The 136927-nt window shown below is 48.9% G+C and overlaps 13 protein-coding genes across 14 annotated transcripts in view; 11 read left to right on the forward strand and 2 right to left on the reverse strand.

Moving 5' to 3' along the window:
- Nucleotides 1-9627: 9627 nt before the first annotated feature.
- Nucleotides 9628-28998, forward strand: LOC137906407 (sorbin and SH3 domain-containing protein 1-like). The gene is made up of 26 exons (XM_068750668.1): nucleotides 9628-9637; nucleotides 10154-10243; nucleotides 10571-10597; nucleotides 10715-10839; nucleotides 11090-11701; nucleotides 13752-13881; nucleotides 14101-14261; nucleotides 15435-15501; nucleotides 16148-16198; nucleotides 16298-16502; nucleotides 16618-16732; nucleotides 18345-18416; nucleotides 19830-19886; nucleotides 20522-20571; nucleotides 21139-21314; nucleotides 24120-24199; nucleotides 24306-24403; nucleotides 24784-24898; nucleotides 24994-25122; nucleotides 25231-25425; nucleotides 25578-26399; nucleotides 26655-27101; nucleotides 27592-27672; nucleotides 28497-28534; nucleotides 28627-28733; nucleotides 28822-28998. Exons 1-26 carry the CDS (start codon nucleotides 9628-9630, stop codon nucleotides 28881-28883), a joined length of 4122 nt encoding a protein of 1373 aa, XP_068606769.1. The 3' UTR covers nucleotides 28884-28998.
- A 2391-nt stretch (nucleotides 28999-31389) lies between these two features.
- Nucleotides 31390-36235, forward strand: pdlim3b (PDZ and LIM domain 3b). The gene is made up of 7 exons (XM_068750833.1): nucleotides 31390-31537; nucleotides 34546-34697; nucleotides 34822-34906; nucleotides 34983-35170; nucleotides 35272-35399; nucleotides 35624-35735; nucleotides 35809-36235. Exons 1-7 carry the CDS (start codon nucleotides 31445-31447, stop codon nucleotides 35996-35998), a joined length of 948 nt encoding a protein of 315 aa, XP_068606934.1. The 5' UTR covers nucleotides 31390-31444; the 3' UTR covers nucleotides 35999-36235.
- Nucleotides 36236-37294: 1059 nt separating this feature from the next.
- Nucleotides 37295-38291, reverse strand: LOC137906301 (lecithin retinol acyltransferase-like). Its single transcript, XM_068750545.1, has 2 exons — nucleotides 37797-38291; nucleotides 37295-37450 (listed from the first exon to the last, which is right to left on the reverse strand). Exons 1-2 carry the CDS (start codon nucleotides 38289-38291, stop codon nucleotides 37295-37297), a joined length of 651 nt encoding a protein of 216 aa, XP_068606646.1.
- Nucleotides 38292-40203: 1912 nt separating this feature from the next.
- Nucleotides 40204-43270, forward strand: fgg (fibrinogen gamma chain). Its single transcript, XM_068750544.1, has 9 exons — nucleotides 40204-40317; nucleotides 40406-40456; nucleotides 40549-40732; nucleotides 40879-40963; nucleotides 41634-41764; nucleotides 42099-42232; nucleotides 42320-42504; nucleotides 42585-42862; nucleotides 42954-43270. Exons 1-9 carry the CDS (start codon nucleotides 40252-40254, stop codon nucleotides 43133-43135), a joined length of 1296 nt encoding a protein of 431 aa, XP_068606645.1. The 5' UTR covers nucleotides 40204-40251; the 3' UTR covers nucleotides 43136-43270.
- Nucleotides 43271-43859: 589 nt separating this feature from the next.
- On the forward strand, nucleotides 43860-47466 carry plrg1 (pleiotropic regulator 1). The gene is made up of 14 exons (XM_068750543.1): nucleotides 43860-43994; nucleotides 44227-44333; nucleotides 44497-44705; nucleotides 44780-44873; nucleotides 44965-45055; nucleotides 45131-45229; nucleotides 45316-45408; nucleotides 45491-45640; nucleotides 45728-45829; nucleotides 46055-46157; nucleotides 46238-46346; nucleotides 46482-46621; nucleotides 46706-46899; nucleotides 46989-47466. Exons 1-14 carry the CDS (start codon nucleotides 43986-43988, stop codon nucleotides 47046-47048), a joined length of 1560 nt encoding a protein of 519 aa, XP_068606644.1. The 5' UTR covers nucleotides 43860-43985; the 3' UTR covers nucleotides 47049-47466.
- Nucleotides 47467-49670: 2204 nt separating this feature from the next.
- Nucleotides 49671-64876, forward strand: dchs2 (dachsous cadherin-related 2). The gene is made up of 21 exons (XM_068751057.1): nucleotides 49671-51398; nucleotides 52182-52373; nucleotides 52468-52660; nucleotides 52780-53016; nucleotides 53958-54983; nucleotides 55060-55247; nucleotides 55293-55467; nucleotides 55572-55732; nucleotides 55817-56660; nucleotides 56747-56968; nucleotides 58378-58512; nucleotides 59073-59282; nucleotides 59371-60231; nucleotides 60316-60429; nucleotides 60658-60869; nucleotides 60954-61105; nucleotides 61271-61401; nucleotides 61474-61760; nucleotides 61861-62002; nucleotides 62389-64715; nucleotides 64868-64876. Exons 1-21 carry the CDS (start codon nucleotides 49671-49673, stop codon nucleotides 64874-64876), a joined length of 9546 nt encoding a protein of 3181 aa, XP_068607158.1.
- Nucleotides 64877-75645: 10769 nt separating this feature from the next.
- On the forward strand, nucleotides 75646-76920 carry sfrp2 (secreted frizzled-related protein 2). The gene is made up of 3 exons (XM_068751272.1): nucleotides 75646-76147; nucleotides 76348-76428; nucleotides 76613-76920. The coding sequence occupies exons 1-3, from the start codon at nucleotides 75646-75648 to the stop codon at nucleotides 76918-76920; spliced, it is 891 nt and encodes a 296-aa protein (XP_068607373.1).
- Nucleotides 76921-78801: 1881 nt separating this feature from the next.
- tnip2 (TNFAIP3 interacting protein 2) lies at nucleotides 78802-82132 on the forward strand. 2 transcript variants are annotated; one of them, XM_068751098.1, is made up of 6 exons: nucleotides 78802-79904; nucleotides 80056-80361; nucleotides 80444-80536; nucleotides 80622-80885; nucleotides 80987-81103; nucleotides 81179-82132. In XM_068751098.1, the coding sequence occupies exons 1-6, from the start codon at nucleotides 79575-79577 to the stop codon at nucleotides 81464-81466; spliced, it is 1398 nt and encodes a 465-aa protein (XP_068607199.1). In that variant the 5' UTR covers nucleotides 78802-79574; the 3' UTR covers nucleotides 81467-82132. The 2 variants fall into 2 exon arrangements, with proteins under 2 accessions (XP_068607199.1, XP_068607200.1); XM_068751099.1 differs by having other exon boundaries at nucleotides 80447-80536.
- A 2430-nt stretch (nucleotides 82133-84562) lies between these two features.
- On the reverse strand, nucleotides 84563-94617 carry fam193a (family with sequence similarity 193 member A). The gene is made up of 23 exons (XM_068750767.1): nucleotides 94396-94617; nucleotides 92348-92419; nucleotides 92002-92244; nucleotides 91685-91860; nucleotides 91418-91585; nucleotides 90829-91075; nucleotides 90622-90746; nucleotides 90293-90440; nucleotides 90097-90171; nucleotides 89950-90024; nucleotides 89756-89868; nucleotides 89390-89632; nucleotides 89143-89296; nucleotides 88893-89033; nucleotides 88535-88786; nucleotides 88245-88467; nucleotides 87814-88161; nucleotides 87366-87648; nucleotides 87115-87298; nucleotides 86728-87003; nucleotides 85782-86643; nucleotides 85618-85699; nucleotides 84563-85521 (listed from the first exon to the last, which is right to left on the reverse strand). Exons 1-23 carry the CDS (start codon nucleotides 94615-94617, stop codon nucleotides 85428-85430), a joined length of 4806 nt encoding a protein of 1601 aa, XP_068606868.1. The 3' UTR covers nucleotides 84563-85427.
- A 1749-nt stretch (nucleotides 94618-96366) lies between these two features.
- arfip1 (ADP-ribosylation factor interacting protein 1 (arfaptin 1)) lies at nucleotides 96367-103387 on the forward strand. The gene is made up of 9 exons (XM_068750712.1): nucleotides 96367-96761; nucleotides 99056-99157; nucleotides 99430-99541; nucleotides 99969-100070; nucleotides 100657-100769; nucleotides 100877-101098; nucleotides 101178-101335; nucleotides 101425-101599; nucleotides 101693-103387. The coding sequence occupies exons 1-9, from the start codon at nucleotides 96384-96386 to the stop codon at nucleotides 101846-101848; spliced, it is 1518 nt and encodes a 505-aa protein (XP_068606813.1). The 5' UTR covers nucleotides 96367-96383; the 3' UTR covers nucleotides 101849-103387.
- Nucleotides 103388-109538: 6151 nt separating this feature from the next.
- fhdc1 (FH2 domain containing 1) lies at nucleotides 109539-115432 on the forward strand. Its single transcript, XM_068751241.1, has 11 exons — nucleotides 109539-110009; nucleotides 110459-110520; nucleotides 111052-111154; nucleotides 111237-111322; nucleotides 111447-111547; nucleotides 111655-111725; nucleotides 111817-111924; nucleotides 112545-112615; nucleotides 112827-112944; nucleotides 113071-113235; nucleotides 113357-115432. The coding sequence occupies exons 1-11, from the start codon at nucleotides 109539-109541 to the stop codon at nucleotides 115430-115432; spliced, it is 3432 nt and encodes a 1143-aa protein (XP_068607342.1).
- Nucleotides 115433-124852: 9420 nt separating this feature from the next.
- trim2a (tripartite motif containing 2a) lies at nucleotides 124853-128624 on the forward strand. The gene is made up of 11 exons (XM_068750590.1): nucleotides 124853-124986; nucleotides 125447-125684; nucleotides 125895-126046; nucleotides 126115-126295; nucleotides 126395-127118; nucleotides 127205-127308; nucleotides 127422-127589; nucleotides 127714-127882; nucleotides 128008-128078; nucleotides 128176-128316; nucleotides 128472-128624. Exons 1-11 carry the CDS (start codon nucleotides 124853-124855, stop codon nucleotides 128622-128624), a joined length of 2235 nt encoding a protein of 744 aa, XP_068606691.1.
- A 1625-nt stretch (nucleotides 128625-130249) lies between these two features.
- The window catches only part of mnd1 (meiotic nuclear divisions 1 homolog (S. cerevisiae)), a 7337-nt gene continuing 659 nt past the window's right edge, over nucleotides 130250-136927 (forward strand). The window contains exons 1-7 of the mRNA XM_068751058.1: nucleotides 130250-130261; nucleotides 130794-130859; nucleotides 131064-131121; nucleotides 132439-132587; nucleotides 133496-133570; nucleotides 133673-133787; nucleotides 135946-135990. Of these exons, the coding sequence (XP_068607159.1) occupies nucleotides 130250-130261; nucleotides 130794-130859; nucleotides 131064-131121; nucleotides 132439-132587; nucleotides 133496-133570; nucleotides 133673-133787; nucleotides 135946-135990 (520 nt within the window). The remainder of the gene's footprint in view (nucleotides 130262-130793; nucleotides 130860-131063; nucleotides 131122-132438; nucleotides 132588-133495; nucleotides 133571-133672; nucleotides 133788-135945; nucleotides 135991-136927) is intronic.

A 136927-nucleotide genomic window follows, 5' to 3' on the forward strand; every position in this document is an offset into this window, starting at 1 on the left:
TTCTCCGCAGCGCCCCCCCGCCAGAGCCCCGGTGACACCGGTGCGAGGAGGAGCCGTCTCCGGTTAGCCGAGCGACATCCACGCGCGTCGAAAAACAGGTGCACGGTTTCATCACACGGGACTCCGCGCTAGCTTCCTCGCCGGTAAGCGCTCCGTGTTCGTGTTCCTAATTCTCTCCGTGGAAGAGACGTTCCTTGACGGCGTTAAGGTAACACACGCACACCGTGTCAGCCACGACGCGGCTCGCAGAGATTTTAGTGGAAGTAGCGGATCTGATTTGGACTTAATTCCGCGCTATTTGCGAGCTACAATGACCCCCGTAGTTGAAAGCATCGCGACCGGCTCCGGGATGCGGCAGGTGCATTCCAATGGATCGCTGGTTCCAGGTCTGAAAAGGAAGAGGCAAGATTGCAAGCTTTTAAATTCATTCCTGAGATCCAGTGGCATTAAATCCCTCCGGGATGAGAGACAAGAAGGGGAGTTATTGCTATAGAAATGACAATTAATTTAGATTTCTAAGGATTATTTGGTCCCAAGGGATTAGGATGATGTCTGTTGTGCAGTGCAGGATTATATGTGCAATAAAAAAAAAAGTAGGTTTAATTTGCTTAATGCACATGCTTTACAATATTGCAGTGGACGTTTCCATCAATATTTCAGTCAATGTTTTGTTTTTTTATGCTGTTTATGAGTAAAGAAGCTTTGCATAAATAGAGAGTGGCCCTTGTTGCATTTACTGTGTCTGATCTGTTGTTGCCTCGCCGCTGTCTTATCCTACATCAGACAGAACGTAATAAGGAACAGTCTACATTCCTTTGTAAGGAACCGGTACAAAAGGAATGAGATGATGAGATAAAGCAAATAAAAAAAAAAGGCAAGCGGGAATGGATAGTATCTGCAAGATCAGCGTTTAATGCTTGATGAACAGGTAGAGGGGGAGGCGTCCAGGATGAACAGCGTGTAATGTTATCACTCTGGGAACCTCGTACTGCTCCCAGTGTGGGTGGACTGGCTTGTGTGCATGGAGGCTTTAAGTGCACTCTATATGATGTCGTATTTAATGTGTCTTTAATCGTGTTTAAGTGCAGCGAGGAGGATGTTTGCAGTGTGACATATAAACAGGTTTCTGTGTGAAGCCTCTCGTAGATGCTTGAATGTGGGAATTCAAAGGTATACGGGGGGGGGGCGTTTTGACTTGACTGATGAGCCAGAAAGAATGTCTCTGTTGATGTTTGGCTCAGTCACACCTGCTGCTTTGGAGTTGCCCAGAGAGACTGGGTGTTCGTCTACCAGGAAGCAGAAGCGAGGAGGAAAAGGGGATCGACAGACACTTAGGGAATAAGAATGTAATGCGTTTTCTCCTCACAGCCATTTCTATTGCATGCTGGTGATCACTCCATCTCACACACACACACACACACACACACTGCTCTTATTTCTTGTCGGGCCTCTATATGATCAATGAACCCCCCCCTCCGTGTTTTTTCTTCCTCTTTAATCTTCCCCTATCGCTCTGCCCTCCTTCAAAGGCTGATGTCACGGCTCAAGTTATGTGCGACACGCCTGCTTAAGTCTGGGCCTCGTTGATAATGGGGGTTACCTGCAGGCCATACTTGCCCCCTGTGCTTTCTCCACGACTCTGTGGAACAAGATATCTGCAACTGTGTGTTTCTGTTTGTGATCCGTTCCCAGATTTAAGTGTTTCCCAGTACGTGACAGCTCTTCGGCTTTTTATAACCAGTCACTTACTTGACTGTGAATGACGGGGACCTTGCAGAAGCTGATAATGAATTGGGTGTTGAAACTAGGGGTGAGACCGTGTCGGCTCAGCCAGTGTTTTCCAGAGTGCCTCATGGGTCAAAGGGTCTCTGTGCGTCTATAAAAATAGTTTGCTCTTTAATGAGCTGCTACTCTTTCATGTTGATTTTAATTATTTTATCAGCCATTCCGATAAATGTCTCTGATCGGTGCGGCTGAGCGGCGCCAACATTCAGTTGAGGAAACCCTAGCGTTTGATGTCCATGTGTTTCAAGAGGCGCCGCCACATCTGTACCCGTCAAGACGTGAATGAGAGGGTGCAGATCGGTCCAGTCGTGAGTTAAAGTTTGATCATGCTTACTTGTGAGTTTCATGCTAAGCACTTGTCATTGGCTTCTTTAAACTATTTCAGCCATCTTAGAAAGTGATGGTTTGATCCCTATGGTATGGAACCTTACGTGTTTAATTTAGACTCACATTATTAGTTTGATAAATATTCCAGGAGAACATTATTTCACTGATCAGGATCTAGCTCCGGCCTGTCGAAAGACATCTTTACTTCATCTTTAACACTCCGGATCCAGATCATGCTCTAATGTGTGGTTTGTCTTATTGTGCGAGCCTCACAGGCATTATCCTGGAAATTAGAAGCACAAATCTAGTAATTCTGTATCCTTGCAATGATGTATGTTTTAGACTGGCCACTAATGCAGCATAATTCATTGTCTAAAGAACAAATGGGAAGCAAAATAATGTTTTTGTGTTCCAGAAGAACCTTTGACTCTAACCTTCTTCGATCCATCATACCTTTATCACGTTAACTTTCCACTGTCAGATCTGCACTACTCTCGGATGCCCCCCACCCATCCTATTTTTCTACCTGTTTTGTTTGTTGTCAACTCTGTGACCAAAAAAAGTGGAATTGGTCTAAAAGAAATAATTTTGCGCAGTAGCTGCCTGGTTGGTTTTAGGTATCTGAGCTCTAAAAATGAGATGCTAATAGCGGTGGTTGCGTCATCATTCTGGGAATAGCGGGGAGTCTGGGGTCTAGAGGTGCTCCTGGCTGACCCCTCTGCTGTGTATATTCAGCCCGTGTGTGTATGTGTGTGGTCATTTCCAAAAATACACATTCCCATATGGATTGCACCGCAGTTAAGATTATTGACCGAGATGATTGGACACATATTTTTACACCGCGATACGACACTGACCGCTCCGGGTTTATTTGTGAGGAAACATTTCGAGTCGGTCCGTCTGCTCGTACATTCGCTCGTCCCTGTGAGACTTTTCTTCTCGGGCAATAAAAGTGTCAACAGAGAGTCAAAGGAAATATCATGTGAGAACAATTTGACACTTGTCAGGTTCTGTGTGGACAACTCCACTTTACATACCCCCGCGCTGACGGCATGGGCTACCGTGTGACATTATAAGCAGGGAGGAGGCTCGTTCCAACGGCCCGTTCTGCTCCCAGACGTTGGTATTCTAACCATCCGTAACTAGCCAGAAGTGTGCCAACCGTTGGTTCTGGATTTTCTAGATTTACAGTTTGTTTTACGGCCGGATCGACGTTGCACAGGATGTGCAGGGATGTAGTTTGTTTTTACTTCCATATGTGTACATGCTGTGTGGTATGCATACAAACATGTGTCCATGTAGTAAAAAAGAGATAGTCAACCCTGTCACTTAGCCCCCACCCGTATACTCTGTGGGGGGGGGTAACTTTCCAGTCTCATAAACGAGCATGCCTGATCCGAAAATAGCCGTATCTGATCACTGCTTCATCCAAACAGGGAACTCTTTCTCTGTCACTCCCACTCTTTGGCTAACTTTCTCCTCGTTCTGTTGTCCGTGTGTGTCCCAGGCATTAAACGGGGTGACATCTGGGAATAAAGCCTGACTGGAGGAGAAGATAATCCCGAACGAAGGGAAAAGGAAAGAAACCAGAAGGTGTAGGCTCGCCTACACCTGACCCTTTCGGCCCGGCCTCCGGTCCTTTGGTTTTATGAAGGTAAGAGGTGCATTCCTCTGCTTGATGCTCTGTTCATTTGCTTCCTCTCTAACCAAATATCAGGAGAACGTTGTTATTCCATCGGTAGAATGGATCAATAAGTAATTTATGTTCATCATTCAATGTTCTATTTAAAGTAGAATTGATGTTGCATTTACATTTTTAATTCTAGTATAATTTACTGCATATTTGTTTTTTAAATTTTGTTGCACACTTACAAATAACAGGAAGCTGGTTTGCTCAGTGTTTGGTCTGAGCGCGCTGATGCTTTAAATGTCATGCAAACGAAAAGAGATGTAAATAGAATTTACAGCCCAAAACACCAAAAAAGGGAATTGTCCTGCCAAAACCCACAATTATAGCCTGATAGTAGAATTTTAGTTTTTGTGTGACCGTGGAAATTATGCCAAACCGTTGGCTGCTACCACGGACGCCAATAAATAATTTCGTTTATAGTTTTGAACTTCTAAATTTCAGCCTTGGAGAAAGGTTTGTGTATTTTTATAGAAAAGGGGTTGATATTAATACACAATCTGTCAAAAAAAAAAGATTGATTCAGTCCCTAAAACCTTTCCCTTTCCCTCCATTCATATAATTTTGCCCCAGAATCTGTTTTTCCTCTCTGGTGTCCCTTTTGCGTACTTCCATCTCTTGTTGCACACTTTTCATGCTCTCCTGTTTCCCACTAGACAAAAGCCAGCAGCGATCGCTCCATTAGGCCGGTCTCGGAGGTGTTGTGGAATGTCACCTTGACCCCTTGGGTACACAGTAAGGGGTGGTTCCCAGCCTCGGATTGTAGCGTGGCTTTGCTTGGTTCCCCTGCTGACATGTGGGTCAGCACTTTATTCCCCGGAAATGTCCCTGGAAAACTTGGCAAATGTGATGTTGTTGAAATTGAAAAAGGATTTATTCCAGGATGGATTCGTATGACCTGTTGAGACCAAAATAATTTAGAGGTTAGATAACTATATTTTGATGTTTAAATGCAGATTTACCTGAGGTATAGGAGTTCAGCCAATCAGAGAGCTTGTCAGCGATCTTCTGTTTTACCTGGTCCTCTTCCTTGTTCCTTTCCTTTTGGAGGTTTTGGTGGCTGAATTCAGTGCTTTTCTGTGTCCATCATGGAAAATAGAAGCATGACAGACAAAGTCAGTGGTTTGAGTCTGTCCGGAGTGTTGGTGGTCGACGTTAATAAAAGTACAGTAAATATAAAATCCTCAACCTTAGAGTGCAAAGGGTCCCATCTAATGGCAGTAAATCTAGCACCCCAGCAAATCAAGAGCCTCTTATCTTCATGCTCAACGCTTAACGCCGGTACCTGAGGAATCCAGGCTATGCATGGAGAATGTAATCTTAGCCCCAGCTGATAGCTGTTCTGTTTTAGTCTTCCCCTTACGTCAACCAGAGACTATTTTCAAGATGGTGTGTTTGTTTTCATCATTAGATATTGAGAATTTTAGAAAAGAATGATGCAAATATATATATATATATTTTTGTGATTTTTTTTTTTACACATTTTATAATGTAATTTGCATTTTTTTTTTTTCTCAAGTATAAAATCTTTCTAAGAGACAACTAAATTGTTCTTCGGACATTAATTTGTCACCAGTTCAGGCACAGTTATGCTCTCTCTCTCTCTCTCTCTCTCTCTCTCGCTCTCTCTCTCTTAACAAAATGAGCGCAAATAAGTGCCGACTACAAAGAATTGAGATGGAAATGCGGAGGCAGGAATGAATCCTTTTAAGGATTAATTTCACCACTGCTTCTCATCCCTCATTTTCCAAATCTATACTACCGTAGTTATCTTTAATTCCTGCTTTCAGCTCTTCTCCATCGACCGTGTTGAAACCTGTTCTTATTGATCAAATAGTCTTTAATTAGTTCATTCCACATTTTCAATTAAGAATATTCCTTCCTGTTCAGAAGCAGATGGCTGTTCATTAGTGACGTGCATGTTTAGTGCACAACCGCTAGCCTTTCTCATTAAAGTCCACATTATTACAAATGCCCTTTTTCTATTCAGTTCAGTGTCCATTTAAGGAATTGCTTCATTTGTTGCTTTTCTGGAGCCTCATTTGGGAGCCTGTTGTTTTATAGTCTAATCTTTAGCGTCCAGTGCAGGGCTTTGAACGTTATAGGAGGGGTAGAGGGGTTGTTAAATCATAGCGCTGCCTCCCCAGACAACATGATATCATTTCTCTGCATCTTTGAACTCATTTATGTCACCGCTCGCTCGTCTTCTCTGGGAGCTATATCTTTCCCGTCAGCGCTCGTCCACAGACTTGTATTTAATTTTATCTTTCCCTCTTCATCTTCTCGTTGTGGTTCACACAGCGATGCGTCAAGATTCTTGCAAAGTACTGGTAAGATAACAAACCCACAAACTGCCGCATCCAATTCATTGTCCTTCACTAATAGCCCTGGCTCACAGCGCTGGGGCTTGTGTTGCATAATTGCATTAGTGCTCTGAGGCCAGTCATGCTCATTAGCAGGGTTGTGACGCAATCTGCAGAGCACATGGGCTTCTGTTGTTTGCAGTCTGGGCAGTGAGTGGGCATGCAGGGCCGGCATATTGGCCTTTCCTCTCCATTCATGCAGCCAGAGGGGGGGTCTGCTAATGAGTGGCAAGGTTGGACAAACAGTCGATAACGGAGACTCTGTAGGAAGTGTTTTTGTTCAGCCAGTAGCAATGTGCTGGTAGAACGTGGTGATTCTAAAAAAAGGAAGCAGCTTCGTATTGGTGTGAATCAGACTTTTGAAACGGCGCTCTCCCTGAAGACTCGTTGTCAGTCGTGCGCTCGGCTTCATTAAAGACCTGCTACTGTATATTTCATATTTACAACTTTTGCCATTTGTTTCACATTAATATAATATTTCCTGTTCAGAGCTGACATCCAGCTCATTGTCATTTTGACCTGTGTGAACTTACATATGAGGATACAACTTTTTTTTTTGTCCCTAACCACAACCCTGGGCTTCCCACAGTTTTACCACAAAAATGCAACACTCAAATAACTCTGGAAAAGTCTTGGCTGGGATTGATCTCTCGGGAAAATCCGTGTGCCTTGTTTAAAAGTCAGTTGTTGTTGTTTTTTATTCCGATGCTAAGTTTAGCGCTTTGGATATTATCAAAGACAAACCTAATTAGTAATGTTCATTGCATCGCTGCAGGTAATAGATAGATATAGACTTATTTTCTTATTGTGTTATATACCTTTTTTTTCAAATCTTAATGAATTTTGGGCCGCTGAAGGGCTGTTGTGCAAAAATGATACATAAACATTAGCATTGATTTGCAGTCCTTGCTGCTGTCCTCTGTGCGTACCGCTGATATTCTGCTGATCGTTTGATTAGCTTGAAAACAACTCGTAACACCAGCTGGAAAAAAAAAACGGCTGTAGTATTTGAGCCCATTCCACACAACATTAATTAGAATAAACACTTGCAGTGATTGGCTGCAGAACACAGTACAGTCAGGACGCAAGAAATCATTTTAATAGCGTCCGTCTTGGAGATGGACATGTGCTCGGTCTGTAAAGAGCTGGAGTTTCATCTCTCTTTGAGAGGTTTGCAGGTTGTCAGGAGAGAAAAATGGACACAACATCATGGAAACGGTGTGAGTGATGAGTTTAAATCATCAATAATGTTCTAATAAAGAAACCGAAGGGGATTATCCACCTACTATAGTTACCACGGTGCCCTGGGTTCAACGCTCAAACCCTATTAGTCCTCTGATATGAACGGAATGGTCCCAGTGGATCACTAAACAGCTTAATGAGACTTGATGGGCTTGTGCTGGTGGGCATCATGGCTTTCTTTGGCTTATAGCTCTGATTTGGTATTTGTAGTCCCACAGCTATTACACTCAGTAATTATATACTCACCAGAATCCAGAGCGGCCCACCAAGCTCTAAATTACAGTCACTAAATAAACCACGGCAGAATGAGAACGTAAAATGACACGAGACAAACTTAAGTTACCAAATGTTCTGCTGAACAAATCTAGGGCACGGATTGGAAAATAACTCTTTGGAAACGGTCTTTGTTGTTCATCCAGTCCCAGAAAATAGTCCCCCCCCCCCCCCCCCCCAATAACAGTCAGTCAATCAATGACGTGATTTTGGTGCTTCAAAAGCTTTAAGAAGTCTCTCTGGATGGATCCTCGGGGTCGTTTGGAGGTGTGGAGCCGGACGGGTGTCCTTGTGTCCAGCCATAACATTACACCACGGCCACAGCTGCTGTGTCGCCGCTGATCTGTCCCCAAGAAACATGATCTTGTTTATAATCTGACCATCATTTGGATGTCGACTGCCTGCGACGCCAGGCCCATGATTTACTCCTGTGTGTGTGTGTGTGTGTGTGTGTGTGTGTGTTTCCCAGAGATAGATTTACAAGGGTATACTGTATGAGGGTGAGGATTAGGTCTTGAGGGGCTGACGCATTGCTTGATGCCGTGCCATAAGTCATGGCACTTCCTTTCCCCCAGCAATAAAGCAGATGTGTAGGCTACTTGGAATATGTTGATTATTATTGATAGTGATTTAAGGTGCCGGTACTTGCATGCTAAACTACAGCTACTTGAACATCACAGCAATATCTACTGTTGTAAGGGAGGGTTAGCTCTGTGTGTGTGTGTGTTGTATGATCCCTGTCGTCACGGTGTAGTTGTCGTCATGCACACCACGGTCTGCATTGTGTTCATGTGTGCACCACTCGTATCAATCACGCAGCCTGCCGCCACCGTTCCAGGAAGAGCTCTCTATATAGCAGGAGACGGGTATCGCGTCGGGGTGCAGCTAGCCAAAGCTGCCATTCTGGCATTTGTCAGCGTCATTTCAGTTTTTCAAGTGTCATCTACGGTCACCAGTCTGTCAGAGGAAGGAGTTGTCTTCGCTGGTTTAAAGCATCAGTTTGACTGGAAGAAGGTGTCAAATGAACGTCAGCTTACATTTTACACTTTCACGACCTTTAATTGAAGAGTTTAGAAACTGTTTTTGCAGCTCTGACTGATTAGATCAAAATCGTTACTTAATGTTAAAGCAGCCAATCAGAAATAGAGACTTAATAGTCGTGGTGGTTTCATAATAATCTTTTATCAGGATCTGTTAGTCATTCATGTTCATGCATATAGTCCATTACTACGAATAACCATTTAAGTTATTCGTAGTAATGGGGTCCTATCCAGATACAGTTAAAGCAAAAGGATGGGCATCTCTGACTTTGCTACTTTAAAATTTATTTTCATGCATCACTAGCCAGCTAATTAGCCTGAACTGCTATTGCGTTTGGGAATTTGGGAACGCTTTAGAGATTTCACACTCCCGGAACCGTATTTTGTCAGGAAATTAAAAAGTGCAGTCTTCCGTTCCGTTTGTCCCTCGGTTTCTCACATTTCACGTCCAGGAGATCTGTGCTTCAGCCCACGGGATTCCTCAACACTGGGAAAAATGAAATGTGTGAAAGGAGTTTGACTTTAGCTGACTTGCAGTCTGCTGCAGAATGGCAGCACTCTGCATTTCTGCTGCTCCTCCTCATCAATCACTGCAGAATTCCTGCACCAAGAAATTTGCTCCTTAAATAGTGTGAATTAAAGTACACCGAATGGCTTGTCAGGAAGCAAGATGTAATATACAAGAATGTACACAACATAACATTTTAGAATATTTCTTTGAACCAGATGCATAATAATTTTCTAAATTTAAATCACTATAAAAAAAACTTCCTACTACCGGTACTTCCTGTGCTTTTACAGGCCCAATCAGCTGCTCAACATGACAGTGCTGAAAAACGTTACTTACTTTGCTTTGGCTTCCAGGAAAGCGTGTTCCTTTGCAGTGGATCAGTAAGAAGTGCTCTTCAACATGAATACAGGTACGCATACGCCCACCACATACACAAAACATGTACTGGATGAGGACCTCGGAGGAACGCTGCCCCCCCCCCCCCCCCCCCCGGGGGGGGGGGGGGGGATACTGACACATTTGTGCTGAATTATCATATAATTTTACTACAATCAAGTTAAATTCTGTATTTTAAATGTGTGGCCAGGGAAAGAGATTTTATGATTTAAACATAAGCATTTACTTACTGCACGGTGGCCCAGTGGTTAGCGCTGTTGCTTCACAGTAAGGACGCCGCAGGTTCGATTCCGACTTGCGGACCTTTCTGTCAGGAAGATGAATGAAAGGATGAGCTCGAAACCTTTGCTATATACTGAAATCTAGTGACTCACCACGTATAGCTTGTGCAGTAATAATCAGACGGTTGAAATGCATGTGCTTTGCATCCACGTCTTTGCATTATGTGTCCGTGGTGGTATGGTTTCTTTATTTGCATGTGCATGCTGCTTCTGCCTCTGTAAAATCATGCTTGGCTGTGATTTCTCAGAAAGCGGCGGATTAATTCGCAAAAGCGTCGCCTTGTCACTCGTGCTCTCTCCTGTGAAGAGGGTCCAGAGTTCACCAAATCTAAACACAGGTACTAACACACACAACGACACAGTTAACTCGTCTGGGATCCTGTGTGGGCCTCATCAACCTGCTGTGGCTTTAGCACGTACCCGACACTGTTAGCGAGGCTGCGGCTGTCTGTGTGCTTCAGCAGTGTTCAGACTGGAGGGTGCTCTTGTGTTTCTCCATCGCTCTTTACTTCCTCTCATGTCGGCATGGATTGATGCATGCCTACCATCAATGATGGAGCTGCTTTATTCTGATAATTACGCCTTGCTGTTTTAAATTAGTGCTCATTTTCACCTTTCCTTCCTCAAATGTTCTCACAACTCTTTCTTCTCCTCTTCCTCCCCAGAGAGTGACTCTTACTCACCAGATCTGGGTAAGTCTCTGTTCAGGTTGGAGAACCTACGGGTTGATGCGTGCGACCCGTAGGGCCGGACCTAATCGAGTTAAGGCTGCGTTGTGTGATGTTAGTATGGCGACCTTTATCTTTTAGATTCTTGGCGGTCTCACAGTGTAACAGATGTCCTTAAGAACGGAGACACCAGCAGCTCATCTCTCGCTGCCAAAGGATTCCGCAGCGTCAGGCCCAACCTGCAGGACAAAAAGTCACCGACGCAGGTAAATGTCGGGCATCCCACGCCGACAGATTCACGTTCACTTTCTGTTACTGGCAATTATAGAAGGAAAGAACATAACATATATTTATAATAAAATATATAACTAAGCTCTCTGGAAAATGTTCTAAATGACTGATTAGTTACTTGATATTTATGTGTTTGAACAACTTGTTGATATCTATGTCTGTTCTGATGATGTGCTGTCGTTGCTTGAACTCCTCTCGGCTTTTGCATTCTAACCGGTCAATAAGGACATGAGTGATGTGCCGCTGCCACCCCCCAGGAGAGAGAGTTTCCTCCTCTCGCCCACTGGCACTAATCCTCCAGGCTACAGCCCCCTCATCGCCCTGGCTAACGAGTTCAGCCAAGGATTATTGACATTCACTCAGAATGAGAAAGCAGTTTTGAAAGATTCCTGCATGTCGTCTTGTTCCGACTCCAAGACCGATGCAAAGTGGGTCCAGCAGGGACACCAGTCCACTGTCCCAAGTTATCACTGTAGTGCATCTGCCACCACCGCTGCTACACAGCCGCAGGAGCGCAAGGTGTCTTCACTCAAACTAACCCCGGTCACCATCCCTGACCCTCCAGATCACTGCAACTCTTACCTTAACCCCCAAACTAAGACCACAGGTTCCAGACTACCCAACTCCCCTTCTCCACAAAGGGGCCCCACCCTCTCTCCGCCCGGGACCAAGACAGCCTCCCTTTCTGTCCACTTGGGCCACGGGAATCGAAAAGCAGAGCCTGTAAATGACACGGGGAAAGCCAAGGTCCCGGATCGAGCCCCAGCTCCATCCAAGCCGGAAATGACGGAGAATCGTCCCGCACTTCCACCAAGACCATCGGCTGCAGGATTGTTGGTACATAAGTGGCTCCGTATAGTGTGGTATTCAAAAAATGAAAAATGAAGCCCTTTTGGTTTGGTTTGTTGACACACAAACGGGGACTTTACTTCATTCCTCTGGTATCTGCCTTTCTGTAGGAATCAAGATGCGCACGTTTTTACACGCACGCTTGTACGTGTGGCCTTTTACACTGTTGGTGTCGGTGCTGCAGTTCAACCAGCCAACCGAACTCATTTGGTTTTCAGTTTGTACACGCGAGTGAACTCGTGCCGTATGTCTTACAAGCAACTGTTATTTCATGCCGCCGTTTCTGTCTCTGTATTTGCTGCCTTCCACAGAGTGTGAACTAACAGAGCCTCTTCGGTTCGCAGCATCAGTCACGTTTTTGGAGGATGATGCTGCAGCACCGCGACACCTCAGTGTGGTTTCACAGCAACGTTTTACCTTCTGTTAGCTTCATGTGTTACTTCCGCACATCCTTTGTGACAGTATGACTAATGAGTGAATCACTAAGCGCTCTCCTCCTCTCCTTTTCCAATCAACTCCCTCTCCCTCCAACACCAGGAGCCTCCCTCCCCTGACCCCGCAGCACGGCACTCCCCCTATCGCTGCCACAGCTCAGAGTCACTCGACTCCCTGTCAGGCCTAATGCCCAAGACTCTGTCGCCCGCCCCGTATGTTCCTAGCGGCGCAGCCTGCGGGCCGATCCTTACCACGGTCGGCTGCGTGTCGCCCTCAGCTTCCCCGGTGACGATATCAGCCCTCAGCCAATACTCGTCGTCCACGGCGGGTCTGCTGGACGAGCTGCAGATCTGTAGCCTGGACTCGCCCGGGGGCTCGCCCACGCCGTCGCCCACCCTCAGCCACGTCTCTACGTACACACCCGCTGCTGGCGTTGATGATGCGCTAACAACCGCTGCGGCTTCCACTGCTGCAGCCGGCACTTTCACTAACGTAATTATCCCAACAAGTCAATGCTGCAACACGTATCATTCCCAAATAACCCCCGCCCCCCCCCCACCCTCGCCACACACACTCATTTGGACGGCTGAAGCAACCATCACACAACTCTACAAATCTTTTTCCCTTTCACTAATCACCAACTGACTCTGATACTAAAATTGAAATCAGCCCACTATGTTCCCTCATGATGTTAGTCTATTAATCAAAGCTGTGTGTGTGTGTGTGTGTGTGTGTGTGTGTGTGTGGTTCTCTTTGTTATGCCTCTTTTTCACTCTCTTAAAGGCCACGTTAAAAAAAATAATTGTGACAAATCAGGGAGAAATGGAGGCTTTTATAATCTCGAGATTATGATGTGTGATGTCGTTAGGAATAGAGTTGAAGAACAACAATGCCCTTGTTCTTGCAGCATGTGAACGAGTCTGGATCACAGAAATAAAAGTACAGATAGAAAATGTCATCATTGGGTACAGTCCAAGTGTTTTCAACAGGGTGTTGGTGTGCTGGTTGGCAATAAATCCACGTTGAACTTGCCGCTTTGGCGTCCTGCTAGGGCCTGCAGTTACTGGTTGTCATGCTGCCCCGAGTCTCTAATCTGAACGCAGGCCTTTAAATTAGAATATTTCTATTGCATGTCACACGAAATCACATCTGTTGAATGGGAGGGCCTCCCAATGTCAAAGGATCACTTCCGTTGTCTTGTTGGTGTTGTCTTATTTATGGTGAATGAAATCTGTCTGTGTTAATTCACATCTCTGTTGTAATCTCTTCTGTCTGTTTTGAAGTGAAGCGATTCAATCGGTGTCCCTTTCCCTCACTAACCTTTCTTCTAATGAGCAATCACTTCAGATTCAGTGAAGCCGCGTTCTGTCTCACGTCGTATATGAGGTTTCTCTCCCTTGTCAGTATGGTATGTTTTTATCACAATACAATGACTAAGAGTGGAGTTTTAAAACTAATTAATCTGGTTTCATTCATTTGGATTTGTACACTCCTTATCTCATATTTGACGGGTAGCGCACAGACATTCTCCACTATTCAGTAGTAACTTTAGTGATTAGCAGTGAGTGATTATCTCTCTTTATGGCTTTCGGGCCACTTGTAGGGCCAGGTCCTCGGTCACGCTATGAACGGAGGTAGTAGCCATCCTCAGAGGCCCCCCTCCCCTCCGTCCTACTCGCCTCCCTCTTCCTCCTCGCTCCGCACCGGCTTCCAGAGACAGAGCAGGAGTTCAGGTGAGTGAGCTGAGGAAGCTGAGGAAGCCACTGAAAGTATCAGTGCTGCGGAAATGATCCGCATGCAGGAGTGTGATTAAGAACAAGCATTTGCAATTTGGGGTTTTCACAGAACCTCCTGGACGGCTCGAGAATAACTGTACGCTCGGAAACATTCAAATGTAGAAGATACTACTTGAACCCTGAAGCTCTTCTGTCATTATCTCCTCTTCCTCGTAGAGGGCAGCGAGTCGGTGGTGTCGGGCTACTCCACCATTAGCAGCACTGTGCCTATCGCCCGCTTCTCAGAGGAAGAAAAGAGGGTGTCCGTCATTAAAGCCCCGCATTACGAAGGCATCGGCCCCGTGGACAACTCTGGCATCCCCATCGCCATCCGCACAGTGAGTCCAGCCACCAGCAGAGCAGGAAGGGATTACACCGAGCTCGTTCTCTCCCAATCCCACCATCTCAACATCTCAATTTCACTTCCCCCCCCCCCCCCCCCCCCCTTTTTTTGTGCCGGTCCTAGTTAATACAAGCTCGGGAGAGGTTTTTCCTTCAGTGCAGCCGGGTCCCTGCTGCGTCCTCGTCAAAGTGTTTATCTGTGTGTTATCTCCTTAAAGGGTTTCATGTTGGTGTCACACAGTTATCCATTTAATGAAGAATGGCATTTAGGAGCTGACATGTTAAACTATGAGCAAGAGAAAGTTGGAGGACGAATAAAAGAGACGGGCACTGAAAGCCAAGAATAAAGGTGAAAGGTAAAAAAAAGAAAAGAAAACAGATGCTTCCTGTTGTGAGCAGACAAACATTTTTGTGGACACTTTATTTGGTAACCATGGAAAGTGAAGCGGTAATTGGCCCGTCTCTTGGCCGTGCCAATTCCACATGCTCAGTCACACACACTCCTTCACTGTGGAGCCAGGCTGCCTCTGACCAGAGTCCAGAATGGGTGTTTAGTGCTCCTGAATAAAGGGAGGATTAAGCCTCTCTGCCATTTGATAGCTCTCTCTCTGGAAGCAGCTGTTAGATCTGTCCTGCAGACACACATGCCAGATTTTCCTCCTGTATTTTCAAGGCCGAGCACCGGGGGGATCCCGCTGTGACTTTTTAGCAACACAACTTTAATCCCGTTGATGCACACACACACACACTGTTACTTAAAGAACCCCGGTTGTTGAGGAAGTTCTTGATGGCACCCGTAGCCGAAAGATCCACGTAACCCACGTTCTGACTGTTGTGAATGATGACGAAGAGGTTTTCAGTTTCTAGACTGACCAAACTGCTTTTTGAATATACTTGTGCTAAAATAATAATAATTTAAAAAGGATTATCCCAGTTGAGTGAACGAATAAAATGAGCAATTTCCAAGTGAAACACAGAAATATATAACAATGAAAGCAGTTTTAAACTAATGTATCATAAATGTTTTGTATACCAGCATAAAGTGAAATTCTGGGCAAAATTTGGATCCCCAGGCTGGCTGAAAGCAGCTTTTAAAGTTCTCTCTTCTCAAGTCGGCTTTCTTTTGCACCCTGCAGCCTGTTGTATGTTCAGATTCTTTCTCTCTGCAGACGGTGGATAGGCCAAAGGATTGGTACAAAACCATGTTCAAGCAGATCCACAAGGTTCACAAAGCAGGTAGGTCTGGGCTGGATGACACGAGATGGCTGAATGCAATTCAGACGCTGCACATTGTGATCCAGAATCTGTCGTGCGTGCGCCGTTGTTTCCCTGAGCGTGTTGTTTCTTGTTGAAACAAAAGTGCCACAGAGGCTCAGAGCCAGAACTCATTAAATGAGAGCAAAAGAGTCCGGAGAGGAGAAGTGAACTGAGAGGAGCCTCTAATGGACCCTTGGCTGTCCTGGGAAATCAAATTTGGTGGGCTTGATTGAATCAGAGAGTCGGTACAAGGCTTGTTTGTTCTGTTTGTACTGCTCGGGCTTCTTCTGCTGCGGCAGACGCACACATACGTTCAATTTATCAGTGTGTGTGCCTGACAAACATCGTTATTTTGGAGAGCGTCCATGCTCATTTCCATTTGCACACATTCTCAGTGAGTTTATGAAGCAATATTAAAGTTGCCCCGTCTGCGGAACCCAAAAGGAGTGAAGGAAAAATGCAGTGGAATAATTCGACCTTAGCACCCGTCTTTAAGTTAAATACGTCACACATTTGTGTGAAACCTGCAGAACTGAAGCATGGATAGATAATGGTTTTACAGTACATGAACTTGTTCGCTATGATGCACAAACCTCCCATCACTCTTTGTTCCTCTCCGTTGCAGATGATGATTATTCTGACACTTACAGCGCTACATACGCCGTCGTAAACAATGGTGAGAGATGCCCTTTGTTTCATCCAACAAATCAACGGCCCTGTCTAGATTGCCCCCCCCTTCATTACTTTTCCCTTCGATGTGTCCCTGTCACGATAGATGAGTATAGACCGCCCTCCAACGCCACCATGGCCCACCCTGCTCCCCGAACACACACCTACAGGCCACTCGCCAAAAGCCCTTCGGACAACGGGGGTCATCTGGAGCCTTTGCCATCCCCCGTGCCTCCACCCCCTCCACCGATGCCGTCTCTTCTCCAGCTGAGAGCCAGAGACGGCGACCGTGAGAAAGATTCAGTCGACATGTAAGAGGAGCTCATAAACCCCGAGACACCTTCTATTTTTATTTGTTTAAAAATACTCCATGAATACTGAGCAGCGGTTTCCTCAGAGGCATATTTTCTGATTGTCTCGCAGCAGGAATGAATGGGGACCCCCCAACAGGAAAGTGGACACACGGAAGTACCGCGCAGAGCCCAAGAGTATTTTTGAGTATGAACCTGGGAAATCGTCTATCCTGGAGCATGAAAGACCAGTGAGTACATTTTGGGAAACATTTTATTTACGTTTCAATATAGCGAATCCCTAAACGTTTGGTAGCCGTGGTCACGTTACTGCCTTCTTTTGGAGATATGATCAAAGCTTGTTATTGTTCAAATATTCCTTCTGGTCCTACTCTGTTTCTCGTTTCTGGAGAGTTAATCGTGTTTATCAGAGGTTTCTTTCTCAATAAGAAGGTTTTTTTTCCCAGACATTTTCAGTGGATGTGCTTTTCGTCTGAGTTTCTACTCAGACAGTGTGGGCGTGAAACAGCGAAGGTTTCCAACGCTGCGTGATTTTGTGACTGCGGAGGCGGTTCACTCGTTTGACGAAGAAAAGCAATAATTTGCTTGAGGGAGGCCAAAAAAAAAATCAATATGAGAAGCCTGAGCAAAATAAAGCGTGATGGAGAATGTCTTAATGTGTGGAAGATTAAAATGGAAAGGTTTCTGCCGAGCTTTTTGCAGAAGTCATTTGGAATGACTGCAAAGAGGGGGAGAACGCTCTGCAAATAACGCATCATTTTGTGATAAAGAAACAAGGGGAGGAAGCTGCAGAGAGCAGAATGGAACACATGCTGGTTAATCTGCTGTCCGACACTTTTAACGTTCTGTTGCTATTTTCAGAACTGATTTTTAAGTGCAGCTTTATTTCTGTTTATTTAACGAGTTTTGAACTAGTTTAAACTAAACTGGATCATCTGTAGCTCCAAAGAACGAGAACGTTGAAATGGGTGCGCATTGTAATTTAGCCACCTTTTAATGTATTCTCTACAAAAATGTGAAAAAAATGAAATGGAAATAATCTGCCCTGCACCGTTTGTTGTCCATCATCAATCACTCTACAGTACAGACTTATCTCCAGGCCAACCTTCCTATCAGAAAGACTGGAACATATTAATTATAGCTACAGGCACTCAACAACGATCTCGTTTATCTTTTTGCCCCCTCAGAGTCATACGTTTCTAAATATTGGCTCTTGACTCCGGAGCTTGTTTTGTGTATTGCCTGATCTAAGTTCGGCATTTGACCCCATCTGTCATCCTGGCCTTATATAGACAGGCTAGTTTCAACAAAGCTGCTCTCGGCTGGTTCTCCTCGTACTTAGCTGACAGGAAATGTCTAATTTCTGTTGGTGAATTAACCTCACGATCTTTGAGGCTAAGAACGGTGTGGTTTGTGTCCTTTTTATTTGACCGTTGGGACGGTTAATCCGTCGTCATTACATCTCCACATGGATGTGGCGCAGCTGTACATGTCATTTAAGCATCCTGACACCATTAAAAACTTGTCTCCGCCCGCCCTTTGACTATACATATTTAATGTATGTATTGAACCTGAATTTCAATGTTTTTAAATATTGGTCGGTGTCTGTTTATATTGCATTTATTTTATACAAGTTGTGTTTGTCTGATAATATAATATTAGTGTTTAGACGGCGAGACGAGAGACTTTTGCTGTCGCGCTGAACCTTCATCCCGGTTCATCCTGTGTCCATCGCCCTGTGCCACCTGCGCCCACTCCTAACCATGAAGTCCTTCTTTCCACACTTCCTTTCTTCTGTCTGTCTTTCTACCTCCTCTCTTTGTCACTGTCATGCTTTCCCAGACCTATGATGACATAGATTTAGAGAACGAGCCTTGGTATAAGTTCTTTTCCGAGCTGGAGTTTGGGCGGCCGGTAAGTCGGGGCCATCGCTGCTCCGCCAACCACAACCCTGCCGTTGCCGTACGCCCACTTTCTCCACCCCACCCATGATCTTTTTAAATGTTTCCCCCCAGTAGTACTGGGTGGGGCTAGTTGTTTGGGCATGTGGTACTTGCCGGGTGCTGTGACTCCCATCCACCCTGCCTACACCCTTGTGACAGGCTGTTACGTCTCTGCTCTGTTGAGGGGGGGGGGGGGGGGGGGGGGGGGGGGTCGGATTGTTTGAAATGCTTGCATATAATCTTCTTACTGAGTTGGATCACTTTTGCATCTTGTCCGAAACTAAACAGCAAAATAGACCGCAAGCTGTACAGAACAATCACTCCTAACAACATCCAGGTCTCAGTAGATCAATCAATCGTTGCATTTCTGAACGTGCAACAGATAATTATTCGACATTATAGTTTCGTTTTGCTCTGGAAACTCTGTCTGTTTGGAGGTGCACACATGTATAAAGCACCCTTTGTATTCAGCCCATGTTTATATTTGATTAAAAATATAGCAGTTTGCTCAAGATAAATGGTCTACTGCCATCTGCTGGATGCAAGTGGTACTAATGTCCTCGAGGATCAGAGCCGGGACGGCCTCAAACCACAGAGATGGGATTATATTACCCCAGTTTGATTGATTTACACCTTGTGTCACGAGAACATGCCTTTTGGCCACACCCACATGGCATTTGGTGTCCATATTCGAAATGTTCAGGTTAAAATATCACACCTGGAGGTTGTTGTGACGTCCCAGAGTCACATTTGGCTGATTGCTGAGATTTCTACCTGTCATATTTTAAATATGTGACATCGCTGAATAAGTCCTTGGAATGTCCTGATTGGTTCAGCTGGCCAGTTGTGTGTTTTTCAACACACAAGGTTCAAGTTGTGAAGTGTAGTTTTAGCCACACGAGTAAACGAGCACAGAATCACATGAAACAGTACAGCTTGGGCCTCACTTGGCTTTCTGCTTCACGGCTTGCTCTTGCATTGCATGTGTGTGCGGTGGACGGACACGCTTCTGTGTGGGTGTGTGCGTTTGCTTTAACGGTCGATGTCGTGGGCCTCACCTATGTTGGGATGGGTGATATTGTGATTTAAACACTGCTATTTTGAAATTAGCATTGGAATAAATGAATAGGTGGAAATGGAAAGTGCACGAGTGACTTGTGGGTGTGTGCTCGTCAGTTAAAGGGTGTTGTGTGTGTGTGTCCAATGTGTTTTACATATAAACCAGTCCTCTGATTGCTCAGATTCTCTAACTGGTTTCAATCTCTCCATGTTTTTGTTTTTGTTTGTTTCTCCCCATGATGTCATCACTGCTTCTCCACCTTCACCTCATTTTCACCTTCTACCTATTCCTGCTCCTGCTCACTGCTGCTGCTTGGGGCTCAAGCCTCCTAAAAAACGGCTGGATTATAATCCAGACATCTCTGCTCGCCGGCGCATTGAGGTAATCTCACCTTCACGAGTGTTCCAGTACTGATGTTAATGCCACGAGTTCTAACATATAATAGTCAAGATCATAGGAATCTGAATCTATATTGATCAAATAATATTAGATATGATAAAATGAGTCCGTTTGTTTATGGTTGAACTGTTTGTTTTGCTTTTTGCCCTGAACTGCAGTATTTCTTTTGCTGACATTTTCCTTTTGAAATTAATTCCAACATTTTCAGTTCCCTTAACATGTTGTGTTCCCAAATAAAGTAATTGCATTAGCTGTTTAGCCTTTCCTCAAAGAGATCGTTGCTGATCGAGTGTAGAAGCTTCCTAAGCAGTGAGTCCATTCCAGATGATCCATACCAGGTTTTGCAGAACACTGTTTGCTCTTTGAGCTCATTTCATACCACCCTTTGCCATCGTCTTCCAAAAAGAGCTGGCGTTTAATGTTCATTGCTGACACCGCTGGGACTCGTCTCATCCAGGCTGTGCCACGTGGAACCGGCATTCGTTGCACCTTAAACTCGGGGAGCGTTTTGAGTGTGGCACAGCAGCGACCACACGCACGCACGCTGTGCATTGTGGCCTCGCGTCTTTGTTCTTGCGGTGCTTTACTCTCCTCTTTTGTTGTCTGCCCCGTTTCAGACATCCCTACACATCGCTCCTGCTGACAGCGCTCCAGACAGACCTGCAAGGTAACCTCTGTTTCTTAAATATTTCCCTGCATCACACTCATTTCCTCTTCCCCATCCTCACAACAATAGCGGCCCTGGTGATTCAGCGTGGAACCACAGCTGCTCGTTCCTGCCTCAGCTCTGTATTTGCAAAGATTACTGTTCGTCTTTAGTTGCCTTTGTCACTAAAGGCAGGGTGCGTTGCATCTCCCTCCCTCTGACTGAGTCAGAATAAATTAACCCGGCAAACCTATTGATTCAGTCCTTCCCTCAACCCCCCCCTCCTGTCCTTGTCCGATTCCCTTTCACCAGCGGCCTGCTTTTTCCACTGCATTTTCTTCTTTGAATGGACCATGTGATTCACATTAGTGACATTGAATGGGTTTGTTCTGAATAGAAAGTCCGTTGGCTCACAAGAAGTTAAGTATCGCTGTTGTCCCGTCTTCCTGGTCACAAGGATGATAGTGGGACGACTCTGAATTGAATGAGGGGATTAAAGATGTGAAATAGTGAAGAATTTACCCACAAAGCATGTGGAGTAGTTCCTCGAGGTGAAGGCGTGGTCACCGCTGTCTGACTTTGTTGCAGCGCCGCCAGCGACTACAGGAAGAGAAGGAAGTCTGAACCATCGAGTTCTCAGGTGAACGCTCAGTCTCGGGTCAGAGCAGCGACTTCCCCAAAGCCCGCCGATTCTCACAGACCCAGCAGCAGCCTAAAGAAACCCATCGTTCGCTCCTCACCCTCTTCACCCTCCAGACTCAAAGGTACTTCATGCTCACATGCATCCCTTTTTCATTTTGTATGATATTCCCTCTGTCCTTTTGATTTCCTGTCTTTTCCCTGGATTCGGATTGTTGCATTGTCCTCGTTTGTTGTCTTTGTCCTGGGATAATGCCTTTCAAAGGCTTCCTTGATTGATTAAAAAAAGATGATTTCTTTCCCCCCCCTCTCTAATTCTTCCTCTCCCCTCCTCTTCTGCCTTCTTTCCTAGTCATTATTGCTTAACACGCTTTCCTGCTTCTTCTTTTCCACCACGCTGCTCTCTGTTGGATCTCCGTTAAGGTGGGGACACATGTAACATGTATTCACACAGTATGACGTCCCCAGGGCCTTGTCAGGGACCCTGTCCACCTCCTCCCCCCTCCGATGCTGTGCATCATTGCCTGGAGGATGCCAGTCAGGGAGGAGACTCCTCTTCCAAGTCAGTCTGTTGCACCAACAGTTGTCCCACAAAATGCCTGGACCCTGAGGCTTGGGGCAATGCAGAGGAAGTTCCGCCTTCTGGCAAGCTCAAGTCACGCAGCTGTGATGACTTACTCGGCGAAGGACATTCTGGTTCTGGCGGGTGCAACGCCACCCGCTCGGAAAGTGCCGGGTCGCTGATTTGTGACGGGAATCCTTTGCGCTTGGCTGAATCCAGCCACACACAATCATTACCTCGCCTCATCCGGCGAAGAGCGCACGACTCGCCGGGCTTTCTCCAGCTCTATCGAAAGATGCACCGAATTGATCGAGCTCAGCTCATCCCTTCTGAAATCATCCGCTCAGTGCGTGCTCGCATCTTGGATCTGGAGCGACAGCCTCACCTGCATCGGCATCGCCTCTCTCCTTGGACCCCCTCCTGGGGCTTGGAGGTACCACGAGATATGGTGACAAACCGTATTTCTGAATATGAGATCCTCATTAAGAAGTCTAAATCCATGCCGAACCTGGACGACCACGAGATGCCTTCGGGCATGACCACACCAGGCGGTTCTTCATCTCGAGCCAGCAGCGGTGGCGGGGGCACCCCCAGTTTTCCAAAACGCCGGTTTTCCATAGAATCTCTGCTGGAGGGAGATAACAATGGCAACGCCGCAACGATGCCTCGCGCCATTGTTCAAATGCAACGGCCTCGCAGCCCACCTGAGGGCCAGCCTCGAGTCGGGCCGGAAGCAAGCCGTGGGCGGACGTTTTCTGTTCCTCAAGGCCCTCAAGCCAACCCGGAATATTCTGACGGTGAGCAAGATGCCGCGGCGTCAGACCTCAGTGACTTCATCCAGGCGGAGGGCTCGTCCTTTTGTAGCGAGAGTGACTTTGACCATTGTTCACTAACTTCTTCTGAAAGCTTGTACGGGTCTCCCACCGTCCATCACCACGGACACCAAAGTCTAGACCAAAGCCACGGCTACCAACACCGACATCTCATCAGCGCCTGCAAAGGTCGCTGCCCGGCCTCTTACACGCGCTTTACCACCGTGCTCCGCCATGAGAGAAAACAAGCTCGGCTGGAGCACAAACGACCTTCACAGCAGAGTCAGAGCGGCCATTCCCAAGTCCAGAACTCACAATCCCATCAAGCAATGTCCAAGCTGGCCTTTCTGGTTAGCCCAGTGCCTTTCCGTAGAAAAAAGGGCTCGCCGCCTACCTCAAGAAGAAGCAGCGGTGGCGGAGAGCGAGGAAGCGGACCCAAGTCCAAACGGGCGATATACGAAGCATTAGACGCAGCCTTGAGAGATATTTATGAGCACATCCAAACGGAGAGGGGACACAGAGGAGCTAGAGCGCCCGACGACGGCATCCTGAGGAGAATCCTGGCCGAACTGCTCCCAGGCGTGCCTGAACGAAGCTCCTCCCTACGAGGGAGGGGGGGGTGCTGGCATGGGGCTCCCTCTTCTGTGTCTTCGTACCCAGATGGGAGCCCCGCCGGGTATGCCTCGTTCAGAGGGGATCCCTCCACGCAGCGGTCGCAGTCACCAATCGGTGCGTGTTACGGACGCCACTCGGACACCGCCAACAACAATGAATACGGAGACGAGCAGGGAAATGGAAATGAGCTTTGTTGTTCAGGTGGAGATAAAGAAAAAATGCAGCACACCTAAAATATGCACATGTATCCGATCGTGCATGCACTTTGCTTTTTATTCACTTATACTTTAGCAAATACAATACTGCACATATGCATCTGCATACTCCATCTCCCCTGTCGGTCTTGTCTGGGCTCGATTCTCATCCTCCGTCAGTCATTAGTCATTTTGATATATTTGTATGGCATTAAGTAAAACCTTTTGACTGTGAATTCTCAAGTAAAGCCCGTCAGTAGACGACCGTGTGATGGTGCCGACTCAAAACGCGTCTCAAATTGCATCCAAGGCAGAGACGTATTTGAGAACTTGCAGTACGTTCCTGCGGTTGGTGAATAAATCTAAATATTTCCTAGTTGGTTTTTATGAATTAAATTGTTTTTTCTATTAAAGCTCATCCTTATCCCCCCCCCCCCCCCCCTCTAGCCATTTTATTGTATTTCCATTTCTTAGGGGTCCCCCCCTGTGTTTGAAACATTTAAATCATTGCATGTGTCATATTGTGAGAATCATAAATCTCCTTGTTTCTCCCATGAAATGGAAATAAATTCCACGTATGTTTGACCCGGATCTTTCATTCCCTCATTTGCCTGCTGGAATGGAACGGCATCATTCGGCACTTCATCAACGCATACGTCTGTGTCGTGAGCATGCATGTGACGTGATGGGGACACTATGGGATCTCCTGTGACTTTTGTTTTTCTTTATTTTTGGGGTTGATCACAGACCAGGATGTGTCCAGGTGTTATTCCACTGTGGATGGACGCCACACGCCCCAGAGTAGAAGACCGACCCCTGACAGAGAGGTAAATAGCTAAACCCATGTGCATTCCTCCAGCAGCGCCGTGGTTCAACGCTCTGTTTCTTGGTAATACTCGCTGGGCTTTCTTCTGTCTCACTTTCATCTCCTAGGCGACCCACAAACAGATGACACAACTTATTCTCTTCTCTCTTCTCCATCAGAAACAGCCAGCGAGAGCCATTTATGATTTTAAGGCGCAAACAGCTAAGTAAGTGAAGTTGATGCTCGGCGCGCGGTGAAGGACGTCCGGCGATAAAGCATGTCCGTGGAGACCGTTGATCATCCAGGTTGTGGCAGATTTCTGTGTCGGATAAAGTCAACTGGACCTGTAGGAGAAGCTTGAGGACATTTCGCCTCTAAAGAACTGAAGAAGCCTCTTCAAGCTTTTCCTGTAAGTCCCGCTGGCTTCATTCGACACGGAGTTTAAATTGTCCAACTGCCCTCGAATGCACCACGACTCATGTTGTTGTTTCAGATCCTGCGTAGAAGTTTCTTTTGCTTTCTATGATGACTTTCTGGTTCAAATATTCACTTCGTGTCCTGTTCACGCCTGGACGCTGGCGATTTGTTGACGTCGCTACGTTTCAGGGAGCTGTCGTTTAGGAAAGGGGACGCCGTGAACATCATCCGACAAATAGACAACAACTGGTATGAAGGAGAGCACCGGGGACGGATTGGGATATTCCCCATGTCATACGTGGAGGTAAACGTGTGTTCCTTTGCTAGAGACGTGCGCCCGTGTGTCACACGACCGACTCTCTCTCTCTCTCTCTCTCTCTGTTTACACCATTGCAACAGAAGATGCCGTCGGCAGAGAAGCAGCAGCCGGTTCGTCCTCCTCCGCCGGCGGGCGTCAAAGAAATCGGCGAGGCGGTCGCTCGCTACAACTTCAACGCCGATACCAATGTGGAGTTGTCTCTCAGAAAGGTAGTGTGCCGGAATGTCGGCATGCTGGGACGCATTTGGGATGGTTTGTTATTGTAGGTTGAAAGGTTATTTAAAGAACGCTGTGTGTGTGTGTGTGTGTGTGTGAAGGGTGAGAGAATTATCGTGATGAGGCAGGTAGACCACAACTGGTTTGAAGGGAAGATCCCAGACACGACCAAACAAGGCATCTTTCCTGTGGCCTACGTCGACATCATCAAGCGCTCCCCGTCCAAGAGCTCCGCCCACCACATTGATGCGCATGGTTACTCTGGCAACAGGACCCAAGGCTCCACACCAGTCAAGGTAGGGTACTCACCACACACACACACACACACATTGAATTACAATGTAAATAAAGTGTTTCAGACTGCTAACGATAAAGAACACAAAACGCTGTTCTGTTGTAGATTTTATAAATTCCACTCTCACTTCTTTTCCACTTCACTTTCATGGAGCCTTTCTACCATCCACCCCAACCCTCCGCTCCCCATGACCCCCCGCCCCCTCACCCCCTGTTGAGAAGGTCTGAGCTGCAAGCTGTTACCGACGAGTGGTTGTCCCTCACAATGGACCCTTCAGAGTCCACTCCAGCGCCCTCCCTCATGCTCCCCACCCCTGTGCCTCCCACGCCGCCGCCCTCACCCGTGCCATCCCACCGAGGCGTCGCACTGCCGCCCCAGACGGTTTCCAGAACTCATCCCAACCGACATTTTGGGCCTCAGTTCCAACCTCCTCCTTCTCCTCTCCATCCTCATCCCTCGTTCACGTCCCCATTGTTCAACTCTGGGCTGCGGTCCGGCAGTGACCAGGGCAAAGCCCAAACGTCTCACCTTTCTAAGCCAAATATTTTGTCTTGCACTGTACCGGAGTCGACGGCTCCGCCCACGCAACTGCCTCTGTGCCACAGATTAAACATGCAAGTAAACAAATTCAGCAACATTGAGCTGCACGTGAGAGACCCCGATGATGAGCTGTTCCCCACGAGTCGGGATGAATCCCCAGCCACTTTCCTAAATGGGGAATCCTTAGAGCCCGCTGGGAAGTCGGCAGAGGTCGCTCCGGACGGCAACCCTGCAGGCGGCGTGCAGTTAGCCGCGCGGTTTCACAAGCCTGTGATGATGGCGCCACTTTCCATCACCTGGGGGGAGAACTCAAAAACTCAAGTGGTCGGGAGTCCGAGTCCAGCATCTGTGAAAGGAAGGGGATTTACTGAATTGTTCATTGAGGAAGACGAAGAGGGAGACATTAGCAGTTTAAATAAGAGACGGGGCCCACAGGTAGAGAGCATGGTGTGAGCTGCTGAGGTTGCAAACGCTACAGGAGCCTGGAAGGGACATGGAAGGAAATAATTTAAACCTAAAATGAAAACTCGTCTGCCTTTCTTCCTGCACACTGAACACAATAATTTACTTTGATGCGAGGACAGACGTCTTTAATTAAATGTCTCCTCCAGGCTTCTTAAATATGAATAAATCAGCATTGGAACAATATTAACGTGGCTTTATTATTGACGTGTGTCATTACCTTCATAGGCCCATGTATCACCTCCCACTGTGACTCCGCCTCCTCGCTCTGGCCTCCCCCCACACCCCATACCGTCACTTCTGGCATCCTTATCTCCTCCTCTTCCTCTATCTTCTACTTCTTTTTCTTCTTTCACTCCTTCGTCTTCTTTCTCACCACAACAAGAAGGAGATCGTATCCCCATACCTCCCTCTGCCCCCGTCTCCCCTCGCCCCCCATCCCTTCCTTGCTTCCTGACATCACCGTCTCCTCCTGTTTCACCTCCTCCCTTCTACTCTCCTTACCCGAATCCATCTGTCTTAAACTCGCCCTGTCTCTCTCTTCTGGTCACAACCTGTCCCTGCTCAGAGTCCCCCGTTCCCCTTCCCACCCCTAAGCCTGTCTCTCCGCCCCTCGCCACGCCACGCTCTCCCCCCACCCTACCCCATCCAGGATGTAGGTCTCCTAAGGTGAAGGTAAACTGGATTGTGAGGATGATGCTGCTCCTTTAGCTCCAGCTTGTGGAAAGGACCCGCCTCTAACTTTAACGCATTTATGCTGCTCATGCATGGAAAAAATGACATCACAATGTGACTCTTATTTTTTAAATCCCATCCATGAGACAAAAGTGCGAATTGACGATCTCACTTTTTGCTCCTGTGAATTGTGATGTGCATTTTGTATTTATTTTTGCTATTTTGAGACATTTGAATGACAAAACAAGAAGTGTGGTGATCGATTAACGGATATGGATAACCCCCGTCGTGATGTAGGCGGTGTGCTGTGATGGTTTGGCGGCAGCAGGGAGGCGTGGTGGACGAGCGCGCTGCTTGAACGGCTGTGCGTTCTAGCTGGATGCTGTTCAGCGTGCCGGACGAGTGCATGTTCTGATTGTCAAAGATGCTGACTCGGCTCATTTTGAACGTCACCGCTGTGTCGCTTCTGGTCTTTCTACCTGTTAAGCAGGATCCACTCGTTGGTGGCAAACCTCCTCGCAGCCCCATCTTGTCCCGGCGGTCCTACCTGTCCCCCGTTAGAGGTCGAAGGGTAGGGGGGCCGTGTCTTCATTCACCCAGGCGCCGACTGTCTCCTGTCTGTGCTAAACGAGTCTTTAGAAGTAGCCATGTTTGTGGCCGAGTGTTCCAAAGCAAACTATTTGTATTCATTTTATTTTTAGAACAAGAGAGTTTGTCCTTTGAGTCCCGTCGTCTTAAATGTATTCATTAGGAGTCACCTCGTGTAGCGAGGAAGGACCCATTCACAACATTTAACAACAGTTGAGGGAAGAAATTCAGTGACATTGATATGATTACAAGTACACGATGGCCAGAGTGATAAATATTCCATAATACCGGATATAATATGTATATACAGTAATACCTCGACATGAGTTTAATTACTAGACCGAGCTCATAAGTCAAATCGCTCGTATGTCAAATACATTTTTTCCATGTAAAATAACTGAAAAAAAATAAGTTTGTTCCGGCCGCCTAACAGCGGTGTAAACTAAGACGTAATAGTTCTGCCTTTGGAAGGCTTTGTGTTTGTGGTAGCATCCTTCTGTTTGATATATCAAACAGAAGGATGCTATATTTGCATATTGTCGATGTACTCCGCTCGTACTGGCGTTGATGTATAATTCAAGGCTTCATCTCCATCGTCATCATCATGCGTCTTTTCTAGCCACTGCCATCGTCACCACTCAGTTTCTGAGTTTCTTGGCGCTTGGAGCGCTCGGCTATCCAGCATCAGCATCTGGAAGCGCGCTCGTATCTCGGAACGCTCGTGTGTCGAGGTATTACTGTGTATAGGAATCAGAAATCTCATGAATGCCACATTGACTGTTTGTGTCTCTTCCATTGTTGCCATAGCGATTAGTCCAGGATGCGCTCCACGGAGGAGGAGACCCGTGAGTTCTATTTGTTGATAACAAATGAGATCTTACACACAATAGGAACGCCGATATTACTGTACATGTGACTCTCCTGTTCGCCATCCCAGGTACCAGGCTGTGTACAACTACCTGCCTCACAACGAGGATGAGCTGGAGCTGAAGGAGGGCGACATTGTGGATGTAATGGAGAAGTGTGACGATGGTTGGTTTGTTGGTAAGCGGAAGGGAATCCATGAACAAAATGCTGTTTGGCTGCAGTGAGCCGGGCAGACGCGTTCATTCTATCGCTCTTTGTTTTGAAGGAACCTCCCGAAGGACCAAGTTGTTTGGAACCTTCCCAGGAAACTACGTGAAGCAGCTTTAATGATGATTCCAGAGCCCCGCCCACAGCCCCGCCCCCTCTCTGCGACACGTCCATCACACTCGGAGCAGCGCCCGCAGGACAGGAAGTGAAGCCGCACATCTGTGTTTGCGCGTGGCTCGCCAGTCACACAGACAGACATGTAGCTCTAACTCGCCATCTTTGAAAAATAACTTCTTCTTTTTTTTTATTGCCTTTTTAATATTTATTTTTCTACCACGGAGGAACCCAAACTCCGTCGTCCTCCGATGAACGGCCTCTGTCTTTATTTGTCCTGACACATTACAACATCACAGAGGATGTTGGAGACATTGGACACTGGCCTCTTCGCTGTTTAGACCTAATATCTTAGATTTAAATACGATTATAGAAAACACAACATTAGGATTAATGCACTTTAACAAAAGGTTTAATTATTTGTCATTGTGTGTTTTTATCTAGAATCTCGCTTCATGTTTTTCACGCGTGAAGTAAAATCTAAGGCTTCAGGTTGTTGTTTGAACAGAGTATGCAAATGAGGTCAACCACCTTTTAGGTATTATATTTATTCGCGGGCGAGTGCAGGTCAGTCCGTTCTGAGAGCTCCAGCAGGTACGGAAGGACGTTGATTATTTTAATATCAGCAGCAGAGGATTGTGGTTTTATTGTAAAGTCTCATTGCCTGCATTGGCGATGAGCGACAATAACACAATACGGCCTATAGTTACGAGTCACACGATGCTTTATGTTGAATTATTTATGTCCGATTCAGAATGAATTAGCATTTTGTTGAAAACTTCAGTCGTGGAACTGCAGTTTTTTTTTCCGTGAGACTTTATTTTAAGGCTATTTTGTTGCTCGCTGTTTCCTGTTATGTCAGTAGGAATTATTATTATTATTAATGCACAGTGGATGTGATTTCTGTCTTTACTTCTTATTTTAATGTGTTTCATGTAGGATAGACGTTCATGACAAAATGATTTTGGAAGCACCTTAAGATCTATTTTATTTGATCATTCACGCATCACGTCGCCCGGCTGGTGTGACAACACGTCTGTGTGTGTGTGTGTGTGTGTGTGTGTGTGTGTGTGTGTGTGTGTGTGTGTATCTGTGGTGTGTCTTTTCTTTTTTTTTTGTAAGCATTTTGTATGAAAGCTGTAAAATGGCCAACATCCACTCGCTTCATAAAGCCAGCTTTTTCTCACCCACCATCACGTTTGGTTTCCTGTCCTCCTTTCTTTATGTTTTACATCACTGGTGCCCCCCCACCTTTTCACAGTTCTTACTGTTGCTGGGCAGGCAGAACTTTCTCCTGTTGTCACGTATTTAATAGCCATTTACTGTTTAGGTAAGCCTCTTCTATGATGCAAAAAAGTTAATCTCAATGGATAGATCCAGTTTATGGACGTGCACAAATCTGACCACAAACTCTCGTCTGCCTTCGTTAGTAGGAACGGATCCGAGTTGAATTTGACTCCTGCTGTGTTTCTACGTGTGAAAATGTCATTCTTATTGTGTTATTTGTGTCGACAACAAATACACACATTCTTGGACCCATCTATTTCTACGGGCTCCAAGAATCAGTAGATGATTTTATGGAGCTGTACTGCTAATAAAATTCAGCTGGTAGATGAAATATTCCCGGTAGCCTTTTTTTTTTTTTTTTTTCATTTTAACAAATCAAAGTAGAATTAATCAAATTCATATTTTCCCTCGGAACAAGTTGAAATGATGGAACTTTCATGTATATTTCACACAATTTCCACGTGGTGGCAGGAGAGAGCAGCTCTGTGAAAATGAAACACTTGATGGCAACATTTGAATTCAAACAAAGCTGAGAAATAGTATTTAAAGTTTAGATTGACATGCTCCCATAAATTTCTCATATTTGTGGGTGATTCTGAGATGCATCGCCATGGTTACTAACTTACTGCAGAACCCAACAGTAAATAAGTCCATCTTTAAATCGGCCAGAGTGCTACATGGGCGAGCTTTTCTTTTAACACAATAGGTAGGTACGTACTTCACTTACAGATAATAGACAATCTAAATGTAGAAATATAACAAGCTCCTGGGTGAGATTCCTGGTTCCCATCCAGATCAATAGTGGCTGGAATGTGCTTGTGGAGACATCCAGGGCCTCGGAGAGGAGCTGCGCCTCCAGACCAAATAAGGAGAGGAGCAGCAAGACCCGTCAACCGGAGGAGGACAGCCAGACTTTGAGCTGCAGGGATAAGAAGTGATGGGGGGGGCGTCCTCTGTTTACAGACTGATTTCAGTTGGACAACTGCATTTTACAGCAGCACGTGATTTAAGGTGAAGTATTATCTTTTGTTGACATGAACAAGTAGTAAAAGAGGAAATAAAGAAAAAGCAACTGAGACGGAGGGAGCCAGTTTCCGAAATTTGACCAATTACTTCACTCCTGGGGGGGTGTCTGTCCATTCTCCACCCCTCTGCACCCGCCCACATGGCTCAAAGCCTCCATCACTTCGATATTCCTTTACTCTTTAACTTGGTTCGCTGCTGTGCCGTTCCCGTCCATCCTGTTGCTGTCCAACAGCAGAGGCAGGCTTTAAAGGGTCATGCCGCACAATGTCGTTTTGGACGGTCCAGCCCCCTGGGGGTTTCGCTTGGCGGGAGGAAAGGACTTCAGCCAGCCCCTTACCATCTCCAGGGTGAGTCCAGAGGATGTCTCTATTACAAGAACAGAATAAACCTGAAAAGGCTTCAGAGCCAAAATATAAATAACTTGCTTAAAACACTTCTTTGATTCTGACCGAAGGGCCGAGGACAGCGTGGCGTGACATCAGCTGACATTTTCTGAAATGCAAATGTGCTTTAAATGTCCCTGTGGTTTAGTCCAGAGGAGCGATTTTTTGCATTTCAGCAGGGTTAAATCTAGAAGGCGTCTGTGGGTCGACGGTGGTATGAGCTCTGCACCTGTGCCTCGGCAAATGCAGGAGGCTTAGACCCGAATAGCGGCTTACGTCATGCTCTGACAAATGAACTCAGGAATAAGCTATTGAGCGGATTCCAGAGGAATCTTGGAACTCGCTGAACTCGCAGTGGAGTTGAGTAGCACCTCAGTGAATGAAGGGAACAGAGAGAATGAATGGAAGGATGGATTTGACAGTGGAGTCTCCAGATGTGAATAAAGGAACATTTGGAACAAATATGTTTCAGAATTGACCAAATAGAAGACTCAGAGAGAGCAAAGGAAAGCTTTTAGCAGAAATCGTTTGGAGACAAATAAACGAGTGTACCAACAGCAGCGTGGACTCTGGACCTGTCCTTAGAATGGTTAGACTTACATTGCCCAAGAGTACAATGTGTGTGTGGGGGGGGCAATAAGGAAGAGTCCCTCCTCCTATAGCATTGGGATACCTCAAGGCTCACCCTCAGGCCCATCGCTATTTAAGCCAACACGTTGAACTTTGAGAGCTTCGCTGCATCAGTTTACAATCGCGGCTATGAAGGGTTGAATCCGAAGCAACAGGACCTTAACTTCCATTTAAGGTTTGGATAGCATCTCGCCTCTCATCCAAGAGGCTGCTTCAGTTCCCACTGGCTGATGGGAAGTTAGATATCTAGACTGCTGTGAGGTCGTCCCATGCCAAGAGTCTCTGGGTTCACAGCTGTCCCGCCCTGCACTATTATGGGTCTGTTGTGTTGCTGAGGCCGCCGCCGGCTAGCTTGGAGCATCGTGTGAGTCCTTATCATTCGTATCACAGTCACTTGATTCAAAGTGTGAATGATCGGTGGCGGCGTAGACCTCCGTCTCTGTTTACAGATGCCTGTTGGAAATGGTTGCGTCCTGTCTCAAACGATCTGTCCTCGCTTTGGCACCTTCAAAGGAGTGGACTCCAGATTTCACTTTAATTTATAAAAAATAAAATAAAAGGACAGAATAGATTCAGCATTTTAGTTGTGCATTATATACAAACTATTTATTTTCCCCACCAAATAAACGTTTGGACCTTTGTCTGCCATCGGCTGTAGGATCAGATGCGAGGAGACTGTAATCCTGCTCTGAGGGGGGGGGGGGGGTCTATATTTAGAGGGCTACCTCAGGAATGACTGAAAGTATATAGTTGGGTCTCCAAACCGCCGGCGCTGTCCGATAGCCTCACACCTGTTGTGTCTGCGCTCCATATGAGAACAGTGATGAGAGCCTGGGATGGAATGGAGGGAAATGATATGGAAGAAGTCATGCAGGAAATGTTCATGTAAGAGAGAGGCACAATGAAAGTAAAGAATGATAGAAGAGCTCACAAACGCATTCTCCCTCTGAGATAAAGGGAAGGAACTGAACGCCAGTGAACTCTTGTGATTTGTTTAAGCCTTTATGTCCATATTTGGTCAGGAACATCCTGCCCATTCCCAGCTGGGTGAGGGAAGTAAACAAAAGTCTTATTTTCTGCTGTCTTTATGAGATCTTGATGATGTGAGATGCTTTGTCTCCTTTAATCTTTGTTTTGCTCGAAACCAACTTCTGAAGGAAGTATTCTAGAACCCATTAACGTTGTGTTGCTCTTGTTTGGCTGTAGACACTGAATTTACTTTGTTTTTTCTGCTGGAAATAGTTGCATATTGCCAAATAAAGGTCAGTTAAATGCAGCTTGGACAGTAAAATCAAAACAATGAGCTAAAAGATGATAAAGCGGTCTTGCAGGGCTAACGAGAAAGAGCTCATGTGAAACATTGTTGATTCACAGGTTTTTAATGCATGCAGCTTTAAATATAATCCACATTCATTCTTCACTTTTACCCCAATAAAAAAGAGAATAATAATATTCAGATAATCCAAACTATCCCATCTCACAGTAAGAATGTTTTTTTTTTGTTGTTGTTTGCCCTGCTTTGATTTTTGGATAATTTAATGCATAAGAATCGTTGAGGTGGGAAAGAAACCAGATTTAAGAGAGTTGAGGTTAAATGGAGAGCAATGAGGACTAAACAAAAACTGGAGGAAGCAAAGGTTGAAAAAAGGAAACCTGTAAAAGACTTCAAACATGGACAGAAAGGAACGCAGAGTCCAGCAGATTAAACGCAGCAGGAAAGCAAACAGCCATCCAACAAATGCTCCTGTGTAAATTACAGCTCCCCCTTTGGCAGCATGAGACATCCCCTCAGCACGTCCACCCAAAGTTTATTTATAGGCAGGATAACCTCATTCAAGTTTCAATGCACCGTCCCAGTGTAGCTGAGTTTCCCGCGTCTGTAATGCAGTGCGCTTTAGCATAGGTCGTGGGAACGACTGCTTCAGGTCGTTTCCACTAAACTTCATCGCATCCAGGGCAGCAGGGCATAAATTCCATCAAGCGTGGATTTAGGGTCGCGAGCAGACCTGAATCTGTTCCGTTGTGCGTTGCGTGGAATAGTCCGGCCTCTTAGCGGAGTCTCGGCAGGTGAGACTCTGAGAGAGGAAGATGATCGCTGTGATTACAGATGGGTATGAAGAACAGACCAGAATGCCTCACATGGATGCCCCCCCCCCCCCCAGAAAGTGATCAAATTTAAGTGCAACTGTTCAAAAATAAATAAATGTGCAAAGTTCTTCAAGTAGCCCTTTCAGAATAAAGCTGAAAAGAGGCAAATGAATGAACCGTGCTCTTATTTCTACGCGACGACACATCGGCGTTATGATTCACAGCATCACCCTACATCTCTGACTCCCTTCCAGATCACGCCTGGCAGTAAGGCCTCCATAGCCAACCTGAGTCCTGGCGACGTCATCCTGGCCATCGAGGGCGTTCCAGCTGCCGGCATGCTGCACTGTGAAGCCCAGAATAAGATCAAAGAAGCCACCTATAAGCTCTGTCTCACTGTCCAAAGGTGAGACCGAAAAGCACGCACACGATCAGACGAAATCAGACGGATAAGCATCTCCACCATCAAGCGTTTCTGGGAGACGATCATAGCGGCGGGGTCTGCCCGTCTGTCTGTCTGTCGTTTACAGAAATGAGGCCAAACTGTGGTCGCCACGCGTCGTGGAGGAAGGTCGAGCTCACCCGTATAAAATCAACCTGGAAGCGGAACCTCAGGTCGGTGTGAGGATCCCGTTTATCCACCTTGGGCTCATCCGGCATCGCCTGACGGTCGCGTCCTCTACCTCCGCAGGAACACAAACACGTCGGCGTCGCGCACAATCGGAAAGCTCAGCCGTTCATCGCCGCGGCGAACATCGACGACGGGCACCAGGTGGTCAGTGCGTCGTACAACACTCCCATCGGCCTCTACTCCTCCGGCAACATCCAGGACGCCATGGAGGGCCAGGTCCGAGGCCTGGTCCCCCAGAAGCCTGTGAGGTGACGCTTCTCACTCTGTCTGCGTCACTCGCTGACCTCCAGGTTGTATCCTGACCTGTTGTGTGTGTGTGTGTGTGTGTGTGTGTGGACGCGCCCTTCAGCCCCAGGACTCTGAAGAGCATTGAGGAGTCCGACGTCTACCAGATGCTGCAGAAGGACCAGGAGGAACCTCAGGCTCCTCGGCAGTCCGGCTCCTTCAAGGCCCTGCAGGAGTTCGTCGACAGCGACGGTGAATGTCTCCCGATACTCTGATTGTCTTCTATTGACGCACGTAGAGGTTTGTTTCTGTTTAGTTATTGCAGTATTTAGTGCTTTAGATGCGTTTTAATATACTGCATTGGGCATACGGTTGCATTTAGAGGTGTGTTCGTTGACAGGAAGCTCTCCCTGAAGTGACCTCTAGTGACCTTGCGTACACAAATGAGGAATATTTCTCTCTCCCTTGTGGGACAGGCACTCGTCCCATCGGGACCAGGACGGTCAAAGCTCCCACGGACAAACCGCACCCGCCCACGGGAAACCTGCACAAGCTGCCCGTCTGCGACAAGTGTGGGAATGGGATTGTGTAAGTATTCCCAAGCAGGGAGACGACAACGTGTTTGTTCACGTCACTCTCACGCCTCTCTCGTGTGACGCAGCGGGACGGTGGTGAAAGCGCGAGACAAGTTCCGTCACCCCGACTGCTTCGTGTGCTCCGACTGTGACGTCAGCCTCAAACAGAAGGGCTACTTCTTTGTGGAGGGCCGACTGTGCTGCGAGACCCACGCGCGCGCCCGGATGAGGCCGGTGGAGGGACTGGAACTCGTCACGACCTTTCCTTCTGCGTAAATGGAATGTCACAGACACACACACACACACACTCTCTTAGGTCACGTGTTCTCGACACACCTTCCTCATTGAGGTGGCGCGACGCTTCGACCTGTTGAGACGCTTTTGGCTTGAACATAAATAATAAAAAAGCGCAAAGAGAATCGATTACAAAGCGCAGCGTCGTTCCGTTTCCACCTTGAATTGTCAATCGATATATTTTATTTCCAATAAAGACCTTTGTTCATATTGAACGTCCTCTGTGTTTGGAGCGTTGGTAAAATAACTTTTGGTAAATAAATATTGACTTCGATTATTGGCAGAAGTAACTGTGTTGAGACAGCAGGGGGCGCTAAAGGATTCTTTAACCACGCAGTCAGATCTGTGACGAAATGTTGTGGTTGTCATGGCAACCGGGTCATCACATAAAGGTCAAAAAGAGGTTTGGGATCTTTAGTTGTTTTTCTTATGATTGATTGAGTATCGGCCGCTGATTTTACTGATTATTGATTAGGTACTATAATAAATGTCCCAGCTGTGTTCCACAGCGTGTGTGTGTGTGGGGGGGGGGGGGGGGGTAGCTCTTTTCTTTTGTCTCCACATATTGTGTCCATCTCTCCGTCCTACTTCCTGCAATAGTGAACAAAATGTAATTTAGGAAGTTATTTGTTGCCGGGGGAGATTATGTCTTCAGAATTACTTTAAATTTTGACAACAAAATGTATTTAAAAATAAATACATTTAACAGTCTTTCTGATGTAACCATGGTAACAGTATGGAGCTGTAGTCTTGTCTCTTCAGTCTGTTTCTCCGTCTTATTAAAGCGTCACTGAGAATTTCAACGGGTCTGGGTGCGTCCGGCTACACCGCCGTGAAACGATAATGAGGATTTATTCCTTGCATTAATGCTGTTCCTTCCTTGAGCCCCCCCACCCCCACCGATCACCATGGATTTCACAGCCCGATGGGAAAACTCAACCACATTCTCCGAGCCAACCAAGTTAACTCTCATCAGAAATGTCGTTATTTGTTTCTCCAAATCTTTATTCAGTTTGTGTTTTCATTCATTGATGACAGCAGAGAAAACATCATAAAGTTACTGAGCCATAAATAACAGCTGCATGCTATAAAATCATTTAATCTAAATGATTAACGTGACTCACAAAAGTCTTTCCACATTTTGCAACAAATCTAAAAGGCCGTCTTGTTGCGCTTCGTCCAAGCCGAGCCGGCGTTTTCAGTCGCTTCACTAAAACCCGCACGGCGTCGTCTTCTCTCCTGCTCCTCTTAAATCAGAGTCCGTTCTCTCCGGGTTCATCAGGCCGCCATCCAGATGGTGAAAGAGACCAGCAGAGTCGACAAGACCGTCAGCGGGGTGGCGCAGCCCAGATACAGGGAGAGTCCAACGCCGCACAGTGCGGTCCAATAGGAGGTCGTCCTGCTGCAGACTAGCTTCCTCACCGCCGTGCAGAACTGCAAGAAAGAACGAGAGCGTTAGCCTAGCTGTGGGAGTCGCCTCCATTCCCTCTCGTCTCGCCAACGGGCGACTTTAACCCCCGCTCCTGTGGACTGAAGCGAGCAGCACTAAGTGCATTTAAACCAATACCGCCTGTTGCAGGAAGCTCGTCCCACAATCAGTTCTTCACTAAGACTCCAGGGAAACGAGCACAAACTTTTGGCTTTTGCACGTGACCTTTTGTCGCGCTGCAAATGTCCAGGATGCAAAGGCAGGGGCTCTGCGACTCTTAAATCGAGACTCGCAGCAAGTCGGCCGGCGGGGGTCTGTTAATCCCTACGGACAGGAAGCCGGAGTCTCCACCTGGTGCGTCTGGTAGCTGGTGGCCGTCCCGTATCTGCAGTGCATGACGTAGTGTTCACAGTTGTACCACAGCAAGCTGTAGTCGACGGCGCCGAGGAGCTTCTCCGCCCTCCTGGCCACTTCCTCTCCATCCAGAGGGGCCTCGCTGCACACTCCGTCCATGTGGTTGACCAGAATCCGGGATCCGTAGGCGAAATCCGCCACCGAGTCCACTCTGACGCTGGCGACTTTGGCGACGACCCCCAGCAGCAGGCGATTATTTGTCACCATCTTGGAAATCGCCGGTTTGTTTTTGGAGAAAACGGGGAGTATGTCCGGAATGAGATGAGCCACGCGATCGTCCCCGAGGTAGATGCCGAAGTGGGTGAATAACGTCCTGGGAACTTCCAGCAAGTCCCCCCGTTTGTAGAGCGGGAGATCGTGATCGTGCTCGGGGTCTTCCTCCTCGTCTTTGGAAGCCACAAAGAAGAAGCCGAGCAGCTGGAAAGGAAGCATGATTTCAGGGTCGGGAAATAAACCCAACTGCCTTTTTATCCTGTTGGCTGTGGGGCGGGGGGGTTGGCGAGATTAAGCATCATTTTTTCCAGTACGAGTTTTACAGAAACAAAGGAGCTTTCTCTAATCACATTTGCTGCAGTTTGAAACTCGGGCATTGTTTCCCCGGCTGGTGTATTAAGGTCAGGGGTCGTCGTTAGGCCTGGCGAAGAACGCAACACCTTCAGGCCTCGTCTAGGAGGTCGCCGACGTTGAGCCATCACCCCCAGAGAGGAAGCCTTTGTCTACCGTGTGCAGGTTTTTTGGCTCTTTGACCGCCGTTAAACGGCCATCCACAGGGCAACGGGAACGAGGATTGTGGGTAATGTATAGTCGATGGCGCCACTGTATGGAATTGCTCCATAAAAATAATATATAAAATAATAATAATAATAATTGTATATATTATCACACAATTTTACAGTTTGCATTACATGTTTACTTTTTGTCTGGGACAGCCTAATTAGATTTAAGCCTACCCCCCTCCCTCGAAGAAGCTGTCGGTCAGTTAACTTTGCAGAGCTCATTTGTTCTGCATCCTTATCAACCTCGGATCAGCACCAGGCAAAAAGAGAAAGCCGTGTCGGATGATCTGTGATGGGAGCAACATTCCTTTGAGCAGATTATCGTAATCCTGTCGGCCTCAGTTACAAAATCATCTTCTAACCCCAGAGAATACCCTGAGAAACTCTTCATCCTTCCTCATCTTGTCTGTGGATAGTTTGTTACGTCCATTTGCTGAACCTGCATAGCAAAGAGGTTGCTGGAATTTAACTCAAGTTAAAGTTTCTGCACATGAGAAACCCCAGTCTGACCCAGGAAGCTGCGAGGGATTAATGGGTGCATGACTCCATACAGCTCAAATCATCCACTCCTACCCAGGAAGTAATATAGAATGATGAATGTTAAGGTTGCATTTATAAATATACACTTTAAAATAAAGCTTGAGTCTCTATGTTGAACCCTGGTGTGATCTTTGCAGATGATGAACAGAGGTCAAGGTCACCTGATGCATCCCCAGCCTTCTATGCAAGTGAACTGTGTGAATGTCTCGTGTTTTATTTTACTCCATTTTATCAGAGGGTTGGGTTAGCGTTCAAAATAACAGCAGCTCAGCCACACATGAGCGTCTTAGCAATTAATCCTTGGAAAAATGCACTTTGTTTTCTTGGGGGGGGGGGGACATGGTGGAGAGTCAAACCGGACAAAGTCAAATGAACAATTGTGTTCTTTTTATCTGTTGCATCCTTAAGATGTAAAAATGACAGTTTCATTCATCTCAGTTCTTTACCTGTCGCACACCTCTTGCCAACAATGTCTAGTGAGACGAGTCCATCCAGTTTCCTGTGGGGCCACGCCCACTAGTGGACTGCGAGCAAGATTGGATCACAGACTTTTAAAGATTAGGGGGAATGTTTTCATGTTTGAGGAGTCCCGTTATCGTGGAACTGTTACTTTTAGGGGACGTGGATGATCCTGATCAGAGTTTCGTGCTCTCGTATTAAAGATTCAAAGCGCTCCTCCCACCTCGGGTTACTTCATGTTCCTGCAGCACGTTGTGACTCATCTCTATTGAAAATACACTCATTCTAATATTTAGAAAAACAGCGTGTCTTTTAGGATTGAGTCATTTATTTGCGCTCATTTGCGCTCTTTGTTTTTTCTGTAGTTGCCATGGTGACTCGTAGGAAGATCTGGAGCCAAAACCTCAGTTTCCCATCTGTGAGTAAATAATCTCTGAGCTCAGGGTTAAACGTTTGACTGACTAGTGAGTCACAGATCCGTCCCACGCACTGACCGGGACGTTTGCAGGTCGAACCCCTTATCAATCGCTGAACTCAGGACCTTGTTCGGATAAATATCGCACAGAGGCGAGCGGCTCTTCAGTCTCCAACAAGACGCAGCTGGTGGCCAAAGCAACATGGCTCCATCCTTCCTCGCCACCGCCGCCGGAGGACTTCTGCTACTTTTCTCCGTCTCATCAGAGGTGAGTTGTCAAACTGACCCCCCCCCCCCCCCGTGCAGCTTTGTTGTGCATAAAAAAAGCTAAATGCATGGCATTTTTATTTGTGCAGCATATCAGAGGAGACAATATTGTGAGAGCATGCAGCCCAAACGACGGGTTTGTGAGTATGCAATGGCATCATCAGATTAATACAGAGATTATAATCCCAATGCCACCCCAGTGATGTTTCCCACGTGTCGTGTCTGTGCACAGGGACAGTACTGTCCCACTACGTGTGGCGTGGCTGATTACATGCTGAGGTACATGCCGGCTGCGAACCAGGATTTGGACGATTTGCAGCATGAACTTGAGACGATTGCCAACTGGACTCAGGGGACAGAAGAGACCGTCGTCCACATGAAAGAATCCGTCACTGCATTTCAAAAGAGTTCCGTAGGTAGGAAGATCCGTCTTTACAGCACGTACACGTTTATTTACTCATCTAATTCCTCCGTTCAACACTGCACTGATTCAGATTGTTTTGTCTCACAGGAGCTTCACTGAAAAATCACCCGTTTTTAAGATCATCTTTTTTTATTGCAGATACCTACTTCAAAAGCTCCTCGAGTGTGATGGATGATATTATTCGCTATGAAAAGACCATCCTGGCACAGGAAGAGCAGGTCTTGTAAGTGAAAGTATGAGATTATATTATCCACATGAAACCTCCTCCTTTTATTTATACTTCACTCCTCAAAGGGAAATATTACGCAAATATATCTACTAATATGCAAAATAGATTTATATCCCATTAATGCCGGGGTTGATGTGGAGGTTCTTAAAAGTAAAATAACAACAACAACAAAAACCTAGATTGAATATTTTTGATTCTGTGCTTTTGCTTCTTTTAATTCCGGCACCCACCCAAACCTGTAGGTCAATGAATATATATTTTTTTGATGAATATATTTATTAGATAGAATGTTAGAGTACAAGTACGGTCACACAGTAGCATGTATTACAGTACAAATAAGGTCAAACATACTGTCTAGGAGGAGCATTTCAAAAAAGCCCTTGCGGTTTTGTTTCCGTTGGCTCTTGTTTCAATGCCCATAACCCTCCTCGCCCACACAGTCAGGACTGACCACAGATCAAGGGTCGATTTTCCACCCACTCCTCTTCCCTTTATGGCCAGAAAAACCCACTCATTACACACACAAAACGAAAAAAACAGAAAAAAACCTCAAATGTAATTCTGTTTCATGGCGCGTTTCTTCCTTATTGTCTTATTCTTACCTTGTTTTTTTGTTGTTGTTTTTTAACAGTGTAAATTAGTCTCACACTTGTTTCCTCTTCAGTGAACTTCAGACTTTAATCTCGAGCAACGAGAGGAGAATGGCAGATTTAAAACAAATCTCCATTCAGCTGCAGCAGAAATGCACCGAGTCGTGTAAAGACAGCGTGGATATCCAGGCCATCACAGGAACAGGTAAAAAAAATCAATCAATCTATTGATCCTCGGGCCGTTCCTATTTCACAAGAAGATTCTCAACCTTGCACATGTAAACATTTGTCCTTGTCCTTCTTCGGTGTTTAGTTACGGGCTAAAAATCAATCAGTTGTACCAAAGGTAAACACGTGGCTGGATTTCATTATTTGTGACCTCATTTCGACATTAATAATTAAATAAAATGTTTTTAAAAAAGAGAATTCAACCCAGATTTATTTTTGATTTACAGCATTTTGACATATTTTTGTTTAAAGGATTTGCGGCAACATATTTCATAATGAAACTTTGTGTATATATATTTTTTTCTAATCAGATTGCCAAGACGTTGCAACGAAGGGCGCCACCGCCAGCGGCCTCTACTACATCAGGCCGGCGAAGGCCGCGGAGCAGTTCCTCGTCTACTGCGAGATCGACAGCTTCGGCCGTGGCTTCACCGTCATCCAGCGGGTCTGCGTCGCTTCTAGCATCTTCACGCTCTCCTGTCAGATGAAAGACATTCTCTTATCTCTACTGACTCTTCCGCTGTGTCCACAGAGACGCGATGGCAGCGTGGACTTCAAAAAGAACTGGGTCCAGTACAAGGAGGGCTTCGGTTACCTCTCGCCGGACGACACCACCGAGTTCTGGCTCGGAAATGAGAAGATCCACCTGCTGACCACCAGTTCCAGCCTCCCGACTGTGCTGAGGTTAGAAATGGTGGACTGGGAGGGCAACCAGAGGTAGGAACACACTACCAGGGAGGATTATGGGTAGGCGTGATCTTTCCTTTGAGGAAGAGGTTTTGGCTTCTTTTCTCCAGGCACGCCGACTACAACATGTTCCGAATCGGCTCAGAGCAAGACAAGTACCGTCTGATGTACGGCTACTACTACGGCGGCGACGCCGGAGACGCTTTCGACGGCTTTGACTTCGGAGATGATCCCAGCGACAAGTTCTACACGTCTCACAACGGCATGCAGTTCAGCACCTTCGACATGGACAACGACAAGTTTGACGGCAACTGCGCTCTGCAGGACGGCTCCGGCTGGTGGATGAACCGGTGCCACGCCGCACATCTGAACGGCAAATACTACCTGAGTAAGACGGCGCGGATGAAACGAACCCTTCATGTCCTGTTTGTGTTTCCGTTTCAGCTCTACTCTAACGTTTCCGTCTTCTCTTGATCTAGACGGCCGGTACACAGCAAAGGATGCCGGTGAATACGGTTTCGACAACGGCATCATTTGGGTCACGTGGCACAACCGCTGGTACTCCCTGAAAGAGACCACCATGAAGCTCATCCCCCTCAGCCGCATCACGACGGGCGGACAGCAGTCCGGTGCCAAACAGTTCGAAGGGCTCGGACTGTAAAACGCAGGCCAGCGTCGGCGCGCTCAGCCGTGTGTGTCTCCGTGATCTGACCTTCTTCGCCCTTTTTCCGTGTTGTTGAAAAATAAATGTTTTTTTTCATAAACTCTTGAAAAGCCATGGAAATAAACATACCACAAAGAATAGGGCTATTGTTGTTATTTTGTCATCTTGTGTCGTTTTAACAGGTTCAAAAAAATACAAATAAAATAAACTGGTTTAAACAGTAGGTCTCCCCATCCCCAGTCCAGAACTTTGCCCGTCCGGGGCGAAAGAGACCGAGAGTGAGAGGAGAGGAACAGCAAATCCCGCGCCTGTGTCTAGGGATGTCTTTATGGTTTTAAGTTTTAAAATAAAATATATGGTGGTAAGATTAAAATGCGGGACACATCTTCAATTTGGGCTATGTGGGATTTGAGATAATTAAAAAAATGCTGTACGGTCTCGCACAATGCGGGATAACTGATCACCCTACATGGGGCACAGAGGCAGTCTTGTGTAATCACTGTCAGTGTCAGAGCGGAGAGGCAGATGTTCTGCAGCGCAGGTTTAAATATAATACGGTGTTTTTATGTTAATAAAGTAAAAGGCAGAGCTACAAAAGGTCAGTAGTAGCAGTTCGAGGAAGCGCCCGCTTTATTGCGTGTTTAACTTCCTCCTCCTGGCCGTCAGGTGGCGCCGAACAAATCCGAAGAGCATTGTTGTTGTTTACATCCGGGTCGTGTCGCTGTCGCTTTTCCGGTGACGCTTATGGGGTTTGCGATTGTGATTTTTGTTTGAAGCAACCAAGCTGTAACTTATCAAACGTATTTTGATCAACTTTGTTTTTTTAATCCGTTCTAACTCCCTCACGATGACTGAGGTAAGTAAAGGCTTTTAAAAAAATTCAACCGCTAGGTTATTAGGTTAGGTTATTCCCGTTCTCGTGCTGTGGAACGTCGCCGGGCCCGGCTAATTGCTGGACCACGTTTCGTTGACGTTATGATTGAGTTGTGTTTTGGTCTATGTACGCGGACAGACTAACGTAGAAACGATGCGGGCTTGAATAAATAATAAATAAATCTATCTTGAAGACATATTTTTTTCTGCCGCAGGATGTCCAGAAACACTCGGTCCACACTCTGGTCTTCAGATCCCTCAAAAGGACGCATGACATGTTTGTGTCCGACCAGGCGAAGTCGATCACACAAGATGAAGAAAGGTAATGATTGTCTGAGAAATGGTTCAATTTAAGCAGGCAATAAGTCCTCAAGGAATGGGCTAAGATTCCAGAAGCTGGAGTCTGGATGTGGACCCTACTTTGGAGCAGATCATTCTTGTCTTCTTGTGAGACGGTTGCAGATATTTGCTCCTGTTTTCTGCAGCTTCAAGGTGAAGATGGGCGTGAAGCTGAAAACCGAGTACAGCGCCGTTTTACACATGCCCGTCCTGAAGGAAGACAAAGACCGAGTCTCTCAGCATCATGGCAGCGTGCAGAACCAGCACCGCTTTCCCGATGTGTTTTCCCAATATCTATCTGGAACTGACCCGGAATACCTGATCACGGGGACCCACCCTTACCCCTCTGGTCCCGGTAGGTTCTCTGCTGTTCATTTAACCGCTCTCCATGCTATTCCAGCGTTTATCCGTATGCGTTTGCTTCAATAGGAGTCGCTCTGACTGCCGAAACGAAGCTCCACCGGAACCCGAGTGAAGCAGGAGTCCACTCCATGGCGCTGGCTCTGCCGCCCTCGCAGGCCAGGTAAGCCTGCGTGGGTCGGTTCTGGTGTCGTTGTGGCACGGGCAGCGTACCGATAGTATTTGCAGGATTTTGACGCCGCCTGTTTTTTTAGGCAGGATGCTAGCCGCACCGCCGCCGGCGTCGTTGACATCCACCGGCACGCGGGCGGAGCAGAGCGGTCTCTTCCCCAGTCCGGCGCTCTGGTCGGTCCACTTTGATGTCTTTGTCTGTCCCTGAAAGACGTGCACGGCTCAAAAACGAATGTCTTTTATTTCTAGTCACTCCTGGAGGGGAGCGGGACCAGGAATACCTCGCTTGTGCGGAAAGCGCCGACCATGCCCAAGCCCCAGTGGCATCCTCCGTGGAAGCTGTTCCGGGTGACGACGCGTTGTTTCGGCTCCCGGCGGTTCACGCCGCGCTTCGCCTGGAACCAAGACTTCATTGTTTCCGTTTTCTCTGACAGGTCATCAGCGGCCACCTCGGCTGGGTGCGGTCCATCGCCGTGGAGCCGGGGAACCAGTGGTTTGTGACGGGGTCTGCTGATAGAACGATAAAGGTCAGTCCGGCTTGATGTCTGGACGCCTGCTGAGATGCTCCCGATATGACCAGGAGGGGGCGCGCTGTTTTTTAATCCACAGATCTGGGATCTGGCCAGTGGGAAGCTGAAGCTCTCCCTGACCGGACACATCAGCACGGTGCGCGGCGTGGCGGTCAGCAATCGCAGCCCCTACCTGTTCTCCTGCGGGGAGGACAAGCAGGTCAAGTGTTGGGACCTGGAGTACAACAAGGTAGGGGGCGCTATGATAAGGGTGTAAACGAGTGTCTGCCCCCCCCCCCCCCCCCCCTCACTGGGATGACCCCGATGATGCGTTCAGGTCATCAGGCACTACCACGGACACCTCAGCGCCGTCTACGACGTGGACCTGCACCCGACTATTGACGTGTTGGTGACGTGCAGCCGGGACTCCACGGCGAGGGTGAGCCCCGCCCTCTGCACCGTAAAGCCTTAAAGGCAATGTGGAAATGGGAAGACTTAAATTCACGGAAGGAAAACGTCATTTTAAAGAAAAAGTTTTATTCATTCGGAGGCTTTGAAAAACTAAAAGTCGCCGTTTAATCGAATCCTGTTTTTCTAGCTTCATTCCGTTCTCTTCTCTTTTGCGCTTTATCTTCCGGGTCATTGATTACCTGTTTACACGCAGGTGTGGGACATCAGGACGAAGGCTAACGTCCACACGCTAACGGGCCACACCAACACCGTGGCCACGGTGAGGTGTCAGTCGGCAGAGCCGCAAATCATCACTGGTAAATCCTGTTCAACAAACGGTCGAAGCGCTGACGGCTGATTGGTCGCTGATGGGCCGCTCTTTGATCTTCGGGTTTAGGAAGCCACGATTCCACCATCAGGCTGTGGGACCTGATTGCTGGCAAAACCAGAGCCACGCTGACCAACCACAAGAAATCCGTCCGGAGTATCGTCCTGCATCCCAGACAGTGAGTAAAACGGGCCTGAACTGCGAGCAAGACTTGTGGGAGACGGTCGCCATGGTAACGCACGGCACACACCTTCCATTGTTTTAAAACGAGCGAACGCCGAGCACGCCGTCGTCCCCGTTCTCCGTTTCCTAGATACACTTTCGCCTCTGGTTCCGCCGACAACATCAAGCAGTGGACGTTCCCGGACGGGAACTTCATCCAGAACCTGTCCGGGCACAACGCCATCGTCAACACGCTGGCGGTCAACTCCGATGGCGTGTTGGTGTCTGGAGGTACTTCGCTCTTTTTGTTGCGGCTGATCAGGAAGCTCGGCGCAGCCAACCAATCGTGGAGCTCCTTTCTCTCTCCCTGCGCAGCGGACAACGGGACCATCCACCTGTGGGACTGGAGGACGGGCTACAACTTCCAGCGGATCCACGCCGCCGTGCAGCCCGGATCTCTGGACAGCGAGTCGGGCATCTTCGCCTGCTTGTTCGACAACTCTGAGAGCCGACTCATCACCGCCGAGGCCGACAAGACCATTAAGGTTTACAAAGAGGACGACAGCGCCGTAAGTCCAGCGTTCCCGTCCCGCACCGCGTTCCTACGGGAAACGTTCCCGGCGGCAGGCTGACCCAATCCCGGCTTTCTCTGTTCCAGACGGAAGAAAGTCACCCCGTCAACTGGAAGCCAGAAATTCTCAAGAGAAAAAGATTCTAATCATTTATTTTTTTTAGTTTGTTCCTTCTTTCGACGCCAACATTTTCTCCCCCTTTTTTTTTTTTGGACCGAACTTCCTGTCGGTGACGCGGTCTCAGTCTAAGAACCATTTACAGTCCTCGCTGTAGGACGTCTGTCCGGTGAAGCGGCCGCTCTGAACCGCCAGGAAGCTCCCGGAGCGTTTGTGCTTGATGACGACGGCCATCCGGTGGCTCCGGTCCGTCTGATCCACTAGCAGCAGCCACTCTTCGCTCGCGGACGGGCTGGACTCGGAGTGGACCCGCTCCCCGACGGGGTCAGACCCTGCGGACAGACGTTTTTTTTTGTCGCGCCACAGTGAAATGTCGCTCTTTTTTTTCTCTAGCTTTGGATGTGAAGTTTATTTTGCTCCGGTTAATAAAGTCCACACTTTCACGTACCGGTACTTCCTGATTGGTCTCACTCACCCAGGTATCTGCTGCTGGCGGCGTTCCTGTAGTATTTGCAGCCGCTCCCTTTGATCTCCTCCCAGTAGCCACGCCCCCCGGGGGTCTCGCTGAGCTCCACTGTGTTTCTGCCATCACCGGTCCGGTGGGCCGCCGGCTGTTCTGTGAAATCAGAGTCAGAACGCACAGAGGACAGTCGAGAGTCTTCAAATGAAATGTCCAGATCTCGGGGGCAACGGCCCCGTTGGCGTCTACCTGACTCCACGATGTACAACTTTGAGAGAGCGTGGCGAAACCTGCGGCCCGGTTTCTTCTTGAGGAGCGGCTTCGCCGGTTCTGGCTGATCCGGCTCGCTTGGAGGTTCTGCCGCCAGCAGGTCGCCGGCGTTGAACGCGATCTCCGCCTCCAGAGACCTGAGACACAGCTCAAAGTCTTCGTCGTCCTCTTCTGCTTTTCTGGAAGAGAACGGGGACGTGAGACGGAAAGACGGACGGCGTGGACGCGCGAGTATTTGTGGGGGGGGGGTCCGGGCTTACCTGAAGTCCACCCAGAGCAGGCCGGCGGTGATCAGTCCCAGCCACTCGCTGGCCTCCCATTCGCTGGCCAGCATGACCGGCACGATGACGGCCGCCCTGGCGTCGGCGTAGTTCAGCTCCTTCTTGCAGCTGCGGGACGCCTGATAGGCCGGAGTCATGAACGCACAAACGACCGACGCCTCCTCCACGCCTGCAGCCATCCTGTGGGAGGGCGGAGTCACGCAACGGCGTCATAGCGTAACGGCGGCGCCGACGCGTTCACCCGTACTCACGAGTCGTTTATGTTCCCCGTCACCCCGCCCTCGACGTCCATCCACACCGGCAGGCCGGCGTCTCTGAGCCGGTCGTGGACCCGTTTCACCAGAACCTGGTCATCCCGCTGGTAGGACAGCATGACGTGACCCGGCATCGCACCCGGGGAACGGTTAGTAGCGGCGAGGGGTCGCTGAGCAGAGAGACTCGGTCGTTACGCTGCTTGTGTACGAAGCCATACATCTCGGGTTACTTCTGTTGCTTGGTTACGGAGTCCGTCGTCACCAATGGGAGGACGGATTCCTGCAGGACCAATCAGAACTCTTGTGTTTGTGTTAGGAAACCCACCCTGGAACATGTATAGTCATTTTTACTTGGAAAATGCAAAGCAAAAAATTTTTTTCAAGCAAATTCTTTAATTTATTCTGTTGGAATAAACATTTAAAATCTATAGAACCCAATATAATTCAAAAGCAAATCAGAATTTATGACATTTTCTTTGACCAGGAGATCGTAGAGGATTTATGCCTTCGTGTATATTTAAATAAAACCTAGTTTTATGACACAAACATCATGACGGTTTTTGTTTTTTTGCCTGTAACCCAGAAAACTTTCTAAAACCAACTTTAGACTTTAAATAATAACCGAACGAAGGTTATTGTGGTTTACTTCGTGTTCTAATGTTACTGTGACTTAAATAAGTTGTAAGAATTATCATTCAATCGTTCACATTGTGTGTTTAGAAATGACCAATAGAAAGGTAGTTAAGTGTTACTAAATTATATGCATCTGAAAAGGAAAGGCGTGGGAAGCCAGCGTGGGAGCAGGAAGCGTCTTATCTTGAATTCACTATCAGCGGAAGGAAGTCAAGGAACACCTGTCGGACGTGTACCTGCGTTCTGCCTGCATTCTCTGTTTCCACCGGCAGATGGCGCAATCCGAACACTTCATGGTTACTTCAAACATTAAACTGCTTACTTTCTTTTTTACTTTTATTTTACCGCAGAATGTAACCTAATTGTTTTTCTACTTTTATGCCGACTTCTTCCAGATGAAGGACTGGTCTTTAGTCGACGCGCGGCGCGGTGGTAAATCTCTTGGCCTAATTAAATCTTATGAAATCAGGGCCACACAGATGGACCCCCCCACACACACACACACCCCCGCCCACGCGTGGGACGTGCCGCGCACCAGGAGGTGTGCTCAGTTTGCGGCTTTGCGCACCAAGTGTCTTCAACGCAGTGTTGTTTGGAGCTTAAATGTCATGACGCGCTCCCCGAGGCTTTTACGCGCGCTAAAAACGGTGCGTTTTATGACGTTTCGCGTTGGAGCCGCTGCTCCGACATTTGATTGACGAGTCTGACTTTGACGTCCTGAAATATGGAGCCGCAGTTCCGCTGACGGGAGGAATGGGTCTCCAAAGCGCCGCCGCCTCGGTCCTTTGGACGCACATCTTGCCGCTGCTTTGCGCGCAGTCGCTCGCGCAGGTGTTCAACCTGACGCTGTCCGTGAAGGAGGGTCTGCCTGCGAAAACCATCGTTGGAGACCTCGGAGCGGGTTTACGCGGGCCGAGCAGCGGCTTCTTCATCTCGGAGAGCAGAGACTCGTACGTCTTCAGGGACCTGGAGATAGACGCCGACACGGGGATCATCTCCACGGCCGTGGTCCTGGACCGGGAGCGCAGGGACAGGTACGACTTCGTGGCCGCGACTCTCACAGGTGAGATGATTCGAGTGGAAATAGAGGTGAGGGACGTGAACGATCACGCGCCCGCCTTTCCCGCGGAGGAGGTCGACTTGGAGATGTCAGAGCTGAGCCCCCCGGGGAGTCGCTTACAGCTCCAAGGTGCTGAAGATGAGGATGAGGGTGAACTCGGGACGCGGGGGTACCGGATCACGGAGAGGGCGATGGGGGAGCTCTTCCACCTGGAGTATCGAAGCGGGTCCGAGGACAACCTGAGCCTGGATCTCGTCCTCGTGAACAAACTGGACAGAGAGACGCAGGATTTCTACTCCCTCACCGTCGAGGCCTTCGACGGCGGCGTCCCGGCCCGGACGGGGACGCTCAGGGTGAGCATCCGAGTCCTGGATGAGAACGACAACCCCCCCGCGTTCAGCCAGAGCGAATATCACGCCTCCCTGCGCGAGGACGCGCCGGCGGCGTCTCCCGTGTGTCGAGTTCACGCCGCTGACCTTGACCTCGGCGACAACGGCCGGGTCTCTTACGAGATCAACCGGCGTCAGAGCGACCCCGACGAGTTCTTCTCCGTCGACGAAGCCAGCGGGGCGGTGTCCCTCAACAAGCCCCTCGACTATGAGACGCAGCCCTTCCACGAGCTGATCGTCCGGGCGAGAGACAACGGGGCCCAGCCGGGGCACAGCACCAGCTTCGTCCGGGTGAAGGTTCTCAACGTCAACGACAACAGTCCCGCCATCGGCGTGATGTTCCTCAGCGAGACCGGAGAGGCGGCGGTGTCGGAGGCGGCGGGCGTCGGGGACTACGTCGCCCGGATCTCGGTGTCCGATCCGGACTCCGAGGAGCAGAGGGTCGCCGTCGCTCTCCACGGAGGCGACGGGAAGTTCGCCCTGAAGCAGGTGGACGACTTCCTGTATGCGATGTGCGTCAGCGGCGAACTGGACAGGGAGGAAACGGACCTGTACGAGGTGACGGTGCGGGCCTCAGATTCTGGGAGCCCACCCCTGAGCAGCGAGACTGTCTTCGTCCTGCGAGTGACCGACGCCAACGACTGCCGCCCGGTGTTCGAGAAGGACGAATACACCGTCAGCGTCGCTGAGGATGCGCCTCCCGGGAGTTCCCTGCTCCGGATCCAGGCCCGGGACGCCGACGAGGGCGTTAACGGCAACATCAGGTACTCCATCAGGTCCGGCCGGGACGGCCTGATCGGGATAGGCCCCGAGTCCGGCCTGGTCTCGACCGCTGCAGCTCTGGACAGAGAGGCGCGGATGCAGATCCGGTTCCTGGTGGTGGCGGCTGATGGAGGGGATCCGCCGCTGTCGTCCACGGCGACGGTCACGCTGCAGGTGGAGGACGTCAACGACAACGAGCCGGTGTTCCGGCAGCAGCTGTACAACGTGTCCGTGCCGGAGCACAGCGCGATCGGAAGCTGCTTCTTACAAGTACGTTGGAAAAATAAAGACGCGTGACCTTAAACTCTCGGGCCGCCAAAAAATCGCCAGAGCTGAAACGATTATCAATTAAATAGTGGATTCCTTCTTTCCTTCAGGACGGGAAACAAACGTAGTTCCGGGTTCTCGGTCTCACGAAGACAAACGTGGCCTTCAGGCGCGGCACAGAGACCCCGGTGTCCGTCCCCCGCGCACACAGATAGGACCCGCGTGGTGCCCGGTACCGCCAACGGGACAAACGGCGTCTTCTTTGGCGCTTTATTTAGAGAAGACGTCATTAGAGCTCTTTAAATGACTTTTAACGGCTGTTCGTTGCGTGTGTTCGCTCAGCAGACGATCAGAGAGCCCAGACGTCGACAGACTCCGTGACGTCAAAATAGCATTTTATTTAATGGAGTTTTAATTGGGATTATGGATTATGGATTATGGACTGCATTCATTCTTAGTGAGAGCTCCCAACTACCGGGCGCTCATAAACGTCCTGTGAACCACACCCTGCCGTTCTCAGAAGCCAATCAGAGCTTTGTCTGTGTCTCTTGATGTCCCTCTGGTCAAAGGTCATGGCGTGTGAGATGAGGTCACCTTTATGGCTCTGCCTGTAAGGTGTGGATCTGAGGCGTGTTGTTAAATCGCTTGTTTTTCCAGGCAGTGATATTTTTCACCCCGTGATGGGTGGGATTTTATTTTTTTATGCTTTTATTGTGTTGATTTAAGTGTTATGGACCAGCTGGCTAATGCTAGTTTTAGCATTAAATCAGCCCCCCCCCCCTTCAGGTCGTCGCCACGGACGCCGACGGCCCCGAGTTCGGCACGCTGCTCTACTCTCTGACCGACGGCTTTGACGAGCCGGACAAACACCCCCTCTTCAAGGTGGACCCCCAGACGGGGGCGCTGTGTGTGTCTCAGGATATCGATGGAGACGGCAAACAGACGTTCTTTGACGTTCTAATCAAAGCTGAAGACCCGGTGAGCGGACGCCGTCTGCCGTCCCCACGCGGTCCACATCCTTTTTGTCTCCTCGGTGAACCTTTTGTCCCTTTTGTCTCTTTTCAAACGCCAGGGCGGCCTGAGCGCCCAGACCTACGTCCACATCGAGGTGGAGGACCTGAACGACAACGCCCCCGTGTTTAACCCCGACCGCTACTCCACGAGCATCGGCAGCCACACGCCGCCCGGCACGGAAATCCTCAATGTCATCGCCACCGACCGGGACTCGGGCGGGTTCGGGCGCGTCACCTATGATGTCCTGCCCGGTGACGTGTCCGGTCTGTTTGCACTGGACAAACAAACAGGTGTTTTTACTGCTATTGCTATATGATCGTAAGTATGGTGGCCTGAAGGGTCAAAAACAACAATCCTCCCACCCCTACAGGAATGATCTTCCTGACCGCCGCCCTGACCCGCCTGGGTGCCGCTACCGTGAAGCTCCTGGTGTCGGCGCAGGACGGGGGTGGCTTGACCTCGGTCAGGCCTGCAGAGGTCACCATCGACGTGTTACGCGGCGCTCAGGCTCCGGCGGCGTTCCAGAGGTCACGCTACACCTTCGCGGTGCCCGAGGACGCCCCGCCAGGGACGTCGGTGGGGACGGTGGCGGCCGCCAGCCCGACGGGTGAGTTGTCTTTTAAAGAGGGGAGGAGCTTCGAACCAATCCCGCCTGTCGTAAATGTCCCGCCGTGCTTTTCATCACTCACCTTGTCAGTGGGCCTCCATTGCAGGTCAGGTGACCTAAATCCTGTGTTGGGATTGGCTGCTGATATATGAGTGTAGAAAATGAACTTTTACGCTTGAAGTTTTAGCTTTAAAAAAAAAAAAAAGGGACACGTCCAACGCAGGTCGGATCATGAGGATTGACTCAGTCGTTATATTACGCTGCTCAGATTAGGACATTATGTTTTTGTGATTGTTACCGTGGCAATGGAATCTCCTCCCAGACATGAAGAGGCAGGCGGTAAAGAAGAAAGCTGCGGTTTAATCTTTAATCCTCTTTGGGCACACGATGATAAAAGTACAAAGACGGCACCACATGTCTCATTCTCACCTTAGAGGTCAATGAGAGCCCGGTCCCAAAATAATCTACTGGATTAATGCAATAAGAATGTATTCTATTCTAAACATGTTTTTTTGGGGAGAGTTTATTCTGTGTATTTGCAGCTAGAAGAGGACAAACTGGAATCTGTTTGAAGCTAAGCAGCTTGTCTTCTGTCTAATGTCTGACCTCCTGTAACAAACCCCCCCTCTTGTTTGGGAGGGTATATCCCCCCCCCCCCCCGGTTTATCCCTTAGAGACCACTCGCTGCGCTGCCACACCAGACAGTCATTAAGGGTTGTCTAATCAATTAAGAGATTAACGCGTCGACGTGCAGAACCGGACCTGCCGGCCGGGCTCCGGCGCCGTTAAGCTTCCTGCTTGCTTCAGAGCGATGCGCCGACTTCACAAACACACGGAGCGGATTAACGGGATCTCCTGACCCGGCGCCGTCGTCCCTTCGTACGGCCGACCCGACGTCATTTTGCCGGGTTGTAAATACGTCTGTTTTCTCATCCCGGCAGACTCCGTGGGATCCGTATCCTACCGGATCTCGTCCGGAGACCCTCGGGGTTGGTTCTCCGTCCATCCGGAGTCCGGCCTGATCAGCAGCATCGAACCGCTGGACCACGAGTCCCAGCCGTACGTCCTGCTGGTTCTGCAGTCCTTCACCGACGCCTCCTCGGTTTACGGCACCGCCCAGGTCAACGTCACCGTCGGCGACGTCAATGACAACGCTCCGGCGTTCCCCCGGCTCAGCGACGCCGTCACGTTGTCTCGAAGCACCCCCCCAGGAACCGTGTTGTTCATCGCCCACGCGCACGACCGTGACAGCGGCGCAAACGGGAGGGTGCGGTACCACCTGAGGAGTACCGGGAACGGTACCTTTCTGGTCGACCGCCACCTCGGCGCAGTGGCGTTGAATCGGAGCTTGCCGGCGGGCCGCTGGCAGCGTTGGACCCTGGAGATCGTGGCTGAAGACGAGGGAGAACCTTCACGAAGCTCGACTCTGGTCCTCGCGGTCCACGTGGAGCGAAGCGCCGCCGAGGACGGCCTGGCCTTCGAGACGCTCGCCTACCAGGTGGAGATCGGCGAGGGCTTCCGGAGGGATTCCAGGGTCATCCAGGTGAGGGCGCAGCGGAGCCGGGGAACCCGCCGGGACTCGGGCATCACCTACGCCTTGAAGGCGGACGCCGGGCATTCCCCTGCCCCGTTTCGGATTCACCCGGACACCGGGTGGTTGTATCTCTCTCGCGGTTTGGACTACGAGACGGAATCCGCGTTTCGATTCCAAGTGTCGGCCTCGGCCGGGGCGGCTTCGCCGGCCGACGTGACGGCCGTCGCCACGGTGACGGTCCTGGTGCTGGACGCCAATGATAACGCCCCGGTGTTCAGCAGCGAGGTCTACTACTTCACGGTGTCCGAGGGGCCGTCTCCTCGGGGCCCGGTGGGAACGGTGAAGGCCACGGATGAAGATTCCGGGGGAAATGCCCGGCTCTCCTTCCTCCTGCTCTCGGATGGGAAGTTCTTCCGCATCAACGCCGAAACGGGTAAAGAGAAACGCCACGGCGCTGACGCCATCGCGTCGGACTCGGCCGCATCCTCGCCCCCCTCTCTGTTTTACAGGTGAGATCATCAACTGGGTGGCGCTGGACCGCGAGCGGCGCAGCCAGCACAGTCTGAAGGTGATGGTGACGGACCAGGGTCGCCCCCGGCTCAACGCCACCGCCGCCGTGCACATCCTGGTCACCGACATCAACGACAACGCACCACAGTTTACGCACCTGCCCGCCAGCAAGGAGCTCAGCGTCCAGGTACGGTTGGGATTCGCTACAGACGGTGTCCCCCTTTCTAACAAGGTGGGCGGGACAGAGGGAAGGCACCCGGCGCTGCTCGGAGTACCGCCGGGCGCCTTCATTTTGGATTTGTTGCAGATACGGGCCGGCCTCCCCGCAGGCTCGCTGGTCACCAACATGTTTGCCAAAGATTTGGACGCGGGGGAAAACGGAATCGTCGCCTTCTCGTTGATCGCGGGTGAGTTCGGCCCGGCGGACGCCATTACGACACGCCCCCCCCCCCCCCCCTCCTGTCGATGAGTCGCTGACCTCGCCGGCCTTTACGTCTCTTCTGTCTCTCAGTGGGGGAAGGGGCTGGACATTTTGAAATCGACAGAGAACGGGGAGACGTCCGAACGACGGCGCTTTTCACCCGCGACCCTGAGCCGTACTACACGTTGAAAATAACGGCCGAGGACGGCGGAGCAGCGCCTCTGGAGGACGCCGCCGTCCTTCATGTGCAGGTGCAACCCCAAAAAAAGCCTTGACTTACCCCCCCCCCCCCCCCCATAAGCTACAGAATTAGACTCTGTGTGTCCCGCCTGCAGGTCCATCGGGGGGAGGCCGTGCACGGCCGCTCCGATCACCACATCATGAGGCGTTTTTCGGTGAGGGAGGACGCCGAGCCGGCGACCGCTATCGGCTCCGCCAGCGTTTCCGAGAAAGGCACGTTCCACTATTCCATCGCCGAGGGCGACGGGAGCGTCCACTTTGGCGTCGACAGCTCCTCTGGCGACATCTACGTCAACCAGCCGCTGGACTACGAGTCGGCCGCGCGATGCGTCCTCATCGTTCAAGCGGAAGGCGCAGGACGCCATCCCAGAGCCAACGCGTCGGTGCTGGTCAGCGTGCTGGTGGAGGACGCAAACGACCACGCGCCCTGGTTCCCCGAGAAGCTGCTGGTGTTCGGTCTGTGGGAGGACGCCGCCGTGGGCTCGCTGGCGTTTACCTTTCACGCCAAAGACGCCGATGGGACGTTTCCCAACAGCGCCCTCCGCTACTCCATGACCTTTGAGCAGAAGCTCAGCGCGGCCTCGTCACGCTTCCCCTTTCAGATCGACCCTCACACGGGAAGCCTGACCGTTGTGGCGCCTTTGGACCGGGAGACGACCTCGAGTTTCGCCTTGACCGTCACGGCCACCGACCAGGCAGAAGCGCCGGACGAGCGCAAGCAGGCGTCGGTGACGGCTCAGGTCTTCCTGCTGGACGTGAACGACAACCGTCCCGTGTTTGTGTCGCTCGCCGCGGCGGGCGTGACGGAGGACGCGGAGGAGGGGAGTCTGCTGCATCACTTTGTGGCCATAGACGGCGATCTCGGCGAAAACGGACTCGTCTCCTACGCCGTGCTGGCTGGAAACCAGAACGGACTTTTTAGCTTGGAAGAAAAAACAGGTGAGAAAACGGCTTCTTCTTCAGGCTTCTGTTCTTCTCTTATCACAGGAACTATCCCCCCCCCCCAGGCCTCTTGTTCCTCTCAGCCCCTCTGGACTACGAGAGCCAGCGGTTCCACCGTCTGACCGTCCGGGCCCTGGACCACGGCCTGCCCCCGCTCTCCTCCACCCAGACCCTGACAGTGGAGGTGGGGGACGTGAACGACCAGGCTCCCGTCTTCAGCCAGAGCGTCTACAACGCCAGCGTGACGGAGAACAGAGACCCCGGCGAGCCGGTGATCCGCGTCTCGGCCTCCGATGAGGATTCAGGTGATTCTGACTATTTGACGGCGCGTTTAAACGCACGGTCGGTCTATTTTCTTTTAACTGTGATCCTTTTGGGAAGCTGCTGGGTGAGCTTCGGTTCTCGTTTAGACATGCAGTGTGCAGCAGGCGCGCCTAGATGGCAGCACCAGCATATGGCGATCGTGTTTGTGTGAGTTTCAGCTGAACTTTGACTCCGCAGTGAATCAAATGTTGTTTAATTGAAACAAACCCGTGCCCCCCCCGTATGTCGTGCTGCATGTTCACAACTCTGCACATCCGCCCTGCTGATTTTAGCCCGCTGCGCTCGGAGCCTCCCGCTCGCCATTCCCACCCGGCCATGTTGACTGTAGGTGGCGGCAGGACCGGTACGGGAGGGGTTTCTGCATGGACGGACATTCTTGTCCAAGAACAGCAAGCGCGGCTCCTCTGGGAGGTTTGGAAGCTCCTCCCTCGTGATGATGTCCATAATTTAAGCCATCTGTGCCAATAGGCGCCGTGTTTTCACCCGTCTCCACAAATCAGCGTGTCTGGCAGCTCGGCCCGGCTCTCCCACCAGTCCTATTTGATTATCATTGCCCCCCCCAAAAGATGAACATGGGTTTGTGCCAGTGTTGGTTTCTGTATCTGGTTTCCATGTGTTGGAGCCAGTAAGAGGAAACACGTGCGACACCAGCGAATGTGACGGCGAGGCGTTTGTGTCCAGGATTGTACAATCGTAGGAACAATGAATGCAAATAAAGCCAAAACAAGTCAAAGCTACAACGTGACCTTTTACACACGTCAGAGATGCAACCCAGCAACGGGCGCTGGGAGCAACGCCCTGGAGCACGATGGCCTTTACACATGATCTGGTTGCAAACGGCTTCAAAATGACAGCGTTTAAAATGAAGCACGGTTCCATGTTTCATTGAACGTTGCATCCAATCACTGTCCGGCGCAGCCAATGAGAAGCGGGGCCAACCTCGTAGCTGCATTTCTGCGTGATATAAAACTCGTGCTTAACCAGTCGGAGAGTAATTCCAAAGCTAACTATTCCTGCTAGCTTATGTGCGGCTGCCAATGGAGAAACCACCAGACCTGAAAGCAGCAGAGCCGCGGGGCTCGGAGTTTTGGCTTTTCGCCCCCCCCCCCATCAAGTTTTAAAGGTGGGACGCACAAAGTAGATTCTGTTTTCAATTTAGCATCAGATGCTCGGTGTGAAGCGGTAGCTGATCCTGATGTGGAGTTGATGCGAGTTCTAACAAAGGAATAAAATGGTTTCATCTTTGGTGGAGAAAATGAACACTGAAGGAAAATATCTGATTATAAACCAAGAGACGTATTTATTATGTCTTGTTAGATATATAATTTGTCTGAGTTGATCTGACTTTTTGGGTTGAGGCTGAGCTGACTGCTTAACGCTTGTCCTCCAGAGGAGAACGCCGTGGTGTGGTACAGTCTGCTGCCCGGCCCCGGGTACGAGCGCTTCAGCATCAACCCTTACACCGGTTTGATCACCACCACCTCCTACCTGGACAGGGAGCAGCAGCAGCACTTCACCCTCAGAGGTAGGACACGATTCTCCCGTATATGCGAGGTTCCTGCCACCGGCTCAGATTTTTCCTACTTAGGAGGTCATAAAGTGTGAAGTTGCTGCAGACGTTCTCAGAGCGGCGGCTCTGACGTCGAACCTCTGACTGCTGCCGCCCCCCGCCGCCTTCTGAAGGAGTGTTTTCCTACAGTCTATCGCGGGAATCGGCAATTACAGCGAAACGTCTCGGCAGTGTTTGGTGATAAACTGCTTGCAGATGTTCTGTCATAATATTTGACCAGTCGGCAGATTGATGATCGATTTCAATACGATAACAGAATCCACACGACATGAAAACATGAACGTTTTTGAACCTGTACTGGGCTTTTATCTGGTTGCGCATGAAAATAAATGGTTATCTTTCACTGTGTATTAAAATCTCACTATACTTTAACGGTGTACTTTGAAGGCTGGAATTTTATTTTCATTCTGGTGATCAGCACTGCTATTAGTATGTCAAAAAATCATCATCAGTATGACGCCACCAAGGTTTCTATGACGACTTGCATGTGACTTTCTGGTGATCCCTCCCTGCAGTTCAGGGCCGGGACAGCGGCCCCCGGCCTCTGTCGGGTACGACCACGGTGCTCTGCTCCGTTCTGGACGACAACGACAACCCTCCAGAGTTCACGCAGTCGTCCTTCCAGATCAGCCTCCCAGAAAACCTTCCTCCCGGGGCCGTTCACGCCGCTCGGGCCTCTGATCCAGACCGCGGGGAAAACGGAACTATACATTACTCCATATTAGGTGAGGAACCGGCGCCTTCCTGTTGAAAGTCGTGTGTAAGATACGAGTTGTGAAAAGTCGTCCCTCGCTTTCCGTCCACTGTCCTCAGGCGACGACTACGGAGGTCGCTTCACCGTGGACAGCCACACGGGGGCCATCAGCACCACACGGGTCCTTGACCGTGAGGAAAGGCAGAACTACACGCTCACCCTCCAGGCCCGTGACCGTGGCCCCGCCCCGCTTAGCTCCACCACTCGGCTCCAGCTGGTCCTCCTGGACCAGAATGATAACGTCCCGTCCTTCACCCGTAAGAGCTACTACGCCTCCATCAGCGAGGGCCTACCCCCGGGGGCCGAGGTCCTGCACCTCGCCGCCTTCGATCCGGACGACGGGCCCAATGGGGAGGTGGCCTACTCCCTGACAGAAGACAGCAGCCAGGGGGGCTTCTCGGTGGATGTCCTGACGGGTGTGATCTACACCACCAGGTCTCTGGACAGAGAGCGCCGAGCTCAGTACACCCTCAGAGCCGTGGCGACCGACGGCTGCAGCCAAGGGCCGCTGAGCGCCGCCGCCTCGGTCGCCATCCAGGTTCTGGACGTGAACGACAACTTCCCGGTCTGCGACCAGAACCCAATCAACGCATGGGTCTCCACGAGGACTCTGCCAAACCAGATAGTTACCACGGTGACGGCGACAGACGGCGACCAGGGCGAGAACGGGACCATAGAGTTCACGTTATCGGACGAGGAAAATCTGTTTGCCGTCGACGGAGAAACGGGAGACGTTTCCCTGAGAAGACGAGTGAGGGCCGGGTTCTCCGGGACGAGGCTGCAGGTTGTGGCTTCGGACCGGGGACGACCTGCTTTAAGCGCCACCTGCTTGTTGTTCATCCATCTGAAGGGAGAACACGAAGGGCTGCAGTTCACAAACAAAGCGTACAACGCGACGGTCGGGGAGAACAGCAGCGCCGGTGCGTCGTGCCGTCGTTTTAGCTTCGGAATTTGCAGCCGCGCTTCAAAGGCCCTCCTTGATCTCTTTCGTTTTCCTTATCAAGGCACTTGGATTGCAAAAGTGGAGGCCAGCGACCCAACCAGCAGCAGACAAAGGATCACGTACGACATTTTCAGCGGCAACGACGATCACATTTTCTCCATCGATCGTCACACTGGTATGAAACATTTCATTTTGCAAGAAAAAGATTCCTTTGTCCATCCATCCCTGTTTATTCTGAGCTGATGGCGTTCCTGTCAAGTGTGCAGGAACGCCATGCAGTGATGTCATCAATATGCTAATAGCAGGAATTGATATTCAGCATCTATTTGACTTTTTCTGTCGGGTTCATCTGGCTGTGTTTACGCAGGTACAAGGTGTCTGTAACGATTGTGATTTCATCCAGGTGAGATCCGCGTGCAGAAAGACAACGCCCTGGACGCGGAGGCGAGTCCGGGGATCCAGCTGGTGGTGCTCGCCGACAACGGGCTGCAGACGTCCCACTGCAGGGTCTCCGTCACCCTGCTGGACATCAACGACAACCCACCGGTGTTTGAACACAGCGGCTACAGGACGGCTGTGTGGGAGGGGCAACCGCACAACACCTACGTCATGCAGGTCTAAACACTCTGACCCAACAAGCGCGAAAGCAGGGACGTCCTGCGTTCGTTATTAATGAGGAATGCGTGTTTATTTTTGCAGGTCTTCGCGTCTGACGCTGACAGCGGGACGAACAGACAGATTGAGTACTCCATATTATCCGGTAACCTTAACGACGCGTTCATTTTGGACTCTGTTCGGGGGATTCTTGCAACCAATGTCGTACTGGATCGAGAAATCACCCCAACGTACAAGTAAGCTTCTAGTATTTTTAGATTAAAAAAAAAAAAAAAAAAAAAATCATTTATAGAAAGATTCTTATCTTTATAATTACGGAGACGCCCATCGTAAGCAACTTCTGTCGTGATGCAACATTTACTAGCATGCACTCATTAGTTGCTTCCTGCCTGTGAATTCAGGTTGATTCTACAAGCGGTCGACGGAGGGAATCCTCCGCTCAGCGGCACGGCCGCCATCAGAGTCCTGGTGGTGGACGTCAACGACAACAGCCCGACCATCCCTCCCGTGGGGCCCGTGGTCATAACGGAGAGTAAGACTCTCTTTGCTCTCAACAGTTCGGCTGTGTCCAGCGTGTCTTTTAACGCCGTCTGTTTGATCTTAGATTTGCCGGCGGGCTACATGGTCGCTCAGATCACTGCCAACGACGTGGACCTGAACTCTGCCATCGCCTTCAGCTTCCCAGGCAACAGGAGCAGCAACGTTCCCTTCGCCATTGACCGATACACCGGCGCGGTTACCCTGACTCGAGCCCTGGACTATGAGGAGCAGACGGAGTACACGCTGGTGGTCTGGGCATCGGACTCCCTCCACGAGACCACAGGGGAGGTCAAAGTTCAAGTGCTTGATGTCAATGACAATGCTCCGGTCTTCACGGAGCTCTCCTACCAGGTAGAGGTGATTTAGAAGGGAGGGAAGGTCAGCAAGCGTTTAACAAAAGCATCTACTTGTACCACTGTCACTGTCTCATTTGCCATTTGTCATCTTCAAGGTGGAGCTCTCCGAGCTGGTTTTAGCAGACACGCTAGTTTTGTCCGTGTCTGCTACCGATAGAGACTCTGGACTCAATGGCAAGATCGTCTACAGACTGCTCTCGTCTCCTCCGCAAGGCTTTTACATCCAGCCAGACAACGGTGAGCGTTTGCCTGACGGAGAGGACGCCTCGCACGGCGTTGCTGCACCGTTTGCTTGTTTGTCTTTGATTTGCATGCGTTGAGATAGAGTAGATCAGCCACGCTTAACCCTCGATCGCCCTCTCTAAAGTCAGCACAAGGACGAAGATCAGTCCTACAGAGCTGACGGGAAACCACTTGTCCTGAGTTCTGGCCAGTCTTTTCCAATACAGTGTGATTCATGGGCTGCTATCCGGTTTGAAATCCAAATTGCAGTATTGAACAAATCCATTCGTCTTGCTTTGTGGTGAGAAGCAGTAACGGGGGGCAAATTTGTATCACTGCGCACTAAAGCTCTACAAATCAAATCCTCTCTTTGTGGTGTGCTCTTCATTTTTGTCTTTTAGGGTCTCTTTTCACCAATAAGCCATTGAAGGCCATCACAAACAGCAACCTGGTCAATCTTTTGGTCGAGGCCAGAGATGACGGCGATCCTGTGCAGTCTGCAGTCACCTCAATAGATGTCCTGATTCTGGACACCAACGACCATGAGCCTTTGTTCCATCAAGACATCTACACGCTCACCGTTCCAGAAGACACGCCCACAGACATCGTCTTGCTGACGCTGTCTGCGGAAGACCAGGACTGGAGCCCTGAAAATACACATTTGGACTACGCAATCATCAAAGGAAACGAGGAGAGGCGATTCTGTCTGGAAGTCAAAATGATTCCGGTTGAGAATCGGATGAGGAATGTCGGGAAGCTTGTTCTGTGTAACCCTTTAGACCGTGAGACGACAGAGAGCTACGCACTAACAGTCAGCGTGTCCGATCGAGGAACGCCTCCATTGAACAGCTCTGCTGTCGTCACGGTAACCGTGACAGACTGCAACGACAATGCCCCCGTATTTTCCAGCTCGGAATACCATGCGCAGGTGAGCGAAAGCAGCCAAGTAGGCACCAGCCTGGTGCAGGTGGCTGCTCAGGACCCGGACCTGGGAGTCAATGGCCTGTTGCGGTATGACATTATCTCAGGGAACAGCAAAGGTCACCACAAGCTTGACCCCCTGTCTGGCCTTCTGGTGGTCAACCACTCACTTGACTATGAGGAAGACTCAAAGTATACCCTGACTGTCCGAGTGTCCGATGGCGGGGAATCATCGGAAGTACGTAAAGTGGCTTTTACAGTGGTGTTCATCAGAGTTTTGGATGAAAATGACAACACCCCATACTTCATGTTCCCTACTGCGAATTGTTCCGTGCTGGAGAACCTCCCAGCGTTCACCCACGCCTGTTCTGTCCACGCCGTTGACAATGACTTAGGCCCCTACGGCAAACTCGCCTACTCCATCCTGTCCTCCTGTTTTATGGATTATGGCAGGGGAAGCCCCGAGAAGAAGGAGGCCTTCGCCATCGATCCTCTAACGGGCGACATTCACACCAGACAGCCCTTTGACTATGAACGAGAAAGGGACTACTGCTTTATAGTTGAGGCCCGAGACAAAGGAGGCAAAGCAGCTACGGTGAGATTGCAGGTCACCATTAAAGGGGTGGATGAGTTCAGCCCCATCTTTACCCGAAAGCGGTACAACTTCCTCCTGCCACAAACCACCAATCTTGGAGAGACGGTTGGTTACGTGATGGCGTTGGACCGCGATGGAGGGATTGATGGGCTGGTGGAGTACTCGCTTCTGAGTTCGTCACCCTTTTTCTCAATCAATAAAACCACCGGGAACATTTTTGTGTCAGATCACGTATATCGCGCGAGAGGCAGCCACGCTAGCGAGGATGTGGTGAAGCTGGTGGTGTCTGCAGGTAGCCCCAAATTGGCCTCCCGGACTACAAACTGCCTGGTGTACATCAATATCTCCGGCTCGGCAGAGGCGCTCGGTGGGGTGGCTGTCGATGCGTACATGCTCAGTTTGAGTATCTCGCTAATCACGTTCCTCCTCGTCCTACTCATCTTTGTCAGCTTGGTTCTCAGGTACAAGATTAAGGAGGCTTCCATCAAAAAGGCTGCTGCCATGGCTGCGAACCTGAGCGACGGCTCTGGCTTGACTCGGAGATCCGATGACGAAATTCAAAGTGCCGTCTCTCTGCAGGAGATGAGACGGCCCAGCATCGCGGTTAGCAAAAGAGAGCCGTACAATCCGTCAGACTCGAGTGGCCGTGGATCGGCCGAAGGCGAGACTGCCGAGGACCAGGAGATCAAGCGGATTAACGCGTGCCCCTGTGAAAGGGACGAATCTGTTTATGGTACACAGACCACAGGAATCCCGCAATCTGCTTTATCAGGGGAGAACGTGTCCTGCCATTCTCTTGATTTAGGGCTAGAGCGTCTTGTCAATAAATGTTTGGTCTCCGGAATGGCCAGCACAGAAAGCCTCTACCACTTCAAAGTAGAAGGTGGAGGTGAGGAACTAATTCCTGCAATACTTAGGGCGAGGGATTTGGAGGAGGGCATGAGGACAAGCCGGTACGCTCCCCTCTCGGAAGCCCACGCCTGTTCGGATTCATTGGCTCATCTGGAGGAGCAGCTGCAAAGCAGCTATTGCTGGGACAGCATCTTGGATTGGGAGCCACGTTACCGGACTCTGGCCTCCGTCTTCACGGACATTGGGATGCTGCCTGATGAGGAGCTTCAAGGTGGCCGTGAGGACTTGGCAACGGAAGCAGGTTGCCTCTTGTACCCACCCCCTCTCATAACGGGCGTGGCTCAGCCTGGCATTAGAACTGTACGTCCACGAAAGCCGGGGCATATCCCAAGCCTGAGGAGAAAGCCCTCTCACCGCAAACATGCATATTCCCCCTTATCGAGGAACACGGGACTCACTCCATCAGCTATGACACCCAGTTTCTCCCCATCACTGTCTTCTCTTACTATTAGGACCCCTAGTGCCTCACCAGTTGTCTCTGAAACCGGTATTGGGGGCATCAGGCTGGACTCGGGGCCCCTTACTGCAAGCCTGCTGGAGACGGAAATGCAAGTATAAGACGCGAAGAGTGAAGCCCTTCGTTCTGTTGCGTCTGTTGAGGGGAGCAGCATCGAGGTTCATCTCAAAGGAGCGAACCAGGCCAAGTGTTATTTAACCGTAACTAAGTTATTTAACTCATTTGATTGGGGGTCATTTCATAACTGTCTTCTATAATATAACTAATATCTGCAAAAGCCCAGACTTGTCTTGTAATATATTCTTTTGTCAGCAAATTGATTATCAAATGATTTCTTGTAAACAGTTTCATACACAACTTGCAGCTTATCAGCGGAAAGTTGTCGAGGATCTTTCCAACTTTAAAAACTAAAGGTGACATCAGTTTGTGACTAAGTCGTTGTTCTGGAACAATAAATATATTGTTTTGAAATGAACCCATTGTTCCTTCCCTCTTCTTTGATTTGTGTGAGAACGGCATGTTGCGCTTCACTGTTGAACAGTTTGCAAAGAAGCAAATAACATTTCCTCCAAATTTTCTTCAGAATGTAAAAATTGCCGTGTTTCCGTGTTTCTGTTTGGCTGGTCGGTGTGTTTTAACAGTTTTAGGCCAACCTGCAGGAACACTGGTGCACATTAAACACAGTTTTCCTTCCTGTACACAGTATTCATTTCCAACAACCTGCAGCGCCTACCTCCATTAAATTACTGAATCTTTCTCAAGACAAGGCTTCAAGTTCAGAAAATAAAGCAGGAGCCATCTTCACAGTCAATAAATACCCCTCCCCCCTCTACAAACCAGTAGACATAGTGATTCTGGGGCTTTTGGATCTCATTCGAGTCTTAGAAGTCCGGCTGGGTTCTTCGCACCAGTTGGTAATCAAGCACTGATTGCAGGGCGTATTAGTGTTCCATGAGCAAATGGCACTGAGCAGCGTTAAAAAGTTAAGGCCAATAAAGGCCTGCAAACTGCGTAATGAGAAGCAATCATCTGTATTAGATCAACACTTGTCAAATCTGTTCAGGGGTCGCCTCCCAACATTTGCCCTGGGTCCCGTTTTCCAGCAGAGCAAGAGGAGAAGCTCCTCCGACAGTTGGGTCTGATAGTTAGACGAGGAGGCATGGGGGCCGAATCAAAGCCAGATGTGTTCTCATTCTGGCTTTGATTTTAGACATATCTCTACTTGCATTCTATAAAGATAAGTACTGGCCCCCGTGCACGTTCTGCATTGTGGTTTCTGGCTTGTATCATGGGGGGGGGGGGGGACTTGAGGCTCTGCGACGCACTGGAGGAATTTCGGCTGCATTAACTTGGCAGAGAAACGGTTGTGGAGCGGGAAATGCAGTCGGGGTGAACGGCGATTTTATAACGAATGGCCCCCGAAGCTGTTTTCATACCCGCTGCTAACAGCTTTGATGCATTGCTACGTTTTTCTCTTGGCTAAAAACGTGATTGAACGGAATGGAAGACGATTTTAGAGAACGCTTCGGTGATATCTGTGGCGTTTTCTGTGTCACCACACATATACTGCGTGTAAAGTTATTCTAAAAGTCGAGTTAAATGAACTGGAGGAGAATGATTCTCGCAACAGAAGCATGCATTCTTCTTCTTCTTGTTAACACAGTTTGTGACATGGTGATATTTCAGCTTAGCTACTAGCAGCTGTTGTAGCCTCAAGCTGCTTCATGAGGTCTGCGGTCTGGTCGACTCATTTCTCTCTTTCTTTTACAAACTATTTAATCAAGAAGAAGCCCTTGGAGTGGAGCTGAGAAGAACTGTTCTTGTCATAAGTTGCTTTTTACTTTTTACGATAATGTTAACGTCACCGCCGAAAAGTTTTACATTCTAAAATTTAATCCTGACAACTTTATTCACCTTCGTCAAAAAGAAATAAATAAGAATGAAGGGAGACTATTCTCACTTTTATTGCCTGTAGAAGTCATAACCCCATTAGAGATAACTAGACGGCACTCAGAGACCGCATACCTCCGCCATGAGCCCCTTAAATGTAAACACTCCGGATCACTAGGTCTGGAATACTCATTGGATCCGGATCAGACTTACATGTGTGGTAGATCTTATGGGGATGCCATCATGTTTTCTTGCCATGACGTTAGAGGTAAAAGTCTTGTAACTGATCCTATCCCCAAATGGAAAAGCATCCCGATCCAGACGATGATCCGGTGGGCCACATCCCACCTCGCCGAGATAACATCAAAATCCACCCGGAGCTGTTTTAGTAATCCTGCTGACAGACAGAAAGAGACGCGAACATGATCTCTTCGTTGGAAGTAATGATTTACATTCCAAATTGGATCAGCAGATATTTTGTCTCTCTGATATTTACAATCCGACAATGACTTTTCCTGGAACGCAGACCGCTTTGCAACATTTGGCTGTTAAATCCAAACATTAATGGGATCATCAACTCTTTTTTTATTTCTGAAACATCAGCAGAGTTAAGGTTCCTTTTGTTCTCAGTGTAGAGTAAAGTGGCTGCAGGCGAATAACGTCTGCACCGATGAGTTGTATATGAGCTCAGATACGAGGCGAACGCAACTCGTATGCAGCATGTCAACGGAGTTTGGGCAAAAGCATAAATCGTGGTCTTTGGGATAATAAATTACCACTGGGTCCTTTGACTCCAGACAATCAACGTATGTGTAGAGTCTTGATTCTGTCCCATAAATCTGTAAGTTAATTCGGACTGTGTTACTGAAGGACTGTGTAAACATTGTCGCACTGAGAACATGTGTTTTGCTTCATTTGCAAGCTGGAAACAACCCAAATGTTTTCCGTCTCGTCCACTGCCCCCCCCCCCCCCCCCCCCCAATGCAAAAGAGGATGCATTTAAAAAGAGCATAAATCAAAGGTAATTTCAGGATTCATTATCCATAATTCTTTTTTTTTTTTTTATACCACATAAAAAACAGAGGAATCGCAATGTACATGCAGAATGAATCACAGATAACCTTGATCAGACCCTTGTGGAACACCCCAGTGACTTTTCAGATATTTAATAAATATGTGGGGTATTATATATGTCGAGATGTACATCTTGGAAGATTCTTTCTAGATTGTTGCTTAAGCTCATTCTTCTATATGTTCAGAAATGTTTGAGTTTGATTCCAAAATAAAATACTGTACAGCGCACTGAGTTAAGACGGCCATTACTCAATACCACTGAATCACAACAACTCAAAGCAAAAACACTTTTTAAACAATTGTGTAATTCTGAATGAAGCCGTTCAGAATTTTTCAGCTGAATTTTTTTCCCCCAGTTTGCGTCTTTAAACTATAAAACCTTTCAGAGCCTCCGTTTCATCTTACAAGTGGCTGCATACTTAAATTAAAGCTTTTTGGTAAATAATTCCTCACAATACAGGCCATGTTATGCTTGAACACACACGCACACACACATAGTGGGGAGAGGGGAGCAGAGGGAGGCTCATGCAGGCTTTGGATGTATGAAGGAGCCTCAAGCATCACATTTGGGTCCAATCAAATCAGTGATGTTTTTTTAACCACAATATATAAAACAGATGGAGCAAAAAAAAAAATGGGAGGAGTAAAATCCTTTTGTGTAAAAGCTGTCTGGAGAAAAAAACTTTGCTTTCTTCTTGTGGCGATTAATCTTCGCTCCGCAGCTTTCCTCTTTGCTTTCTGAAATGTTGACTTTTTGCCAATGCTTGATACCCGAGCTTTTCTTTAAAGCAGGGGTCCCCAAACTTTGGTTTGGTTTGCATGTTATACAAAGGCAAACAAAAATAATAAAGCAATCTAAGTACAGTTATTATTCTGTGTTTTATTAGTTAGTGTTAATTCACTGTCGGATTACTAGTAATATGGGGTTTCAACAAAGCTGATTAAATCAGAATGATTTAGAAGCCTGTTTATTTTTTGAGGGTGACCCAAATTATTCACCTTTGCATTCGGATTTGTTAATTTATTTTACTCAACATTTTGCGTTTAACATGATATCTAATCTTTGTTAGTCGTTTTTATAGCTTTCGCTCCTCGCAAACATTTCGATCGTCTCTGGATCCGATTATGTCCACGCTTTGTGTGGCGCCTGTGTGGCCTTCTGCTAGCATTAGCGTATCGACCTTTCACCTGTTTGTAATCTGAAGCCTAATAGAGCTGCAGACGTGCGAGTCGACTTAAGAGTGTCTCTGGACATACGAGGTTGTGTCACACCCTCAAATGGCCTCTGGCCCTTTTGGGGGGTGGAGTTGTTTTAGCCACAAGGGAGAAAATACAAGGGCAGGTGCTCCTCACTGGGGCCTCCACTCCCAGCATAAGGGGCAAGGTTCTCCTGTGATGGATGGGTCTGGCTGAGATGCCATGCTCCTTTGGGGCAGTGTCCCACAGTAGGGGGAGGCACCATCTGGGAACAGAATGTCAAGGCTGGCCCAAGGTGGGAGATTTATGCCCCCAACCTCAGGTTCAAACGGCTACGTCTGAGGCCGAGTAGATGAGGTGGCAATGACAGCCCTGCTCTGTTCTAGTCTGAAAAAAAGTCCGTCCATTCCTGCCTGCGGGATCATCAGGAGGACGGGGAGGGGGGGTCAAGTTTTTCCAACCTAACCGTCTTCCCTTTTCAACGCGACCCCCCCTCCCCCTCAGTGTGTGTCAGCTTTGAGCTCAACAAAGGAGCTGATGTTCAGCACGGGTCAAAAAAAAACAAAAGAAACCGTAATAAACAAAAGGGATTTCCTATTAGTTCAACTTCAACATGATTTAAGCACAGACAGGCTAAAACAAACCGACCCCCCCGATCCACCAACCGCTACACACACACACACACACGTATACACAATCAAGCTATGAAAACCATGTGGTATAAACACAAGTGATAAGTAAGCATGAGTTCTTCCACCGACCGGGGAAGTGTCTGTCAATTTATCGCCGGCCTTGGCTGTTTCTTGATGGGCCTATTAGTGCCTCGAATTAGGACCGTAGACACAGATGCAAGGGAAGGAAGGAAAAGCTCAGTGTGTGTGTGTGTGTGTGTGTGTGTTTGCATGGTGGTGGACGGTGGGGGGGCTTCTCAGGCCAAGGAACGTGGTACACACTACACAGTCCCATGTGGAGCTTATTTGTTCCTTCTCTTTGAGGGTAATCTGCGGAGTGTAGCAGCATAGCGTGCGTCCACTTAAACCGGTTTACTTTGTGTATTGAGTTTCCTGATGCATTTATAAATAGGCTGCAAACGTAAATAAATGTACAGTACAGAAAGCACAGAAACAGGCGGCGTCCATCTATAACATCTCTCGGTTTTATTTATGTCAAAGTAAAAATGTATCCTGCTGGGTTATTTGTTGCATGAGACACGCACGCCATAATCCTCAGGAGGGGACACGTTAAAAGTTACGCTACTCGTAAATTTTGATACCCGCTTTCCTTTCAATAAATTGTGAGACATCAAGACATTTTAAAAATTATTATTATAGCCAAGCTAGCAATTTCCCTCTGCTTCCACTCTTTTTGCTAAGCTAAGCTGACCGTTCCCAGACTGTAGCACTCTACTAAAAGTGTAAACAAATACCCCCCCCCCCAAACCCCATCTGTGTTTGTCCCAGTGGATCGGATTGCTTTTCCTTTTCCTCAGAGCGGCAGCAACGCGGGACAGAAGCAGGCATTTATTCATCCATTTAATCCACGGTGGAAACATGAAATCCAGCCGGCCTTCGTTCTGTGCCCGACGGCAGACAGCGCAGTAAAAAAGCGTGGTTTACGGGGAGCCGATCTAAACACTGATGGTGTATCATGACTCTACAGCCGTTGCTTTATGGAATTGACATTTACTCTATAATGGCAGAGATGGAAAGCCAAATATCTGTCGACCCGCTGGTTTAACGCAGGGATATAAACCTTTTCGTTAGCCGTGTAGAAGGAAGCGGGCATCTTTACGTTCACGTTGGAAATGGGTCGTAAACATGAGACACCTGAGCGCTGATGTTTCCCATCCTCAGCCTGTCAGAATGATGCATGTTGCTACGGTAACATCAAGCGCCAACCTGAGTTTGGGTGGAATATTGATCCCCTTCCTGAATGCAAAGTGAAAACCTTTATTCTGATTTAAGCTTTCATCTTAAACACCCAAAGGTACAAAGAAAACGTTCAATCGTCTTTATTTCACCACTTTTATTATGGCCAAGTCGGCAAACGCGCTAACGTTTCAGCCCGGCGGTCTTCCCTCTGGCCGTCATCGCCGTTTGGCTATTTAAGATTGGAATGATATGACTTTGGTTTTGCAACATAAGCAAAAAAAAAAAAGGGAAAAAGACTGAAGACCTAAAGTTAAGACGTGTTGTGAATGTTTCTTACTTGGTAATCGTATATGGCTTTGGCAGGGGAAAACGGTAACGGAAGAATTTCCATCAAGAAAAAGCAAAAACGAAGCAGTTTCACCATCTTGACACTAAACAAGTTTGTCACTTCTTGCTTAAGATTTCGGTCTTAAAACCCCAACGTCACGCATGGAATTGATTAGAATAAATATATTTTAGCTTACGCACCCTGAATCTGACGCCCCATACGTCGAGTATACTCTCGCTGTACGAGTTCAGAACATGTTTTGTTTGGAATGTTGTGACTCCACATCGGCCAATCGCCGTAATTCAATCAGGGGTGCCAAGCAAAGATTGGTAGAATATTTCATTAGGCTCCCCCAGTGAGAGATAAGTACGGCCATGTTTAACGTGCCTTCTGGTAAATGATGATAATGATGATGCAAGCACTTTCGTGGTCGACTTCTGTTTCATCCATACGCGAGACACACGGCCAGAACAGAAGTTGTCTTGTTGAACGGCCTCGGCTCTAAAGGGCGGGACCGTCTCTATCACTTCCACCTCTTCTACTAAAATAGATAAACGAAAATTATGGCAGTAAAAGTCTCGTTGATTTGAGGTATAATGAGCGCTGCCTCTGGCCGGTTCCATCTGCCGCCACACAGCATTAAGCAGCACACAAGGTAGCAAGGCGACTGTAAATCGGTGCTAACACGCTCTGACTGGATAATAAATGGACCCGTCGATGGCATTTAGGATGTTTTCCCCCCATTGTCATAAAGCAAAATTCAGCTAGCGGGTTTTTAATTAGGCTCGTTTATGTAAACACAACAGGGATGCAATGAAGCCACGTTTGTGGGTCCATCGGGATACTTAACGTTAATAATGGGTTCTTCCTTCATTTACTGCTGCAGGGAACCAAATGACTACGGTTGGAAAGCTGCTTTGCAGAGTAATGAAAGACAAATGGCAGCCATTATTTGATGGAACATTGACCCGTGCATTAAAAATAATTTTGAGACTTTGGGATGAAGTTTGGGTGGAAAGTCTTCTTCTGTTCTTAACGTGTGTCCTTGTCGCGGTGCCCCGATTGTTCATGATGTGTGAATGCCAAACCTTTATTTACACTTGAGCCCGCGTCTGGTATTCCAGGGGTCGCTGCGGGTCACTAGCTAACCCGCTGTCACCGTTGCTAAAATTAAGAGGGCTATTTTTTTTTCTCTGTTTTCTTTTTTTAGTCTCCAAGTTCCTGTAATTAAAGTATGTGAAATTACATTTCACAACAAAACGGTCAAAACCCAAATGATCCATGACTTCTGCTTGAGTGGCAATTTGTTTACGTCATGGGTAACTTTGTAGGAAGACTTGGAAAAAAAAGCACATAAAAAAGCATCAAATCTTTCTTTTTCGTCTGCATTTAAATGCAACGATTTAAAACTTAGAACTTAGAACACGTTTTTAAATCCTTTTCTGTAATAATCACCCTAAAGGTTTGAGTTCATGATACTAAAAGTTTTTCACTGAAAAATACTATTTAGAAAATAAAAAGTGGGGTCTCCATATGGGGTGGAGATCAGGTACGGGTCAGTCGGAAAACATCTTTCTGAGCGGCTTTGACTTTGCTCAGAGTTGTAAAATATTCCCATAGAGACTTTCACAGTGTGAATTTGCACCATCAATATTGGTCAGGGGTCAAAGAGCAGAGCCCTTCAGGAAGATCTGATCCACGGACATGCCGGCAGCGTAAACGCTGCCTGGCTCAGCGGTTTGTGTTTTATGGTTTCTTTTTACACTTCGAATAAGCTTCAACAGACAAAATAACTTGCTAAGCAAAGCTAATGGATGCTAGCTCTTCTCATTTAACTCTGCAAAAATGCAAGTTAAGCTTCTTGCAATTATTTTTTATTTCAAATGCCACATAAATAGATGAATATCAGTTGACATTTTCATCGGCTGCAGCAGGTTTGCATACGTACCTTCGTGGTTACCCCAAAGTCTGGTAGAGTCGTCTACGTGTCCCGTGGCTGCTCTGAAACCCCATACCGAGCGAGTTGGGCATGTAAAGGGAACATTAATTACACCAAGCAGGCACAATCTATACGTCTTTAGAGTTCTAATGAGATTAATTCCTCTTGGTGGAGATAAACTCCTTCCCTGGTGTCAGTGTGCAAGGAGTGATTGAAGTAACGAGCTCATTAGAGCTCTTCGGGTTCGGGCGATCTTCAAAATGTCTTTTAAAGATCGCGTCAGTGTTGGTTTTTGTTTCTTTGGTAGACGGTGAAGAAGAATATAGAAAATAATGAGACCCGTCTTATAATCTGCTGTGGTCAGACGTAACTTTGGTCCTCTACGCGGGGCTGGGCAGCCTGTGTTTGGTTTGCATCACAGCCGTCCTGATTGCTTTGATGCGCCACATCCTGAGAGATTCATGAGTCTTCTCTGCGATTCAATAAATGGAACCCTTTAGTGTTTCCGCTGGGGGGGGGGGGGGGGCTCGGCTCTCTTTTGAACCTGCACAATGCATTGTGTGATTGTTTTTGACAGTAGATTAGTCCTTGATTCTTTAGGAAACAAAAAGGAAAATGGGCAAAGGGGAAAGAAGAGAAACGATACGGGGTCCGACAAGCCGCGTCTCGTTTTCACAGAGCTGTAATGGGAGCCTCACTGGGGTGACTTTAAGCACAGGCCTGGGATCAGCTTACCTCAATCCCTCTGACCTTAACTGTCTCTACAACCTCACTGGTAACAGAGCCTGCATGTTTGGAGAACTAACTCCAGAGCCTCAAGCTCTGATCCAATCCTATGTTGGATGCTTTTCGTCATTTTATTTTATTTTTTGCTATCAGAGCTGCGCTCTCCAAATATCGTATCCCTCAGTGCACGTTCCCATGAGAGTTTGCATGCACAGTCCGGAGTGTGCATGTGTGTTTACAGGTGATTAAACTTAGTCGCCCACGAGCCGGTTGACCCACTTCCCGTTAATAGAAGGCTCCGGCCCTTAAACGGCCATATGAGTCAGAACTGAATGGAGTTAACACACTTTGAATGAAAGGGGTCAGAGGGGGGGGGGGGGGGGGGGGTGAGGGTTTCCCTATAATAGCTTTGGCACAGGCTGAAGGGGTGTTGAGTTGGTTCGGTATGGATGGAAATCATGCGAACGTTATCGCAGGGAATCTATTCTGCAGCTCTCGTAGCACTGGGCGCTAGCTGGATAGCTGCTACGGGGAATGTGTCGGCAACCAGATGCCAGATCAGCTTGATTAGCAGTACTATGTCAGAGTTGTGCTAACATCTTGTTTCCATTCCTCTCCCCCCCCCCCCCCCCACACACACACCCTCCCTCCAAAAAAATATCCCTGTTTAAAGGGTCAGTTCACCCAAATTGCAGACATTCTTGAGGACAGTTGAAATGAGTTCCTTCTGAAGCAACAGTCCCTGCGGGAAGCCTCCTCAGCACATTAGTGATAGTTACCATTCCTCTGTCACGGAACAGGGATGATGATGCTGATTATTTCGTGTTGTTTCTGCTTCGCTTTATATTCATTTGGAATGACATTCGGTAAGGGCGTGTACGTCTGCAGAGAGCAAACACTAAGCCACACATTTTGTTTTTAGCTTCTCCGGCCCCACCCAGTGACCAATATGTCTCCAAATAGGTGAATAAAATCCAAAAGTACCTCGGTATCCAGAAACTATACAAAGGGAAAGTGTATCGGAGACTCGGCCCATTAAGCCTGAAATTCCACAAACATTGAAATTCAAAGATTTAGGTTTTCAGTCATTTCAATATTTCATCTTCCGAGGGAGCAGGAAAGCTGCAGACCAGACTGTTGCTGAAGGGGGGGTCTGCGATAGGAACCAGAGCTGCAGAGCAAGAGGAGACATATTTGGTTTCACCCCTGGGAGTACTGACTGGAGGTCTGCTTCTTACACCACGGGAAATAATATTTTACCATGTGCTAAGAGCCAGCAGACCTGCCCAGAGGATTTCACCACTAAAATCCTAATGATGGAAAATCAACGCTCCATTGAATTGCGCTAATTGCCCCTACTGACAGCATCTCCGAGCTATTTACGGGTCTGAAGGAGCGCGTAAAGTATATAAAACTCGGGCGTAATTAGGAAAACCGTGTTTATTCAGACAAAATGCAGGAAATGGAGTACAGTTTAATAAAAGAAACGGATGTAATATAAAATATTTCTTGCTATAATTAGGCCGAAATGAATGTCAGGTCCAGAGGAGCGCCAAGCAAGAAGTTGTGTTTGACCACAAGGCAGATCCGAGCGTTTTTACGCACACTACATAGACTCCACCCATCATGCCTAGAAGAAAACCGCCTGTTCCAGGAGGACCTGTCCACTGACAGAGGTTCCATCCACGCTGGCTGACGCGCAACGAGCTTTAATTAAGTCTCCATCTCCCTCTTAAAGCGCACGCAAGATGAAAGGCTTGATTTGGACAGCGGCAGCGCTGTGCGTAATCGCCATACCCTCCATTGAAGCGATCCACGGACTGTACAGCTTTGGCCAGCATGAGTTATTCTACAAAAAGAACAACTGCAAGGCAATTCCTGCAAATCTCCTGCTGTGTCACGACATCGAGTACGCGGAGATGCGCCTCCCGAACCTGCTCGGGCACGAGACCATGAACGAGGTTCTGCAGCAGGCTTCGTCCTGGATCCCTCTGGTTCAGAAGCAGTGCCACCCCGACACCAGAAAGTTCCTCTGCTCCCTCTTTGCCCCCGTCTGCCTGGACGATCTGGACGAGCCCATACAGCCGTGCAGGTCCCTGTGCGAGAGCGTCAAGCACGGCTGCGCGCCCGTCATGTCCGCGTTTGGCTTTCCTTGGCCGAAGATGTTGGACTGCGACCGTTTCCCCCTCGACAATGATCTGTGTATTCCACCTGCAAGCATCGACAACTTTGCGCCAGTCACCAAAGAAGGTAATTTTTCTTTGCAGCTGCAAATGCAGCTTCCCAGAGAGTTGTGCGTAAATGTATTCCATATGCGTAATAATTGATCGTGTCTGCGTTTGCCTTTCTGTTAAGTGCATCCACGCATCTCTTGGTCCCATGTGTGTGTGTGTGTCGGTCTTACTTTGCACTGATCAGATGTGAACTTTCTCCATGTCTTTCTGCTTCAGTGCCCAGAGTGTGTGACGCGTGCAAGGAAACGGAGGAAAACGACAACGAAATCGTTGACAACCTGTGTAAGAATGACTTTGGTGAGTCGATCCGCGTATTTTATTCCGAAGTTGAAAGTCATTGGCTCCAGGAGGTCGTGGAGGGACAAAGGAGAAACTTATTTTATAAATGTTTTCACCATGGATTGATGGACGGATGATCTCAGTGTAGTAAAAAACAACAACAACAATGTCTTCTTTCCTTTCTCTCCTCCTTGCATTGAAGTCCTGAAGATCAAAGTGAAGGAGATCTCCTACATCAACGGCGACACCAAGATCATCCCGGAGACCAAGAGCAAGACCATTTACAAGCTGAACGGCGTGACGGAGCGCGACCTGAGGAAGACGGTGCTGTGGCTGAAGGACGGCCTGCAGTGCATCTGCGAGGAGATGAACGACATCAACGCGCCCTACCTGGTCATGGGCCAGAAGATGGATGATGGCCACCTGGTCATCACCTCGCTGAGGCGCTGGCAGAAGGGACAGCGAGAATTTAAGAGGATTACGCGCAGCATCCGCAAGCTGCAGTGCTAAGAGAGGAGGAAACAGAAGCTGTTGGTGAAAATGTATAGTTGAGCTCTTCCACAAAACAAGTCAGAGTCATGAGTCCCAGCAAAGACGTTTTATTTGACTTTTCTTTGAACAAAACACTTCCGGGTCAAACATTTATTTGAATATAAACTTGTGCGACATTCGTCAATATTCCTAGAAGTGAGCATTTAAATTTCTGAACTCCAAAAGCTTGTCCGTGTCTTCAGAGCCGAGTGCGCGCACACAGAAATAATGGGCACCAGGCGCCCCCTAGCGGTCGAGGGTTAAGTTGCTGTCACCTCGTGGTAGTTAATTGCCCTCAGCTGGAGCTCCAGGCGTCACTAATTACATGCTTAGACTGGAAACGAGCGGAGCTTTGAATCCGAGATTAAAAACGACAGGCTTAAAAAAACAAAAGAATTAACAGGTGTGGCCGAAGAGCGCGATGGGGGGGGTGAGTCAGACGTTTCCAATTCCCGCATAACATTTCACAAACGTTTTGTCATTCTGCGTGTTTTTTGTTTTGTTTTTGCGCGTAAATGTGACGTTCAAAGACAAACTGTCTTTTTCGTGTTCCTCTCGTTTTCTCAAGCAAACAGGAGAGATAGCTGGCTATATTCTCTGTAATGTTCTTGGTAATCTTTTTGTACTTGAGCCGCTGCATTCTTTTCTACAACAGTATTATCTATAGTATTTTTTACATGTAATCTTCTGTGTAAAGATTTGGCTGCATCTTCATCCTGAGTAACACAAGCTGTTGTTTCTGAGTATTAATGATGAATATATACGCGAGTTGGCTGGTGAGCAGTGACGCATAATCATGTGGTCGTGTGAGTGTTGTGTGCAATCTAAAAAATGATATTTTGAAAGAACTGTAAATATGAAATACTGTCTTTATTGTCAGACGTTCAGCGAACAAGCTGCTCAAAGGCGCGTTTTGACGTTTTTGCAGAAGTGGGTTCAAGCTTTGAATGCGTTGTAAATACTCAACACCGCCATCTGTTGGCAAGTCTGAATATTGCATACGTCATAAAGGAGTTTAAATCATTTCACAACTTTGAGTATGTGAAAATATATTTAAGAACCTCTCCGGCGGGTTGGGGTTCGAAAGGTGGTCTGCAGGAGGTGAATCCGGGAGTCAGTCCACCATCGGAGGCCTTTGGGCGTTAGGAATAGGCTAAGATTCCTCCGGTGCCTGGATATGCAGCTGAAAGGGCTCCACGAAGATGAAGTCGCTTGGTGAAAGCCGCATTTTGACTTTGGAGTGTGGTGTTCTGAACTGTTTTGCGATTACAAATAATATAACTGCATATTTGTTTATCACAGTTTTATAAACCTCATTGTTGTGGCCTCCGACACTCATCCAGGCTCAACCTACGTTCAGATACGATGACATAATCCTTCTGCAATGCCACCCTGACCCACGCCCCATCTCAGACGATTGTTGTAAGGCTTTGATTCGTGGTCACCCATGGCAACTGTTGTATGACAGTCCCCGATGACTCACCGGGCTCTTGTGACAGGAGGGCTGACCCAGAAATACCTGGGACTCCCCATCAACCAGCAGCGCTGTGGCGGAGGGGGGGCCTAAATGTTTGAACCTGCCGCCTACGGTCTAGACTGGGTTTTAATCCTAGTCCAGGGTTTGACCCTGATGGGGAATCCTCCACTTGATGGTGACCTCAGCTCTGGGCTAGTCTTCAATGTAGAACTTCTATTTCTGATACAAACTTTCCCCAAATACTTCCACTACAGTACACAGAGTATAATATGTTAACCTGTGGCACATATTCCTCGTGGAGGAAGTCGTGTCACCGTTCCCATCGAGAGAGAAATGCAAATACACGCTTCATGAGGTAACCGTTTTACTGTAAAGTCTTTTTTCCCCCCACATTTTCAAAAAAAAAAGCAGAAGTCATTCCGGTTTATTACCGTAAGACGCGGGGCGGTCATTGTGAATGGACCAACCGGAACAGCTGTAATGTGTTGCGTCACTGCCGTGGACATTACTGCGCAATCCGGGGCGAGTATCCAGACGGAGGCATTGCGTCACAAACAGTTAATGACGTACTCATTGATTATGGGAAAGATCGATAAGGCGGTTTTTTACTTGCGTAAAGGAGGAAATCGATTCTCCAACTGGGCTGATGTGGTGAACTAAAAAAATACCAATGATCAATAAATATTTCAGTAGTGGCCTTCAGGGGGAATGTTCAGGTAGAAACCATAAAAAGTACTCCATGTCAGGAATGCGTGTTTGTTTACGCGTATCCAAGGCGCTTTTGTGCGCAACGATGACGCGCTCCTCGCTTTGACGCTCGTCTTTACGGCGGCCGTGAACGCACCAAGCTGTCCGTCTGAGCTTCTTCCACCAGTTTAATCCCTCCCGTCCGTGTTCGTGATCTCCGGTGTGTTTGTTCTTTACCGTGTGTGACAACGGGCCGGGTGCCGGTCGGTCTGAGCGGAGCCGGGCGGCTCCGTTTGACGCAGGGACGGACTGTGAAAAACTCCGCGGGGAAGTTCCCTAGGAAATCCCCCCCGCCCCCCGGGGATATTATTCTCGAATCTAATCCGACACAATTGACAATCCTCTGCGCATTTCTAAAGACGCGCGACTCGGGGGAAGAGGCACCTCCAAATGCTGGATTATTAAAAACATGGATCCTCGCGTCAAATCCACGGAGCCTGAAATGGAGCGCGCAAAGGCGGAAGGCAAGAACCGGAGTTACAGCACGCTGAATTCTCTCTACCACGAAGCGCGCCAGGAAATGGAGCTTCTGAACAAACAGAGCTTCGTGAAGGACAACATCATCGCGGAGCTGAAGGCGCGGCTGGGGAGGTACGAGCGGATCTACTTGACCGTGGGGGACGGCGAGGCTGTGGCCGTCGGGCCGGCCAAGTCTCTGCTGGAGAGTCTGTGTAAGGAGATCTGCAAACTGAAGCAGAAGAGGAACGACATGGAGTTCAAGACGTCCCGAAGAGCAGAGGTAAGAATAAAGATTTATAGAAAAAGAATTTAAAACCTCGAGTTCAGCTTCTCTTATTCCAACAGTTACATTCCATGTGTTAGAAATGAAAGTAAGAGACCAATGAATGTGCACGGGTACATCGTAAACTCTAATCCTCCTCCTCCTCCAGGAGATCCAGAGGCTAAACGTGCAGCTCGGGGAGAAGGAGCTGGAGCTGGAGCGGGTCAGAGGTCAGCCGGATCACGAGAAGGACCGGGAGATCCAGAGGCTGATGTCCGCCCTGGAGGAGAAGGGCCGGTCGGAGGCCACCCGAGCCGTTCTCTGCTCGTCCCTGGCGGAGGAGGCGGAGCAGCTCCGCGGCCAGCTCGGCGCCACGGTGAAGGTGTGCCAGGAGCTGCTGGTCAGGCTGGAGAAGGGCCAGCCGGGGGGAGGAGAAGGAATGGACGTCGTGGCTCGGCAGGACGACGCAGAGGAGGTTTGTGTCTTTGTCTCTGGGCCTCGTGGAGGGTCGCTGGAGCCTCGTTTGATTTTGGGTTGTAACCGCTCAACATCTCCAGCAGGGGTCGGGGTCGTCTGGCGTCGGCGCCGTTAGCGCCCAAACTCATCGACTTCAGGAGGAGAACCGGCAGCTAAAGCGACGAGTGGGTTATGTAAGTGTTCACATGTTGATCCCGGAGGAGGAGGAAGGGTCAGGGGTCAGGGGTCAGGGTCTGACTGTGTGGTTGGTCCTCTCAGGTGCAGGGACTGAACTCTCAGTGGCAGAAGTACGACTCCAGCAGGGAGGACTACATCAGAGGTTTATGCCAGAGGCTGAAGGAGGCCTCCGGACCGGGTCTGATGCCCGGCCTGGGCGCCGCCAGCGCCGGGCTGCTCCATCACGAGATCTCCAGGCTGAACGGCTTGCTCCTGGAGAAGATGGACGAGTGCGAGCGGCTGGACGGGGAGGCGGAGGACGCCAGGAGGCGGGGCCAAGAGCGAGTCCAGACTCTGGAGCAGCAGGTTGGTGTGGAGCCTCCTGGGATCCGCGGCGTCTGGGACTCTGTTCTATAGGAGTGCACGGAAGTAAAGGCGTCTTTGTTCTCCCCCCCCCCCCCCCCCAGGTCCTCATCTACACGGAGGACTTCAAGTCGGAGCGTGCCGACAGGGAGCGAGCGCAGGGACAGATGGAGGACCTGAAGGAGCAGGTTCATCAGTTAAAACGGCAGCTGCACAAACAGGTGCGGCCACCGAGGGGGGGTGGGGGGGGCAGCTCCTTTTGTTTGTTTCTCACAGTCTCCTCGTAACGTCCGCAGGGAGCGAGCAGGGAGAACCGGGAGGCGGTTCCCTTGTGTCGCGTGCACATTGGACACCAAATCTCCGCACGGCGACACAAGGAGTCCTCGGAGCCTTTACTGAGGGCCACCGCGGACCTGCAGCAGAAGCCTGCATCATCATCGGCGGCAGCGGCGGCGGCGCCCAACCCCGCCTGGAACGAAACCCCGGGCCTATCGGAGCTGCAGTGCCCCCGGTGCCTCGCCACCTTCAACGACAGGGACGCCATCGAGTACCTGAACCACTGCGAGGAGTGTGCCAAACTCTGAGCGGAACGGCGCTCGCCTCGTTGACTCTCTCTCTGACAGTAAGTGAACACTGAAGAGCAGCACTACACGACAGAACCCCCCCCCCCCCGGGTGGGGCTGTTTGGACCCCGCGGAGCAGAACCGTAGACGAGTCGGTGGAGGATTTAAACTTCTCCTGGAGACATGGGAGTCGTTTGGGAAGCGGACGCCAAAGCGGCGCCTGAAACCTGTGACATACCTCGGGGGGTGAAATGACACGCCCCTTTGCACTTTCTTCATGTTCAGCCGATAATGAACCGTAGAAGCGATCGATGAGATCAATGACGGATAAGCTTCTTCTGGATTTAGACACCTAGCGGATAGTGTGGTGCTATTAGTTTATGTTTGACAGAACATCTATCTCTCTAAGTTATATATTCTTAAGATTTAAAATATGAGACTATTATATTTATTCTGTATAAACGGGGAAAGGCAAATCCTTTCCTTTTTGGTTTTTTTTTCTGTTAAAGCCATCAAGCGTTTGTCTTTTGGGATTTAATTGTTTTTATTCTCTACAACTGGAGAAGTGATTCAGATCTTTATTTTTTATCTAATCTGGAAATCTGCTTCTATATTTTGAGATGTGGTGCCGTCGCTTGAGCTGGCACGTTATTTTTGTAATAAAAGACGAGTTTACTCCTCCTTTTAGTCTTGTGCTTTACTCCAGCGGTAAACATGTTTCCTCATCGCGCAGTGTTTATTTCAGAGAACATCCTTGAGCTGCAACTACAGATCATTGCCCAACTACACGGATCTTGGTTACTTGATCCGTGTGTGTGTGTGTGTGCGCTCAGTGGAAACCCCCTTCCTCTTGCCTGAATGGGCATGCTGTGCTGCAAGCGCCACACACACACACACACGCACACACAAACTCAGCTGTTGTGATGAGAAAACGGACCGGCGACGGACGACACCCTCCCGTAACCACCAGTTGGTTCCGTGCAGAATCGGCGGTCCAGACGGTTTTGATTTTAAACGGTGTGTTATCGAACGAACCGGTTGTCATGGGTTCGGTGTTTTGAGCGCAGGAAGCTGGACATCCCCTGCTTTTTTTTTTTTTTTTTTAAAGGAAGTAGGCAGTTGACGTGATGTCTGTGCAAGCGTGTTCATTGTGTGCACGTGAGCACGCCGTCTCTCCAGCGTTTTCAGTAAGTCAATGAGTGCAACAAATTCAAGAGGGGAATTTAATTTGAGTGAATTACCAGCTCGTTTTGGGGTTTTTGTGACTTTTCACTTCTGCATAAAACACAAGTATCAGAAAGCAAATCTAAAAATAGATTTTTTTTCTTGTTGATTGTTCAAATTTTGCTTTTAGCTTAAAGTAAGTTCTTGAACTAGAAGTTTGAAAATCCCCCAAAAACTCAGTTCGTGTCCCTGCAAATTAAGTTTTAGCTTCAAAGGATGTCTTCAGTATTTCATCTAAGAGCCGACCCACAAGCAGGCTGGTCGAGACATGGGGGGGCCCCCAGAACGCCTTGAGGAGTCTGCAGGGCCCCCCACCCCCGCCCAACCACCACCACAACACACCTACAGACACAATAGGAGCTGTAAGTAACTGAACTCCCACGCACTCCCAAACGCTGACCCCACCAAGTTGTGTGGGTGGCGGGAGGAAATAGGTCAAAACCCCCACCTGGGTGTCTGGGAAGTTTAAAAAAATAAAAATAGAATAAATGAGGTGAGCTGATGGCGGTGGAGCGGTTCCTGTTCCTGAAGCATCGGGATGTTCCGGTGTAGAAGGAACATTTCAGTCCAACACAGAATGGATCCTTTAATGTGTCCTAAAAGAATGGGGAATTTCCCCTCACTGAGGAAACCCCCACCCCCCCCCCCCCCCCAAAAAAAAGCAGACGCACTTAATTAGGAATTGAAGCAACGTCTACTTGAGGTTATTTTAAAGTGTGCTGGTTGAGGCAGTTGTCAATGTTTTGAAGTTAATGTTGGTGCGGAAATCCCAAAGTTTTCAGCCATCAAAACCAGAACTGAGGACACAAAGCGCAGTCGGGGAGCGAGGGGGGGGGGGGGGTGCCTTGTCAGAAGTGTCATCCTGAAGCGCTCCAGGCGGCTGCCAAGGGAAAGATCAGGATCCTGATTACAAGGAGACGTCTCCGTCTTTGTTGGGCCGCCTTGTGTTTTAATTCAGCAGGCGGAGGACATCCTTCTGCAGCAAAGGTCAAGAGAAGGAAACGTGTGATGCAGATTTATTTTAAGGGACTTTCACACGTGCCTATTCTTAACTAAGGGAAATGGTTCAATGTGATCTCTGAACAAATCAAAGCGGTGCCTTGTCTTCTTTTAAAGTGCGTCTTCCTGACTTCTCCACATTGGGGCGGTGATGTGGGGCATTTGCTTAAATGTGGTCGAGGCGTTATCACCGCTGACAGAGTTCACACCTGAACTTGAGTCACACCGGTTCGGTTCCCACCAACCCAAGCCTTTTGTTCTCTTCTAAGCATTCAGTCACATTTTTCTCTTAAGTTGGTGAGTTTGAATGTTTCTGAGTGACATCTGGAGGAAGTCGGTTTTTCTTTCTTTCTGTTGCATCTGCAGTCGTTTGACTCCCGACCTACTTTAAACAGACTAAGGATCTTCTCAGGCTCTCTAACCCCTGATCACACACTCATCTGAGCATATTTGATCTTCATCAGCTAAAGCGTGACCTGATTTGAACAAACTTTGTCCCGGAGGGAATGCACTGGATTTCATAATCGATTTCACAAGTTTAAATGAAGCGCCGGATCCACGTGACTCTTATCGATTGTTCACGAGTGGATTCCGTGACGGAAACAACGGCCGTTTGAGGGTGACTCATCCTGTAGTCGCGACCTGTAGTCAGACGTGAAATTCCGGCATTGGCCAGAACAGAACATGCCGGCCCCGAGGTCAGGTCGGAATGAATCCACATTTTTGCATTTATTAGACCACAATTTTGAAGTTTACGCTGGTTAGCCTAGCTTCACCAAAGCTAGCTTAATTGAAATATTGAGCCATTTCTGCATGCGTGTTATTTTCTTTAAGTGTCCATGGGAACTTCATGTAGGAAATAAGGTCCGACACAAGACACATGATCCTGCCGTGCTACTGTATTCCATCTTTCAAAAAAAGAAAGACAAGATTTAATATTACTTAACAATATGTTAAAAGTAGCCCGTTTGGCTTCAGTGTTAATACAATATACACTCTATAACAGACCGATAGTGTGAGGATTGTTCTTTTTTCCATGTCATTCTGAAAGTATTGATACAAGCTGGCTACAGGTTCCAAAGAAAGAAAACAAAAACTGTAACTGCAACACTTTTACTCAACAGTTTGTTAAATAGTACTTAAAAACATTGTCAAGTATTACAATCCCCCCCCCCCCCCTCTGTGTGAAACGAGGTGGGAGAGGCGGGTTAGGGAGTGGAGACCAGCTGACCAAGCCCAATCCCTTGTCAATCGTGGATGAAATGCCGTGCTGGGAGTGGGAAACGATGGGGTAGCAAAGCCACGATATCTCAAATACAGCCTTTAATTCATTACATTTATCATTTTTTTGTAGTTTCCTTTGACTTTTTTCTTTTTCGGGGGGGCGAAGGAAACCAGACAGTGTAAGCATCTTTTGACTACAAGTAAGCCAGTATGGGGAAAGTAGCCAGACCATGACGTGTGTGTGTGTGGGGGGGTGGGGGGGTTCAGAGTAATGCCCAGCTCGGACTAAAAGCACACCGGGAAAACAAATCAGACGCAAAGGAGCGTTTTGTGATCGGTTTAGTTTTAATTCTGCAGGCGGATCAGTCCGGATGGGTCCGTGTGGGGGCGACAGAGCAAGGCAGCACGGGTGTGATTTGGGCACAGCAGGGGGGGGGGGGGGGGGGGCTTGGGGCGGATGACAGGCGGAGGGGGAGCCGTGTGGGTTGGTACAGCTGTTAAGGTACTGGTTGTGTCCCGACAGTCACAAACACCCTCAGTGTGCGGCGAACGTCGCTTTCTTCAAGCTAAAGTTTGACCAGTTGATGGAAAGACGTTGTCGCGTCTGCCGCGCAGAATCCAAACAAAACCTGCACGACAGAGAGGGGTGAGAAAAGGAGACTCCAAATGACCAGGCCGGATTTTAAACGGCTCAATAGTTTCAGTTTTAACTTGAATGCACCTACCTCTTGAAATATTCCACCTCCCTTTCCGTTTCGTCCATTTCCATGCTATCCAGGTCGATGTCTTTGGGCAAGAATACGTCATCTAGAACGAAATACGACACCTCGAGTGAGTTCTGGAGCCGTTCTGTGATCTGGATCTTTCAGAGAACGTCTACGACACAAACCTATTGAGCTGCTCGTCTTGTCGCCCTTCTTCTTCTTGCTCTTCTTGCTCTTGCCTTTAGGCTGGGGGGATTCTGCGCTGGGGGGTTTGCCATTCTGCTGGCTCTGCTCGCACCGGGAGGCAGGAGGGGGAGATGGGGGAGGGTTTGCCGCAGGCGGACTCCTCCGGTCCTCCTTTATTTGGGTGTGCGGCTGCTGTTGCCGTTTTCCACTGGTGCTTCTGAGATGACTCCTGTCCTCCCTCTTTGGTTCCGTGGTTGGGAGGGGAGCCGGCGCCTCGGCCGGTCTGACCCGCGCCGCTTTGGTGTCTGTCGTGGCGGCGCCGTTGAGCAGCTTCACCGTCACGTCGGAGCTCTTGAGTAATTCTGGAGCTTTCTTTACAGCGAACTCGCAAGGGCCCGCTCGGGAGGACCGCTTGGCCCGCACCTTACCGTTAGCCTCAAGCTGAGATGAGGCGGTGCCGTTGTGGTGGGGGGGCGCTGGAGACGCTGGGATGTTGGTGTGTCTCGGGCTGTGCAGCGTGTTGGGACGGGGGGCGTGGTCCAACCGAGGTCCTTTCTGGTCGGGGAGGCAGATGAGGGTTTGCAGCAGCTGTGAATTCCCGTTCTGTAAGTTATCCAGGACATTCTGAGCGGTCTGTTTGAGGGGCTGGGGGTTGTTCTGGGGGGGGGCCGTGTTTTCCTTGGCTTTCTCTTTCTTTTTCTTCTTGGCGGCGCGGTGCTGCTGCAGCTCCTGCAGCCGCAGCAGCTCCTTCTGCAGAGCCGCCGCCTCCTCTTCCTGCTGCTGTTGCCGTTGCTGCTCCTCCAGCACCTGCTGCTGCTCTCTCTCGCGGGCCTCCGCCTCCAGACGGGTCCTCTCCTCCATCTGTAGGGCAGAGACACGCACACCTTCAGCACATCTTAGTCGCTGGATGGATGTAAACCGGTGCTAAAAGCGACTCCAGGTCACCTTCTTTTGTTTATGTCTGGCCCGTTTGGCTGCTTTAGAACTGGAGGCGGGTTTGCTGTCGGCGCTGTTGATGAACTGCAACAGGTCCTCCACCCGCCTGTGGTCCTCCACCCGCCTGTGCTCCTCCACCCGCCTGTGCTCCTCCACACCTCCGTCTCGTTCTATTACCGGTTGGTGCTCCTCGCGTTTGGGCTGCTCCTCCTTACGCTTCGTCAGACGCAGCCGCAGCTTCTCCCGCATCTCGGCATAGTTTCGACTGGTCGGAGCGGCCGGAGGCTTTAAAAGTAAATGATGTCATCAGTCCGCACTTCGGACGCGTTCTCCAAACTGATAAGCCCTTTGAATTATTCATTTGATTGCAAGTGCAAACCGTAGAGTGCGTCTTACCCCGCCGTGCCCAAAGAACTCGCAGTAGCAGCAGTCGCAGTACTTTCCTTCCTTCTGATTGGTGGAAGTGGAGGTGGAGGAGCTGTGCTCGGAGCAGCTGTCCTCGTCCTGACTCTCCTCGCCGTCATACGGTTGGTCGTACGCCCCGTTCCCCTCGCAGCGGTGGCCTTCGCAGTCCGGATCACTGAAAAGAAGGTACTTAGAGACTGGCTTCCTGCATAACCGCCAAGCGTCCATGGCAACGGTCTTACCTGCAGACGCTGGGAGGTGCGCTGATCAGGCCGTCCGTCGAGGAGGCCGGAGGCTCGGCCGGCGGGAGGCACAAAGCCTGGTGGGCCTCCATGAAGTCCGGGGCTGGAGCGGCCACTTTCGGAAAGGGCTGGGATCCCATTGCGGGAAGGTGCGTGTTGGGAGCCGGGGGCAAGGAGGGGCAGGAAAGCGGAGGGAGGGAGTTGAACCCCGTTGTGCCGTTCTGGGGGTTGGCCAGCGTCGGCTGCCGGTGGTCCTCTTTACCCAGATTGTGAAACACGTCGTCTGGAGGAGACAAAAGATGTCAGATAAGAAGGAAACTTCTTCTGTGCACCAAAACCAAACACAAATGTAGATTATTTATTTTAGTCCTGAATTGGATTTATATTATGGATTAAGAAGCAACCGTGTGGATCCCAGGAAGATCGAGTTGGATCCGGATACGAATGCCAAACGCTACATGGATGGGCGGGCGATTACTTGACTGGACAGCGGTGGCAGCGCAGGACACGGCGGAGGGGGAGGAGGAGGCGGCCATCACTACTCGGTTGGTCTCCATGAAGGCATCCTGGAAATTGTAGAGACACTTCTTCTTGGCGCTGCTCTTCTTCTGCTCTTTGGCTTCGGAAGAGGAGCACCACGACGACGACGAGGATGAAGACGACGACGACGACAGGGACGAGGAGGTGGACGAGGAAGGGGGCATTTGGGCGGGCAGCGGGGGGTGCTCCCCTTGCGGGCTGATGGATGACGGTGGAAGGAGGGGCACGTCGGCGAGGGGCGGTCCAAGCATGTCGCCTGTCGTGAAGAGAACGCGAGACGAGACGGTAAACGCTTTCTGATTTGAGCTGCAGTTCTGCCGCGTCGGCGGCGCCGCTCACCTGGCAGGGACTCGGGTAGCAGCACAGACGGGTTCCAGGTCTTCATCACCGCGGCGTCCCAAAGGTTCTCAAACTTCAGAGAGAGGCACTGCAGCGAGCTGTTCCAGTCGCCCGCCCCGCCCGCGCTCCCAAAGCAGTTCTGGTAAACGTGCTCCGGTAACGACGGGCTGAAGGCCGGCTGCTTGGCCGCGGAGTGGTTTGGCGTGGGGTTTGGGGGCAGGGGCTGAGGACGGGAGAGGATTAGAGACGCGTGTGTGTGTGTCGGCCGTGTGCTACAGAGCGACGCTCACCTTGCAGTGCGTGAGAGGAGGACTGGGGGGGTAGAGCGCCGGGTGCAGCAGGGGCCGGGAGAAGTTGTGCAGGGGGACGTGGCCGTGGATGTGGGGGTCAGGGTGGGCTGGGGGAGTCTTGCCGTCTGTGAAGAACTGGTGTCCGACGGCGGGAGGGGGTGCAGCGTGGAGACGGCTGGGGGGCGGGCACGAAGCGCAGGCGGGGTCCTGGTGGCACAGGTGGCACTCGCAAGCGTGTTGCAGCGGTTCGACCTGAGAGCGGCGGCAGAGCACGAGCGGCTGATTCTCAGGAGCACGTTTACGTTTGGCTGAGCATTCATTCAAGGAAAACAAAATGGCATTGGAAGTGCTGGAGCACCTGTTGGTGGTTGTAAGACGGCGGGGGGCTGTTGATCTTTGCCGTGGGACGCTCCTCCTGCTGCCCTCCGGGCTCCCCGGGAACATCAGCTTCCTCCTCGTCGCCCTCTGATGAGCTGCTGCAGCCGGCGGCGCGACGGGCCTGCAAGAGAAACGCGAAGAATCCGTTGGGATTTCTGATATTAAGAGTGGGGTCCGGGGTCCGGGGCCCCTGACAGCCCCCCCCCCTCCCGGATGAGTGCAGAACTCACCCCTGACTTTATTGCTACGCCGTCGGCTCCATTGATGTTGCTATGATGGCCGTTCACCGCGGCGGTCACAACGCCGTTATCGTCATATCCACTCATGGGGTAGATGTCGCCGAACTTCCTGGACAACGGAGGCACGCCTTCGTCGTCGCTAATACTGGAAGCAGGAATGTGGTCGGGTTAAAAGAGAGACGGAAAAGAAAAGGGGGAAGATTGCTCTCAGTTACCGGAAACAAACGGGCTAGCTTACAAAGTGTTGGCGTCCCCCTCAGGTAGGAGGAGCCTGGGATGCTGCTGGACGGGGATGGGAGAACTGGAGTTGGAGCCGGACGCCGAACTTCCGGACGAGAGGCTGGGAGGGTGAACCTCCGTCAGGTAGTCGCAGGGAGGTTCCACTTGAAGGGGCAGCTTGATGTGGAGGTCTTCAGTGATGGGGGAGTCCATGATTCCACATGTCAGGATGTGGGAGAGACTACAGTCGTCGCAGGTGCACCTGTTGGTGGGGGTGGGGGGGGGGATGCAGACAAAAGTATTAGAGCAATAATTATCACAGCAGCTAAAAGCGGGTCAGGAAGTAGGAAAGGAGAGAACGCGTCTGGGAATCCTGAAAACTCACCTTCTTCGGTAATTGCAGTTTGGACAGTCTGGAATGCCCAAACGAGAGGAGAGCATTCTCATGGTGTGTGTGAAGTTGTTGTCTGCGGTGGGGGGCTTTTTACTGCTGGGTAGCTAGAGGAAAGAGAACCAGCTGAGAACACACACACATAAATATGAACCCGCCATGGCCGCTCTGTTCTCGCCTTCATGTACCTGCTCTTCAACAAATCTTCTCTGCTTGAAGAACTCCCAGTCCTCCTTCAGCATCCGCTGCTTCGTCTTCAGGGTCTGGGAAACGACAAGAACATTAACTTACAGATGTGAAAGGAATGAGAACTGGAAAATATCCTGATCGCTTACGTTTTTGCTAATCAGGGACTTGTGTGGCTCCGCTCTTTGGCTGGCGAGACTCGGCCCCTCCACTTTAAAAAGCAGCTGTGAAACAGTCGCATCCGTCCAGTTTGAATTCCCATGCCTGAGTTAAGTACCATCCTTTATGCCTCTTTCGTCCTCCCTGTGTGTGTGTGTGTGTGTGTGTGTGTGTGTGTGTGTGTACCTGCTCATCTACGTAATCGTCGATCCTCTTCTCACACTCCTGCCATTCCGTAGCCACCGTCGCCATCTCCTGCTGCAGCTGCTGGTAGCATTTTAACAAGCTCCTGTACATATCTTCATTGTATGAATCATGGGACGCTGTGCCATGTCTGGAATGAGGACAGAATGAGACGCACACGTTATGAAAGGAGCCTCATTGTAAGGCTCGACATGGAGACTTTGTACTCATTTGCAGAGTAAACATTCGTCTAACTCGGGGTTAAAGCCGCTGATTAGGCGACAGTTATGGGCGAGTGACTCGCTCTCCAAACAAGTAAAACCAGATCTTACTTCAGCTGTGCAACCAGTGCAGGTAAACTGCTGTGCAAGTTGGGTTCAGAGAACACCAGATTCTCAAAAAGGTGCTTGTTGTGCAGTTCCCACGTCACCTGGAATTTCTGGAGGTGCTCGTTCTCCTACAGGAAACGGGACACGCGAGTCTTTAATGGAGCCGATATAACACGCCTGTCACTCTGACTGCACCAGGGGTGAACCGACCAGGGTGAGCAGGAAGCTGCTGATGGTGCATGCGGCTTGGCAGAGGGCGCTGTACTCCTCCAGCAGCAGGGAGATGAACCGGTAGGCCTGAGGGGGGCCTGGCGCTGCAGCAACGGCCCCCACTGGCCCGGCGCTCTTGGGCCCTGCAGAGAGGTGCTTCAGTAGCCGCACCTTCATTTCCAGGACGTATTCGCGGGCTTGCAGCTCCAAGCGTTGATACAACTGAAACGGGTCCTTCTCACAGAGTCTAAAGGGGGGGGGGGGGGGGGATAAAATGGAAACCGTTTTTTATTAGATCATTTCTATGTGAGGAAAAGCTTCCTGTTGGTGTGCCCACTACCGGTAAATATCATTTGTTTCCCTAGTCACCCCACTCTACGGTGTCAAATGTCGCCTTAATGAATCATCCCACAGCCCAAGATCCTGTTTCAGGAAAAATGTAATAAACAAAATAATAGCAAAACGTTAAAGGGCATTTAATCCAATTGTTTACAGCAGTGAAGGCGACGGCTCCTATTTGCTGTCGCCGCGGTTTCCTTATGCAGTTCAATAGAGACCCCTGGTGGAAAAGCGCTTATAGAAAATGCACCTGTCAACCAGCTCCTTCATGCCCTCCTTGTCTCTCTCTAAGGGCCGGTCGTGGTCATCTGCTAGCGGCGTTCCCGTCCGTCGGTAGATGCAGCGCACCAGGTAGCGAACCTCCGACCAGTGGCTCTGCAGCTGCTGTGACTCGCTCTCTGACTCGGCGGAGACGTCCCTGTTGTTCAGGATGTGAATTCATAAAGACACGCAAACGCAGACACTAAGTAACGAAGTGAAATTGGATTTGATTCGGTGGGTGTCGCTGCAAACCGACCGTCGCTCGCTGCAGGCCTCGCAGCCGCAGACCGGATCAGCAGCCGTTGGTGCGGCGGGGTCCGGAGCAGGAAGCATCGGTAGCGTAGGCACGGCGGCGAGCAGTCCGTCCCCCGTGACCGCCTCCTGGCCCAGGTTTCCATTGCCCACAGACATGTGCAAAAGGAAGTCCTGGCTCTGTGGCAAATGTGAAAAAGAACAAAATATATGCATCCATTTTTGTACTTTCCTCAAGATACGACCAAAGAGACATATCTGAAGTCCAGATTTTTTTATATTAATACCATCACTGTTCCCCACAAAAGGCAACTGACTCACCCCCAGTGACTGCTCCAGAGAAGTATGCCGGTCCTCTTTCTCGACTGTCCGCCTGCAGTCGGGGCACACCCACAGAGGCAACTGGAGGGCGCTGGGTGACTTGCTGGGCTGGAACGAACCATTGTGCCCCACCAGCCCCGTCTCTGAAGGCATGACGCCATCTTTACGCTCACATCGGCACAAAAGGCAGCGATCGCCAGCCGTGTACGGAGCCCGCTGGTTCAAGCCGAAGGTGAAGGGCGTCTGTGGTGAGTGTTGTTAGCAGAGGGGGGGGGAGGGGGGGGGGCATGATGAAGATCTAACAGTGCCCGCAGGTGAATGTCTGTAACAGTCGGCGTTCATTTACCTGAAGGACCCCAGAGAAGTCTGCATTCACTGGTCCTTCCGTGAACTGGGGGGGGACGCTGTTCGCTTTGACCTGAGGGATGCAAAGAAATCGGATGAACCACCTTTCACTTAGTAAATGTTCCCTTTGATTTTGTTTATTCGAACCTTCCTTCAGCTTTGTGTCAGTATAATGTGAATGTAAATGAGCGATTATCTTTCTGCCATGTCGCCAGCATGTAGAGCCCCCCTCGCTTTCCACAATAGGGCCGTTCAGACTTCAGCTCAGCAGATGTTGCAGGCCTTCCACTATTCACAAGGCCAGATCTCCGTCTCCTTCGTGTGCAAGGATTCCCGGGCAAGACGCGGAACCCCGACATTCTTCCTGATGGTCGTTCCATCAGTATACGAGTGTACGGATGGGTGATGACAAACCCTGCTGCGTCGGTCATGCCGGGAAGGCCGGAGCCTTGCGCTGCAGCCTCTGCCATCAGCAGGGCAAATGTTGCTCGAGTTCTAAAATGCTTAGCGGTTGATAGACTAAAGAAGCTTCATATGAATGTAGTTCATTCCACCGTTTACAGATCGTACCACATTTCTGATGGCTCACATCCAATGCTAGTAAACAGGGTGAAACCGACACCTTAGCAGAATGATTGTAGTTGTGATTTTTGTGTCTATAAATACAAAAAGTACAGTTTGAAGAGATTCAGTGTACTTTAAATATGAACTTAGTGCAAGTACTGCCAACGTCGCTATCTGAGCTTCGATAGTCGATCAAATGAAGCTGCTTGTGTGAGCTGGGAAAGCGGCATTCAAAAGTAACAACTCCGTTGCTTTCTAGTTGCTGTCTGGTTTTTATTATTGGTGCAAAAAGGAATTCTACACGAGCATTTTTGTCTTTCTGCTCAAACAAAAGCTTCATGGAAGATAGCCTCAAGTCTCAAGAGGTGAAATAACGCTTAAAAGCAGTCTAAGAGTAATCTGCCATCCGTTTAGATTTATAATTGTGCTGAATATTTCAGGCTGATCTTGACAGGAAGTAGAGCTCCTGTAATTTCTGAGTTTCTTAGCTACGTGTGTGTGTGTGTGTGGTTGTGCACGTTCAAGGAAGTAACATCCTGATTATTACTAACAGGCAAATATCTACATAATAGTAGTCGAATAGCTGTGTTAAAACAACACAATCTGCATCAATCTAATGCTCATCTACGATTATTAAGTGGGAAAACAATTAGCTCTTTGTCATGATGCTTGTAGTAGCTTGTCATTTGATCACGTATCATAAACACACACTGCGGTGCTGATCGATTAACATTCTGCGATCATTGGCTGCATTTAGGATTTTGACAAAGCCAAAAGCCAAATAAATTCTGACCCTGAGCCGATCTATTTATCGCAAGTTCAACTCACATTTTAAGACAATGAAACGACGTTATTGGATCGGAGCTGAATTATTGTGTGTAACTAAAGCAAGTTTATCCCCTCCTCGGGCAAATATGATCAAGTTAACCATCTTTTTTAATCAGGAAAAATGGACGATCAGCTTTGTAGAAGCACAGCGAGGCCTGTCGGGGCTTAAGTTGATAGTCTCTTTGCGGTTAGCATCAGCTAGCATTACTGTTTATCTGCGCGATAGCGACCCGTATCTAACCGTGCCGGACTTGCAGTTCTCCGGATTAGTCTCGACACGGGCCGATGCAGTCGCTATTTGGTTGAGATGAAAGTTATCAAGTCAAAAAACGGCGCTTCGCGGTATGAAAGTGGTGGATTCGGGAGCGGTGTCTTAACTTAAGCTAGCAGCTACTAGCCTCGTTTGGCAGCGCATCCGTAGCACCACGTCCGTGTTTCAGTGCATCTTTATTGCTCACGTTCCCTGCATAGCTGTAGGAATTGCTAGCTAGCGCGACAAATATGAGTTTCTCGCGTCAATAATTAACATCTTCAATTCCTAGTTGCGTCGCCTCAGCCTGCTTTCCTCGGATCTGTGTCGGGCCAGTATCAGACATGTTTAGCAGATAATACTGCCAGCTTGTAGCTTATTCTGTCGTATCCATGCGCGGCGCTTACCTCTCCGTTTATGCCCGTCATGGAGCCTATATTCCCGTTTCCTGTGCTACCGGGTGTCAGGAAGCCGGCGACAGACGCAGGTGTTGCTGTCCCCGCACAGCCGAGGGCCGAGGCGACCCCGGCCTTGCCAGCGCTCGCGTTGCAGACAGCGCTGCAGCTACTGCCACCGCCCCGCTTGTTCTTCCTGCGCTTAGCCCCTCGCTTAGCATCGGTCGGACTCATTTTTCCTCCACAAAAGAAGAGAGACAACTTGCCACGCAGAACTGGCAGAGTCTCAATTGGAATATCTGCCGCAATTAATTGGGTATAAATTCGGGTTATTGATTTAAAAGACACCCAAAATGACAAGACACCCAGTTCCAGCAAAGTGTAAAGCCGACTTCATAGATTCCAATATGGCCTCTGACTGGGAAGCTTCAGTCAGGGTTCGGTTTGCGTTGCGACGCTGTGCGTCCCACTTCCCGGGGCTTATGGGAAATTGAGGCTGTTGCTTGAACCCTCCGAGGACGCCCAAAGTGGTCATTGTACCCCCCCCCCCCCCCCCCTCCAAACAAAAATGTCAATTTCAATATAAATCCATTGATATCACAAATTCCGATACATTTCATAAGATATTTGCGATAATAATATATTTAAATTGGTGTTATGTCCAATATGAGACCAATATAAGGACCATCACAGTGGGATCCTAGTATCCTTTAAACAGAAGGGGGGGAATCCTATTGATTTTATTTGTTCTTATTTTAAATCGAAAATGGAAAAATAAAAATAAAATGAGCGCTCGTTTTTCTATCCAATTCTGCAATTAAAATAGAATTACCAAAAGACTAACACCTTTGTAGTTTACAGACAATTAACCAAAAGAAGCCACCGAAAGAAGTAATTATTAATATTGTTTAATAGAAATGCAACGCAAACGTGTCACAGACATACTTTCCACGTCGGACGGAAACTGCAATGAGTCTGTGTCGACAGCAGGGGGCGAGCGCACGCAAGCGGGGGGGGATGTGAGCTGCTGCTGATGACAGTCAAAGGCCTGCACGGCGGAAGAAGTCTTTCCGGGGTTCGGTCATCACGACTACTGTGCTTGAGAGCGAAGGACCACCGATGACCATTTCTTAGTATATCTTTGCAGCTTTTTGCATCAACAGCTGGGGCCTTTTTTTGCCTTTAAAGAATCCATTACGGCACCGCGGTTTCTGTGAGCCACCAACATTACCACGGCTAACGACAGAGAGCTAAATAGTTAGCCGCGGTCGCAGACAGGTAATGTCAGCTAAAGTTTTGATCATTACCACTCCCTTGTGGAAGTGAGTTGCATATGTGGCAAAAAAAAAAATCAGCATTTGTAAAAAAAAAAAAAGAAGAAAAAACTCGATATAGGTTTCCTAGAAGTTTAAAATAAATTCGTAATCCGGGTTAGGTGTTGTTTTCCCCACTACGCTAATGTTAGCTAACAACAACACGTCAATGGTTCGTGATGCGTTCAAGTCCACTCAAATGGGGGAACTTTTAGTTAAACTTAGCAGGAGATAAGAAGTAAATAAATATTTCCTCTGATTTTACTTTCCAAATTCAGTATATTCATTTTAATGTGTTCCAACCAGGTAAACTACCTGTCACAGGTAGTTTGACCAGCGCAGGCGCCTGTTTCAGAGGAACAGCGGAACATTAAGCAACGACATGTTTGAAAGGCGAGCTGAAAACTAATGTTAACTATAAAACAAGCTTTTAAAAGCCTGGAACTGCACACCTCAAATATTCATTCAAACCGGCAGGTTTCAAATCGAATGTCACCGTAAAAAACGGCTTTTCATAACCGATTATATCATTTCGAATAAATCAAATACGGCTCCCAGAGCACCGTATACTTCTTGAGTCTATGATTTGATAATAGTACAGTACTGTTTTTGTACCCTATTAGTGCACTACGGTGAGCTATCCTGATGGGGACACATTCATGCCCTCGTGTCTGTCTCTTTCCAGGTATGTCTGAAGTTAGTCTTGAGGCTGAATCGGGGAAGACCTCAGCCAAGGACCCTCAAATGGAGTGTGAGGAGGAGGAGGAGGAGGCTGACAAAGCAGAGGAGATTTTGAGTGACGCCGTAGAACAGGACAGCTTAGACGACAGTAGAGAGGACAGAGATGAAATCTTGTATGACGTTAATATTGACAGCGATGAAGGAAATGGTGATGAGTGTGTTGAGAAGGAGGAGGAGGAGGATGAGGGTGTTCAGAGGGAACGAGTGGTGGCACGCGGTGACAGCGGTGCTGCACACGTTTCTGATGGTGTAGGCGTTGGACATGAAGGGAATCGTGAAACACCCGGAGCACCGGAGGAAAGCGGAGAATCGGATCCTGAAAAGGTGACATTTACCTTCCTTTTTTGGGCGATGGGCCTTTTCTAGATCTTCCTCGCCATGCGCTCGATCACGCTGCTGCTTTCATCCTGATTTCCTCCCCCTGGTGGCGGCCCTCTTCCAGATTGTTGCTGTAATTATGATTTAGCTGCAAAGTGATTGTGTTTGTGCCTCCGTTTGCCTGAAGGTGACGGGCGAGCGCTTCCTGCTTTTGCCGGATGTTTTAGGAACGCACAGCTGGTTGCAGATGTGGCTCGGCTGGGTTGCTTAGCGGTGGGCTTCCTTTTGTGTGTGTGTGTGTGTGTGTGTGTTGTTATAGTGGGAGTCGGTAAGTACACACTCCTGGGTTCTCGCTTGCTGTTGTTGGACGCTGAATCGCTGTATGAGCCTGTTTGTGAGTTGGTTGTGCGCGGCGCTCTATATGTTGCCAGTCACATGATCCAGTGAGCGAATCGGGTTCGGATGCTCGGTCACTCCCACATTTCTCCCGCAGCTGGACTGGATGGCGTCCGGGACTCTCTGGCCACGTTTCTTTCTTTCTGACGTCAGAGGTGGGGAGTTTGAATTCTCTCCTTTTAGCTGCTCCGGGGCGAGTTTAATCCAGATCGTTCTTCTTTTTTTTTTTTTTTACGGCCTTCTTTGAGACGCGTCTCCCTTCCTTTCGGCAGCTGTTAGCCTACGTAGGCGTGTCACATTCCCCCGTAGCTGGAGAGGCAGGGACGTGATCCTTGTCCCCTCTCAGCTGACGCATATAATTGGACAAGTCGCTCATTGTCGTCGTCCCTCTCGCCCTCCCATGCTGCGTTAGTTTGTATCCAGGATACGGAGCTGCAGCGTTGCAGCAATGGAGGACACGCCCCGCCTTATCGGAGCCGGTGGTTCAACAAGCCCAGCGGGGCTCGCCTGAGCGAATCATATGGCTTTAAAGTATTTATGCGTGTCACATGACGCAGCTCTCCTCGCAACACAAGCTTCTTTACATCCACCGGTCCCGTGTTTATTTTGGAGACTGCTGTCGGGCGGCTTTAGAGAGAGCTTTAATTTTGGCACTGCAGGGAACCGTCCCAGCGAGGACACCGTTTATCAAATTTGCTCAAAAACATCCGTGCTTCAACGTGACGTGTGCCGCTGATAGAGGCTCGTGTTTCAGATTGTTTTGGCCTTTGTTCTGCTGACGCGGTGGAGCCAGTTGTTCTGCAGGGACCAGACCCGGATCTCGTTGCCCGATGATCTCAGAGCTGCGTCCTCCTCAGGGTTCAGCTATTATTTATAAGGATCTTCTTCAGGTTTACTAATTTCTGATTGATTCATTCTAATATGCTCGTTCAGTACGGCTCGCACACCTTTGCCTTCACTTGTACCTTATCAACAAAGCGCTGTGTGACCTTTCAGAGCTTTATAGCAGTTTGGCGAGTGTCCCGGTTCCCAAGCCCAAAGCAACTGGGCCGCAAAAAACGCAGCTTGATGCCCCAGCTGGGCGTTCCATGCTGCCAGCAGCTGGCTAAGGAAGGAAGATACCTTTTGTCTCCACCCTGTGACTTGCTGCAAGGCAACATCTGAATATGCAGATAAATAGCCAGCGTGTCGGTAACATTCAGAACCTCGGGTTGGAGCAAACCGGAGCCGCTTTGTGTAAACATAAAGCCACATGTTTGAAGGCCAAAGATAATTTAAGCCGGTCTTTTCCTGCGTCGCTGGATTTTTCCGACCTCAAAAGACTCGATTAAATCTGCCGGGCTCAATGCGGCCTGAAATGTTTGATGTCACCGTAACTTGTGTTGTTATGGAAACGCCCGGACGAACGTGTTGACGAGGAGCCAGAGCCTGACGTCGGAGGTCGCTGCTTGATTCCACGATGCAGGAGTGGCATCCGTCTGTCCCTCAGGTTTCGCAGGGACGACTTTTATGACCTCAATCGTTCTTCTGCGGTGGGGGGGGGGGGGGGGGGGGATCCTGGGAATTTTATGAATAAGGTGGAAGCATTGGGCAGTAAAACGCCACGGCAGGCCTGTTGTAAAATGAAGTGAAAGCGGTGCGATGCAGCTGCTGCCCTGGCGTGTCTCCTGTTGCACCGGAGCTTCCTGATATCCTGGTAAAACCTGTAACGCAGGAAATGGATTCCCCAGATCACGATCAGATTACATCTTTATTGTAACCGTTTGCTGGGTTTAATCATTTTTACTTTTCTAATAATTCTCGTCGCCTCTTCAGGACGCGTTGATCGATCATCGGGCGGCGTGCGTTCTGTCATCGAAGGACAATGATGAAGAATAACCTGCTGCGTCTCACCGTCTTTACAGGACAGAGCGATGGCTGAGGGGTTCCACAGAAGCTCAGCCGCCGAGATCTCCATCACCAGCAATGGAGACCTGGATCAGAGCCCCGAGGCGGTATTCCAGAGGGTAAGGCTCAGTCCGGACGTTTAGACAGCGGCGTCTCTTATTGACAAAGACTTAATGGCGTCCCGACGGTAAAGCTGATAACGACACCGCTACCCGTAAGGACCGACACTCTAACTGAAGATTCATTGATTAGATCCACAGAGTTCATCCTCTAATAAACTATTTAGAGTGTGGGTGCCCACACTAAACCCTCCATTGAGTCCTCGTCGTCCCGTCTTTCCTCTCGCTGCTCTTGATAACCAGGGAACATCTTTTTGGTAATTATTTCGTAGGACCCCTCCCCCAGCGGCCCTGGAGGAGCCCTTAGCCTGTCAGACTCCGGCGTCGCACCCGGCAACGCCGCTTCAACGGCAGAGGGCATTATCGAATCGGGACCATTCAGGGGTAAAGCTCCTCTCCTCCGCTCCTTCCTTCTATTTCTTGCTTCAGTTTTTGTGTTTGAGCGTCTCATTTCGCCACACACGCCGCTGTCCGTGTATTCTCATTGGTTCGTAATCCCTGTGAAATCCGATAGGCACACGCTTGAATTTATAATGCTGGACACACAATTGAATTAACCGAGTGTCCTTTTGAGCTCCGGTTTTTGATCCTCCTGTCTTTAAATCCAAATAAGCGTTTCCCCCGTTGCGGAGTGCCGCCGCCGCAGCCCGTTTACCGGTGCGTTGCCATGGCTATCCATGCTGTTTATCCATGATTTAGGCTTTCGTTTGGAAGCACAGAGACGACCTCGTAGTATTAAACAAACGCACAACGACACTTCCTCCTCTTTGTGGCGACACGTCGATGAATCCTAACTCTGAATGTCCCCCAGGCTCAGCCAGCCTGCCCTCGTCTCCCGTGACGCCTGTAGCGCCCAGCTCGGCGGTCGCTAGCCGCCTGGCGCGCTCTATGAGTGACAGTCAGGCCGTTGAAGGTACCCACAGCGAGTATGATGCCGATTTGTCGCTGTGCTTGCGCTAAATTAACTGCAGACTGTTACTCCCCTCTTGGTTCTTCATCCGTCTCCTACCTGCCCTTTGTGTTCCATTCAGAATCAAGCCGTTCTTCTTCTCCGCTCGCTCTCGTGGGCTCTCAAGGCTTAACCTTTCAATCACCCCGGGCTAACCGAAGTCGATTCCTGCTTTGCGGCGACTAATCGTGAGCGCGGCACATTGCTTCGAAGTCGTGATGCAGCCGTCGCTTTGCTTGGAAAGAAAACTGCTTTTGCATTTTGCTTCCGTGCATCTTCCTGCTTGTTTGTTGTCCCGATCTATTGATCCCCCCAACATGGATGAAAAGAAGTAAACGTAGAAGTGAGTGCACCAATAGAATCTGTCCTTAAAATGGCATGTTAAGAAGAAATGCTTTTAATCCATCCGTCCATGATTCTTTCCTTAACTTCCTTTTTCAGGTTCTAGACTGAAAATGCTTCCTCTTCTTTAATCTGGTCTGTTCCTCTTCTTCTGGTTTAACTGAATCTAAGCTTAATCACGCTTTAAATTCTGACTTTAATTGTGCAGGAGAACTGCAGGCCCAGCCGGAGAGTGGAGCGGTGGTTCTTTCGGATGACCTGAAGAACCCCGCCATGGATAAACTGGACCTCGTGAGAAAGTGGAGCATCAACACGTATAAAGTAATCCTCCCCTCCTCCGCTGTCCTCTTCTCTCCGCTCTCCTCCGGATTGCCTCTCGACTGAAAGCCGTCTCGTGCGTTGGTTGACAAGCCTCCCGTCCTCCGCAGTGCACCCGGCAGATCCTGTCGGAGAAGCTGGGCCGCGGCTCCAGGACCGTGGACATGGAGCTGGAGGCTCAAATCGAAGTCCTCCGTGACAACAAGAGGAAGTACCAGCACATAATCAAACTGGCTCAGATGCTGACCGGCCAGCTGTCCCAGATGATGCAGACGCAGAGACAGCTGGGCGACGCCTTCGCCGACCTCAGCCTCAAGTCGCCACAACTCCACGTGAGTCCAGAGAATCGATAATGCAAATGTGACGAGGAGCACAGTGTCTATTTTTGTTTTTCAACGACTCTTTCTTCAGGAGGAGTTTGGGTACAACGCTGACACCCAAAAGCTTTTGGCCAAAAATGGCGAGACGCTGATGGGAGCGATCAATTATTTCATCTCCAGCGTGAACACATTGGTGGACAAAACGATCGAAGACACCATGCTGAATATCAAGCAGTATGAGTTCGCCAGGTCGGTAGTCCGTTGCGTGTTTACCCATCAACGTATTTACGTTCAAACGCACACCGAATGTTTCCCACGCTGCTCCAAACCGCTTCTAGGATCGAGTACGACGCGTACCGTACCGATCTGGAGGAGCTGAACCTCGGGCCACGCGACGCTGCCACCCTGCCCAAGATCGAGCAAGCTCAGCAGCAGTTCCAGATCCACCGGGAGAAGTACGAGAGGATGCGCAACGACGTCTCCGTCAAGCTGAGGTTCCTCGAGGAGAACAAGGTTGGGCTGGGATCCGGTTCTTACTGCAACGGCGCGTCGTCTGTCGCGGCAGGTTCGTGCCTCATCCCTTTTGATTTCTCCTCAACCCGACAGGTGAAGGTGCTGCACAACCAGCTCATGCTGTTCCACAACGCCATAGCGGCGTACTACGCTGGAAATCAGGAGCAGCTGGAACAGACACTCAAGCAGTTCCATATCAAGTTGAAAATGCCGGGGGGGGACAGTCCATCCTGGCTGGAAGAGCACTAATCACTCCCATTGATTCCACGGTGTGGCTCGGTTCCACAGGATCCTCCTCCCACTTCCTATCAGCTACTGCCTTTCAGACATCCAGAATTGTAAATCTTTTAACCTAACGTGAAGAAAAACAACAACAAGCCCTTCGACACTCCATTTTACTGTTATGTTAAATCATCTATTGCATCCTGAAATCGTAGGACAAGCACTTTGATACCGTTTAACAAACTTTCTCAAAAAAGGATTTGCTGCCGTGAAACGTATCTGGAAACTGTAAATGTCCTTTTTGTGTTCCAAGTTTATGAATGTTGTTTCTCAGCATGGCAAGACGCGTAACGGCAGCTACTGGTCACTTTAATAACAAAATGATTAAAAGTGGTAGTTTGACTTTATGGGAAACGTGCTAATTAGCGCTCTAGCTAAGAGTTAGATGGAAAGATCAACACACTCCAAAGAAGTGAATAGCCTTAGCTTAGCATGAAAATTTATAAAAATGTGCTAATCAGCAAATTTAAAAATTGTCTAAAAGATTGGCTGTGTTTTTTTGTTTTTTTTTGTAAGTTATGATCCTCAGGATGGAGTTCGGCTAACGGTTTCCATCTGATTCAAGTCTTTGTGCTAAGCTAAGCTAACCAGCAGAGTGTACTGTTCTAATCTGCACATCTAACTGCAAGTGTTTCACAAAATGTCAAACTGACAGTTTAAACGGAGGCTGAAACACACAGTGATCGCTTTTCACAACAAACTAAAGGATGACGTGACGTTTAATCGGCAGCAGCAGCATCTGTCATTCTTAGTTACCCTATTTTATCGACATTTATGGCAAATGAATCGCTGGCTAAAACCTTTGATCCTCATAAATTCTTTTTTTGAATGAAGGACTGGCCTTATGTGACAGAACGTGCCTTGATGTCTTGAATTTACTCTTTTCCTTCCTTTTAACGGCACCTTGTTGTTTTCAACAAGGCGTTGACACTATACCGGGTCTTGGAACCAGCCAATCAAGAGAATGGACCAAAAGCACATCTACAAAATACTCAATCACATCTGTGTTTCAAAAAAAAAAAAAAAAGAGCCGCCGTCTATTTTAAGACTTCTCAAAGATATTTATCTTGATTGCACACATGCACATTTATGCATTTGAGACTAATCACAAAAGAAATTGTATAAAATATAGGGTGGAAACCAAAATGTGAGACACTTTTGTAGATTTGAGAGACCAGCGTGTTCGGCCTGAGCTGCTCATGGGCTGTAAGAACTTCTATTTTTCGTGGAGGACCGGAGCAGCATCCTCACTCACAATCTTTTACGACAAATCATTGTTCCTCTGAAATAGATTCTATATTTGTAATGTTCTTTCTTTTATCTCCAGTATGTAGTCTGCGACCAACGCTGCCCTTTGGCTTTCTTTCATAAAGACTTTCAGAATGATGCGCTAGCACGGAATGTGCTAGTGGCTCTCTAACTTTATAAGAATGAAATATTAACAAGACTCGATGTGGGATTATGGATGTTAAGCCTCTTGGGGAGGAAATAAAAGTTCCTTTTCATTAAGAATCTTTTATGTGTGTTTATTTCTCTTGACAAAATGTTGTATGAAAGTCACCACCAGGGGGCGAAAAATGACAAAACAAAGAAGACACTTTTCATCAGAATTTATATTCTCATTAGATCCTTTTATAGATTTGTCTTTTTTTCAGTTTAATACATTTGTATTCTGATTACCTTACCCACACAGAATTTGGTTAATCATGACAAAGCATGATAATGAGGGAAACTGATTATTATTTCCAGACATATTTTGTGTAATTAAGTTGTGCATTTAAAGAACTTTGCATTTGACGTGTTCAGAAGTCTTTTTTTTATTGAAAAGCCATGGAAATAAACAATTCCACAAAGAATAGGGCTGTCAATTATTATTCTTTTTTAATCTTGTGGCCCAAAACGTCCGCCTCCTGCCTGCGCGCTCCTGGGTCACGTGAACGCGCCTGCTTCCCCACCTGGCCCAATCACGCACGAGGACGCGCTCGGCTCCGCTGCTGCTGCTGGGGCGTCTCTCCTCTCCGGTGTTTGCTGCTGCAGGACGGCGGCGGCTCGCTTCACCGGACCGACCCGCCAGACCCGGAACGAGACGCAGGTTTTCTCCTCTGAAAAGTATCCGCCACTAACGAGGACGAGCCCCGGCATCCCTCACGGTAAGTCAGGCGGGACGGTGCCGCCGCATCTCCCGCTGCGTGGATGAGACGCAGCAGACGACCTCCGGCTGGAAGTCATCGCGCGTCTTAGCGCGATAACGCAAAAGGTTCTGGGCGGATCTGGATGGAACTTTCAGGACATGTTGGGGATGTTTCCAGGAACAGCTGCTTCCATTTTGGTGCTGATCCACAAGAGATCCTGGATTCTGCAGCAGTTGGAACCATTTCAGTCGATGGAGCTTCAGAATGTGTTCCTCAGTATCTCGGTAGATTGTTAACCAATGTTAACCGAGTTTCGCACAGTCATGTAAGGTGGGCATTGCTCTCTTGCTACCGAATTTCATCTGGATCGGATCCAGATTGACGTTGGGAAAGAATATTGCATTTTAACATTGAAAACCACATCAACTGATTCACTTTTGCTTTTCATGGTTGGTGTATAAAGACACCAAGAACACTTTAGAACCTTTTGCTGATGATCCAGATCACTGTGTGGACGGCGTAAATCTAATTATGAGGGGGATGAGCTGCTTGGCGGAGGTCTGCGCTCTCTGACTGCTTTTCTAGTTATAATTATTAAAATTTCTCGTCTTTTTATAGTTTTGAATTAAAAATGTCAAATTTTTAAAGACCCTTTTTTGTTTTTCTGTAATTGTACAGTAGTCAGAGGTGTTGATTTCGTGCTGGAGTAAAACTAGAGCTGGATATTTCTAAATCTTGACACACAATGTGTATTTTGAGTTTAATATGTGAGGCAAGAAAGGTTTACAATGTTGACTTAATAATGAGTAAAAGCTCCTTCTACAGTTCTGATCCACATCCGCCCAGACGGGGCAGCTTTCGGGGGTCGTTGTGGAGCATGTTGCCCCGTCCCGAGCCCCTTTCAGCGTCCGGCTCTCTCGCTTTACCCCTGCTGGTTTTGTTCTGCACCTCAGACTTTCTGTGGCTTTTGTAAACGACCATACACGCTGAGATGAATTAGATGGCAATCCATTCAAGTATCAGGAACAATACCCAAGTGGGGAAAAAAAGAAAGAGCCCCCCCCCCAGGTCAGGTCAAGAGAGAGGGTGGCGTCACCCCCCCCCCGGTTGCTGTGGAAGCTGGGACTAATGTGGAAGACTCAATTCTCTGACGTCACCCCGAGGAGGATGTTAAGGGGGCTGGATTTATTTCTGTGGGGCTGAATAGTTGTCTTCATTTAAACTCAATTTTAGTCCGCAATGACGAACTGTTGGATAACGCAACACAACACAACAGGGGGGGGGGGGGACACACCGCCCCCTCCCCAAGCTCCCACCCATTACCACCCAAGTCAGTCGGCTGTAAAGTGTCAAATAAAGAAGAGAAGCCCCTAAATTAAACGCGAACGTTTTCTCCAGGCCGGCAATAAAAGGTTTCCGAGGACGGGATGAACGTCGTCACGGTGATTCATGGACGCCGCTCCAGCCGCCGTGTTGTTCTGTAGCAGGAGTTTATAATGCGATCTTGTAATGTCAGTTTGAGGTGGGTGTTCTACTTTATTCTAATGAATCCTGCTGCGCCTCAGGGCCCTTGGGCAACCCCCCCCCCCCCCGCAGCCGTGTAAACATGTTTGCATTCCCTCCATGTTTCCTTGCTGATGTCCCTATGGTGACCAGAACTGCACGTCTCTCAGGATCTGTTGCATTAAGCTGACTTTTTCTTCTTCTCACTAACTCGTGCAGCATTTACGCAGGTCTTGTGACTCCAGCAAGCCACTTGCCTGAAGCTTATGCGGGCTCAGATTGCTGAAGCGACAATTGGAGAGCAGATTGAGACACAGAGGTGTCCTGCGGGCCAGACACCGATCGCACGCTGACAAAAGAACAAACGCAAAAGAAGGCTGGAAGCTCCGTTTTTGATCCACCGCTGTCTGGTCTCATCCCTCCGTCCTGTCATTACCTCGCCCGGGCCGGGCGAGGTAAGGGTGTCTTTGTCCTTTCTGTTTGGAGACTTTTGCTGTGAAGTGGGCTTTTAGGAGAATGTTTGAATCGTCTCTTTTGGGCGGTTGGGCAGGTGCTTCCAGCCGGGCTTCGCCGTGGAGAACGGCTGACATCACCTAAAAGAGCGGCTTTATGATGCCGAGTCGGCACAGAGCAACAGTTGGGCCAAACAGATTTCACTAAACAAGTTCTCTGAACTCCTACAGTCAAAATGAAAGCGGTTATTTTGCAGACGGGTGCCTGCGGATGGCTAACACTAGTAGCCGGGAGAGACGGCGTTAATAGCTGATGATCTATTAATAAGAGCTTTAATCCTCACATTTGAGAAGATGGAACCTTCAAATATCTTGACATTTTTCCCCTTTGGGGCTCAAATGATTGGTCAAAGAATTCTAAGGTTTAGCTCATCATTATATCCACAGATGAAAAGGAGAAAACAGATTTGTTGTATTTGTGCTTTTTAAATGACGCTCACCGACAACATGTCGACGAGGAGGACGGAGCATCTTTCTGACTTACTGGGAGGTTTAGTGCAGATTCCTTGTTGATTTAAAGTGTTTTTTATCCTTAGTTGGCTCTTCGGTCGCAGGCCAGCTGGCCGGCGTGATATTACCTGTGTTGCAGGTGAGATAGTCGTTCATATTAGTCTTAGCCGGAGGACTGTTTAAACAGTCATTGCTCTGCAAACCGGCAGCTCTGTGCAGGCTGTCATTAGCAGATGAATGCTAAATTGGGGGGGGGGGGGGGGGGGGGAGTTGTGTTGGCGACTCGTGCATCTGCAAGCCTTCATAAAAGCCTTTGTTCTCTGACTGTGTGTGTGTGTGTGTGTGTGTTATGAACAGTGAAGCGACTCCAGCTGTAATCCAGTTTTGCTATACCTTTTGCGAGTTCTACATCCTTGTTGGGTTTAAAATGAGGGTTTATCTCTGTTAAACTCTACTTTGGCGCCATCGTTCCTCCTTCAGAGTCCCGAGGGGGTAAAGTTAGATGCGTTATTAATGTTTGAGGATGACAGAAGGGTTAAGAAAAAAAAGATTCTCCCTACTTCCTCCTCTGCAAAATTTCATTGCAACATGACAAATTTATAAAGCAGAATATCGACCTGTACTTCGGCCTCATTAGGAGTAAATTCATCACCCGAGACAAATAATACCTCCTAATACTCCCCCTGGAACTGAGTTTGAGGATTTGAGTTCTGCTTGAGCGCATTAATCAGCTTAGTGCTACGTTACACGGGGCTGTTTGGACTTTGTTGGGCTGGACATTATGTCTTCATCAAGGGTTAGATTAGAGATGGAAGAGGGGGGGGGGGGGGGGGGTCCGTGATGTCTTAAAGCTGACAGGTTTAAATGTAAATGTATATTATGTATATTAAATGTAAATGTTTTACTTCACACTATAGCAATGTGTTTGTAGGAGAGGAGCTTACAATTTAAAAAGAAGCCCCTGCGTTAAATCCTGGACCCCCCCCCCCCCCCCCATGATTTTTCCCTCCAGGAACATGTCGCCTTTCCAACATAAATATTTCACCGAGTCAGAAATGTGCACGGGTGACTCGCCTCCTGGTCAGCACCGTTTAGCGACTATCTGATCAGAGGTCCAATCGGAAGAGAGCTTTTCTTTATTCATGCAGGGGGGGGCATAAATAATTCACTTGGGGTTCTACAAGTGTCGCCTCTGAAAATCCAGACGGAACAGCACCGAGCCCTAAGTCTTTGAAAATATTTGATTAATCCTGGATTTCCTCCATAAGAGGTTCATTGTCCTCACTGTGTTTTCAGCCGTGTTGTGTTCGGGGTTTGTGGGACATTTGCACAACCGGTGGCTTGAAATGGTAAAGGGATTCCAGTGAGTTGGATATTTGATATCTAGGTTGTAACGAAAGCGCGTTTCGGTTCCGTTGTGCAAACAGGCCAGGTTTATATGGATTGAATGCATTAGCGTTCCTGCGTTAGCCACCTCCTGCTAGACCTGTTGGCTGCGTCACCTGGAAGGTGTCTCTTCTTTTGGCATCGCAAATCCTTTTGTCTTTGATATCTGGTTGTCAGGGTGTGTGTGTGTGTGTGTGTGTGTGTCCGTCTCATTGTAAACAGGACATGGACATCCAATCAGCCATTGGTCTGAGGTGCTTTTCATGCCTTGTGTGGACTCGACAATTACACAATGAAAGTCGTCATTAGTTGCTTTCCAGGAATCTCGTTTCCTGTCCCCTCAACGCTGTTTGGAAATCAAGGTGGTCGAAGGCTGAAAACAGCCGCGCCCCACTGAGCGCTGCACAAAACGTCCCTCCGCTAACGAGCGATCCCACCGTAACGATGATGGAACGGGACTCGCCAAATTCTTTCCCAATGCACCTCTTGGCCCTTCCGGCGTCCGGCGAAAGACCTCGTCCCTGCGGGGTGTTCACTGACCCTCGGGAAATCGAACTGGAAGGTAGCAACAGGGGATTATTATAAAGGGAAGGGGCGTCTCGCCCTTCAGGATTATACGTCGGTGCGAGCGAGCAGATTTCCGTTCGGCGGCAGAGGCGCCGTGTTTCTGGGAGGCGACTCTGTGCGGGGTCAGAGGTTGGAGGTTATGCATTAGACATGAGCGAAGCTGCGGTCCGGCTCAGAGGGCGGAGTCAGCAACATGAGGCCGTTTGTGATGTCTGCTGGATGAATTAGTCATAATCCCTGGATATCAGGTGCAGCAGGATGCTAACAGGCGGCGCTGCCACGTTCTGCAACACGCACTGATCTGATTCTACAAATCACCTCAAAGTCGCCACGAATCTCATTTTTATTTCAAGTATTTTTTTTTTATACTACCAAACACCAATTCTGTCCACGTCAGCTCGTCTGATGCCTTTACTGTCCCTTTAAGGGCTCCGTACTTCACCAAACACTTTAAAACTCTTAAATATGATCAATAATTATGGTATACAGCAGCAGTCTAATCGATAACAGCATGTAGATGAAAAATAAATCCATTCCAGTCTGAGGCTCGCTTCTTCTTGTGTCCGCCGGCGCCTCGTTGCGTTGAATTTGAGGCTCGCTTCATTAGCGCTCATTAAGAGTGAACGTGATGCCAAACTGTGTAACAGAAGCTGAGCAGAGGGAGAAGCGTCTCTGACCGTTACACACCTCACAGCCCGACTTCAAAGCGCTTCGGAAACCGAAAAAAGAGAAGCGGATTTGTCATTTCCCTCACGGGGACCTTCTCGTTTGATCTGTCACACCCTTTAATTTCAGATTGTCCCTGACGACATGCATGACCAACCCAGTGTGATCCCGTTCTGTACTGTTTGTGTTGCTCTCGTAGCCCCATGGCCGTTGCCCCCCCCCCCTCGGAGTTAAACCTTCAAAGCTCTTCTTCGCACAATGGCCGACCAGCTGTTTGATGGTGATGGACGGGATCAAACGACGAGCTCCCGTCTCTGTGACTAGATGAAGGGACACCTACCGTCTTTCAGCAGAGAGGGGGACACGGGATGATCTGTTCTTCTTGAAAAGAGGACATCCATCGAGACCGCATGCTGACTGCTTGTCCCTGTGATGCTGGTTATGAGTCGTCCGTCCTCGTCCAATGAGGCTGAGAGCTGCAGCAGCGTCCCGTTGTCCTCCGCCGCCGCCACTGACCCACCCTCTATGTCTGCCCACGCCAACATCGCCTCACCCTCCCTCAGTAATGCCCCCGTCGCCCCAGAGCACCAGGCTCCCCCGCCTCCTCCCCTGCCACCCCCGCCTCCGGGGGCACCCCCGGCGACCGTGTCCGGCAGCCACGGCGGGAGGAAGAAGCGCCGCGTCCGCAGCTTCTTCTGGAAGCCGATACCGGAGGAAAAGGTCCGGGGGAAGTCCAACATCTGGACGATGGCGGCGAGGCAGCAGCAGTACCAGATCGACGTGCGCTCTGTGGAGGAGCTGTTCGGCCAGCAGGAAGAGGCGGTCGCTGGCGTGCGTGGGACGTGCCCGGCGGCTGGGACCTCGATGGGTCTGTCCAGGTCGCGCTCCTTCAAGGACGGCAGCAAGGACGAGGTGAGTCAGCCAACTGATGGAGAGCATGATGTTTATCATATTGCATGTAATCTTTGTCGTGGCGTAGTGGGTAGTGCTGTAGATACCGAGTCTGACCTGTGCAGAGTTTGTATGTTCTCCCCGTGTCCCTGTCGGTTTTCTCTCACCTCCAAAACATGCCATCTCGGTGGATTTGTTTGTCCTTCGTGTGGCACCACGATGTGCTGGCGACACTTCAGGGGTGTACCCCCCCCCCACCTCTCTGAAAGACTGCCTTGTCTTTCAAACATGTTGCCCCGGGCCTTGAACACACCACCAATGAGATTATGCGGTATCCCTGCAGGGACATTCAACTTTTCTTTGAAACAAAGGCAGATCTGATCTGTTCTGGACCGATCCGATAAATGAAGGCCGTAGGACTGGAACGCTCGCTTCTTTAAACTCTTCTCATCTTCCGTCGTGTCTTCCAGGTCAGCATCCTTGACTCCAAGAGGGGGATGAACGTGGGCATTTTCCTGAAGCAGTTCAAAAAGTAAGTCATCCATCCACAAGCTGCTTAAATAAAGCTCGATGGAGTCTGCACACGGAAAGACCCCCCCCAAAAAATACTGCATATAATGTCTTAATGAAGAATAAATTAAGGCTAAAACGCGATACAAAGGCTCTAATCTAATCTAGCTGCTGTAATTATTCCTTTATTTGTCTTTAAGCTTTGCTTTCAATAAGTTGTTGTTGTTGTTGTGTTTTGTGCCACTAACTCTCAGAGGCTTCCTCAGCTCTTCCTTATCGCTCCTTCATCGGTCAGGAAATGTTGAGGCGCGTTCAAAAGACTCGGCTTGAAGGCGAGAAGACTCGCTTTGCATGACGGAGCGTTTGCATGGCTTGCCAGTGTATTTTAATGTCATTTGACTGTCGGCTGTATCACAGGGAGGACGGTACAGTCCGATCGTCTGTATTACCGCCGCCATGTCGTTTGTACATTGAAGCCCGTTTAGCTCAACTCTGGAGCACCTGTACCCTTCATCATGAGGCTTAATTGTGAAACGAGCGCTTTGTCTTCCAGATCCAACCGCTCTATTGTCGAAGACATAAGACGAGGAGAGGGAAAGATCTACGGGGCCGAGCTGCTGAAAGACCTGCTGAAGCTGCTGCCCGATGCGGAGGAGGTCTGTGGACGTCTCAGACCCGCGTGACGCTGGACGGGTCGGAGGGCCAGCTGAACGTCCCTGTCCTCTGTTTGTTTGCTAGATCAAGAAACTCCAGGCGTTTAAGGGCGACCCAGACAAGCTGACGCTGGTTGATTCCTTTATGTTCCTCTTAATCCAGGTGCCTCGGTGAGTTCATTTGTCACTGCGTTTAACCGCGAAGAAAAGAGATATTACGACAAGCCTTCGTGTTTTATATGTTTCCTGTTCATCAGAAGTAGTCCTATTTGTCTGCTCTCTTTCATCGCCGCAGGTTCGAGGTTCGGATCGAGGCCACGGTCCTCCGCGAAGAGTTCTTCCCTTCCTGCGCCATGATGAGTCACGAAATCGATGTGGTGCGCATTGCTACCAAAGGTAATGATGATACGCAGGTTCTACTATCGCCACACCGACAGGGGACCCGGGTACTTGAGCTGGACGTGAAGTAGCACGTTTATTTCTTTGTGTGAATTCCTTTAAAGAGCTGATGAGCTGCGAGGAGCTTCACGCCATCCTGCATCTTGTCCTGCAGGCTGGAAACATCATGAATGCCGTGAGGGCAACAGTTTCACATTCACAAAAAGACAAATTCATCTCCAGTCGTGTCTTTGTACACTTTGATGTCTTTCTGTGCGGTTCCTCAGGGTGGCTACGCGGGCAACGCCGTCGGCTTCAAGCTGTCATCCCTCCTCTCATTGGCCGACACCAAGGCCAACAAGCCGGGGATGAACCTGCTGCACTTTGTCGCCATGGTTCGTGGAAGCTTCACTTCTAAGAGAAATGATTCCTATAAGACCATAAGAAATCTCCCGCACGCCAAACTGGGGTTCAGCATGACTGAATTTACAACTGTATAAGGTTAAACGCGATTATTAGTCTTTGACAAGGTGATCAAAGGGCGTCCGGCGGCGGCGGCGGCTGATGATTCTGCTTAAACTGACAGGACTGAGGAAAGGAAGTTGGTGAATGTGCAAAGACTGATTAAATGACAGCAGCAAGTCGATCGACTGACGATGAAGGTTTGTCTTTGGGCTTTTGGATGAACGTGTTGAGCTGATGAAGACGGCTGACGGCTCAGTTGGCGGCTCCAGACAATGGCGCTGTGGGCGTATGAGAAACTCTGAATGAGGGGATGTTATGAGAAATAAAACTATTGACTAAGGGCACAAAGAAATGTTCTTCCTGGCTGAGCCTTGACTAAATTTCTCACAGAAGTGATGCTTGAGTGAGTACTGAGATTGCTGGGGGGGGGGGGGGGCAGGTGGGCAGCAGATGGTGGCAGGACACAGAAGTCAAGCGCTTGCGTAACCAAATTAAGGGCAGTACCACCTGATCATGCACATTAACATGGACGACGCTTCCTTCCACTCAGGAGGCGAAGAAAAAAGACGAGGAGCTGCTGAAGTTTCCAGAGAAACTTCAGGATGTCCGGAGCGCGTCCAGGTGAGCCAGAAGACGCGCCGACCTTCCTCCCTGCCTCCCTCGGGATATGCAAAAGCGTTTTCCACATCGGCCATGTTTGAACCTTGCACTCGGCTGTTAAATATTGCCAATCTGCTCCGTGTTCTCGGACCGTTTTTTTTATGATGTCCATAAAAGCACCGACATTGTCCCTAATCATCCTTTTGTTTGCCGCGGTCGCGTTTTCCTCTAGAATCTCAGTAGAAAACATCGACGGGGAGTTTTCCTCCTTGTTGGTTCGGATCAAATCCCTGGAGGAGAAGGTCCAAGGAGACGCGGAGCTGCTGCAGCAGCTGGAGTCCTTTCTGCAGGTGAAGCGGCAGCAAGTGGTTAAGTGATGCGTTCCAGACGTCGTAGAGAATGTTGCATCCAGGCCACCGTACATTTGTGTTGCTGCCGACTCCGATGGAAGTGTTAAATGTCATTTTATATCTCAGGGTTCAGCACGGACGCTTCAGGACCTGAAGACACGCAGGGTGGACCTGAGAAGAGAGGGACACGCCCTCATCGATTTCTTCTGTGAAGACAAGGACACCTTCAAGCTGGACGAGTGCTTCCGCATCTTTCAAGACTTCAACAACAAGTTCATGAAAGCTGTCAAGGTAGCTCTGTTGTTAAAATGAAGTCGGAGGAGGAAGCGGTTACCTGAGCTACAAGGGGGGGGGGGGGGGGGGGCTGTTTCAGCGTGTGCATATATTTATACACTACTCCTTCTCTTCTCAGGACAACCAGGACCGTGAGCTAAAGGACGCAGCCAGACAGCGGCGTCTGCGGGAGTTGGAGGAGAAGCGCTTCGCTTGGTCGGCTTTGGATCCGAGCGCCGCGTTTGGCCGAAGCAGCAGCGAGAACGACGTGGAGATGCTCACCAAGGAGGGCCTGCTGGACTTCTTCCAGCTGAGACCTCAGAGTCCGCATAGCCCTCTGGGACGCTCCGCCAGCGCCCGCCGCCACCGTCACACGATGGCTTCCATAGCCGACCAGGAACTGCGAGGATACCTGGAGCTGTACGGTGGCGCCGGGAATCCCAGCGACTGCTCCAAGTTTAACAGCCTACCTCGTTCGGGCCGCAGCCCGCACCGGAGGACGACGCCCTGGATCTCGGGCCAGGACGACAACCGCGAGCTGGGCTGTGAGAGACGGGTGACGTCTCCATGCGCAGAAAGCGAACCGATCAGCCCTCTGGCCAAATTTTCCTCCTCGGGGACGAGTCGTAATGATCCGAACGGCAACGGCGATATTTGTTCATCGGTGTCCGAGGGCAGCGCTCTGCCTGATTCCTGCTATCGCTTCCAGGAGCCCCCCCATCTTCACAGCCACATGAATGTCAGTGTGGAGAAGCGCACTTTGGTTCAATGTCCTCAAGCGTTTGACCTTCCAAGTCCGAGCAATAACAATAATCGCATGCCTTTTGTCAATCGGGGGGACGTCGCGGTGTCTGACTTGGAGAGGGAGAGACGGTCGCCTCCCCTAAACCTGGACCAGCTCCTTCGTAGGGAGGCGTTGGAAGAAGGAGCCGGTACCACGGCGCCTGGTGAAGGAACAATGGATTCTCCCACACAGGCTGGGATCTCTCCCGAGAGAGAGCGAGAGGACGACAACAGTACAGTTTCATCAACGACCTGCGACACGCCCCTCCCACTGGACTCTGCAGCCAATAAGCAGCCTCTGTTCTACATTCCGGACTGCGCCGAAACCGACTGCTCCGAGGTTGAGAGCTCATCTCAAGCAGAAGAGGGACTTTTCAGAATTCCTCGCTGCACCACCGATCGGGAGAACCAGCCGGATCCAAACTCGTTCTCCTCGGATTTGGGGTCCAGGTCTGTTTCAACCAATGAGACTTCAGCCCCAAAGTGTGTGGACGGCTCGTCTATGACGGCCAACGCAGAGGAATGGGACACGGAGAGCGGCGACACCGCCGAGGGAAAGCAAGGTCGAGAGAAGGACGCGCAAAGAGGCCTCGGGAAACCTCCGCACGCAAAAAGCAAGGCGAGCAAAGCGACTAATTCCAGCGGCGCTCGTGGCGTGCGAACGCTCACGAGCAGCGAGAGCCGGGGCCTGCGGATAGTCGTTCCCGTCGGCAACAAGAGAGTACCGACGCACGACGGCGCAGAGTCGCGCCGGCCTCTCCGAGACCGGAGCACCCCGGCGAGAGGAAGGACGGAGAAGACCGCCAGATCGCTGCGACGCTCCAGCGTGCCTCCCGATGAGGCCAAAGCCCAGAGGGGAAGCAACCCGTCCAGATGGGGACGCGATTCAACCCCGAGAAAGGCTTCCGCCCACAAGCCGAGCGGCAAGCCCCTAATGAACATCCCCAAGCCGGCGCCGGAGGAGAAGCTGTGTCGCTCCACCATGAGAGCTCTGGCACGCGCTCGAGTCCAGCCTCCCGCCGCGGCGTCCTCTGAGAACAGCAGTTCCAACACGCTCGGCACAAAGAACGCCTCCGATGTCCCCGGCTTCGCCCGCAACACCGTAGCGTCGTGCTCCCGCCGCCGGAGAGACGCGGGTCCCCTGTCCGTCCCCTCTACCCCGTCTCGCAGCCCCTCGCTTCGGGGTCAGCGAGCCCTAGCGAAACAGGACAAGCTGTCGCCCGCCGTTCAGAGTAGCGAGGAGCGGCCTCGGGGGACAAACGTGCGACGGGTGCAAAGCGTGAAGGCGTCCAGTCGTGTCGGAGGCGGCGGCGAGACCCCGCCGCCTCCGACAAACGAAGACTTCCGTAAAAGTTACGGCTCTGCTGAAAAGTCTGCGCGGCCCAGAGACTCGGTGACGTCCGGCAGGGACCCAAAACCGAGCTGGAAATGAGGCCGACATTGTGAGGGAAGACAAAGAATCCAAACAGCCAACCTTGCAGGATTCCACGCTCAGGTTTATGATGTGCAAACAGGAAGATGTGACGCAACCGTTAACGGCGTCTCCGTTCCTGAGCGAGATATTAACTGAACAAATGGGCCGAACAGGAACCTCTTGGCTAGCGAAGCTACGTGTGTTAGCGTTGGTGATGTCGCTGTTGATCACGACTCGCTATGTGATGCTGCTAATTAGCTCTGACAATTTGCGTGACCTTTTTTTCCATTCAGGGGGTTATAACACATGTCGCACCTGAACTTGGGGTTATAACACACGTCGTACCTGAACTTGGGGTTATAACACATGTCGCACCTGGACTTGGGGTTATAACACATGTCGTACCTGAACTTGGGGTTATAACACATGTCGTACCTGAACTTGCTGCTCGTGCCCTTCCTTTTGGATCCGTTGCCTCCTCCTGTACCGAATCGCTCTGTTTGTTTTACGACTCCTTTTCTCGATACCTCAAGATGATCGGCGTGGCCTCGCACCGGCGGGAGCAGCAGAATGCGTCGGCGCCGCTCTGACGTATGATCGCATTTATTGCTTTAAACAGCATCGTCACTTTTTTTTTTTTACATTTCATATGACCCTGATGATATGTTACAACCCCTCCGTAGCTTCACGGAGAAGAAAGGAAAGCGTTGAATGCGTCTGGAACAGTCGGACATGCTCGTCAGGCGGGCCATTATTTGGCATCCTGGTCTATTTTTCTACTAGTTGTCGTCACCTCGTGGTTTATCCTTTCCTGACCAGGTTAACCTGGTCGTAATCTAATCTGGCTCCAGTTTGTCCTTCTCATCGTTACCTCACACAGCGAACCCTTTTTAATCCCGGGGAATAATTATTTGACAACATACCGTCGGCTGGAAGACGTTTCCAAAAACCCTGAAATCCTCGCGTGGAAGAAGCAATATTCCATCTGCAAATAAATGGTCGCCATGATTCCTATGATGAATTCCACGCCTTATGAAAGACTTAGCGATGTTGCAATGCTACGGAAGTCAGGAGGGATTCTGGGTCCGCCCCTCCTTCCAGATCCAGATTAAAATGTTGAAAATGCTGAAAAATAAATGCCTGCCAAAAATGATTAGGTTATTAATGTTGTTATGACTTCATGAAAATAGTTGATCAGCCTCTTGACCTATTCAGATAAAGGAAACACATGAGAGGCACAAACTGGGCCGCTCAGAACCACTTGCCTTCAAATCGCATCGTGCCATTCGTTGCCTTCTTGTGTCTTAAGCGCTCCCAGCGGAGCGTCGGCTCACGGCTGGCCGGCGCTGAAACGGAAACAGAAACGGCGGCTCCTCTGGTTCCTCTGGTTCATGGGTCACTTTGTGCTCTCCAGGTTTAGAGTCGCGACTTGTTGACGTGCTTGCTGGTGTCTTCTTGCTTCTAGCGATGCAAATGAAGTTGATGACTTCGGTGACACGAAATTGGAGCCGAAATTTGGATTTCCACCGAGCATTTAGTAAACTGGTAGAGAGCTGCAGCTAATGGGATGTTCAACAGACTAAGTTCTGAGGGTTTATGTAATCCAATCAGAATTATTGGTATGTCTTTCATCAAAGCTCTCCACAATTACTGATTGATAATTAAGCACATGCTATGAAATCCTGTCCCTTTGAGCCTGAAATGTAGTTAAAAGTTTGTAGAAACCGTAACTGGACCTCGATCTTTAAACCGTAAGCGCTGTGGAGGTCTTCCAGCACGTGGCCTCCTGTAATCTATCGCGTTGATTGCTGAAGATAATCTGCTCCTTTAGCATTTTGTGACCTTTAAGCGTAATCTCTGCGTCTAATTGCGTAACGGACGTTTGCATTGTGGATCTTCAATTGGAAAAAGAACCCTCCAGTGTACTTTGCGCATTAAACGGCCGTAGAGATGCTCTTCTTCCATCCCAGGCGTTAGCGTGTTAGCTTCCTCTTTTGTGTATTCCACAATGCCCCCTGCTGCCACCCTCTTTACGGCCCCCACGAGCCTTGCAAATGGCTGCCCTTTACATCACACCCGAGTCCCGACTGCCTTGCTGCAGTAAAGCTGCTGCTGTGGAATCTGAATACTTACTTGCCCTTTTCACCACAACTTCCTTGTCCTGGGAAAGTTACCAAAGTAACAGCCCAAACATCAATTACTGACCAAAAAGGTCACGGCTGTCCACAGACTTTTGTCACGTTACAAGGCCCGGCCCGGTTTGTTTCTCTACTTTAATGGCTTTTTTAAAGTCACTCTCAGCAGAATTGTGGAATCTCTCCCTGTAATAGATGTTTTCTTTCCATTTATCTTTCATTTTGTGGTTAAATGTCTCATTCTGACCTTTGGCGCTGAAGGACTTTTGCTTTTCTAGTTCGTGACGGAAGTCTTTCCACATCTGATGGAAGTCGGTGCTCCATCGCTCTGCTCGCTCTTTTTCCATCTGAAGTCTCATATTGACAAAGGAAGGACCGGTCTTCTTCTTGTCGAGCCGTTGATCACCTTTATATTTATATGGATAACATCAAGAAAATGAATAAACAAATCACCTGTTGCTGTGAAAACTGTGAAAACCTGTCAGTGTTTCTTTAAGTGTTTGGATTATGGATGCTTGTAGATGGAAGTTATGCTGCAACGCTCAAGACATTATGTTTGTAGAGGAATCAATATAACATATAACCGCATACCGGTAAATGAAATTGAGCAGAAGGGTCCACCTTTGTTTTCACGCCACTAGAGGGCAGCAGAGCATTTCATTTTCTGCCGTTCAGCCTGAGGCTCTTATTTGTTTTTTGATTTAAAAAGGCATTGCATGTAGAGACAGTTTGGATTATATAATCTGCATGTTGACCGGCAGGATTAACTCCAGGACACACTGAAACCTCAGGTGACGTGTTCTTTCTCACGCCAACGAAACACCATTCAACCTGATTGTTACTATACTTTCTACACAGATCAATAGAAATGATTGTCATGATAAAGAAATACAACAGGTTCACGCATTAATCCGAGGACCTGGCCTCCAGCCCATTGGCTCAAGATGTAAACCAAGCCGTGATTTAGCACGTTCACCTCTAAGATCAAAGCTGCTGGACCATGTGTGAGGGATTACGCTCCTCTCCATCCCTCTTTATCCTGCAGCTCATTCCATCACTCGAGGACCAGGAGCTTTACTTTCCCTCTCTCTCTGTGTGGCGGCTCGTCTGCATTTCACCCACAGCCAGTGAGGGATGTTCTTTCGGACTCTTTGAAGGATAAAATAGGAACTCGGGACATTCTCCTTCTCATCGTGATGCTAATGAGTGAAATCGGATGACGGCCTGGACAGGGAGGAGGTTATGGGAACAACATCCACATACATGTATGGACTCTACAGCGCGTTGCCATGCTGAGGATCCAGAGACTCGCCCTCCACCTGCAGGACACCGGAGTGGCCTCTAAAGTGGAAGCGAGCTGTGGTTATGTGTCAGAGGGCAGGTGATGCTGACGTTCACGTCTTGCTCCTGTCTCCACATTCTACATCACGTTGGACATGTGGTGAAAGGAAGGACGAGGAACCCCGGTGGAGACAAACGTGGGGTGAGTCTGAAATATAAACGCCCTCCTACTGGCTTTTATTCGACTTTCTAAAGGTTAATAGACAAAGATGATGTTGATATTTTAGTCCATCATATTATGTTTGATTATTAAGGAGGCTTTAAAAAAATTGTGATTCCTTCTTCCTATATTCTAACATTGCCATAGATACCAATAATCTGCTCTGGCTTCCAGGATCCCGTTTTCTGCTCACTGAAAATTTAGAAAATCTAGGTGGGACGCTGAAAGGATCAGAAACCTTCGTGCAGGGCCTGTGATTGTGCATTGCATGCTAAGCAGGTTCCCTTTCTCTGTGTTTCAGAACATTACTTTTTTAAATAGTCGTGCATCAACATCAACCCCCCCTCCGTGACCCCGCCTGCAATACAATCCGGACAATAACCCTCGTCCCGCCTTTTTTCTATCGCACAAAATCTTTAATTGAAAAGGAATGCAAATAACTTGTTGCCGTCTTTCTTTTCTTTTTTCATCTGAAAAGACTCTTTCATGGGCTGCTGCATAATATAGGGTCGGCATGGCAACAGCCTCCCTCATAAGAGGGGAGGGGCTTGACTGGAAACCACAGTTGCTGCTGGTGCTGGGATATCCCATCAGGATTAGATGTTGCTGGTAAAAACTTTAAATTTTACGAGACAAGAAATCTTGTGTAACTGCTGTAGGAACACAGATAAATAATGCATGCATCCCTGGGCTATTTTTACATGTGGATGCAATATTGATGAAGTTTTGTTTTTCTTTTGCTCACACCGGATTGGCTGCTCACTGCATCAGGCCGCCTTTCCTCTTTATTGTCGGCGGACCCCTTTAGTAGATGAGATGGAAGGGAGGAAAGCGGCTCTCAGTTCAGCTTTCGTGTTTCTGTGTGCAGAGCAGCAGAGGAGGGGCCGAAACGACGCGGCATCTAAATGAGGAAAACTCCAGCAGGATCCGAGTTCTTGCTTTTGGCGTCGCAGTTTTCCCATCAGCAGATAAAGTAACATTTAGGTGAGTAATTTGGAACGTCCTGCATGAAGATGTGAGCTGTCATAGTAAAGTGCATGTTATACTTAAGCCAGCATTAAAATGGGACTGATAAGTCTTTTCAAAGCTGTTGCACGAGCCCAAAATATTCCATCAGTTCGATGTTTTGCTTTTTACAGCAGTATATATTCCCTCTTTCTTCCAAAGATCCAAATGACATCATTGGTTTACGTGATATTGCTGTTGTAAATTGTATGCACAGTAGATATGCAGGATATTAAATCATGGCTGTGGGCTTCTTCACCTTTACTACGTGATAGAAGCACAAGCTGAAAGGGAATCGAATCGCAGCTGTCCTACGTCCGCTGCAAAAAGGTAATCCAGTTAAGTGGACGTGGACGTGGGGGGGGGGGAGACATATGCATTTAGATAATTACTGCAAACAGCAGGCTGCAACCTGCCAATAAGATTACAGGCTGAGGAACACATGTCTGATTTCCTGTCTGTTGGAAACCTTGTGATGGATGTGCTGCATGAAGTCTGGAAAGGGCTGCATAAGTGGATTTATTATTGTGGAATCCTTGATATCTCTTTGCTGATGTGAAATGTATTGATATAAACACAACTGTACAGACTGAAGGACTGGTATAATGTGCATGGGCTATATTTAATACTGTGTAATAGCTGTGTAATAGCTGTGTAATAGCTGTGCGTGCTTATAAACCTTGAACATAAAGTGCAGATATCAGTTTTGCACTTGTGTGATGAATCAAAAGGTTGTCATGACGACGGGCAGAAACGGTCCTGAACGTTGATCCACAGAACTGGTGAAGTTTGCATTAGCGGTTTTTAGTATTATGATCATGGATGCGTTTGTTTGTGCTGCAGTGGGTTGTGGGTAAACCTCTCCTCCCGTTCCTCCTGAGCTGCTGACTTTGGTGCCCGTTGCGCCACCTCTGTTCGTTGCTCCGGTACTCTTGAGGCCCTGAGGCGTCCGGGGAAGATAATAACAAACCTGTCCGGCCGGTGAACGAATGCGTCACTGTGACCATTATTCTCAGAGCTTTTCTGTCTATGTGGCTTTTTTTTGTGTGTGTGATCATTTCAGGACCGTCCTATTTACTAACACAGCTTAGTAAAGGGAGAACGTGTGTGTGTGTGTGTGTGTGTGTGTAATGACCTTGTGTAAATAAAACCAGACTTCAACTTTATCTTTATTTCACAGTACAGACAGAACTCTATTACAGAAACACAACATATCTGCCACCAGGCCCTGCTTCCAGGACTCTTGCCTTCACTGGGGGGGTTAAAGAGCAGCGCAGAAACCCGGCCTCCCACACCCTTGCTGGACCTGATTGGTCCGCGCTTTCACTCTTTGCCACCGGCGGGCTCCTCCCTCCCCCTGTCAGTCTGTTTGGATTATTGTAGAAGCTCAGGCCTCTCACATGCACACCAAACGCTCAGACTACAGCGTGTCAGAGATGAGATGGACTAACTTGACAGACAGCAGGGTTTAATTTCAGCCCCGGAGACGGAGGGGAGAGATCAGCAATGGAGTTTAAGTGAGTGCGGATGTCAGGGATTTACGGATGGGGGGGGGGGAGGGTTTGGAAAATAGTGTGTGATTAATGGGAAAATGGCATAAGGATTCATGGATGAGGGATGAATTCTGTAAAATACGACCCTGCAGCAGGGTAGTAGCTTGCTTGCTTGTGTGTGTGTGTGTGTGTGTGTGTGTGTGTACGTGCATGTGTGCGTGCACACTCTGTTTGGCTTCTGTAACAGGAAATTATTAAAAGATGCCTCTGTGACCTCGGGTTATTGAACTGGAATCTTAGACATTAAATACCAGAAATACCCGTTCCAGGTTGAGCGCTCTGCCGCTCAGATGTTCACCGACTGAAGGACGCTTCGCTCACTGTCGGAAGATGCGCCTCAAAGTCTGCGTGTCCCGAAGGAGACATTTATCTGGGCTGTCATTTCCTTTTCCTGTTTATGCTCAGTGACCACGGCTCATTCGTCTCCGGGCCAGGCAGTGATGAGACGTGACATCAATAGCTCGGGTCACGTGTGTCTGTCACCAGACAGACAGACAGACAGACAGAGCGCTGCCGTATCTCCCGTCACCAGAGCAAACGGTGGCACCGAACCGGTGACGCGTTGACTTGGGGTTTCCTTTTGTCCCTGAAACATGAACTTTTGACCTCACACATTTCAAGGGGATACTTTGCCACGCAGGTTGAGCTCTCGCCCTACGCAAATATTTGTTTCTTTGGAGGTGTAAAAGGTGCTTTTAAAAAAAAATGCAGGTGAAAGAGACAGGAGAGTGTTTGTATAAATCAGGGTTGTGTGTGACGCCCCTGATTGAAATCACAATGGAATATGAGCAGGTGGTTTGCCTCCAAATAATAAGCATCGGCCTTACACACACACACACACACACACACACACACACACTTCAGCGTCTGTCCACTTCACCAGCAAGTCGTTGAACACTTTGGCTCGTGGCGTGCCTTAAAGTGCACGCCGCTCCCACGAGCCTCGGCCTGCAAGCAGCGACTCTGACTCTGAGTCATTCATTAATGTTTGTCCACAAGATTAAACAAACACAACATGTCAAATTGTGCCTTTAAGAGGTGAGAGAAAGAAAGAAAGATTAGCAGGCTGTTTTTGCTAAGATATGCTAAGCTAACCACTTCCTGACAGATGTTGACTTTCACGTGTAACTTAGCGATTTCTTAAAAAAGTCTCCCTGAAGTCCAGTAAAGTTATTTTTTTTAAAACTTATGTTTGAAGTTAAACTTCAAACATTTAACTTCATTTTACAGACTCGTGCAAAGTTGAATAAAACACACGCTACTTTGCCGAGGTCTGTGGAACATGAGAGTATTTATAAAGCCCCACCCCTTTGACCACTGCGCCTTCATGCTGAGCCTGCAGGTGACTTGTTGGACTTCTGACCTGTTCTGGCAGGTGGAGTCAGACAAAGCAGAAATTACAACCCCCCCCTGCCTGTTTGTTTCCACCCTGGCTGAATGCGGTTGTTGTGACGGTGCAGTGTGTGTTCAGAGGTGTGAAAACAGCCGAGGTCAGCGCTCTGCAGAGAGGAGCTCCAGAGCAGCGTGCGGCCCGCCGTCGGCTGCAGGAGCTTGTTGTCTCCACATGCTGCTGAGGGAAAATGGTTTCCGCTGTGACGAGTGAAGCTTTGTGCAAACCTGTCGGCTGCAGAGGCGACAAACGACGTGTGAAAGTCTGGAACATGCAAATGCAGGATTTCCATAATACGTCACCCTCTTGTGGCTCTGTGATAGTTTGCTCCTGGCTTTCCTGCTTTGCCTCGACATGCAGGGTGAGTCAGCAGCAGCACACACACCCCCTCGTACATGCCCCCCCCAGAATGATCCCTCTGGCTCTGACTCTATTGGCTGCTAGACTGTTAGATCACGAGCCGTCAGCCATTAGTTGCTCCTGATGCTGCACTGCAATGAGGGGGGGGTGGATGGAGCAGACAGACTGAGCCAACGATGCAAAGTGGCAGGAGGAGGAGGGGAGGAGTAGTGAGGTAGAGGAGAAGGAAGAGGAGGTGATCGGTCCAGCACTGCCCGGCTCTCTCTCTCTCTCTCTCTCTCTCTCTCTCTCTCTCTCTCTCACACATCATCTGGAGTGGACGACGCCTGCTGATGCAGCACTTGTGAGTTGACGTCACCAGTGGATGATCTGCTGTCACGCGTTTGCGTGATCGTAACTATTTTCCTCCGAGAGGAAGCGTCGTTCCGCTCAGCTGGTGCGGATCTGATTCCATCAGAGTGCGGCTGCTGCGACTTCGTGCTCCGTCGGCTCGGAGCTGCTGCTGTCCGGTGGCGGACGCCTGCAAAAGGGTTCGGGGATTTCACTTTGTGCCACACTTGATGCAACCTTAGTGGAGCCGGGGAGTTTTGTTTGCTCCGCATAGTGTTTGTTTTATCACATTTAATTTCCTCTCAGATATGCATGCACACTTATGAATGAATGTCCTCCTAGAGCAGATGAATAGGAGTTATTCTCCTGTTTAAACTGCAGGACCAGCTTTGTAAAGCTGAGCTGAGCTGAGCTGAGCTGCACAAGCCACCCGACAGCACGGCAGCGACTTTTATTCACCGCTCCCTATTTGCAGGCTTGATCCAGCACATCTATATAGTTGCAGATTTGCTTTCACAGGAGGGAGAGGGAGAGACAGAGAGAGAGAGAGAGAGGTTAGGAGACAATAGAAGAAGTAAAGGAGAACATGCACAGGATTGTGGAGAGTCCCCGCGGGTTTCCTGAGCGGTTTCTGTACCTGGATTGGAAGGAAAGACGTTGCTCCCATTGTTCTGCCTCTCTGAGTACTGAACAGGGATCTTTGCTTTTACTTTGACGTGAATTATTTATCACTCAAAGTGCCTTTTATGCCAAAGCAGCAGCTGCTTTAGACTGGGAATCAAACCTTACAAACATTATTTATTTAGGGAGATGTTACTTGAGGATCAGACAACAAAGTTTTTAATGTCTTTAATTTCTGGACATGCAGTGAAGACTTTATATCTGTTGGTATCTGATAGTGTTGATTTCATCACTGTTTCTAATCTTAATACATCTGTGATCATGAGTTAAAACCTTAAGACACACTGATTGGTGTCTGTGCACTCGGCATTAGCATGGAAGGAAGACGTTTTTTTTTACTTTAACCTTTGACCTTTACAACCCCTCGTCGCTGTGGGACGGCCCTTTGCGTTTGATCACACTCGCTGTGCCTCATCCTCCTCCTGTTTTTCTCTGCAGGGCGCCGAGTAAGAGGAAGGGGGCCTCCTACGTCAGAGTTTCAGGATGGCCAGCGAAGGTTCCACTCTTCCCAGCCCTGTGGTACGCCAGATTGACAAGCAGTTCTTGATCTGCAGCATATGTTTGGATCGCTACGAAAATCCCAAAGTACTGCCCTGCCTGCACACCTTCTGCGAGCGGTGAGTGGACAGCATGTGGCTCTTTGGTGTTAATTGTCTACAAGTATATTTGGAAAAAGCTCATTCGTAGGGAGTTATTATAATGGTTTTGTTGTTGTTGTAAATGTGGGTTATATTTCCTGGTTTTTTTCCTGTGTGCATCCAGAGAGTCTTTAAAGTTAATCCACTTCCACTTGAGAGAGACTTAGAATTATATGATCAACTTTTTCAGCGATACTTAATTTTGTCAATATAATTGCTTCTCACAGTAGCGGGCGCTGTACATATTTCAACCACTAGACGGCAATAAACGCAAGCCTTTCCACACATTTCCACCTAACTTACTAGGAACCTGGTTTGCATGTATTTGGCTTTGTTTCTTTCATTTTATTTACATGCATCTGTCTAAGCAGAAATATAAATGACTGACTGTCAGTCATCTCGCTGCAGTCACAGAAACACATCCCTCCTCTTCCTCCAGGTGCCTGCAGAATTACATCCCGGCCCACAGCCTCACGCTTTCGTGCCCCGTGTGCCGCCAGACCTCCATCCTGCCGGAGAAAGGTGTGGCGGCGTTGCAGAATAACTTCTTCATCACCAACCTGATGGACGTGCTGCAGCGGGCGCCAGACAGCTGCGGCCTGGAGGCCGCCACCCTCAACAGCATCACCACTGTGGCTGCAGGCCAACTGCTCTCCTGCCCCAACCATGGGGGCAATGTAAGAGTCACACTGCCGATAAACCTGAAGGTGGCGCTCCTGAGAGATCCATTCATCTGGGGACCCACCGTTTATTTGTATGATTTTTACGATAGCCAGATACTGTATTTCACTCTTGACGAGCGCGACATTGCTATTAGCCAGGCTGCAAATGTAGCTCCAGCATTTTGCTGTGACCGTCGTGATGAAATCTGCATTTCGACGGCGTAGGTGATGGAATTTTACTGCCCACCTTGTGAAACGGCCATGTGTCAGGAGTGCACGAGTGGAGAACACGGAGACCACCCAACTGTGCCTCTTAAAGATGTTGTGGAACAACACAAGGCCTCGTTGCAGGATCAGCTAGAGGCCGTTAAGAAGAGGTACGACAGCAGTAACCCTCACCCTAACCCATCATCGCTGCCGACTCACCGGCTGATTCCTCTGCCAGATTACCAGAGATCGACTCGGCCCTGCAGAGGCTGTCGGAGATCCTGCAGCAGCTGACCAATCAAAAGACCTCCATTGAGGATGACGTCCACGCCGTCTTTGATGAGCTGCAGAAGACCCTGAACGTCCGCAAGAGCGTTTTACTCATGGAGCTGGAGGTGAACTACGGCGTCAAGCAGAAGGTGAAGTATCGGATGTCCTTCATTCATCTTTGCGGTCTGTGTGAGCTCCAAGTAACCCCCCCCCCCCCCCCCCCCCCCCCCGGGCGTGGGGCTACACAGGTTCTCCAGGCCCAGCTGGATGCCCTGCTGCAGGGCCAGGAGGGCATCACCAGCAGCTGCAACTTCACCGAGCAGGCACTGAGCCACGGCGCCGAGGCCGAGGTGCTGCTGGTGAAGAAACAGATGAGCGAGCGCCTCGTGGAGCTCGCCGGCCGGGAGCTGCCTCTGCAGCCCGAAGAGAATGACCAGCTGGACTTCGTCTTGGAGACGGACGGGCTGAAGAGGTCCATCCACAACCTGGGCGCCATCGTGACGACCAACGCCGTGGCCCATGAGACCGTGGCGACCGGGGAAGCGCTGCGGCACTGTGTGGTGGGCGTGCCCACCTCCATCACCATAACAACCAAGGACAAAGACAGAGAGCTGTGCAAAAAGGGCAACGCGGTGATCGCGGCGGACATGTCCTCGCCCGACGGCAGCAAAGGCGAAGGAGAGCTACTGGACAACAGGAACGGCACCTACGAGTTCCTGTTCACGGCTCCCAAAGAGGGGGGGTTTCATTTAGCGCTGCGTTTATACGAACAGCACATCAAAGGGAGCCCCTTTAAGATTAAGGCCATCAAGTCCACAGACGTGTCGCCAGGCTCAGACGGCGTGAAGAAGAGGCTGAAGTCTCCCGGCGGCAGCCACGTGAAGCAGAAGGCCATGAAGAGGCCGGCCAGCATGTACAGCATCGGGCGGCGGAAGGAGAACCCCATCGAGGACGATCTGATCTTCAGGATCGGTGAGGAAAACATCTGCTTTCCCAAAATGATATTTCTAAGGTCCGTCAGAGCAGCGCTTTACTCGTACGTTTTGGCTGTATTAAAGGCACCAAAGGACGCAACAAAGGGGAGTTCACCAACCTGCAGGGAGTGGCTGCCTCGCCGTTGGGCAAGGTGTTGATAGCAGACAGCAACAACCAGTGTGTCCAGGTAAACGCCGCCGTCTTCACACTGTGGACGTCGGACGCACGTCGTGTGAAGCTTCTCAACCCTGATGCATTTGTTTTTTAGGTAGTTTAAATAAAAAAAGGTTTGCTTCGCAGCTTTTCTCAAATGACGGCCAGTTTAAAAGCCGCTTCGGCATCCGGGGCCGGACTCCGGGTCAGCTGCAGCGGCCCACGGGCGTGGCCGTGCACCCCAACGGCGACGTCATCATCGCCGACTATGACAACAAATGGGTCAGCATCTTTTCGAGCGAAGGCAAGTTCAAGGTGAGTCGACCTGTCTTCATCGAATGCATTCCTCTCTCTCTCTCTGTGTGTGTGTGTGTGTGTGTGTGTGTGTGTGTGTGTGTGTGTGTGGGCGTGCTAACGTCCAGCATCATTCCTCTTCCAGAGTAAGATCGGCTCAGGGAAGCTGATGGGCCCGAAGGGCGTGTCGGTGGACAGAAACGGCCACGTGATCGTGGTCGACAACAAATCCTGCTGCGTCTTCATCTTTCAGCTCAACGGCAAGCTGGTCACCAAGTTCGGTAACCGTGGCAACGGCGACAGGCAGTTTGCAGGTACACTCACCCTACACCTTTGACTTTTAAAATGTTTTTTTTGTACAACCTTCATTTTTATTTTTTAAACTGAACTACTTGTGTCTGATTCGGACAAACCGCTCGTATCCTGTCTTCGCTCTTAGGCCCTCACTTTGCTGCCGTCAACAACAACAATGACATCATCGTGACAGATTTCCACAACCACTCGGTCAAGGCAAGCGTAAAAAAACAGGCTCCTGTGGATTTATTAGAATTTATTAACTTTGTTTTGTGAGTCCCAGCAGTTTCTTTTTTCTTTTTTCATTTCATAGGTGTTCAACACAGAAGGAGAATTCTTGGTGAAGTTTGGCTCTAACGGCGAAGGTAACGGCCAGTTCAACGCCCCCACTGGGGTGGCAGTGGATGCGAATGGAAACATCATCGTAGCAGACTGGGGCAACAGCAGGATACAGGTCAGTCCAAAAGTCTCTCCTCGGCAATTTGGCAAAACTCGGAATTTAATGATCAAAATCAACTCGAGCTCTCAACATGTGCTCAATTTTATGACATAATCATTTTAGCATAAATTCAAATCGAACAGAAGCCTGCTCCCATCTCTCTCTCGCAGGTCTTTGACGGCAGCGGTTCTTTCCTGTCCTACATCAACACGTCGGCAGACCCGCTGTACGGCCCGCAGGGACTGGCCCTCACTTCTGACGGGCACGTTGTGGTTGCAGATTCTGGAAACCACTGCTTCAAAATCTACCGCTACCTGCAGTAGCAGCTCCTCTTCCTCTGTGTCCTGCCACACGTGCTCGCTTATTTCCCTCGCCCACCCCCTCCCTGGATCACGCCGTCATTCTGCCACCTTGTACGACTGTTCTCCACATGCATGTGCGTGACGTCACCTCTGACACCCAATAAATAAAACACAGTCACATCCTTGTTCACATTCCATTTTTAAGTGAGCTGAATTGAAGAACAAGACTCTAGTACTGTACGTAATGTTAAGATTTGTTTTGATGTGGTGGGAGATCTGGAAAATAATTCACATTTTTAAAATGCTGGATGCACACTTGTGAGTAAATAAGTACCGTAATCAACTGAAAAATGCGATTTCCTGTTAAATGCCCTTAAGAGTTCTCACATTTTGCCTGTTTATTATAAATGAACTGTTCCCCTTCTGTAGGGAGGAGGCTATTTTAGAGCACGAAAAAGCATTTCTGTGCATGTTGCTTTCATTAATAATCACCAGAGCAGCAACCACACACTGTACAGTAATCTGTTTCAGGCTAAAACCTAATTCTATCACCAAAAGGAACTTTAATAATTCTTCTATCTCAGTGTGATGACTTGTCAACGTTATATGTCTTCACATTAAAATGAACATGTTTAGCATGTTTATTACATCTGATGCTTCATCACATTTTCAACTGTTGCAGAATACATCTACAACACTGAAGATAAACTCGGCAGGCTTCCTTAGAATAGTTTGTTGATTAATCTAACAAACTCAGACACAAGCTGCAGAACTGTGATCACCATCACTCCTTAACATTTGCATTTACTTCTATTCCAGATTACCTAACCTGTTGTATTTTAACAAAACATGTCTATTCTCTAAGGAAATGCACTAATTACAATGGATTATGTTGTAAAAAAATGCACTGTGCTCCTTTTAGAAAGCCTTAACCAAAATCTGTTTGTCCAAGGATACACTTCTCATAATTTATTAGCCTGACTTTAGTCATCTAAGTTCGACACACACCAGTTAAAATATACTTTTTTCATTGTCTTGTTGAAATTTCTAATGCCAAAATTGAATTAAAGTGCCGATTGGAAAGAATATTTGATTGTGTTTCATAGTCATGTGTTTTCTAAAAAGATGCATTCACAACGAGCAAAACACATCGTTGCAGAAAACACTGTTTATTTAAATCGGACAGGAGGGGGCGTCGGAGAATCGCAGAAGTGGGTCAAATAACGTCGCTCCTCCCCTATAATGATGATGCCTTCACCAACATTCAGTAAAAATTCAGACTAAGGCAGACAAAACGGTTTTTCGCCGCTACGTTTTTAATCTATTGAGATTAAAGAAGTCGAGTTATCAGTATAGAGGTATGCGTGTTTTATAAATACACACTTAGATTATGGGTAACTATGTTAAAATTAAGTAATCACATAATAAACCGGCGTTGAAGTGCAAATAAGAAATGTTCACAGTAGATATAGAAATTACGCTACGCGTGAAGGCAACAGAATCCGATGTCAGTCTTCCGCGGGAAATTCAGTATTTGATGTTTGGATTAATTTTACAAGCGTCACAGCGACATTTATAATATAACAACTCAAGGTGCCTACAACCTTGATGTTAGAGGAGTTTGATGGTGCAGCAGACATATCAAGATGGTAAGATTGGCCCGTTTTTATCTGCAGTACAATTGCTTCTTCAATTTTCAGCTAGCAAAACCAAGATATGTTAGCTAGCTAACAGTGAGGTTTGCCGTCGCAACCAGCGTTCCCGTTCCCGTTACCGAATTGTTCGCACGGATGTTTTACAGAACCAATGCTATAAGTCCACTGAAACACACTAAAAACAACTCGATTTAAGTTTTAGGCATTTTCATTAGGGTGCCGTAGATGATTATCTCTACTACTTCCTCCTCAAGTGGACTGTTGCTCAGTGCTGCCTCTGGTGGTCGGGAGGCACATTACAACATCAATCCAAACAAGCATTACAACATGCAATACAAAAAACCACACACGCTGCCGATATTAAAACGTCCTGATCGATAACATGTTCGTCTTTTATTAATTACACAATGGAAATTACGATGGAATATTTTTTGTAGAAATACAGTGTGTCTGTCCCTTGCATATACGTCGATTATGACGTCGTATATACCATCACTAAAATGATCCAGGCCTTGTGTTACTATTTCTCTTACAGTCAAAGAAGAAAGGACTAAGTTTGGAGGAGAAGAGAACTCGCATGATGGAGATTTTCTTTGAAACCGTGAGATACTTTCAGCCATTGTCAAGGAAGTATTTTTGACGTAATAATTATTCATAGAATGCGGTAAAATAAATGTATTTAGGCTATTAGTTACATGAATTTCCAGAAATCCCAGTTTAAGTGATGCTATATACTTGCTAATTTTGACAGAGAGATGGTTCAATGTTTTCTATTTGCTTGAATATATTCCCTCATTCTCTACAGAAAGATGTGTTTCAGCTGAAAGACATTGAGAAGATTGCTCCTAAAACAAAGGGCATCGGTGAGAAATAGTCACTATTTAAAGACAAAACACTGACATCATGTAGCCTTTCTACCCTTCTTAAACAAAATCTAAATGTTCAGCTTCTACTCTTGGCTTGGTTATTATTATTGAGTCTACCACGTCATTTTCTCTTAAATGTCTCACCTCAGCAAGGGAATATTTAAACACAGAAAAATGTAGTGTGGTTTTAAAACCCTCTTTAGAAGTTGTAAATGTGATAAATCATGCATGAATACCACATAAAGTATTAGTAGCGTAAGTAAAGTATCATCACTTCAACTAGTTAAGACCACAGAGTTTGTTTTAACAGGCATTGCTCCCCTATGCATCCTTCCATGTTATGTAAAATAAATCTCCATGGCAACCGGGGACTGCCATTGCCATTTTTAGTGTATTTAGTATAAATGCATGCAGATCCAGAGCTAGCGATGGCAATAATCCCATCATGCAACGCGCAGCTTTTAAATGAAACACTTTACCTCAATGTTAGCGTTGAGCCTGAGATTACGAGCGTCGGGCTGGAGGGTCATAAAAAAAAAAAATACAAACTTGGATATTGATGTGCTGCGCCTTCTAGAGTAAGAGAGGACATTAATCCTGGAGAAACTAGATCATGTCGCTGTGATTAAAAGCACATGTTTTTGACCCCCTTACTCGGGCATGATGCAGTGACTGAGGGATGGGGGAAGGGGTCAATGAGAGATTTGCATAGTGGGGGAACCTTATGTTCCCGTAGGAGAAGAGAGAAAGTGTGAAAAGGCTCCAAGAGAATGATCTCAGATAGATTGAAAAATCTTGGTAATTAAAACGCAGACGGATTTGAAGCGGAAGAAACAAAAACCTTTTTGGAGCGTTTTCGTCTTGTATTTTCGGTTCTCATTTTTATTTTTGATGCCGCCAAACATCTTCTCAGGACTCGGCAGATAAGCTCTTTCAGTTTTCACGGCAGACCGGCTGAGCCTGCGCGTGGGAGTATCCGATTTCAGCGCCGACGCTCCTCGAGATGGACCTTCTGTTCTATAACGTCCTCTCAGTCAAGTATCAAACAAGCCAGATCGGCCGCACGCGTGTGGGTTTGGGTTCGTAAATAGTCGAGTGGTGAGCCTGGCTATCGGTAAAATGATACTTGATGTTGAATTCTATTTTTTTTAAACCCTCTCTAGAACGTGATGATATGCCAAACATCCGATGCATCCGTCATTGCCTTAAAGCCTTCCGGGTTCCTAACAATCCCGCCGCCATCGTGCATCGCTGGGAGGTCGGCGTAATGGACAGTAGAAATGAATTTAATTCTCCTCTCTGCGCCGCTTTAAGCTCCCATGACCGTTAAGGATGTGCTGCAGAGCCTGGTGGACGACAACATGGTGGACTGCGAGAGAGTGGGCACCTCAAACTATTACTGGGCTTTCCCCAGTAAGGCCCTCCACGTCCGCAAGCGCAAACTGGAGGAGCTGCAGCAACAGGTGAGGGGAGGGGGGGGGGGGGGCATGATCATCTCGAGTGATGCGAATGGTCCATAAAAACAAAGACACAAATTCTGCTTGTAAAAATGTCACTGTGGCAATATTTAAATTCAACTGAGGCTCCGCCTTTTTTTTTTTTTGCAGTTTACTAACAGATGAATTTATCGGGCTCATCTTGCCTCTGACTTTCGCCGTCTGCAGAATGTTTCTTAATAAAACTGCCCACGAATACCAACTCGCTTTCGGGATTTCTTCACGCCAGACTCCTTTTCCAAACATGCAGAGACTCGCCGTTCGAAGCGTTGGCCAATCCAAACAGTCGAACCCAGTGGCGTTGGTCCTGACCAGGTGCAGCTACAAGCTGCAGAAGAACCGAGGAGAATCTCCTCTTCGTGTTTTTAAACTGCAGGCCAGAAGCATCTGTCCAGAGCTAATTGATCACTGATGGCTTTGTTTTCTTAGACAGACCGAGGATCTCTCACCGAACACTTGTGGCGTTTGCGAACGCGACGCTGCTGCTCGCCGTCGGGTCTGCGTCTCGTTTGTACGGCAGGCAGACGGCGGCGGCGACTCGGAGAATGTTGGCCACCAGATTTCCCTGTGACAGAAAAAAACGATGTAGAGGAGCAATTTAAACTAAACGTTAGAATAAACATGGAACATCACATGAACAGTAGGTTTATTATAAAAATGGGGAATGAGGTCCAGATGGTTGCAGAAAGAACGTAAGAAAAAGAGAAACGGTTTCCTGTCTTCCTCCCAGATTTAATATAGCGCGTACTTTTACAGCACCGTTAGTAGCGATTAATGCTAATACACCTCGGGTCTCTGCTGGAGTACGCTGGTCGTGGTTACAATCTGCTTTCCTTGGCAGCGGTTTAAAAATACATGTACAATTTATTTTCTAGAATTCCCAAGCAAAGCAGCGGAAGGAGTCCGCGCAGAAGGCGGCGGCAAAGGCCAAAGAGGGCCGTCAAGATACGGTAGGAGTGTTCTTTCATACGCCTCCTCGCCTCGCGTGGAGACGCACGGATGAAATGTAGAATCCTTTGTTGGTTTCGATTGATCAATCTGCCCATGTGCAGAAGGAGAGGAGCGCCCTGCTGAAGGAGCTGAAGGCCCTGAGGGAGGAAAGAACTCTGATGCAGACGGAGCTGGAGAAGCACCGGGAGTGTGACCCCGAGGTCGTCAAGGAGATGAGTGAGTCCAGATTGGCAGGCATCGGTGTAAAGCTTCAGAATCAATCCAGTCACCTTTTTTTTATTACTATTATTATTACTAAAGAGTCCAGCCATCTGTGAAGAAAAAGCACGTTCAAGTTTCAAAAGGATTTGTGATTTTCGCTGAAAGCTTTCTTTATTCTAAGAAGTCATTCGACGCAGCAGAGAATAAGACCGATGGCTCATTAAGCCAGATGGTTGCCATGTTTTCCAACATGTGAGGATCTCATATTACAAACCGAGACAGCCGAGCATCATCCAAGAAGCGAGCCGTGGTAGAGTCTGATTCCACGCCAGGTGGCGAAGGCAGTATTGTGCAGAAGGGGTTATAAATACAAACTAAAACCTCGGCACGGCAGCGTCTTCCACCATTTTTTATCCGTTTTTGTGTGTCAGTCCTGTCAGCAGAAAAAATGTGAAGCTTTTAAAGGCGTGAAGGCCTCCGGCTCAGACGTTTTCAGAGAAGTCACACAGCTATCGGTGGAATGACAAACATCCTCCCGTCTTTTGTTCGTGTTCCAGCTGCTCTCTCGTAAAGGGTGCGTGTTTCAATGACGCTTCCATGTGACGTGTGGGATCCCAAAAAAACAAAAAAGTGTTGTGTTTTTCTGCCCCGCCCTGTTCACCAGCCTTACTTCAGTCTGCACTCGATGCTGGCGTTTCCCACGTCAACTTGGCGTGGTTGCCCTCGCTCATCTCCATGGTGATTACATTCTGTCCTACAAACACACCCACCATTGTGGTGACTTTGTTGGGCCTGCGCTGCCTTTAAAAAAAAAAGACAGTTATTAGTATCGGCGGCGGCAGCCGGAATCCCAGTCCAAACCGCGATCCTTCCTCTCGTCGTCTCCTTCAAGATCTGGAAAACGTTTTCCCTCTTGAAATACGATGACATTAGTTTCCCGTGCATCAAATCAACTTGCGTCTGCGTCCAAGTCGCGTTTGATCTGCGGCTTGTGGAAGGTGGTTTGTGTCAATCCGGTCAAATAAATCAGGAAGAAGCTCCGGCGGAACTTTAGTCTGTGATCTGTGTTGATGTTGATGTTTCGCTTCGTCTTGGTGCCTCGTAATGAACCCCGGATGTTTTATAATGGAGCGCAGATGATGCACTCAGACTCGGGAGAGGAGACGGACGAAGAGAGTGCGGCTGGGAAAGGAGACTCACTCACTCACTCACTCGCCTCTGCCGGTCTTTAATCTTTCTCGTTGACGTCCCACATGCGCAGCTCTGCTGCAGATAACGTTCTCCCCTCGGTGAAACCTGGTGTGAGCGGTTAAGTTTGTGCTTCATGATGTTATGTCTGCTGCTGAGGGGGGGGAGGGGGGCTTTATTTGCAGAAAGGTATTTAAATGTTTTGCGTGGAGGAATGTAAATCAAGCATATTTACTCACTCGGCACCCTAAACTATAAAATGTTTTTATGCTACAGAAATAGCAAGCACAATTATGTTTTTATAGTCTGAGGCCAACGGCCAAGGTTTAAAACTGGGAAAAGTCCTGACTTCACTGAAATGTCTTAAAGATTCCACATCCCAGGACGAGGTAACGGTGAAGTTCTAGCAAAGGTAACATTTGTGGAAATGATTGAATAATATTTTCATGATGAGATCAATAATAATTTGGTGGTCCACTGTGAAACAGGAAACAGGAAGTTGGCGGCTGCTCGGACACGAAGGAATATTATTATTGACCTAAAGGGAGCAATTAAAAATACACTTTTAATAGATAAAGGGTATTTAATCTCTTTTATTCAAATGTTCTTTTTACCATCTAGAAATGTGGGAGGAGTCACTGCTGCATTCACGTGGTGCCTGGTAACTGCGTATCGGACGCATCTGAACGTTGTTATTGATCCTGTTAATGGACCAGAACCCGCCTGACTCTCTCGGAGGGAGAAACGTGTTCGACCTGCTGTAATTTGAACCTGGCCTGAAGTTGCTCGTGCTATTTGAGGTTCAGAACGCTGCAGCAGGGAACATTCTGTCTGTTTGACAGAATTAATCAAACGCTCATGTTTTATTGAATTCATCTATTTTTTTTTATCCCTCACATTTCCATAAATGGTGTTAATAATAAATACCTCAATTTCATTAATAATGCAAAAAATTGATGTCGGATTTTTTTGTGTTTTTTTGCAGGAAAGTCAAATGTCGTCGCAAAAGCAGCCGTTTCTCGTTGGACAGGTGAGTCGCGCTCCAAATAAATCCACCTGCGCTCAACTTTACACCATTTTGATGACTTTCTTCTGTTTCCCGATGTTTTCTAAGGTCAGTTTGGACTCGGCGCTTTCAGTTCACTGCTTAAATAGTCCAGAGAAATGCAAAATAAACCGGCTAGCTAAAATAATGATCATCTCGATTGATTAACAATCCTTGCAGTTCTGGAATATCTGCAGCTTTAGTCTGAATACGCAGTCTGAACACGACTCCAGAATCACCCTGGAAGATTTATTCCACCGAATACGCTTTAAAGCTCAGATCAACAAGCTGCGAGGAGTCGGCGACTCGTTCGTACGGTTCTAGTCGGCTCCGCTTCGCTTTGCTGCCCCCCAATTATTTTCATTTTAAGAAGCTGTGAGTCATATCTGCCTCCTCCGTGACTTGCACTCCCCCCCCCCCCCCCCCCCTCGTCTTGGATGGACGCTGCTCAACAGGACATTCAGAGCTAGATAATGAGCACAGAAGCGTTTCCTCGCTGCTTCCTTATTGCTGCATGTCGTAATAAACGCGGATGTCCTGATGCAGCTTCTTTTTTTAATTAAAATGTATATTGGGGACAAACTTAACGCAGCAAAGTCAAGTCGGTCTAGTCTCATCAGTGTCGTGGCTGTAAACTGAGACACGCCCACACCCGTAAAGATATATTGTTATGAAGGCCTTAATAACAGGATTTACTTTCGCAGCGTCTCGTGAATCATCCCTTCAGCTCATAGAAACTCAACCTGCAGCAAAAGGAGCGAGCAGGAAGCGTCCGTCACGTCCGAGTCGAGATAACATTGATTATCTGTGCAGCTCAAGGATTCCTAAGATGGAATTTAACAAATGAACTAAATGAAAACCAGACATCTCAATCGGGAAGCGCTTTCACGGCATCGAATCCGGGCTTTCTCGGGTTTGGCAG

The sequence above is a fragment of the Brachionichthys hirsutus genome, chromosome 17 (assembly GCF_040956055.1).
Source record: "Brachionichthys hirsutus isolate HB-005 chromosome 17, CSIRO-AGI_Bhir_v1, whole genome shotgun sequence".
Taxonomy (NCBI): Eukaryota; Metazoa; Chordata; class Actinopteri; order Lophiiformes; family Brachionichthyidae; genus Brachionichthys; species Brachionichthys hirsutus.

Coding starts and splice junctions, on each gene's coding strand:
- LOC137906407 (XM_068750668.1), top strand. Junction 25,123..25,230: donor TGGAGTTGTCTCTCAGAAAG/GTAGTGTGCCGG, acceptor GTGTGTGTGAAG/GGTGAGAGAATTATCGTGAT. Junction 28,535..28,626: donor CTCCACGGAGGAGGAGACCC/GTGAGTTCTATT, acceptor TCGCCATCCCAG/GTACCAGGCTGTGTACAACT.
- pdlim3b (XM_068750833.1), top strand. CDS start 31,445: ATGCCGCACAATGTCGTTTTGGACGGTCCAGCCCCCTGGGGGTTTCGC. Junction 31,538..34,545: donor AGCCCCTTACCATCTCCAGG/GTGAGTCCAGAG, acceptor ACTCCCTTCCAG/ATCACGCCTGGCAGTAAGGC. Junction 34,698..34,821: donor CTCTGTCTCACTGTCCAAAG/GTGAGACCGAAA, acceptor TGTCGTTTACAG/AAATGAGGCCAAACTGTGGT.
- LOC137906301 (XM_068750545.1), bottom strand. CDS start 38,291: ATGCTTCCTTTCCAGCTGCTCGGCTTCTTCTTTGTGGCTTCCAAAGAC. Junction 37,451..37,796: donor CCAGCTACCAGACGCACCAG/GTGGAGACTCCG, acceptor TCTTTCTTGCAG/TTCTGCACGGCGGTGAGGAA.
- fgg (XM_068750544.1), top strand. CDS start 40,252: ATGGCTCCATCCTTCCTCGCCACCGCCGCCGGAGGACTTCTGCTACTT. Junction 41,765..42,098: donor CCAGGCCATCACAGGAACAG/GTAAAAAAAATC, acceptor TTTTCTAATCAG/ATTGCCAAGACGTTGCAACG. Junction 42,233..42,319: donor GCTTCACCGTCATCCAGCGG/GTCTGCGTCGCT, acceptor CTGTGTCCACAG/AGACGCGATGGCAGCGTGGA.
- plrg1 (XM_068750543.1), top strand. Junction 44,874..44,964: donor CTGCCGCCCTCGCAGGCCAG/GTAAGCCTGCGT, acceptor CTGTTTTTTTAG/GCAGGATGCTAGCCGCACCG. Junction 45,056..45,130: donor TTCCCCAGTCCGGCGCTCTG/GTCGGTCCACTT, acceptor TTTTATTTCTAG/TCACTCCTGGAGGGGAGCGG.
- dchs2 (XM_068751057.1), top strand. CDS start 49,671: ATGGGTCTCCAAAGCGCCGCCGCCTCGGTCCTTTGGACGCACATCTTG. Junction 52,661..52,779: donor CACCTATGATGTCCTGCCCG/GTGACGTGTCCG, acceptor CCACCCCTACAG/GAATGATCTTCCTGACCGCC. Junction 62,003..62,388: donor TTACATCCAGCCAGACAACG/GTGAGCGTTTGC, acceptor TTTGTCTTTTAG/GGTCTCTTTTCACCAATAAG.
- sfrp2 (XM_068751272.1), top strand. CDS start 75,646: ATGAAAGGCTTGATTTGGACAGCGGCAGCGCTGTGCGTAATCGCCATA. Junction 76,148..76,347: donor TGCGCCAGTCACCAAAGAAG/GTAATTTTTCTT, acceptor TTTCTGCTTCAG/TGCCCAGAGTGTGTGACGCG. Junction 76,429..76,612: donor CCTGTGTAAGAATGACTTTG/GTGAGTCGATCC, acceptor CTTGCATTGAAG/TCCTGAAGATCAAAGTGAAG.
- tnip2 (XM_068751098.1), top strand. CDS start 79,575: ATGGATCCTCGCGTCAAATCCACGGAGCCTGAAATGGAGCGCGCAAAG. Junction 79,905..80,055: donor AGACGTCCCGAAGAGCAGAG/GTAAGAATAAAG, acceptor CTCCTCCTCCAG/GAGATCCAGAGGCTAAACGT. Junction 81,104..81,178: donor AACGGCAGCTGCACAAACAG/GTGCGGCCACCG, acceptor TAACGTCCGCAG/GGAGCGAGCAGGGAGAACCG.
- fam193a (XM_068750767.1), bottom strand. CDS start 94,617: ATGAGTCCGACCGATGCTAAGCGAGGGGCTAAGCGCAGGAAGAACAAG. Junction 91,076..91,417: donor ATGAAGGAGCTGGTTGACAG/GTGCATTTTCTA, acceptor CCCCCCCTTTAG/ACTCTGTGAGAAGGACCCGT. Junction 86,644..86,727: donor CCAGACATAAACAAAAGAAG/GTGACCTGGAGT, acceptor TCTGCCCTACAG/ATGGAGGAGAGGACCCGTCT.
- arfip1 (XM_068750712.1), top strand. CDS start 96,384: ATGTCTGAAGTTAGTCTTGAGGCTGAATCGGGGAAGACCTCAGCCAAG. Junction 100,770..100,876: donor GGAGCATCAACACGTATAAA/GTAATCCTCCCC, acceptor CGTCCTCCGCAG/TGCACCCGGCAGATCCTGTC. Junction 101,099..101,177: donor TCAAGTCGCCACAACTCCAC/GTGAGTCCAGAG, acceptor CTCTTTCTTCAG/GAGGAGTTTGGGTACAACGC.
- fhdc1 (XM_068751241.1), top strand. CDS start 109,539: ATGAGTCGTCCGTCCTCGTCCAATGAGGCTGAGAGCTGCAGCAGCGTC. Junction 110,521..111,051: donor TTCCTGAAGCAGTTCAAAAA/GTAAGTCATCCA, acceptor TTTGTCTTCCAG/ATCCAACCGCTCTATTGTCG. Junction 112,616..112,826: donor GATGTCCGGAGCGCGTCCAG/GTGAGCCAGAAG, acceptor GTTTTCCTCTAG/AATCTCAGTAGAAAACATCG.
- trim2a (XM_068750590.1), top strand. CDS start 124,853: ATGGCCAGCGAAGGTTCCACTCTTCCCAGCCCTGTGGTACGCCAGATT. Junction 126,296..126,394: donor ACTACGGCGTCAAGCAGAAG/GTGAAGTATCGG, acceptor GGGGCTACACAG/GTTCTCCAGGCCCAGCTGGA. Junction 127,883..128,007: donor CGGCGACAGGCAGTTTGCAG/GTACACTCACCC, acceptor CTTCGCTCTTAG/GCCCTCACTTTGCTGCCGTC.